Genomic DNA, 144,179 nt, shown 5'->3' with positions numbered 1-144,179 from the left:
TCCTTGTGTCCTAGGCTGCTTTTCAGGTCCACTTAGACACACAGGACACTGTAGCCCTCGGTGGTGAGGTTTTTTAAAAAATTTTACTTTAAGCTCTGGGCTACAAATGCAGAACGTGTAGTTTGTTACACAGGTATACGTGTGTCATGGTGGTTTTCTGCACCTATCAACCTGTCATCTAGATTTTAAGCCCCGTATGCACTAGCTATTTGTCCTAATGCTCTCTCTCCCCTCGCCTCCCACCCCTCAGCTGGCCCTGGCGTGTGTTGTTCTCCTTCCTGTGTTCATATGTCCTCACTTATGAGTGAAAATAGCAGTGTTTGGTTTTCTGTTCCTATTTTAGTTTGCTGAGGATGATGGCTTCCAGCTTCATCCATGTGCCTGCAAAGGACATTATCTCATTCTTTTTATGCCTGCATAGCATTCAGTGGTGTATATGTGTGACATTTTCCTTATCCTATCATTGATGGGCATTTGGGTTGGTCATGTCTTTGCTATTGTAAATACTGCTGTAATAAACATACATGTGCATGTGTCTTTATAGTAGAATGATTTATATTCCTTTGGGTATATACCCAGTAATGGGATTGCTGAGTAAAATGGTATTTCTGGTTCTAGATTCTTGAGGAATCACCACACTGTATTCAACAATGGTTGAACTAACTTACATTCATTCCCACCAATAGTGTAAAAGTGTTCCTATTTCTCCACAGCCTCGCCAGCATCTATTGTTTTTGTTTTTAAATTATACTTTAAGTTCTAGGGTACATGTGCATAATGTGCAGGTTTGTTACATATGTATACTTGTGCCATGTTGGTGTGCTGCACCCATCAACTCATCAGCACCCATCAACTGGTCATTTACATCAGGTATAACTCCCAATGCAATCACTCCCGCCTCCCCCCTCCCCATGATAGGCCCCGGTGTGTGATGTTCCCCTTCCCGAGTCCAAGTGATCTCATTGTTCAGTTCCCACCTATGAGTGAGAACATGCGATGTTTGGTTTTCTCTTCTTGTGATAGTTTGCTAAGAATGATGATTTCCAGCTGCATCCATGTCCCTACAAAGGACACAAACTCATCCTTTTTTATGGCTGCATAGTATTCCATGGTGTATATGTGCCACATTTTCTTAATCCAGTCTGTCACTGCTGGACATTTGGGTTGATTCCAAGTCTTCGCTATTGTGAATAGTGCCGCAATAAACATACGTGTGCATGTGTCTTTATAGCAGCATGATTTATAATCCTTTGGGTATATACCCAGTAATGGGATGGCTGGGTCATATGGTACATCTAGTTCTAGATCCTTGAGGAATCACCATACTGTTTTCCATAATGGTTGAACTAGTTTACAATCCCACCAACAGTGTTAAAGTGTTCCTATTTCTCCACATCCTCTCTAGCACCTGTTGTTTTCTGACTTTTTAATGATGGCCATTCTAACTGGTGTGAGATGGTATGTCATTGTGGTTTTGATTTGCATTTCTCTGATGGCCAGTGGTGATGAGCATTTTTTCATGTGTCTGTTGGCTGTATGAATGTCTTCTTTTGAGAAATGTCTGTTCACATCGTTTGCCCACTTTTTGATGGGGTTGTTTGTTTTTATCTTGTAAATTTGTTTGAGTTCTTTGTAGGTTCTGGATATTAGCCCTTTGTCAGATGAGTAGATTGCAAAAATTTTCTCCCATTCTGTAGGTTGCCTGTTCACTCTGATGGTAGTTTCTTTTGCTGTGCAGAAGCTCTTTAGTTTAATGAGATCCCATTTGTCAATTTTGGCTTTTGCTGCTGTTGCTTTTGGTGTTTTAGACATGAAGTCTTTGCCCATGCCTATGTCCTGAATGGTACTACCTAGGTTTTCCTCTAGGGTTTTTATGGTATTAGGTCTAACATTTAAGTCTCTAATCCATCTTGAATTAATTTTCATATAAGGAGGAAGGAAAGGATCCAGTTTCAGCTTTCTACTTATGGCTAGCCAATTTTCCCAGCACCATTTATTAAATAGGGAATCCTCTCCCCATTTCTTGTTTCTCTCAGGTTTGTCAAAGATCAGATGGCTGTAGATGTGTGCTATTATTTCTGAGGACTCTGTTTGTTCCATTGGTCTATATCTCTGTTTTGGTACCAGTACCATGCTGTTTTGGTTACTGTAGCCTTGTAGTATAGTTTGAAGTCAGGTAGCGTGATGCCTCCAACTTTGTCCTTTTGACTTAGGATTGTCTTGGAGATGCGGGCTCTTTTTTGGTTCCATATGAACTTTAAAGCAGTTTTTTCCAATTCTGTGAAGAAACTCATTGGTAGCTTGATGGGGATGGCATTGAATCTATAAATAACCTTGGGCAGTATGGCCATTTTCATGATATTGAGTCTTCCTATCCATGAGCATGGTATGTTCTTCCATTTGTTTGTGTCCTCTTTGATTTCACTGAGCAGTGGTTTGTAGTTCTCCTTGAAGAGGTCCTTTACATCCCTTGTAAGTTGGATTCCTAGGTATTTCATTCTCTTTGAAGCAATTGTGAATGGAAGTTCATTCCTGATTTGGCTCTCTGTTTGTCTGTTACTGGTGTATAAGAATGCTTGTGATTTTTGCACATTAATTTTGTATCCTGAGACTTTGCTGAAGTTGCTTATCAGCTTAAGGAGATTTTGAGCTGAGACAATGGGGTTTTCTAAATATACAATCATGTCATCTGCAAAGAGGGACAATTTGACTTCTTCTTTTCCTAACTGAATACCCTTGATTTCTTTCTCTTGCCTGATTGCCCTTGCCAGAACTTCCAACACTATGTTGAATAGGAGTGGTGAGAGAGGGCATCCTTGTCTTGTGCCAGTTTTCAAAAGGAATTTTTCCAGTTTTTGCCCATTCAGTATGATATTGGCTGTGGGTTTGTCATAAATAGCTCTTATTATTTTGAGGTACATTCCATCAATACCGAATTTATTGAGAGTTTTTAGCATGAAGGCTGTTGAATTTTGTCAAAGGCCTTTTCTGCATCTATTGAGATAATCATGTGGTTCTTGTCTTTGGTTCTGTTTATATGCTGGATTATGTTTATTGATTTGCAAATGATTTGCGAATGTTGAACCAGCCTTGCATCCCAGGGATGAAGCCCACTTGATCATGGTGGATAAGCTTTTTGATGTGCTGCTGAATCCGGTTTGCCAGTATTTTATTGAGGATTTTTGCATCGATGTTCATCAGGGATATTGGTCTAAAATTCTCTTTTTTTTGTTGTGTCTCTGCCAGGCTTTGGTATCAGGATGATGTTGGCCTCATAAAATGAGTTAGGGAGGATTCCCTCTTTTTCTATTGATTGGAATAGTTTCAGAAGGAATGGTACCAGCTCCTCCTTGTACCTCTGGTAGAATTCAGCTGTGAATCCATCTGGTCCTGGACTTTTTTTCGTTGGTAGGCTATTAATTATTGCCTCAATTTCAGAGCCTGCTATTGGTCTATTCAGGGATTCAACTTCTTCCTGGTTTAGTCTTGGGGGAGTGTAAGTGTCCAGGAAATTATCCATTTCTTCTAGATTTTCTAGTTTATTTGCGTAGAGGTGTTTATAGTATTCTCTGATGGTAGTTTGTATTTCTGTGGGGTCGGTGGTGATATCCCCTCTATCATTTTTTATTGCATCTATTTGATTCTTCTCTCTTTTCTTCTTTATTAGTCTTGCAAGCGGTCTGTCAATTTTGTTGATCTTTTCAAAAAACCAACTCCTGGATTCATTGATTTTTTGGAGGGTTTTTTGTGTCTCTATCTCCTTCAGTTCTGCTCTGATCTTAGTTATTTCTTGCCTTCTGCTAGCTTTTGAATGTGTTTGCTCTTGCTTCTCTAGTTCTTTTAATTGCGATGTTAGAGTGTCAATTTTAGATCTTTCCTGCTTTCTCTTGTGGGCATTTAGTGCTATAAATTTCCCTCTACACACTGCTTTAAATGTGTCCCAGAGATTCTGGTATGTTGTATCTTTGTTCTCATTGGTTTCAAAGAACATCTTTATTTCTGCCTTCATTTCGTTATGTACCCAGTTATGTACTCAGGAGCAGGTTGTTCAGTTTCCATGTAGTTGAGTGGTTTTGATTGAGTTTCTTAGTCCTGAGTTCTAGTTTGATTGCATTGTGGTGTGAGAGACAGTTTGTTATAATTTCTGTTCTTGTACATTTGCTGAGGAGTGCTTTACTTCCAACTTTGTGGTCAATTTTGGAATAAGTGTGATGTGGTGCTGAGAAGAATGTATATTCTGTTGATTTGGGTTGGAGAGTTCTGTAGATGTCTATTGGGTCTGCTTGCTGCAGAGATGAGTTCAATTCCTGGATATCCTTGTTAACTTTCTGTCTCGTTGATCTGTCTAATGTTGACAGTGGGGTGTTGAAGTCTCCCATTATTATTGTATGGGAGTCTAAGTCTCTTTGTGCGTCTCTAAGGACTTGCTTTATGAATCTGGGTGCTCCTGTATTGGGTGCATATATATTTAGGATAGTTAGCTCTTCCTGTTGAATTGATCCCTTTACCATTATGTAATGGCTTTCTTTGTCTCTTTTGATCTTTGATGGTTTAAAGTCTGTTTTATCAGAGACTAGTATTGCAACCCCTGCTTTCTTTTGTTCTCCATTTGCTTGGTAAATCTTCCTCCATCCCTTTATTTGAGCCTATGTATGTCTCTGCATGTGAGATGGGTCTCCTGAATACAGCAGACTGATGGGTCTTGACTCTTTATCCAGTTTGCCAGTCTGTGTCTTTTAATTGGAGCATTTAGTCCATTTACATTTAAGGTTAATATTGTTATGTGTGAACTTGATCCTGTCATTATGATATTAACTGGTTATTTTGCTCATTAGTTGATGCAGTTTCTTCCTAGCCTAAATGGTCTTTACATTTTGGCATGTTTTTGCAATGGCTGGTACCGGTTGTTCCTTTCCATGTTGAGTGCTTCCTTCAGGGTCTCTTGTAAGGCAGGCCTAGTGGTGACAAAATCTCTAAGCATTTGCTTATCTGTAAAGGATTTTATTTCTCCTTCACTTATGAAACTTCGTTTGGCTGGATATGAAATTCTGGGTTTAAAATTCTTTTCTTTAAGAATGTTGAATATTGGCCCCCACTCTCTTCTGGCTTGTAGAGTTTCTGCTGAGAGGTCTGCTGTTAGTCTGATGGGCTTCCCTTTGTGGGTAACCCGACCTTTCTCTCTGGCTGCCCTTAAGATTTTTTCCTTCCTTTCAACTTTGGTGAATCTGGCAATTATGTGTCTTGGAGTTGCTCTTCTCGAGGAGTATCTTTGTGGCATTCTCTGTATTTCCTGGATTTGAATGTTGGCCTGCCCTATTCAGTTGGGGAATTTCTCCTGGATGATATCCTGAAGAGTGTTTTCCAACTTGGTTCCGTTTCCCCCCTCACTTTCAGGCACCCCAATCAGATGTAGATTTGGTCGTTTTACATAATCCCATACTTCTTGCAGGCTTTGTTCATTTCTTTTTCTTCTTTTTTTTTTTTTTTTTTTGGTTTATCTTCTCGCTTCATTTCATTCATTTGATCCTCAATCGCTGATACTCTTTCTTCCAGTTGATTGAGTCAGTTACTGAAGCTTGTGCATTTGTCACGTATTTCTCATGTCATGGTTTTCATCTCTTTCATTTCGTTAATGACCTTCTCTGCATTAATTACTCTATCCATCAATTCTTCCACTTTTTTTTCAAGATTTTTAGTTTCTTTGTGCTGGGTACGTAATTCCTCCTTTAGCTCTGAGAAGTTTGATGGACTGAAGCCTTCTTCTCTCATCTCGTCAAAGTCATTCTCCGTCAAGCTTTGATCCATTGCTGGCGATGAGCTGCGCTCCTTTGCCGGGGCAGATGCACTCTTATTGTTTGAATTTCCAGCTTTTCTGCCCTACTTTTTCCCCATCTTTGTGGTTTTATCTGCCTGTGGTCTTTGATGATGATGGTGACGTACTGATGGGGTTTTGGTGTAGGTGTCCTTCCTGTTTGATAGTTTTCCTTCTAACAGTCAGGACCCTCAGCTGTAGGTCTGTTGGAGATTGCTTGAGGTCCACTCCAGACCCTGTTTGCCTGGGTATCAGCAGCAGAGGCTGCAGAAGATAGAATATTTCTGAACAGCGAGTGTACCTGTCCGATTGTTGCTTTGGAGGTTTCCTCTCAGGGGTGTACTCCACCCTGTGAGGTGTGGGGTGTCAGATTGCCCCTAGTGGGGGATGTCTCCCAGTTAGGCTACTCAGGGGTCAGGGACCCACTTGAGCAGGTAGTCTGTCCCTTCTCAGATCTCAACCTCCGTGTTGGGAGATCCACTGCTCTCTTCAAAGCTGTCAGACAGAGTCGTTTGCATCTTCAGAGGTTTCTCCTGCTTTAGTTGTTGTTTAGCTGTGCCCTGTCCCCAGAGGTGGAGTCTACAGAGACAGGCAGGTTTCCTTGAGCTGGTGTGAGCTCCACCCAGTTTGAGCTTCCCAGTGGCTTTGTTTACCTACTTAAGCCTCAGCAATTGCGGGCACCCCTCCTCCAGCCTCACTGCTGCCTTGCTGCGAGATCACAGACTGCTGTGCTAGCATTGCGGGAGGCTCCGTGAGCGTGGGACCCTCCCAGCCAGGTGTGGGATATAATCTCCTGGTGTGCCTGTTTGCTTAAAGCACAGTATTGGGGTGTGAGTTACCAGATTTTCTGGGTGTTGTGTGTCTCAGTTCCCCTGGCTAGGAAAAGGGATTCCCTCTCCCCTTGCACTTCCCAGGTGAGGTGATGCCTCGCCCTGCTTCAGCTCTCGCTGGTCGGGCTGCAGCAGCTGACCAACACCGATCGTCCGGCACTCCCTAGTGAGATGAACCCAGTACCTCAGTTGAAAATGCAGAGATCACCGGTCTTCTGTGTCGCTCACGCTGGGAGTTGGAGACTGGAGCTGTTCCTATTTGGCCATCTTGCTCCGCCCCCCCGTTTTTGTTTTTTTCATAATTGTCATTCTACTCGAGTAAGATGGTATCTCATTGTGGTTTTGATTTGCATTTCTCTAATGATCAGTGATGTTGAGCTTTTTTCATGTTTGTTGGCTGCATAAATGTCTTCTTTTGAGAAGTGTCTGTTCATATCCTTCGCCTGCTTTGTGATGGATTTGTTTGTTTTTACCTGTAAATTTGTTTAAGTTCCTTGTAGATTTTGGATATTAGACCTTTGTCAGATGAGTGGTTTGCAAAAATTTTCTCCCATTCTGTACATTGCCTGTTCACTCTGATGATAGCTTCTTTTGCTGTGCAAAAGCTCTTTAGTTTAATTAGATCCCATTTGTCAATTTTGGCTTTTGTTGCAATTGCTTTTGATGTTTTCATCATGAAGTCTTTGTCCATGCCTATGTCCTGAGTGGTATTACCCAGGTTTTCTTCTAGGGTTTTTATGGTTTGGGATTTTACTTTACTTAAAGTCTTTTATGCATCTTAGTTCATTTTTGTATAAGGTATAAGGAAAGGGTCCTATTTCAGTTTTCTGCCTATGGCTAGATTGTTTTCCCAGTACCATTTATTAAATAGGGAATCCTTTCCCCATTGCTTGTTTTTGTCAGGTTTGTCGAAAATCAGATGGTTGCAGAAGTGTGGTGTTATTTCTGAGGTTTCTGTTCTGTTCTGTTGGTCTATATGTCTATTTTGGTACCAGCACCATGCTGTTTTCATTACTATATCCTTGTAGTATAGTTTGAAGTCAGGTAATGTGATGCCTCTTAGCTTTGTTCTTTTTGCTTAGGATCGTCTTGTCTATGTGGGCTCGTTTTGTTTTTTTTTCCATGTGAAATTTAGAATAGTTGTTTTCTAATGCTGTGAAGAATGTCAGTGCTAGTTTAATGGGAATAACATGGAATCTATAAATTACTTTGGGCAGAATGGCCATTTTCTTGATATTGATTCTGAAGATGGAATGTTTTTCCATTTGTTTGTGTCCTCTCTTATTTCTCCTTCCCATCCCTTGTTAGCTGTATTACTATGTATTTTATTCTCTTTTAGCAATTTTGACTGGGAGTTCATTCATGATTCAGGTCTCTGCCTGTCTGTTTTTGATTTATAGGAATGCTTGTGATTTCTGCACATTGATTTTGTATCCTGAGACTTTGTTGGAGTTGCTTATCAGCTTAAAGAGTTTTGGGGTTGAGATGATGGGATTTTCTAAATGTAGAAACATGTTGTCTGCAAACAGAGACAATTTGACTTTCTTTCTTCCTATTTGAATGCCCTTTATTTCTTTCTCTTGCCTGATATTCCTGGCCAGAACTTCCAATAGTATGTTGAATAGGAGTGGTGAGAGAAGGCATCCTTGTCTTGTGCCAATTTTCAAAGGGAATGCTTCCAGCATTGGTTAATACTATAACAAATCTTATCAGAAGCATTTTTAACTATTGGGAAACTCTTAATCTCATAGTTGCAGGTACAAACTTTCTATAATTCTGATTTTCTCTTTAAAGGTTATACATTGTCATTGGCAATGGATTACTATCAGTTGTTTTCCTTTTAATGACAGGCTTATTTCATTTTTGAGAAAATGTCTACCAGATACTCAAGTCTGAAGATCCATGGTTTGTCTGCCAGCATTCCTACAAATAAAAATGGTGTTCCATGAGAAAAGAGGCTTGTTCAGCTTGCAGCCCAAACCGTCATGCAAGGGCTTTTCCCAGAGGCAATTTTTGTACTTTGGTATGCAGTGAAAGTGCTTTATGTGCACTTTCCATTTTGTCATACAGACTATTAAAGAGAGAAGTACTGAATGGTTAAGATTTAATAAAATTGGTATTTTTTATTGACTCATTAAGGACATTTTTAACTGAAACTTGCCTTTAAAAAAATACAAACTGAGTTTAAACTGACCTTGCCTTGATTTGTGGTAAGGTGACAGCAGTTCTATGCACTATTAGTTTTGTGCCATCAGTGCAAAGGTCAACACAGTCAAAAAGGCAAATAATATCCTAGTATAATTATCAAAATAGTTTTGACATTGCAGGCTGCTTAAAACAGTCTCATATACTCCTGGTGTTTTTCAGATACTACTTTGAGAACCACTGGGGTAGAAATTAGAATTTTGGAAGTAAAAACCATAAATTTAAGTGGAAGTTTTGGGATGGGAGCCTAATCTGTAAAATAATCAAATTCTTCTCTTCATTTTTTATTTTTTGCATGTTTAGTGGATGGGTATGTGGGGAAAATGGACAAAAGTAAAGTTATGTCTACAGAAGAAGTAGCATATTAGAATATGAGATTAGTCTTGTTACTGAGAAAAAAGAAAGGCTTAGATAGGTGTCAGCAAACTAGTACCCTCCTGCTACCTGTTTTGATAAAAAGTTTGATTGGAAAACAGCACATAGACCACATGACCTGCAAAGACAAAAATGTTTACTCTATGGCCCTTTAAAATAAAAAGGTTGTTGGCTCTTGTCTTAGATAAATGTACTTACCTCTTAACTAAAATACAGAGAAAATCAACCATGAGTGAAATTCAAACATTTACCAAAAGGTTTTGAGTAGCATTGTTTGCATCCAGCCCTATCTTGGGGAATTTAAGTTTATAATATACACAAAGGGCCTGAGGGAACAGAGTCACCTTTGATGGGGAAAGCTGGAGTTTCCAGAGGATAAGTGGTGAGATGCAGGACTGGAGAACAAGAAGGAAAGATTGGAAGGGTTAGAGAAGAGACAGAGATAGGAGCAAAATATGTGATACAAACTTGTAAATGACTTCCTTTCTACCATAGGTAGACAGTGTTACAAGCTTTTTTTTTTCTTCACATACTATAGGCATTTTGAAAGCTACCTAATCCTTGAGTAAAGAACTTTATCATCTTAATATGATGGTCTGAGATGTCTAGGGAATATTTGGAAGGGAGGGTACTAAAGAAAGGCTAATAAAACTCCTCAGTCATCAGTTGTTTCTTGGGTGTATTGGGAAGCTCCACCCTAATTTCCCTTTCCTCGCAGAAAAGGGAGAGCTCTCCAGCACTTGGTTCAGAGATTTGTTTTTTTAAAAGGAAAACCTAAAGAATCTATTTTGGCATGGCTTCTATGAATTGGAGATATTATTTATGCTCACTACAATTGGAGTTCACTAATCAGTTTATTTAAGCTCATAGTATCTGTGTCAATAGAAGTAGGCAAAAACTAAGCTCTTTATTTTGTAGGCATTACCTTGGCAACATTATTTGAGGGGATTATTAGAGTACTCACTTGCAGGAAGAGAGGCAAAGTTATGAGCAGGTATGTTTCTAGCTAAGCACTTCCCCGCTCCCCCTTATTTCTAGCCCTGATAGAAAGAATCCTAAAAATGGAATGCGCTTCATAAAACCTAAGCATATTGCACTGCCAAATTAGAGGAACTGAAACCATCCCTACAAACTTTATAAAGTGAATCAGGGAAGAAGGGAGGGGGAAAACAAAAATAAATTAAGCTTGCAGTACATTCAGCATTAATCATTAGGTCAACTTGTTCTCTGACCCACATCCTCATAGTTGTTTGCCTATTGCCTCAGAATCACGTAGACTCTGTGAGAAGATTATAATTCCTCTTCACTGCTCTATAGATAACAACTCAAACATTTTAAAATGTTGAGTTTTCCCTTTGAGATATTCTTTCATGTTCTGCATAACAGTGAAACTACTGACATCCACTGGTCTGAAGGGCCACAGGGGAAGCTGATGCGACAAAGAATGTAGTTTCCACGACCCCATGCTTTCATCCTCCTAACCCCAACCAATCAATGACCTCAATTTTCCATCCCCTTAAAAATCCACAATCCCCTTAAAAATACCAGCCCAGAACTCCTTGGGGAGATTTATTTGATGGTTTCCTCCCATCTCTTTGCTCAGAACCCTGCCATCATTAAACTCCTCTTCTGCTGTAAACCTTGCTGTCTTGGTGTGTTGGTATGTTACTGCAAAGCAGGCAAACAAACCAGTTGGTCCTATGACAGAAGCATGGGCAGCCCTTTCAGAATTCAAATAGTAAGGAAATGAGGCATGGTATCTCCTTGATGGCGTGCCCATTTAAAAGACAGTGTTGTGACCTTTCCAGGAGCACTTTGCTGCCTTGCATTCTCAGGTAGAGCATGCCATCGATTCCCCTCTCCCAGTGGAGAAAATAGGTGGGTAGGACTGGGGACATGAGCCTTATCTGGTGAGGGATAACTCATATTCTGTTCACCACAAAGCAAGATGACACCTTTTAATTAAAAATATTAAAGTGGAAAAGCAGTTATGGATTGATTTGCAAGTGCCAATCTATACTATAATCATTGCTTAATCTTGTTTTCATTAAACAATTGTTTCCATAAAAGGGAAAAGGAGAGTTGAAGCAGAGAACTTAACAGAGAATGATATTCCACTACAAACCATTCCAGGAATTGGTTTTATTTTCTATTTTATTTTTTAAAGTTTTATGTTAATTATTATGGGTACATGATAATTGTATATATTTATGGTGTACATGTCATGTCGTCATACAAGCATACAGTGTGTAATGATCAAATCAGGGTAATTGTGGTATCTATCACCTCAAGTATTTATCATTTCTTTGTATTAAGAACACTCCAATTCTACACTTTTAGTTATTTGAAAGCATACAATAAATTATTGTTAACTACAGTCATCCTGTTGTGTTACTAAGTACTCAGTCTTAGTAACTAACCCCTTTTTATGCTCTCCTCCCCGCTACCCTTCCCAGCTTCTGGCAATCATCACTGCACTCTCTACTTCTATGAATTCATTTTTAAGACTCCCACATTATAAGTGAGAACATGCAATATTTGTTTTTCTGTATCCAGATTATTTCACTTAACACGATATCTTCTGGAACTGGTTTTATTTTTGCCTCTACTTTCTGTTTACTTGAGCAATACATCTTCCTTTTCATTTTCTATAAGATGTAGGTCCCAATGCTTTCCCTCTTTCCTTGAACAAAATGATTGTCCTTAGTTATATGTTATTCCTATGGCTTTATTCAGGAGGGAGTTCCATTTTATTCTAACTGTAAGGACAAAGTTGAGAGCCCCAGTATAGTAAAGTGACCTTGTTCTTTGCGGAAAAGCAACATGCAGCTCTGTTAAAACTGAGCTTAAATTCTCTAACATGAGAATAATCACAACTTGTCCTTTTTTGTGACACTTGATAGTGTCACAAAATACGTAAGTATCTTTCATTTCTTGTTATTTGTCCTCAGATTTGCTGAAGGAGTGAGACTTCATGAAAATGTTAAAAATATAATCTGTAGAACATCTTGACAGTGTTCCTCACAGCTCTGTAAAATCTGGCAACCCGTTCCCATTCTGGGCCACCTCCCCACTATCCTCGTGCATGGCTGCTCCAATCACACTGGGCTCTTCGCTTGATGTTAAACTTCCCAGGCATATTCCTACCTGTGGAACTATGCACTTGTTTCTACTTCGTCAGTTATGTTCTTCCCTTAAATATCCATTCGCTCTCTCTCCTTACTTTGCTGAACACTCCTATAACTTCTGGTGACAGGCGTACTCTAGGCTGGCCTCAAATGAATCGCAGCCTTGTATAAACTCCTCCTTTCGAGTGCGGGCACATCTGTGACTTGCAATTAATTGAAAAAATATGGCAAAAGAGATGGGATAGTACTTCCCTGATAACGTTACCTTATATGGCAAAGGTGAAAAGAATTTTTCAGGTATAACTAAGAGCCCAAATCAGTTTAAGCTAATAAAAACGGAGGTTATACTAGTAGGTCTAATCTAATCAGGTGAGTCCTTTAAAAGAGTGCCTAGATTTTCCCGGAGCTCAGAGACTCTAAACTGCAGGGAATCTTTTCTTCTGGCTGTGTAGAAGCATCCTGCCCTGAGTTCCACAGTTGGGAGGAAATGCATTCTGCTAACAACGACATGAGCTTGGAAGAGGAACCTGAGCCTCAGGTGAACCCAGCTCTGGCTGAGTACTTGATTGCAGCTTTGTAAGATCCTGAGCACAGCACACATTGAAACTGAGGCTGGACAGTGGGTGTTGTTTTAAGCCACTAAGTTTGTGACAATTTGTTACCTAGCAGTAGAAGACTAATACACCTCCCTTTTGTAAGATGTACCCCATCTACCCTCTCTGTCCCTTTTTGCCACTTCGTTTTTCTTCATAACCCATATACCTTTTATATTTTAAATACTATAATGTGTGTGTGTGTGTGTTTATTGTCTTTCCCCACTGTGGTATAAGCTTCATGAGTGCAACTATTTTGGTCTCATTTGTTTACTGCTCTGTCCGCACTGCTTAGAAGAGAACCTGGAACATAATAAATACTTAATATGTATTTGTTCAACAAATGAATAATAATGTTCTTCTGACTTCTTTGTTTTCTCTGTCACTCAACTGACTTCTGTATTTCCAAGTTTCCCACAAAAGAATTTTTTTTTTTATTTCTTCAATTTTTATCTTAAGAGGAACTTACCTCTCAGCAAAAGAGAAAATTATGTCAGTCAATACCTTAACAATGGAGGTTTACAAGCAATCTCGCTTCCCAAAGGACAGAAAATAAGAAACAGAAAATAAGAAACAGATTAATTACAACCCATGGCACAGAATGCTTATTAGAAAAAAATCACAGCAAATACATTCTACAGTTTTAATATTTTTTATGCTTTTTCCAAAATGAACAGAAGATATAAAATTTCTTTGCACATACAATCCCCAACACACTATGATCATTGATCTAGAAATATCTAGAGTTTCAGACTGGAAAACAAATTTTGAGGTCTATAGAATGGGTTGGAACTCCCTTAGCTACTTTCGTTTGTTTCTAATAAACATTCATGTTCCTAGCCGGACTCAGTTCAGTTTGGTAGAGTATTCTCACCTGGTTCCTCTGCCTGGGACACTGCTGGCACAGAGACTCAAGGCTGTTAATACAAACTGATAGATTTAAATCACTGAATTTTATTGGCAATCTCTGAACTTCCAGGAGGAAACAGGCAAACTCATGAGAAGCCCTCCTGTGTCCTTCTCAGAGCTGTGCCTCAGAGAGATTTGCTAAATATCTATCGTGTCTCACAATTACCTTGACTCCTTGAATGTGGAAAAGGGTATGTGCAAATTAGAGGACCCTGTGCAGGCCTTTCAGAAATCAAGTTTTCAGGACTAAGAAGCTTTTGTTTTTCCCTGAAAGCATACTTTTGAAAAAGAATTTTTTAACCATGCTTTGAGCATGTGGCTTCCATATGTTCAGAAGTACCTACATGACATTGGGAAAGAGTGTGAGTAATTTATGATACAAAAGCATTTCACAGATGTGAAGATCCATCTCTAATTTTCCTTTAAATTGATTGATTCCTCTGCAGGCCTTTAATCCATTTTTGCCTTTTTCTGTTTGCAATTACTCTCAGATTTCACTGAGGGTAGAACAATTACATATTCCTGGACCTGTGCTTGTGGCTAGGAGTAGGAACCCTACAAGACAGTAGGGCTTTTGACACAATCCCTGAATACATGTCTACCCAAGTAAGCAAAGACTGACCCTAATTTGGGGTGAGAATTAATCTTACTAATCTTTAAAAATTTTCATTCCATCTTGTGCCCAATATTAAGTGAAGTTTGGGGGAAAAATGATGTTTCTCCAATTTAGAATTTTTTAAATATATTTTTTAAAAACACCATGCCTTCAAATCATTCCAACTATAATTATGGCAATATATTCATTTGTGAGAGGAATGATTCTTCTGCATATTTTAGATAAGAAAATTATGCCTAAGTGATTTATTTTATTTAGCAAGACAAAGACAGTTACAAAATTATAATTAAAAACTCTTGTGTGGAGAGGCCAGTCTTAGATTTCCTCAAAGAAATGTGTAAAAGAAACTGATTACTTCTTTTGTATAGCTAAAAATATTTTTGTTGATAAATCAAATATTGTTTTTAAATGTTAATATCCATTTTGTTCCTTATTGATTTGGTTTTCTTTTTGTATATCAAGCCCTTTGAATAATAAAGCAGTATTAATAAATTACATTTTTTGTTAGGGACCATAATGCAATATTTAGATTTATAAAATGTGGAAACAAAAAATATGAACAACAGAAGAAAAACTTTTTTAAAGCTCCATAATTATTTTTATTATAATGTGTATGGAGAGACTATTGTCTGCTCAGCTTTATCATGATTACAAATATAGTTTTCCTCTAATCTTTGCTGTTTAAGAAAACAGTTAATCACCTTACCAGACCCTCTGAAGAACTGAATTCTGAATTTCTCTTCCTTAGACACAGTCTGAAAATTTTATGAATTTATTTTAAAAAAATTATCAGAAATTTAAAAATTTGCTTTTGCATCTAATTTGATAAATCATTAGATATATCTTATAGAAGAAAGGTAAAAGTTAAGTATTATTTAATGTTTCTACCAATATGGGTTATAACTCAGTGGGTTATAAAATCAATTTAGTGAATGAATAATATTTAAAAAACACTAGCTTGGACTAGACTAGAACAATACTGAAACTATCAGACTGCATTGCATACCCTAAGAGAGTAAGGTTGACATGGGTTTGTGAAACTTTTGTTTCAGTTTTGTGTATAACATGTGTTTCTTATATTGCAAGCCACTATACTATCATATTAATTTTAAATATTGATGTTAGTAGTATAATTGATGCAGTCAATGAACAAGTTCTAATAAAATGATTTTAGCACACTACATAATCATAGTGAAGGGTACAGGTTTTTAGTTAGACTGATAGCATTCACATACACCCTTGTCACTTACTGGCAGTGTAGCCATGCTCAAGGCACTGGGTCATCTAACAAGTAAGATGGGTAAAAATTGCATCTATACCAGAGAATTGTTATATTTATATGAGAAATATACATAAAAGGCCCAGTATATGTCTCACACAAAGCTCATAGAAACCAGTTACTATAACTATCATACTTTTAGTTTTTTTTTTTTTTTTCTTTTTTTGAGATGGAGTCTCGCTCTGTCGCCCAGGCTGTAGTGCAGTGGTGCGATCTCTGCTCACTGCAAGCTCCGCCTCCCGGGTTCACGCCATTCTCTTGCCTCAGCCTCTTGAGTAGCTGGGACTACAGGCACCCACCAACACGCCCAGTTAATTTTTTTTATTTTTAGTAGAGACGGGGTTTCACCGAGTTAGCCAGGATGGTCTCGATTTCCTGACCTTGTGATTCCCGCGCCTCGGACTCCCAAAGTGCTGGGATTACGGGCGTGAGCCACCGCACCCGGCCACTTTTAGTTTTAAGTTACTATCTCCTAATCAGAAGAACAAGATATTCTCTTTGTTTCAAGCAACGAATGACCTAAGTAACAAAAACTTATGAAAAAGGGAAAAACAAGCCAAAGAGAAAGAGAGAATTGGGAGACCAGGACGGTAATGACAAATGTTTGCAGTTATTTTCAGATCACTATTCAAAAATATAGTCCAATTGTTTATGAAAAACTAAATTTTAGGCAACCAACAACTTTACTGTTGTCCAATGTCAATAGGAAATTTTATATATGAAATGTGGAATTAATTTCTTACACTTTTAGCAATTTTCGCACATGAATTAAGGGTTAGTTTCTCCCAGATATCATAAGTGGCATATCTGAACAACACCATGAGGAAGAGTAAGGCGGTCAATTCTTAAAGAAGGTATAGCAATCCTTTATGTGTATTACCTAACATAGCATAAAAATATGTGAGACAAAAACTGAACTGCATGGGAAAATATCCACTATCGTATTTGCACTTCAACACTCCCTCTATCAGAAATGGATAGCTCCAGCTAGCAGAAAACCGAACAGGACGAGTTGATGGGTGCAGCACGCCAACGTGGCACAAGTATCCATATGTAACAAACCTGCACATTATGCACATGTACCCTAGAACTTAAAGTATAATAATAATAATAATAAAAGATAAGATAGATTAAAATAAAATGATAAAGATAAAAAACGAAAAACAAACAAACAAAAAACCTGACAGGACTTAGTTGAATTAAAAAATACAAATCAACCAACTGAATATAATTAACATCTAAGACTGCTTCATCCAACAATAGCAGAATACACATTCTTCTGAAGCTCACATGACATATTCACCAAGATAGACCACATTATGGGCCATAAAGCACACATTTACATATTCAAAAGAGCAGAAATCTTACAATGTCTGGTCTCAAGCCACAATAGAATTAAACTAAAATTCAGTAACAGAAAGATAGCTAGAAAATCCTCAAACATCTGGAGATTAGACAACACGCTTCTACATAGCACATCAATCAAAGAAGAAATCTTAGAAATTTTAAAATATTTTGAGCTAAATAAAGATGAAAACACAATATATCAAAGTTTTTAGGATGCAGTGCAAGCAATGCTCAGAGGAATATTTAGACACAATGCATATATTAGAAAAGAAAACTCTAAATCAGTCATCTAAGCTTCCACCTTCGTAAACTTAAACAACAGCAAATTAATTCAAAGAAAGCAGAAGAAAAAATAGTGAGAATTAGAGCAGCAATCCGTGAAATGGAAAATGGGAAAATAATAGAGAAAAATTAACAAAGTCAAAACCAAGGCTAATAAAAATAAAGGAAATAAAGAAAGAAATGAACGTCCTTACAACAGAGGACATTAGGTAGATAATAAAAAATAACATAGACAACTCTGGGTTCACACATTTGATAACCTAGATAAAATAGAATGGACCAGTTTCTTGAAGAGAACAATATGCCAAAACTCATGTGAGAAAAATAATCGGGATACACTTACATCTTTCAAAGAAATTGAATCAATTATTAATAACCTTCTAAAATAAAAAGCATCAGCCACAGCTGGGTTCACAAGTGAATTTTACCAAATGTTTAAGGAAGAAATCATATCAAATCTCTGTAATCTCTTTCAGAGACAGAAGTAGAAGGACTATTTTCCAGCTCATTCTATGAGATCACAGCTGCCCAAATACGAAAACCTCATAAAGACATTACAACAAAAGAAAACTACGGACCAATATCCTTATGAACATAGACATGAACATCTTCAACAAAATATTAGCAAATAGAATTCAACCATATATACAAAATATGCACCAAAACTAAATGGGATTTATCCCAGGTATCCAAAGCTGTTTCAACATTTGAAAACCAACTAATATAATCCATCATATCAACAAACTAAAGAAGAAAAATGACATGATTAAGCAATAGATGTAGAAAAAGCCTTTGAGAAAATCAAATATTCATGCATTATAAAACTCTCAGTAAATTAGAAATAGAGGGAAGCTTCCTCAACTTTATAAAGAATGTCTACCAAATAATCCCACAGCTAACACCATACTTAATAATAAGAAACTTGGGTTTTCCACTAAGATCAGGAACAAGGCAAAGATACTCCCTCTCCCTACTGCTTTTCAATATTATATTAGAAGTCCTAGCTGCTGTGAAAGACAAGAAAATGTATATAGATTGAGATGGAAGAAATAAAACTGTGTGCAGATGGCATAATTGTCTATTTAGACAATTGGAAAGAATCAACAAAAAAAATGTTGAAATTGGTAAGTGATTATAACAAGGTTGCAAGATGCAAGGCTACCATAGAAGGTCAGCTGCTTTTCTGTGTTCCAGCAATGAACAGGTGGAATTTGAAATTAAACGCAATACAATTTCATTAGCATATTCCAAAAATAAAATACTTAGGTATAATTCTAATAAATATGTGTAAGATCTATGTGAGGAAAACTATAAAACGCTAATAAAAGAAAGAACTATGTAAATAGATACTCCATGTTCATGAATAATGAGACTCAATATTGTCAAAATGTCAGTTCTTGCCAACTTGATCTAAAAATTTAATGCAATACTAGTTAAAATCCCCCAAATTATTTAGTGAATATCAATAAACTGATTATAAAGGTTATATGGAGAGGCATACATTCCAGAATAGCTAACATATTATTAAAGGAGAAGAGCAAGATAGACAGACACTACCTGATACCCAGATTCACTCTAAAGCCACTGTAATTAAGACAGTGTGGTATTGGTGAAAGAGTAGACAAATGCATAAATGTAACAGAATAGAGTCCAGAAATATAGTCAAATGATCTTTGACAAAAAAAAAAAAAAAAAAAAAAACACACACACAATACAATGGAGAAAAGAATAGACATTTTAACAAATGGTGCTGGAACAACTGGATATCAACATGCAAAAAAAAAAAAAAATGAAACTAGACAATGACCTCACACTCTTCACAAAAATTCACCCCAGATGGATCAAAAACCTAAATGTAAATCAAACAACTATAAAACTCCTAGACTATAACACAAGAAAAAAATCTAGATGAACTTGGGTTTGGTGATGACTTCTTAGACCCAATACCAGAGGCATAATCAATGACAAAAATAATAAATTGAACATCATTAAAATTTAAAATTTCTGCTTTATAAAAACACTGTCAAGACAATAAAATGGCAAGACACAGACTGGAAGAAAATATTCACAAAAGATATATTTGGTAAAGAAAAACAAACAAAAAACCTCTCAGTATTATACTTATTAGTAAAAGTGCCAATAAATACTGGAGTAATCAGTTCTTTAGATTTTATGAAAGAGCAGGAATGTTTTGGCCACTCAGAAATATCTTCAGCAAAACACACCTGAATTCAACATGGATCTAGAATGACATTTGAACTTGTGAGTTCCTAGTCCAGGCTGAGGATATGAGACAGCAGTATAGAAATTCTCATTCACATACTAGAAGAGAAAAATAAACAGGACTGTGGTTTTAATATTTTAATAGCTACCTTAGATCTAGCATGCTGTACGATGATGTTCTTGTCTGAAAAAATTGGTCAATTCTGTACCCTAACTCACAGAATCTATGCCTGTTAAATTCTGATTGAGTTGAAAAAATCCAGCATTTAAAAGCCATGCATTCTAGAATGTCAAGTTCAAATGATGTCATTTTCTGTAAGTCTTAGAACCTGTTTGGCTGACAACACTGTATGTTGTAATACACACACACCCTCATTTTAAAGCTACTTTACATATTCATTCAACAATATAGTTAAGTGTGGGCAAATCGGGTATATAGTTTTGCTGATCTCAGTTAAATTCAGAGAATATTTCCTGAATTTTCTGCACACATAATAATGAGAACAAAGGTCCAGAGATATTAATTCAAGGAAAAGAGATTCAAATAGGGCTTTCACTTCTGTGTTAAGCCACTTTTCAACGGTTCACTGAGTATAAGCCAAGATGCAGCAAAAGACCACTGGGCACTTGACAAGGGAAGAGAAGAAAGGGAGGAGAAGTAACTAAATGAGAGAAGGAGTTAATACATGGAGGAAAAGAAAATACTGCAGTGTGGAGGGCAATAAGATAGATTTTTTCATATGCTAAAGATTCATTCATAATTGTATACACAAGTTTACGCGTCCTGGGAGTTTAGAAATGGGTTTGTTTATTGGCACACATTCATTCAATAAGTAAATTATTGAGTAACTACTATGTGCCAGGCAGTGTACTGGGTCCTGGAGATATACCATGGACTAAAGAGAAAAAGATGGTGCCCTTAAGAAACTTATATCCTGGGGAGTGGGGATGGGAGATGCAATACAAAATAAATAGGGAAATCAAAGAGTAGGTTATATAATTGCTGTGGGCAAAAAAGGTAGAGCAGGAACAGTAAGGAGGATTAGGGTGTCTAGGTGCCTAGGGTTAGAGAGAGAAGCCGGTTACAGTATAAATAAAGCAGTCAGGGCAGGATTCATTGAAAAGGTAATATTTGAGCAAAGATTGTAGGAGATGAAGTTAGCCAATCAGCTTTCTGGGGGAGTGTTGCAGCAGAAGGAAGAGACAGAGCAAAGGCTCTGTGGAGAAGGGTAGGAGTTTAGTTTGGACATGGTGAGTTGGCAAACTATTGGACATCCAAGTGGAGATGGCAAGTCAGAAGTTGGATGTATGAGTCTGGAGTTTGGGAGCAAGGTCCGGACTAGAGGTAAGTATTTGGGAGCATTAACAGAGAGATGGAAGATCAAAGCTCAAGCCTGGACGAAATCACTGAGACAGTGAGGATACCGAAAGAAGAGGACCAAGTCTGTTCTGAGATGCTCAAAAATTGAAAGGTTGGGCAGAATTTGAAAACAAAGTGAAGGAGATTGAGGGGAGGTTTACTGAAGGACGGAAGAAGAGCACAATTACTCCCTCCATTTTCAAAACTGGTTAATGTTGGTAAGTCTCAAAGAGTGTTTGCTCTACCTAATAAAAGTCATCTCCTCACCTGTAGGAGGAAATAGAAATTATGCAACACTGGCAAAAAATAATAATAATAACCTTGGTCTCAAAACATGTACCAAAGGTGAGGGGGTGCCAAGATGGCTAACTTGAAGCAGCTAGTGCATGCTGCTCTTATGGAGAGAATGAGTGGGGCATAAACTCTATCTCATTCACTGGATCACCCAGGTAGACACATTGGGATTAACTGAGGAAGAAAATGACCTATGGAGAACAGAGAACAGCTAGACAGGACAGCCACCCACATGGGATTGACACAGAGCCAGGGCAGGATCCCCACCACAGAAAACAGTGAGTGAGTGAGAGCCTCTGTGGACTCACATTTCTGCCACAGACCTTAGCAACCCTGGGCTCAGGAGATCCCCACTGACATCCCCCAACCCAGGGCCTCCAGACTGACAAGAGAACTGCGTGGGGTCTGGGCAGATCCATAGCTCAGATACATGCAGAGACCCAGGGACCTTGGATCTCTGGCAACAGTGGCTGTAGCTCCAGCAACTGGGGAGGCCAGGCAACCTACAGAATAGGAGAAAATATTTCAAACTATACATCCAACAAAGGTCTAATATTCAGAACCTATAAAGAACTCAAACAGATCCACAGGCAGAAAACAAATCACCCAACCAAAAATGAGCAAAGGACATAAACAGACACTCTCAAAAGAAGACATACACACAGCAAAAAAATGTGAAAAAATGCTCAATATCACTAATCATTAGGGAAATGCAAATCAAAATGATAAGACACCAGTCAGAATGACTATTATTAAAAAGTCAAAACATAATAGATGCTAGAGAGGTGGCAGAGAAAAGAGAATGCTCATACACTGCTGGTGGGAAAGTAAATTAGTTCAGCCAGTGTAGAAAACAGTTTAGGGATTTCTCAAAGAACGTAAAATAGAGCTACCATTTGACCCAGCAAGTCTATTACTGGTTATATACCAAAATGAATATAAATTTTTCTACCTTAACACACATGCATGTGTATGTTCATTGCAGCACTATTCACAATAGCAAAGACATGGAATCCACCTAAATATTCATCAATGGTGGACGGGAGAAAGAAAATGTGGTGACCGAGCATAGTGACTCATGCCTGTAATCCTAGCATCTTGGGAGGCCAAGGCAAGACATATTGCTTAAACCCAAGATTTTGAGATCAGCCTGGGCAACATGGTGAAACCCTGTCTCGAGAAAAAAAAAAATTAGCCGGGCAAGATGGCATGTACCTGTAGAGGCTGAGGCAGGAGGGTGGCTTGAGCCCAAGAGGTTAAGGTTGACATGAACTGTGATTGTGCTTCTGTACTCCAGCCTGTGTGCCAGAGTAAGACCTGTCTCAAGGAAGAAAAAAAAAAGGGGGGGGGGTCATGTGGTACATACACATCATGGAATACTAGGTAGCTATTAAAAAATGACATCATGGCCTTTGCAGCAATACGGATGGAACTGGAGGTCATAATCCCAAGCGAATTAATGCAGGAACAGAAAACCAAATATCACATGTTCTCATTTATACATGAGAGCTAATCATTGGGTATGTATGGACACAAAAAGGGAACAATAGACACAGGGGCCTTGGTTGAGTGTGGAGAGTTGGAGGAGGGTGAGGATTAGCAACCTCCCTATTGAGTATTATTCTGATTACTTGGGTGACAAAATTATTTGTACACTAAACTCCCATGACACGCAATTTACCCAATTAACAAACCTGTATATGTACCCCTTGATCCTAAAAGAAAAGTTGGAAAGTGGAAAAAAATGTACCAAAGGGAAGACATGTTTTAAGCATATGTAGAAAGTAAAGAAAAAAATCTTTTAGTTTAATGCTAGGAAAACTGTAATGAAAGCTTTTTATCTGAAAAGCCCATTAAAATTTTTCCTTAGGCAGTAATCCAATTCCTAACACTTTTAGTAACAGCAGAACTCTGGCAGAAGATCTTCCCCACCTCCTCAACTCAAATTTACACACTAATCTCCTCTAGAAACACCCTGACAGACACACCCAAAATAATGCTGTATCAGCTTTCTAGGTATTCCTTAATCAGCCTACAAGCCCACCCCTTCTCAGCTTGGCATTCATATGTACCTCCTCAAATCATACTTAATTTCCAAATAAAGACAATAGCAAGGAAATAGTCCCACCTAACATGATGCAACTAATATGAACCATCCTGCCTAGAACCGAAAACACGTTAATCCCTTACCCAGAATCTGATTTTCAGGATTTCAATATTTGGGATTTTAATGTTTTGGAATTTTGATTTTTGGAATTTTAGACTTTAGAAATTTTAGATTTTAGTGATTTTAGACTTTAGGGATTTTGATCTTTAGAGATGTTGATCTTTCTGTAGTTCAACATTCAGGATTGTGGCATTCAAGACTGTCTTTAGGAATGATGATCAGCACCGGACTCTGGCACCTAATTTTTCTTAAATTCTCTGACTCTGGGATGATAAAAGGCATCTGTCATCCAAAGACTGTTAGATTCACTAGAAATGAAGGTTAACAACTTTTCTTATGCCTGATAGAAATGTGCATGTAAAATTAGTAGTAACTTGATTTCATCTAATGGTAAAAAGTGGCTAATAATTCATAAATACATGTACTTTAAATAAAAAAGATAGAGATGTGCATAAGTACAAATCCAGTTATTTTATTACTCTAAGTATAAAAAACTTGGATTAATTAAAGATATGACTAGAATAAACTAGAAAATGAAAATTACCTTGATTTACCATTATCCAAAAAAAATATTTTTCTTGATTTGTACCCAAACTTTAAGAAGTCCACAGATTTCTTCAATAAACAGCTTTTTATGGTTATAAAACTAAAGGAGGTGAGTGCAATTCCTTACATAGTTTTAGATATTTATAGCAAATATTTCAACATACTGAAGGCCTATCCTTTGATCCCAGTTAATTAGTCAAAATAAGCATATTTATTCTTTGCTGTGAAGAACTCATGACCTAACGTTCCTAGCTGGTTGAGTGTAATTTGAAAGCAAGCTTAACATAGATCAGGAAAGCTGACCTCATAAAACACAGTAATGTCTTGTGAAATTTAACTTAGGTTTAACAGTTACTCTATGTATAAATGTTAAAGGAACTCATAGAACTTTGCAATAAGCAATTTCTAGAGGAGAATGTAAAAAAACTATAAAAAGATGTTCTTTATTTGATATTACTACTAAAAAAAAAATACTTGACCTGGAGATCAATACAGTCAAACAGTCATGAATGACTAAAAACTTTCTGAGAAGTTCCCAGTGACTCTCCTTGGTTGATTTGAATAGTTCTTCATGTGTATTAACATTGAGAAGCTAATATTTATAGCCAAAAGCACTGGGAATGTTTTTTACAAAGTGTTTTTTGGCTTGCACTGTACATGGCTTTGCCTAGGATGATATTTCCCTTGCTATTTGTCAAAATACAAAGATAACTCTCTCATAGATAATTGTCCCATGTTTATTTACATTATATGTTTCCATATTTGACCACTATTGATGTGTTTGCTTGCTCTGAGTTGATTTTCATTCAGACTTTTAATGCTAAATAAAATACCAAAAAAAAAAAAAATAAGTAAAATAAGGGATGGTTTAAATTTGGGGCCTTAAATAAACCAATTTAGGACAAAAATTTTGCTGTCTTTTTATCTATACATATGAACAAGACCAGGACAAGGGCAAGGTGGGCACTTGCTCAGGTGCAAATTCAAGGTGGCCTAGACCAGGTAATGAAGGATCTTCTGTACAGTTTGAATACTATTCTCTAGATAAGGAATTAGCTGGGCTATCTGAAGCAAAGGAGTGATGTGATTAAGTCTTTCTTTCAGAACTGCTTTTTCCCCCAAACCTGATCGAAATCGTAAGTGAATAATAGGGAGTAGTGGCATTGGCATACTATGAATACAACATCAATGGATTTCTGGTATATATAGCACAGATGGCACCAGATTAATGGAGTCATCAAAGATGCCATTATCTTCTAAGAAGGTAATGAAGTATTGCAGCCTTTGTAGGAAACAAGGTAGTCCTGGCCTTTAATACCTTCTAATTTGGAGGAGTTCAAGTTATTAGTGAAGACGAGTATGGCAAGATAAGAACCATTTTTATTGGAGTTCCTAACAATAAGCATTACTTGAAGGCATAGTCAGTTATATGAAAGGTACCTCAGAATAAAAACTCATAATCAATATCATGATAGGAAAGCACTGATGTTAAGCACTGAAATCATTCAAAGACAGTATGAACAACTGTTGTGTGTTTAAAAAACCATAATTTTTGAAAGTGATGATACATTTAAAATGATCTCAGATTATAATTTAAACATAATTGAACCTAACAGATCACAATTATAAAGCAAAACAACATCAAAAAAAGTGTTGGTGTTGAGGAAGGCACAAACATACTAATTATCTCATGGCTGAAAAAGCAAACACTTGTTGTTTTATTCTTGACATTGATAATTAGAGGCTAATGGCTTGATTTTAAGACTTACAAGTAAAACAACACAAGTACCTTCCAAACTTCTAGAGGTAAAAGATATCAATGAATATATGCACCATATAGCAGAAGACTAAAAACAAAAGAAACAGCAAGGAGGCAAAGCATAAAATGATATCTCTTATGAAATTACATGTAAGTGGGACCCCTCAATGAGGTAGGATGGGAAAGACGCAGTCATCAGAGAATTCCGCTTCAGACTTGCCCCAAATCTCAGGTACTATGCTCGGTGAAATGTCACAATTTCCTTTAGGTTCCCTGTGGCTGCTTACCTACTTATGCAGGTAATGTGAAGGATGCTCTGAAAAATACTTTTATTCTCATCATTTGGTTTCTAAAGCCCCAAATCCCACCAATAGAATACACTCCCTCTTTCTTTTAGGTGAAAAATTCTAGTGTCACTAGACATTTTCCAGTTTCTTCTTGAATCAATCACCCAACCTCTTCTTTAGCATTCAAGTATATTTTAGTGCGTTTATCCAGTTATCAGCTACTGATGTCTTAGCGGAGGCAGATTTTCAGATCGTTTCTCAAGGATAAGGCAGAATAAGTTAGCACTGTGGTGTGGCCCAGGTAAGGATTGACAGCCAGTGTATCTGGAGTGGTGATTTCCTTGCTGAAATATTTACTAGTATGAAAGAAAATATGAAAAATACATTGAATTTCTAGAACAGCTAAATATATGCACTTGTTTCTGATATAATAGATTCTTGATGGTTTTTAGTGTTAAAGACTTCTTTGATTTAGAAAATCAGTCATTATTAGTTAGCAATTTTTAAAATGCTCATACTTGGCAAAATAGGTTCTGACTAATCTTGTGCTTGTTTGCTTCTTTTTTTCCCTGTAATATATGACTGTTAATTGAGGTCAGACTCTCATTCATTCATTTACTTATGTATCAAATATCTATTGAGATCCTATTCTTTGCACTGGTTTGGGTCTTGGGGATATGATAGGAAACAACAAAATATTTGCTCTCATGGATCTTAAACACTGGTGACAGTAGAATCAAGCTATAAGGAAATAAGTATACATCAGGTGAACATAATGCGAACAAAGCACAGTAAAAAAGACAGTGAACAGTGTGGTGCTATATTTGATTAGGTGATAACTGAGTGGAAGTCTTTATGAAATGAGGGATTATTTCCTGACAGGGTAGAAGGTGTCTGCTTGGTAAGGAACAGTGAAGAGACCTATCACACTGCAACAGAGTGAGCTAGAAGGTCGATAAATTGAGAGACAAGGAATAGGTTAGCACAATGTCTTGCAAATAATATTGCCTCAAATTTTTGTTTTTCTCCCATACTCCATATCTATATTTGTTCACCAAAGAGGACACAGGTTGACAGGAAATCCAAAGTATAGAAATTTTGAACAGTCAAAGAAGAAAGTAGTACAGTGACTGCTAATTAGGTTATATGACAGACATTTTCCATAATTTGAAAGAGTTAAATCTATAGTGCCAGGTTTTGGCAAAAATATATTTAAAACACATGACAAAATAAAAATGTATGATCAAAAATTATACTAGCTAAGGTGTATTGAAATTAGCATTTAAAAATTATTTCCCAACTCTTTTTGAGTGCGTCAATTCAAATAATTTGCTTCTATGTAAAAAAGTAAAAGTACAATTAAGAGTCATTTTATAGTCTTGATAAGCCCATCTGAGCATACTTTACAGAACTGGAAAACCTATAATGCTGTCATGGTGTGTAACTATTTCATTTGCAACCCAAGTGGTTTCTAATTCTTGTTTTTAAATGATATTGTTAAAAATAATTTTTGTTGATAGATCAGTGTGATAGTTAACTAATACAATCAATATGTGACTTTCACCATGTAACTTGAAAGCAGTTCAAATAATTGAGTGATACTGCTACACAAAATTCCTTTCATTTCCATCTATATAATTTCTCAGCACTTATGTCTATAAAAGTGAATAATAGAAATGAAATGTCTGTTCAACTCTAGCTCATTCTAGAAATGGCTAATATTTAACTATAGTGAACCAATTGTAGAAAACAGCCACATCTGATGACTTATGTTTTTAAATAAAATTTTACTTTTCTATGTTTAAAATTATCAGTATTTATAATTTTGTTATATAATTATTTTTTACTAATTAAAATGGTAATTGAATCTAGAAGAAATATTTTAATACAGCTTTATAGCCTAAAATTTAAAAAGATATGTGTGTGTGTGTGTGTGTGTGTAGATTTTAGTGCCAAAGAAGATAGATTGATTAACAAAATAATTTCAAATATGAAAGTAGATTGGATTTGGGTAAAATTCTACTGTCAAAGTTAGTAGAAATACAAGGTGTAAGCAGAAAAGGGAGCATTGTAAAATTTTTGACTCATAAAAGAGCTAATTCAAGTATTTATTAAAACAGACAATGATATTTATATCTTTTTTGGATATGTTTAAAAGAAAGATTTAACAGTTTTATTTACATGTCAATGTTTAAATATACCAGAAATTATACTGTTTGCAATTGTTTAAGCTTATGATAAAACGTCTTAGTTGGTAAGTTAAAAATGTGCAGAGGTACACAGTTTGCCAAAATTCTTTATGCTAGTATAGGAGTACGAAAAATACTGGAGACCATTCTCCTATGATATTTCTTAGTAGAGCCTTTATATGTAAACATATGCTAAACTCCCTTAACTTCACTGCAGTAATAAAACTGAAATAAAATTAAATCTTAAGAAAACCCCACTGGTTATGGTATACCTGAAAAAGATTTCCACTTGTTATTATTGACCATGAAACCAAGCAAGAGCAGTCTGGTATTCCATAAGTTGAAACAAAATGTTCTGAGGCTAAAATTGAATGATATCAATTTTCTCATTCTTTGATAAATAATATGATAATCAACAGAGTTAGAAGTTAAAAGTAGCAAATGAGTAAATATAGAAAAACTTGAAAACAATTCAACATATTAGACTTGATAATTCATTTTTCTTTTCAAAGGGTGTGCGTACTAATGATTATGACTATCTATTACATATATATAATATAATTTTAGTGCTTTTTGTTTTTGTTTCTTTTTCTAAGAAAGTAGTTCCTGGTTTGTGTTAAGGAATTAAATATCAAAATTTCAAAGTGCTGTACAAAGATAATAATATTTTGAAGAGTCCCATGATGTTGCTACCATGTGAACACATTTGAGAACCATTAAGATGGATCATTGTTTGTAAACTACTATATAATGTGAAGAAACCAGCTAGTTTTATTTGGCACATAAAAATGACTAGGCTGTTTTTTATATGCACAATATATTTAATTTCTAAAATAATGCACATTTCTTTATAAAAATTATTATATAATAAATGATACTTCTCCAGAAGGACTTAATCTCCAAATATGGTTCTTACTTTCTTGAGTAATTACAAAGACCACGCAGGATGAAAGGTTAGATTTTCAAGGACTTCAATAAATAGTGGTATATGGAATAAACATTTCATAATAAGGAAGAATTATTGAGGATATTGCCCAGTTATTAATAAAAAACAGAACTGTATGTCCCCTCAACATGTGCATTTTAGTCCTGCACATGAATCAATAATTTTGTTTAAAACTTTATGTCTATTGAGAAGGGTTCCTGACAAGCAGGCTTTTTCTATTAGCCTATTCCAGGAAGCATCTCATTTCAACTACATTAGAGTATCTTTACAGTTGACTAAATGTATCAGCAGAATATAGCTTTCTATTGAAGATGAGAGTGATTTGAAACCACTTAAGAAAAAGCTTGCTTATAGAATTTATGGAAACATCCCAAGTGCACCAATTTTTACTTTCTTATATTAATTCTTGTTGAAGAGTTTTCTTCTTTGAGCTACCAATTCAGTGTTTTTGGTTTTTTTCTTAACAATGTGTTAGACGAGAAATGGATTCACAGGGATCTCTTGTTTCTCTTCAGCCCAAGTTCTACACATGAGAAATTTTTAAAACCTTTTTTTTTTTTTGAGACAGAGTCTTGCTGTCACCCAGGCTGGAGTGCAGTGGTGCTTATTTGGCTCACTGCAACCTCTGCCTCCCAGGTTCAAGTTATTCTCCTGTGTCAGCCTCCTGAGTAGCTGTAAAAGCCTTTATTTTAAGGAAGAACATGTTTAAAGGTACATTCTTAAAGGGGTTGATCAAGTTTTATGTATGTATATACCCATGTAACTACCACTAAGATCAAGAGACAAAACTGTCTTAGCTCCTCACAAGTTGTTCTTCCCAATCAGCCCTGAGCCTGAGCTGCCCACCTCTCCGTGTTCTATGACCATCCATGAAGTTTACGTCTTGCTGAACTTCATAAATGTTATCATACAGTATGTCATCCTGTGTCTGTCTTCTTTCACTTTACATATTGGCTGTAGGCAGAAGCTATTTCATCTCTTTAAGGCAAATACAGACTATTTAATATGAGAGATTAAAAATAAGGTTTTTGGTTTTTTCTCCTCTCTAATAAAAAAAAAGCTCTCCTATTCCTCCCTCCCCCCTTGGCAACCTCTCCCCCCTCCCTCCCCCCTCTGGCAACCACGATTCTACTCTCTGCTTCTACAAGTTTGACTATTTTAGATACTTCATATAAGAGGAATCATGCTGTATTTGTCTCTATGACTGGCTTACTTTACACAGCATAATGTCCTCAAAGTTCATTCATGCTGCTGTGTATTATAGAATTTCTTTCTTTTTAAAGGCTGAAGATTATTTCACTGCATTTATATACCACATTTTCTTCATTCATCCATCTGTCAAAGGACATTTAGGTTGTTTTCACATCTTGATTATTGTGAATAATGGTGCTGCAATGAACAAAGGACAGGCATAAAATTTTAGCTATGCAAGATGAATAAGCTCGAGAGGTTTACTGTGAAACATTGTACCTGTAGTCAACAATAATGTACACTTAAATGTTTGCTAAGAGAGTATATCTCATGTTAAATGTTCTTACTAAGTAAAAAATTAATCAGTGTGATAATTCCCTTGACAAGATTCTGGTGATTCCTTTAAGGCCTACCTCCCAGAGGAGTTTACCTGCAGTGTGGAAGTTTGTGCTCAATTCAACCCTTTCTGGGCACAGGTTAGCATGTCTGTGTCTGCCGCCTTGTGGTTAGGTGGGGTCACCGATGGCAGAAATTACACCTGTCATTTTTGAGCTAGAGCATTTAGTTGTTGACTGGTGACCATCCAGAGCTCTCTTGCTCTCTGCCAGGGTGAGAAGCATGTTCTAGAAAGGAGCTGCTGCATTAGCCTGAGGGTTGAATAAATAGATGGTACAGAGCAAAACTACTGGTTGACAGACGTTCATATGAAAAGAAAGAAACCATTGTGTTTTAAGCTGCTAGGATTTGGTGGTACTTTGTTATCAAAGCATAACAATGTATGCTGATGGATTCTAAGGGTGAGAAGTAAAATTTGAGTAGGAATCACAGCAGGCGATGAACTCATTATTGTTAACTGTGGTGGTGTGGATGTCAGGAAAAGCTTCACAGAGTTGGTGGATTTTAAGCTAAATCTTGAGGCTGTCAGCAGTTTTGTACTTTTTGTTAAAGGAAAACAAGCATCAACTTTGCCATGTGCTTTAATATTAGTAATATAACGCATTTAAGTTTCCTAAAATTTTCCTACATAAAGATAACAGACTATTTTTCAAAAGAAAATATCCATGAGAACTCCTAGCTTTGACTTAAATTATGTTTATTGTAATAATGCTAAAATATATATTAATGTTTTATATCTATTATGGTTATAGCTCATATATTGCTTTAAAATAGAAGCAAATTTAACATATGTCATACTTTAACAAAAAGTTTTCAAAAATTTTTAACAAATTTGGAGGGTTCTAATGAGAGTTCCTTACAATATAATACAAGAATTTTTTTTTTTTTTTTTTTTTTTTTTTTTTTTTTTTTTGAGACAGAGTCATACTGTCACCCAGGCTGGAGTGCAATGGTGTGATCTTCGCTCACTGCAACCTCCGCCTCCTGGGTTCCAGTGATTCTCCTGCCTCAGCCTCCCGGGTAGCTGGGATTAGAGGCATCCGCCACCATGACTGGCTAATGTTTTGTATTTTTATTAGAGATGGGGTTTCACCATGTTGGCCAGGCTGGTCTCGAACTCCTGACCTCATGATCTGCCTGCCTCATCCTCCCAAAGTGCTGAGATTATAGGCGTGAGCTGCTATACCCGGCCATAAATAATAGTGTTCTATATTCTGGTTGAATTTAAAGTTAGTTTTACTAAAAGTCTTTAACAAAGTACTTTGGTAAATTGGTACCAATGGAAACTCCAAAATTAATAACACTCAAATTAATTTGGCATGACAAATGATGTTTTAATTAATTGCTAAAATTTAGTTTAGTGTTATAAAAATGTGGTTAGATAGTTTCTATTTTACTTGTGGTTAACTTGAATCCTTAAATTTTGATTATTCTGGACCATCCTCTGAGTCACTGTCATTAACACTGTTGATATTTTTTTCTTTTAAACACTACACCATTTTAAAACTACTCTGGCATTATTTCAATGAGCCAATCAATTCAATGTCATACTCCATATTATAATGTCAAAATAATTTAACAACCTACAACAAAATATTCTTCATATTCTCATGACTACACTTACTGCTACTGAATGCTTCAAGTTGGTACCTGCAGAGCTAGAATCAGTATAGTATATCTGCTCTCAATGAGTATATGGATTGATTAACATAATGTCAGTCTTTTTGAGTAGAGCTTGCTTATGGTACTATGTGCCCTCTAATCACTCAATTCCCCTTTGCTCAATTCTACTCATCTCTCCTTGAAGTACTCTGAAACCATTGTTTTCACCTTTGTCAAATATTTATTAACACATGAACGTTGCCTCTGCTTTTTACCCATTAACTCAAAATAATTAAAATAAAAACAACACATGATCCTGATGAATTTTATTGTTTTAAAATGGAAAATTAAAGTCTAAATTTATTCAATGATAAGCAAAATTTTTATTTTATGAAAATACCTTCCAAATAAGTTAATACTGCAAAAGAGTAGGGTAGCCTTTATACCTAGGAACGTATTTCAATATGAGTGCAAGGTCAAATTTTGAATGTTTATTATCATTTTCACAATTAGGAAAACGTCTACTACTGAAAAACTTCTAAGGTCTGAAATTCCAATCATATGAATTAGGTATTTAGTCACACTGGTGGCTTCTTTTTTTTGTTCTTCATTACTAAGCAATGAAAAAAAGTGGTTAGATAACCTGAAGAGTATAGTATAAACCTGTTTGGCTTTGTTTTGTTGAAATCATGCCTAGAAAATTGCATATGTGAACAAAATAATCATATTTGCAACTTAATTAGCACTTCACATATGTCAGGAAGTTTACATGCATTATTTTACTTAACCCTCACAACAGTTCAGACAACCTCACTTTATATATTAAGTTCAGATTATAGATCCACTACTTATAAGATAATTTATATTTAGAAGTATTTAACAAGCCTTTGAAATCTTGGTTGAGCAATCAAGAGGTTGCTATAGTGTGCCATCATGCTTCCTTTCTAAACTGAGGCACTCATTTTGATGCGGGAGCCGGCCAGCCATGTGCTTGGTGCAGAAGGGCTGAGTCCCTGGAGAGGGCTCCACCCTTGGGCCTGTGTCCACGGACCTAAGTGAGAACAGGCACTTCTCTTTTTGCAGCCTAATGTTGCATTTTCCAAGACCACTCTGGCCTGCCATGTCCCCCATCCAGTGCCCATATAAACCTGAAACCTTATCAGGCACACATACAAGCAGTTGAATATTGAGACCAGCAGACCAGCAGACCAGAGGTGGCAGAACGATTTGGCAGAGAAACAGAGAAAAGGAGGGATGTTGGGACATTGAGGGGAGTTTGGCCAGGGTTGGAGAAGAGGATGGAGAAGAGTCCATCTACTGGGCGATCCAACTCCAGGGAAGGACCACCTCCCCACTCCATCCTCCCTTCTGGCTCCCCATGCATCTCGCAGAACTCTTACTCCATCATTCAACAAAACCTTGTACTCATCCTTCGAACCTGCATGTGTTCCGATTCTTTTGGGACACTGGGCAAGAGCTCAGGATACAGAAGGCTGTCACACTGGCTCTCTGCCCTTGGGATAAGGCAGAGGATCTATTGAGCTGATTAATACACAAGCCATCTGCAGATGGCAAAACTGAAAGAGCTTGGTAACACATGCCCACTTGAGCTTTGGGAGTTGCAGACAGCCATCCCTAGACTCTGCAATGGGGCTGGAGCCCAAAAGCATTCGCCCTGGCCTCTGCACCTGCCCGTCTGCATGCTTCCCCCAGGGGTTTGAGCTGTGAGGTGATCAAGCAGGCGAGCCACACCCCTGTTGCACATCCTGCAGTGGGAATCAGGGAACTCGGTTCCATTTCAATTTTCCCTGCTGCTGGGGTTGTTAGCTCCTGAGAGCTCGCTGTTGAGCCCATACAAAAGAATGAGATGACATGTTTTGTTGGAACATAGGTGGAGTTGGAGGCCTTTATCCTTAGCAAACTAAAACAGGAATAGAAAACCAAATATTGGATGTTCTTACTTACAAGTGGAAGCTAAATGATAAGAACTCACGAACACAAAGAAAGGAACAGCAGACACTGTGACCTACTTGAGGGTAGAGGGTGGAAGGAAGGAGAGGAGCAGAAAAATAGCCATAAGGTACTAGGCTTAGCAGCAGTGATGAAATAATCCACACAACAAACCCCTGTGACACGTGTACCTATATAATAAATCTGCACATATACCTTGAACCTAAAATAAAAGCTTTAAAAATTATAAATAAGTTATAACATCTTATATTTGTAAAAAATATTTAGCCTTACAAAATGCACTTACGAATACTTTATTATTGCATACTCATAACTAACCCCGCAAGAAAGAACACATTTTGTTGTTTTTAATCTTATAATGAGAAAATGAAGGCTTCCATAGGAGAACCCATGATCACTTTCACAGCTGTCAGAAACCAAATCCAACATTCTTTCCGCTAATTCTCTCATCTTTACTGATACCATAATGATGCAGACATGCTTTGCCACATGTTCTGGTTGATATCCCAGATGTGGAGATGCAAGACAAATAAATTTGAGCACCGGTAGTTGTGGCAAAAATAAACCTTGTGTAATTTGGAGCAAAACAAAGTCACTGAGCCACAGAAGGTATATTGAGGCAGCAAAGTGCTTGAGAATCTGTTTCTGAGGTGGTGTAAAACTGAAAACAGAGGAGTAAAAAATACCAAAGGTATAATTTACTGATTTGACATGAATCAAGCTAAACAGCATCAGCAATTTTATTTTGGCAACTTGAAATGTTCCTTGACTTTTGTAAATGTATACTTCTCAAATGAATGATCCTGGAAATAACTATTTAAGTGAGCTGGAAAAGTCACTTATAACCATAGTAAAATATAAATAATATTGAAATTCCTTGTCAAAAAGCCCTTAGTATTTTAATAAATTAATCTCTATTTGTCACATTTAAAAGCCACTTCTTTGTCTCTCAATAGTTGCATTCATATAATTTTTTATTTATATTGATGTCAGGCAAAAAATTGATCATAACAAAGAAAATTTCTACTTAAGTTATACAAATGTCTTGGTGTGGCAAACTGAGAAGTAAATACTTTCACTTTTGAAATTTTGGAGACTATTTATAAAGGTGCTTGAAGGCATAACAGATTTTCAAAGGATATTATTTAAAACATTGGTAAGAGAGATTAGAGAAGACACAAACAAAATGACATCCTGTGTTACTGGATTGTAAAACACTATTGTTAAAATCTCCATAATACCCGAAATGGTCTAAGGTTCTATGCAATCCCTATAAAAATACCAATTTCAGGCCAGGTGCAGTGGCTCACGCCTATAATCCTAGTACTGTGGGAGGTCAAGGCAGGTGGATCATGAGGTCAGGAGTTCAAGACCAGCCTGGCCAACATACTGAAACCCTGCCTCTACTAAAAAAACAAAAATTAGCCGGATGTGGTGGCACGCACCTGCAGTCCCAGCTACTCGGGAGGCTGAGGCAGGAGAATCACTTGACCCTGGGAGGCAGAGGTTACAGTGAGCTGAGACCATGCCATTGCACTCCAGCCTGGGTGACAGTGTGAGGCTCCGTCTCAAAAAAAAAAAAAAAAAAAATTAAAAAAAAAATCTTAAATTCATATGAAAGCACACAAGACCCCCAATTAGGCAAAACAATCTTGAAAAAGAAAAAAGCTGAAGGCATCATACTTCCTGATTTCAATACATCTTGCAAAGTTACAGTAACTAAAACAGTATGGTGCTGGTATAAAGAGGCACATATAGACCAGTGGAACAGAATGAAATCCACCACATATAGTCAACTGGTCTTTGAATATACAACAGGGAAAAGATGTACCAAGAATATACAACAGGGAAAAGATGGCCTTTTCAACAAATGGTGCTGGGAAAATTGTATATACACATGCAAAATAATAAAATTGGGCTCTTACACTGTATGGTATATACACATAACACAAAAATAAACTCAAAATGGATTAAAGACTTAAATGTCATGACTTGAAAGTAAAACTCTTAGAAGAAAATGGGAAAAGCTTCTTGACGGTTTTGGCAATGATTTCATGAATATGACACCAAAAGCACAGGCAACAAAAACAAAAATAGACAAATGGGATTGTGCTATACTAAAATGCTTCTGCACAGCAAAGGAAACAATCAACAAAATGAAAAGGCAACTTACAGGCTCTCTCTTCAAAATAAGGGATTAAAAAAGGGCAGATGACTCAGACATTTCTCCAACAAAAAAACATAAATGGCCAATAGGCATATAAAAAGATGTGCAATGTCACTAATCAGCAGGGAAATGCAAATGAAAACCACAATGAGGTATTATCTCATACCTATTAGGGTGGCTATTATCAAAAAGTCAAAAGATAACCAGTGTTGCGGTTGTGGAAAAACTAGAACCCTTGCACACTGTTCATGGGCAACAGTTATGGTGCAATCACTATGGGAAATAGTATGGAAGTTTATCAGAAAACTAATAATAAGACTACCATATAATCCACCAATTCCATTTCTGGGTATTTATCCAAAAGAATTAAAATCATGACCTGAAAGAGATATTAGCACTTACATGTCTATTGAGACACCCTTTACAATAGCCAAAATGTGAAAACAACAAAAATGTCCATCCAATAAATAGATTTAAAAAATGTGATATATATCTATATATATAAAAAACATATTTTTATATATATATATATATATATATTCACACACACAAACACAATGCAATGTCATCCAGCCTTTAAAAGAAAGAAATCCTGCAATATGTGACCACAAGGATGAACCTGGTAGACATTATGCTAAGTAAATTAAATCAGTTTCAGAAAGACAAATGCTACATGATTCCACTTACATGAAGTATATTTCTTTAATTATCTGTTTTCTATACACTATATATGTCTATGTGTTTGTACGTACAACCATACAAATAATGTACATGTAACAATATTGAAAATATTCCCCTGAGATTTTTGAATCCTGCTTTTCATTTAACATTCTATCATGAGAACTGTCTTATGTCTTCATGTAATCTTTATAACCATGCTTCTTAATGGTAGAATAGTATTCCGATATTGGGTTATAGTCTTTTAAATCCATCATTACCTCTTTCTTGGCCATTTATGGTCCTTCTTTTTCTACTCTTTTGATAAGGGAAGATAGTAAGGCCCAACAGTTAGTAGTACCACATATTGACAGAGCACTTACTTCATGCCAGACACAGATTAAGCACTCTTTTCTCTATATATACTAGCTTTTCAATTCTCCAATAATTATATGATAGAAGTACTATGATACCTATTTATAGAGGTATAAACTAAGGTACAGCATTTTCAAGAAAAAGCAAAGTGATAAAGCTGTCAAGCACATGGTCAAGAGTCTGCATTCTTAGCTACTATAGCTAAATGAATAATTGCTCATGTTCATACAGGACCAGACAGAGCTGTAGGCATTTTGCATCTAATAATTCTATTAATCCTATTAAAAACAAACAAACAAACCTTAAGTGGTGACGAGGCTTGATTTAGAGGTATACGGCTCTCGTTTCAAACTGCAACTAACATCTTGTTGCTTCTGTGGCCTTCCCACACGGCCTTCCTATAGAGATGTTAATTGCTCCTACAACACGTAATTTGGTATTATAATATCTGTAAATTGCTTTGCATAATACTTTGGCACATGGTAATCCTTTAATAGATGATAGTTGTGGATACAATAATTATTACTAATATCATCTTAAAATTAGCTTAATGGTCATTCTTCTAATTATTTTTTAATGATTTTGATATTTTTGTTTAGCTCTTCAATCCATTTGGAATGTACTTTCATCTACCATGTGGAGTAAACATCTAGCATAATTTTTTCATCATGTAGCCAATTTTTAAGCAGTATATAATAAATAATCTATATGTTACTTTGCTACTTTCCACTTTCCAACCAGAGTAACTTCTGTGTGTATAGGTATATGTACACAAACACATATAGTAGTCATTCTTTATCTACTGTTTCATTTTCCACAATTTCAGTTACCTGTGGTCAACTGTGGTCCAAAAATATAAAATGGGAAATTCCAGAAATAAATAATTTGTAAGTTTCAAACTGCTTGCTGGTCTGAGTAACATGATAAAATATTGTGCCATCGCACTCAGAACCTGAATCATTCATTTGTCCAGCAGTATCCATGCTGTATACACCACCTGCAGGTTAGTCACTTAGTCATCTCAGTTGTCAGGGTATCACAGTGCTTGTATTCAAATAAACCTTATTTTACTCACTAATGTTGCCAACATGCAAGAGTAATGATGTTGCCATATTGTCCTATTTTATTATTTGTTGTTGTTAGTCTCTTACTGTGTGTAATTTATTTAAGTTAAACTTTATCCTAAGTATCTGTTTAAGAAAAAACATAGTATATATATAGGGTTTGGATAATTTATGGTTTCAGGCATCTACTAGGGATCTTGGAAGGGGAATACTCATGTGTGTGTGTGTGTGTATACATATAACTGTTGGACTGTTTTCAGGGCTGGATATTGGATATTCTGGTCCATTTAGTTGACTATTAATTCTTGTGCCAAGTTATAACATTCTAATTATTTTATTTTTTAAACAATTTAATTGTAAATTGATAGATAATAACTGTGCATATTCATAGGGTATATAGTGATGTTGCAATACATATATATATATAGTGATCAATCAGAGTAACTGGCGTATCCATCATCTCAAATATTTATCATTTTTTGTGTGCTGGGGACATTCGCTATCCTCTAGCTATTTGAAACAATATAATTTATTATTAACTATAGTCATCCTACAGTGATATAGAACACTACAATTTTATATTTTGGCTTTTACTGGGGAAACTCTTCACATATTTCTCTTCTTCCTGAATATGCTTAGCTATTTTAGCCATTTTTATTCCAAATATCTTTAGAATCATTTTGTAAAGGCCTATAGGCCTTGATAGGACTGTGGAAAGGCTAGAAATTTATTTAGAGAAGGTCTGATATATTATATTTAGTCTTCCTATGAGGAAGTATACCTGCCACTTAGTAAAACAATTTACAACCATTAGAAAGCTTTTCTTTAATAAAGTCCTACATATGTCTTGATAGATGTACTCCTATATTATTTGTATTTTTGTTACTATTGTAAAGGAAATATTATCCTGCCTGTCATTTATTGTAACTAGTTATTATTGGGATAGAAGGAAATGATCGATTTTTAAACTTTTATCTTGATAGTAGACACTTCATTAAACTTTTAAATAAATTTTAACAGTTTTGTAGTTGACTCTTTTGTGTTCTGGGCATATAATACTATGTTAAATGGTAATGATGGGAGCAAGCTCCTTCTTTTATAAATGATATTAATAGGACTGACTCCAGTATTCTGCTAGTAGGCATGATGCAGCTGTTGCATTTAAATTGATATTCTTAGCTTTCTAAGCACTTTAGATGTCAAATGCTGTAGAACATCTTTTGTCTTCTTATCATCATATGATTTTTTGGGTGGCTATATTTTCAGTAGCAACATAACGGATAGGATGCAGGGCTTAATATCCTAGCTTTCATTCTCATTAGCTACATTTCCCCCCCATTATTTGATACAAACAATTGATATATTCTGAATCTTTTGGTAAAAAATTTAGATCTCTATCTCACTTTTGCTTTTTCATAATGTCATGCTCTGTATTTCCTATGTAGTTTCTCTCTGTAGCCACTTTTGAACCACATAATACATTATTAATCTATATTTTAATATTTCTTTTAATTCATAAAAAATACATTTTCAAAGCTGGAATAAGAACGTAAAATGTACATTAGAAACAAGCTATCCTCTCTTAAGTCATGATAAAATGGATGTAAACAAATACTACCCCGGAAAAATGGGACATAAAATCGCTTCATCTAGAAAGATCCAGAAGTGCCATTGAGCCTTGTTTTTCCTTCTGTCTTATTCAATTTATACTGATTTTAGGGGAAAAACCCATTGGAACTAGAAAATTAGTCTTGAACACTTACTTAAGGAATATATTATTGAATATGTCTTGAGAGGCTGGTATGAAATAAAGTTGATTAATAAGGTCCAGTAGCTCATAGTAAAGAATTTATTCCTTATGCTGAGTATAAAGTGTAGCATAATTAGATTTAAATTTTTTTAATGTTTATGGGTATATAGTTGGTGTATATACTTATAGGATATATGAGATATTTTGACACAGGCATATAATATATAATAATTACCTCAGGATAAATGGGGTATCCATCACCTCACAAACTTATTTCTTTATGGTTCAAGGATATCAATTATATTCCTTTAGTTTTTTACCATGTAAGAAATTATTATTAACTGTAATCACCCTGTTGCACTATCAAATACTAAATGTTATTCCTTCTATTTAATTATATTTTTGTACCCATTAACTATCTCACTTTTCCCTATCCCCCACTCACTACCCTTCCCAGACTCTGGTATCCATCATTCTACTCTCTATCTCCATGACATCAATTGCTATAATTTTTAGCTCACACAAATAAATAAGAACATGTAAAATTTATCTTTATGTGCCTGGCTTATTTTACTCAACATATTGTCCTCCAGTTCCATTCATGTTGTTGCAAATGATTAAATCTCATTCTTTTTTATGGTGAAATAGTAATCCACTGAGTATATGTACATTTTCTTTATCCATTTGTCTGTCAATGGACACTTAACGTTGCTTCCAAATTTTGGCTATTGTGAATAGTGCTACAATAAAAAAGGGAGTGCAGATAGCTCTTCAATATACTGACTTCCTTTCTTAGGGATGTGTAACTGGCAGTGGAATGGCTGGATCATAAAATAGTTCAATTTTTAGTTTTTTTTAAGGAACCTCTATACTGTTCTCCATTATGACTGTACTAATTTACATCCACACCAACAGTGTACATGGTTGCCTTTTCTCCACATCATTACCAGCATTTGGTATTACCCGTCTTGTGGATAACAGCTATTTTAAGAGGTGTGAGATGGTATCTCATTATAGTTTAGACTTGCATTTTTCTGATGATCAAGGATGTTGAGAATCTTTTAATATACGTGTTTGTCATTTGCATGTCTTTTTTTTTTTCAGAAATGCCTATTCAGATCTTTGTCCATTTTTAATTAGATTATTAGATTTTTTCCTATAGAGTTTTTGAGTTCCTTATATATCCTTATTAGATGGTTTGCAAATATTTTCTCCCATTTTGTGGGTTGTCTCTCCACTTTGCTCACAGCTTCTTTTGCTGTGCAGAGGCTTTCTAACTTGATGTGATCCCATTTGTCCATTTTTGCCTTGGTTGCCTGTGCTCTTGAGGTATTAATGAAGAAATATTTGCCCAGGCATGTTTCCTAGAGAGTTTCCTCAATGTTTTATTTTATAAGTTTCATAGTTTCAGGTCTTAGATTTAAGTATTTAATCCATTTAAATTTGATTTTTGTATATGGTGAGAGATAGGGATATAGTTTCAATCATCTGCATATGGATATCCATTTTCCTCAGCATCATTTAGTGAAGAGACTGTCTGTTCCCCAATGTATGTTCCTTGCACCTTTGTCAAAAATGAGTTTGCTGTAGATGTATGGATGTATTTCTGGTTCTCTATTCTGTTTTATTGGTCTATGTGTCTGCTTTTATGACAGCACCATGCGTTTTGTTATTTGGGTTATAATAGCTCTGTAGTATAATTCGAAGTTTGGTAATGTACTTCCTCCAGTTTTGTTCCTTTTGATTAGGATGGCTTTGGCTATTCTGGGTGTTTCCTGGGACAATATCAACTTTAGGAGATTTTTTTTCTATTTCTATAAAGAATGTCATTAGTATTTTGATGAGAATTGCACTGAATCTGTAGATTTCTTTGGGTAGTATGGATATTTAACAATATTGATTCTTGCAATCCATGAATATAAAATATCTATCAACTTTTTGTGTCCTCCTTAATTTCTTGCATCAATGTTTAATAATTTTCATTATAAAGGTCTTTCACTTCTTTTGTTAAGTTTACACCTAGGTTTTTTATTTGTTGCTATTATAAATGGGATTGCTTTCTCGATTTTTCAGATTGTTGACTGTTGGCATATAGAAATCCTACTGATTTTTGTATGTTGATTTTATGTTCTGCAACTTTACAGCATTTGTTTACCAATTTTAAGAAGTTTTGGAGGAGTCTAGGTTTTCCCAAACATAAGATCATACCTGGAAAAAACTATTTTAAAGTTCGTATGGAACCAAAAATGAGCCCGCATTGCCAAGACAATCCTAAGTCAAAAGAACAAAGCTGGAGCCATCACGCTACCTGACTTCAAACTATACTACAAGGCTACAGTAATCAAAACAGCATGGTGCTGGTACCAAAACAGAGATATAGACCAATGGAACAGAACAGAGCCCTCAGAAATAACACCACACATCTACAGCCATCTGATCTTTGACAAATCTGAGAAAAACAAGAAATGGGGAAAGGATTCCCTATTTAATAAATGGTGCTGGGAAAACTGGCTAGTCATAAGTGGAAAGCTGAAACTGGATCCTTTCCTCATTCCTTATATGAAAATTAATTCAAGATGGGTTAGAGACTTAAATGTTAGACCTAAAACCATAAAAACTCTAGAAGAAAACCTAGGCAATACCATTCAGGACATAGGCATGGGCAAGGACTTCATGTCTAAAACACCAAAAGCAATGGCAACAAAAGCCAAAATTGACAAATGGGATCTAATTAAACTAAAGAGCTTCTGCACAGCACAAGAAACTACCATCAGAGTGAACAGGCAACCTACAGGATGGGAGAACATTTTTGCAATCTACTCATCTGACAAAGGGCTAATATCCAGAACCTACAAAGAACTCAAACAAATTTACAAGAAAAAAACAAACAATCCCATCAAAAATGGGCAAAGGATATGAACAGACATTTCTCAAAAGAAGACATTCATACAGCCAACAGACACATGAAAAAATGCTCATCATCACTGGCCATCAGAGAAATGCAAATCAAAACCACAATGAGATACCATCTCACACCAGTTAGAATGGCAATCATTAAAAAGTCAGGAAACAACAGGTGCTGGAGAGGATTTGGAGAAATAAGAACACTTTTACACTGTTAGTGGGATTGTAAACTAGTTCAACCATTGTGGAAAACAGTATGGCGATTCCTCAAGGGCCTAGAACTAGAAGTACCATATGACCCAGCCATCCCATTACTGGGTACATACCCAAAGGATTATAAATCATGATGCTATAAAGACACATGCACACATATGTTTATTGCAGCACCATTCACAATAGCAAAGTCTTGGAATCAACCCAAATGTCCATCAGTGACAGACTGGATTAAGAAAATGTGGCACATATACACCATGGAATACTATGCAGCCATAAAAAAGGATGAGTTCGTGTCCTTTGTAGGGACATGGATGCAGCTGGAAACCATCATTCTCAGCAAACTATGGCAAGAACAGAAAACCAAACACCGCATGTTCTCACTCATAGTTGGGAATTGAACAATGAGATCACTTGGACTTGGGAAGGGGAACATCACACACTGGGGCCTATTATGGGGAGGGGGACAGGGGGAGGGATTGCATTGGGAGTTATACCTGATGTCAATGACGAGTTGATGGGTGCTGACGAGTTGATGGGTGCAGCACACCAACATGGCACAAGTATACATATGTAATAAACCTGCACGTTGTGCACATGTACCCTAGAACTTAAAGTATAATAAGAAAAAATAATAATAAATAAATAAAGAAAGAAAACTTATTAACCTTTGGCAAGACTAGTAAGATTTTATGGAACTTGAGCCGTGACCCCCTCCTTTATAAACTTCCCCCAGCTCTTTGTTAGCTCTACTTCGATGAGTTACTCCAGCTGTGGCCAAGAAGATGGGGGCTCTTCTATCCCAGATCCTAGTCTTGGATTATGGTTTCACCCTAGGAAGAGGAGTCTTCCAAGTGTTTTTCACCCCTGTAGCTCTGTGTTGCAGAAAGCCTATTTTAAGTCGACATGATGAAAAAGATCCCACCTCCCTCCAATGCAGCCCCTATTTATAAGGTGAAAGCTCTACCCCAGGCATGACAGGCCAAAAATACTGGGGTCCAAATTATCCCAATTTACTCATAGGGTACAGGTTCCATGCCAGGAGAGTCAATCCAAGAAGACTAGGGACACCACCCCCAATACCTTCTTATAGAGAAGAGCTCTCACTTTGGGAATAGTGGGTCTTTCCCCCATCTCTGGTACATAGGAGTTCTGCCCAGGGGTAAAGGCAGGCATAAGTACAGATGAAGAAGTTTCATACCTCTGCCTGGGAAGAATGACTTTATTAGGAACAGAGCTCAGAGAACTTAATACCTAAAAATGTTGTCAAAAACAATAGAGAGGTTGGTGAAGAGCAGTTAAGAGGTGGCTAACAGCACAATGATAAGAGCAAAATGGCTCAGCAGCCAGAAGTTTAATAGAATCAGAGAAAGATACAGCCTCCTACTATCACTACTGTATTAGTCCGCCATTACAGAATACACAGACGGGGCAACTTGAAAAACAAAATTTATTTTCTCACAGTTCCAGAGGCTAAAAGTCAAAGATCAAGGTGTTGGTGGAATTAGTTCCTTATTAGGGTTGAGTTTCAGATAGATAACTTTTTGCTGTGTCTTCAAATGATCATCCCTTTGTCTGGGTTGTCTGCTTACTAATCTCTTGTTCTTATAAAGGCACCAGTCATATTGTATTAAGGCCAACCCTAATGCTCTCATTTAACCTTAATTACCTCTTTAAAGGTCATATCTACAAATATAGTCACATTTTGAGGTACTTGGGATTAGGACCTCAAATATGAATTTGTGGGGGACATAATTGCCCATGACAACTGCTAACCTTGGGGATTTGAGCGGCTATGTACTATGTCCCAGGCTTTACACACTAGGGAGAAATTATAGCATGATGTGGGGCAGCCAAGAGAGCATTCCCAAAGCCACACGTATATCCATCCACAAAGGGGAAAAACCTCACTGGCAAAGGGGGTTAAACATAACCTCTGACAAAATATTGACTAACAATTAGATACTCAAATGCAGAGACAACTCCTAAGAAGCCAGACCTAAAATTAAAATCACATGTATCCCTGGGAGTCTGAAAGACTGTTTGCGTGTCTGAGACTGTTTCCTCTCTGGAGCAATGAGAGTGGGGGCATCCAAACTGATAGTCCCTGGATGACATTGGGCAAACAAAATAAACTCTCTCAACTGCAATAGTAGCCTCGAAGGAACACACACATCCAGCATTAAAAGAGTAAAAACATAATTAGGTAATGAGGCTTAAACACAACCTGTAACCTAGGAATAACTCTTAGATGCCCAAGATAAAGGGTAAAACAAGTGGGAAAATATCTGAATAGGGACAACAGAGAATCCACATGACAGAGAAAATAGACTTTGCAGAAGGAGTTCAAGAGTTCAGCGAAGTCACTAAACAAATAAACAAATGATCAAACCATCAACAACAGTATCCTTCCTCTTTACTGAGGGGAAGTTGCTAAATTTTATCTAAATACCCAGTTTAAAACAAAAAATTAAAACACATATAAAAATAGAAAAATATGATCCATATACAATTCAACAATAATAGTTGAAGACTTCAATGTCTTCTTTTACTTAAAAATAGAATTAGGCATAAATCAACAAGCAAACAGAAGACATGAACACTATAAACCATCTAGACCTAACAGACATCTACAGAATACTTCATCCAACAGCAGTAAAATAGACATTCTTGTTACATTCTCCAGGAAAGATCTTATGTGAGGCTGTAAAAGAACCCTCAACAAATATAAAAGGATTAAAATTATACAAAATTTGTTCTCAGAGCAGAGTAACAATTAAAATAGAATAACAGAATAAAATTTGGAAAATCTATAAATATGTGCGAATTAAACAAGACATTCCTAAACAACTAATGGGTCAAGAAAAAGTCACAGTGGAAGTCCCTTCAGAAGAATAAAAACACAATACATAAAAACTTATGGGATACAGACAATCACTGCTTAGAAAGAAATTTGTATTTGGAAATGTCTATGTCAAAAAAGAGGGCAAATCTCAAATCAATAAGCCAATCTTTCACCATAAGAAATGGTAAAAAAGAACAAACCAAACCCAATGCAGATAAAGAGAAAGAAGATAATAAAAATTAGAGCAGACATAAGTAAAAATATAAAATAGAAAAACAATAGAAAAAAATGAAATTAAAGATGTTTTCGGAAAACTTCAAAACTGGTAAACTTTTTGCATAACAGACCAAGAAATACAGAAAAAAAAATTTATGATATAAAATGTGTTATAGGAAAATACTGTTAACAACTATATGCTAGCAGATTTGATAACCCAGATGAAATTGAGACATTACTAGAAAGACACAAACTACTAAACTGACTCAAAAGGAATAGAAATCTGATAAAATATGAAATACAAAATGTGATATTTAGTTAGTAATTGTAAACAAATTTTCTCTTCCCAACACACACACATAAAACCCAGGACCGGAGAGATTTAATAGTGAATTCTATCAGACATTTAAAGAAAAGTTAATATCAATTACTCACAAACTATTAAAAAAGCAGCAGAAGAGAGAACACTGTTCGACTCATTCTACAAGGCCATTAGTACCCTTATGCAAAAATTCAACAAAGAAAACTATGGACTGATATTCTTATAAACATAAAAGCAAAAATCTGCAACAAAACATAAGCAAATTGAATCTAGCAACATATAAAAATGATTTACACAATAACAAAGTGAGATTTATCCCAAGAATTCAAAGCTGGTTTAAAACCTGAGAATTAATTAGTGTGATCCATCATATTAATAAAAGAAAAAGGCTTCATGATGATCTCAATAGATTTGGAAAAGGACAGTCAGTCCTCATTAACATAACTGATAAGTTCTTGAAAGCTGTAAGTTTAAATGAAATGACATATAACAAAATCAATTTTACCATAGGCTAATTGATGTAAACAAGATTTAAGTTCCTACATCATATTTTTGGTCAAAAAAATCATCACCAAACTTCTAAATAAAGACCCAAAACACTTTAATGTTAAACATTGAACTAGGAAGCGGGTCAAGATGGCCGAAGAGAAGCAGCTGCAGTCCACGGTACTCATGGAGAAGAACGAAAGGGGAAAGTGAAGACAGTACCTTCAACTGAAATATCGAGGTTCTTGCATTGGGACTGATTAGCCAAACAAGTTGACCCACGACCTATGAAGAAGGAAGAAAAGCAGGGTGAGGTGATGGCACACCCGGGAGCAACACAGAGCCAAGGCACCCCCCCACCCCCAGTCAAGGGAAATGGTGAGTGATTGTGCGACCCCACCTGGGAACCCACGCTCCTCCCACATCTTTGCAACCACAGATCAGGAGATCCCCTCATGATCCTGTGCCACCAGGGCCTTGGGTCTGACACACAGAGCTGTGTGGAGTCTCAGCAGAGCAGCTGACCAGGCACACACAGAGACCCAGGAGCTTTACATACTCCATCCCGGGGATCCCCAACAATGGTGTCTGCAACTCAGACAAGGCAGGAGGTCCGTGCATACCCCTAGGAAGGGGGCTGAATCCAGGAAGCCAAGCAACATAATTCTGTGGTACCTCCTTCCATGTCACCTCACGAGATAAGACTCACTGGCTTGAAATTCTAGCCAGCCCATGGCAACAGGGTGGAATTTGCCTGAGGCTGGTAGGAGTTCCCAGTGGGAGGGGTAGCCGTCATCTCTGTGGTTTGGTCCACTCAGCCTTTCCAGCGTGCTGGCTTTGAAGAGTCCAAATGGCCCAGATGAGGAAGGGTCTCCCCCAACACAGCACAACTGTTTTTCCAGATCATGGCCAGACTGTTTCTTTAAGTGAGACCCTGATTCAGTCCTCATCACTGGACAAGACCTCCCAGCCAGGGCTTCAGTCACTCCGGCCAGTTTTCCATGAACAGAGCTCTAATTTCCCCCTGGGAAAAAGTTCCTGGGGTGGGGCAGGCCACCATTGTGGCTGTTCAGGTTTCCCAGTCAGTTCAGCCTATGGGCCCACAGAAATACAACCAACCACCAGAGAATACTATAAACACCTCCTCATAAACTAGAAAATCACATAAACTAGAAAATCTAGAAGAAATATACAAATTCCTGGGCACGTACAGCCTCCCAAGACTGAACTAGGAAGAAGTTGAAATGTTGAATAGACTGATAATGAGTTCTAAAATTGAAGCAACAACAAATAGCCTACCAACAGAAAAAAAAAAAAAAAAAAAAAAGAAAAGAAAAAAGCCCAGGATCAGATGGATTCACAGCTGAATTCTGCCAGAGTTACAAAGAAGAGCTGGTATCATTTCTACTGAAATGATCTCAAAAAATTGAAAATTGAATGATGCTGGCCTTGTTCTATACTAAAACCTGGCAGAGATACAACAAAAAAAGAAAACTTCAGGCCAATATCCTTAATAAGCATCAATACAAAAATCTTCAGTAAAATACTGGCCACCTGAACGCAGCAGCGCATCAAACAGCTTATGCATCACAATCAAGGAGGTATCATCCCCAGGATGCAAGGTTGTTTCATAATACACAAATCAATAAATATGATTCATCACATAATCAGAACTAAAGACAAAAATCACATGATTATCTCAGTAGATGCAGAAAAGGCCTTTGATAAAATTCAACAGTCCTTCATGTTAAAAACTCTCAATAAACTAGGTATTGAAAGAACATACCTCAAATAATGAGTCATATATGACAAACTCACAGCCAATATTATACTGAATGGGAAAAAGCTATAAGCTTTGCCCTTGAAAACTGGCACAGGAGAAGGATACCCTCTCTCACCACTCCTATTCAACACAGTATTGGAAGTTCTGGCCAGGGCAATCAGGCAAGAGAAGCAAATAGTTTTCAAATAGGAAGAGAGGAAGTCAAACTCCCTTTGTTTCAGATGACATAATCTTATATCTAGAAAATTCCATCATCTCAAACCAAAAGCTACTTAAGCTGATAAGCAACTTCAGCAAAGTCTCAGGATAAAAAATCAGTGTGCAAAAATTGCTAGCATTCCTATACTCCAACAACAGGGAGGCAGAGAGCCAAAGCATGAATGAACTCCCACTTACAATTGCCACAATAATAAAATACCTAGAAATACAGCTAACAAGGGAAGTGAAGGACCTCTTCAAGGGGAACTACAAACCACTGCTCAAAGAATCAGAGATAACACAATCAAATGGAAGAACATTCCATATAGCTTGTGTTCATGGATTGGAAGTCTTGATATTGTATTAGTTATGACACGAAAAGCACAAGCAACAAAAGAAAAGTAAATAAACTGGACTGCATCAAAATTAAAAATCTTTGTGCATCAAAGACACTCTGAAGAAAATAAAAAAAAAAAAGAATGGGAGAAAATATTACACATCATGTATCTGATAAGGGCCTTGTATCCAGAACATATAGAGAACTCTTAAAACTCAGTAACAAAAAGACAAACAGCTCAGTCAGAAAAATGATCAAGGAACTTGAATAGACATTTATTCTAAGGAGATATACAAATGGCTAATAAGTACATGAAAAGATACTTAATATACTTAGTCATTAGGAAAATGGAAAACAAAAATTCATTGCGGTAACACTTCATACCTACTAGTATGCCTGTAATTAAAATGATACATAATAATATGTGTTGGTAAGGATGTGGAGAAACTGGAATTCTCTTATAATGCAGTGAGAATGTAAAATGGCACAGTCACTTTGGAAAACTGCCAGTTCCCCAAAATGTTAAGAATATAGAGGCATCGTATTACCCAGTCATTATACACGTAGGTATATAACCAGGAGAAATGAAAACAAATATACACACAAAAAAATTTGCAAACTTTTACAGCTGTTCTTAGTGGTATTATTCACAATAGCCAAAAAGTAAAAATAATGCAAGTTTTCATCAACTAATGAATGGGTAAACAAAATGGATTAGATCTTTACGATGGAATACTATTTAGCAATAAAGAGAATTGAATTAATGTTTCATGCTGCAGCATAGATGGACCTTGAAAACATGCTAAATGAAAGCCAGTCACAAAACACCACATATAATGTGATTTAATTTACGTGAATTATCCAGAGTAGGCAGATCTGTAGAGATGGAAAGAGGATTAGTGGTTGCTAGGGGCTGAGGGAAGGGGAAAATGGGGAGTGATTGCTGATAAGTATGAGTTTTATTTTGTGTGGGAGATGGAATGTTCTAAATTTACATCGTGTTGATGTTTGCACAACCTTGTGTATATATAAAATACATTGAATTGTATATTTTAAATGGATAAATTTTGTTATATGAATTATGTCTTGATAACACAATCAAATGCTAATTACAAAATAGCCTGCCAAATATTTTAGTATTAGAATTCATCTCAAGACCTCAATTCCTTTTAAATCTTCCTTATGCATTTTACTTTTGTTTTGAAGATAAGAATACCTTAGCTGTATTTTAAATATTATACCAAATGCCCTCGACTTAAGTAAATTTGTTTCTTATTCGAAAATGTTGCCATTTTCACTCTCCCAGTGGGTAGAAATAATTCTGTTAGTTGAGTATCTTAATGTCATAAACAGAATGCTAATTATTATTGAATTGATCGTTAAGCAAGTTACTCCAATATGGTAAGGCTATTGAAGCTTATCTATATCAGAAATCTATTGCTTATGTAGGTTTAGTCAAATAATGGCAAAAGCTCTCTAAACCTGTTGCATAGTCACAGTAAGCCGGGTGATCTTCAGAGTAGGCTCAACATTATGGTTTCCTTGTGTATTAGGTCAAATGGGCATCTCTTTTCTTACCATGTTCATTTTAAAAGCCCACCATTCTATAAAAATTTACTTCCAGCATTTCCATGACTGAAGTTTTAAAACAAATTCAACCTTGAAAATAGCCATTAGTGTTAAGTGGTCTCTCGGTTCAACAAACAAGATGTACCAACCCATAAATGTCTAAAATCGGAGCGATGTTGACCAGCCATTTGTTCTGTTTCTGGCAAGTTAACTACCAATGTTCTGTGTTTTAAAATCTAGGACATTTAATAATGATCTTAATTTTGAGCTCTACCCTGCATCATTTTGCACAAATAAAATTTAGCTTTATTAGCTATTAGCACAAAACTCTTCTACCACATTCTATTCATCTTAATGAATAAAGTTGGTCAAAATCTAAGCAACTAAAAAAAATTACATAAAAAGCAAAGGTTTAGCTTGCTACCAAAACCAATGAATGATTTAGATGTTACAGTCTTTCTGTGGGAAATGGATAAAATAGAAAAGCAAAACAAATAGAACCAGGAACTGGTAATGACCTTGCTAGCATGGAAAGTCATGCCAGTATTATCTAAATTGATATACAAGCACAGAAAAGGAATAAAAATTTATTCAGAAAATAAAGTGCTGATGCTGAGGGAAGAGATGTTAACAAATGATAAATTAAAAGGAATATTTGTTCCCATGTTTACTCAGATGTAATTTGTGAATCCCATAAAAAGCATAGGGTGCTTGTTTGATGTTCTTGCCTTATGAATCTTTAAATTTCTCTGCAACAAAGTGATGTTCTTTAAGGGTTTACACAAGTCAAGTTGATAAAAGATTTGTGTGGCGAAACCTTGGCCAACCTATGAAGAACTTGTGATTTGTCTTTTCTCTCCCCTTTCCTTCTTATTCCTGCCTTCTGGTGCAACCTTCTCATTGCCCTAAAGATCTGTCCTAGAGACTCTCTAATGTGCTCTTATCACAGTCGGAAGTATTGATTTACCTTCATCAAGATGCATATCACTTTAAAGCCTAATAGTATCTGGAAGTTGGAAGTAATTTTTGGATACAACGCTTCAGAGTATACCTAAGAGAGCCTACATTTGAAAAGGATAAATTATCAAAAGGAAATGATGAATATCTAGTGATTTTCACATCAAAAATTGAAACAGGGTAAAGGACCGATGACTATCTTGGAAGACAAAAGCCCACTTTTACCTCAAGTCAGCCCTCTAGAAGTGAATGTGGGCATCAATTCTTTTGAAGTTTAGCTTTGTGCATCTCTCTCTGCCTAGACCCTATTACATCAAATTAAAGGAAGATCATCTAGTCTCATGTATTTTCATACTTTTCTCTACGTATGGAGACATAGAATTTCAGAACTGTTTCTTGGAATTTCACTTTGGATAGTGAGAAAAAGAGAGGCCCAGTAAGTGAGGTGAGGGTTTTAAAGGTTTACCTGTGCTTCAGGAAATTTAATCAATTAAAAATGTACTTAATATATTCACAAATTGGATAGGATTTTATTTGAGCAATTTCTGATTTAAAAAAGGGTTAAAACCCAATGTTTCAGCCCCTCTATTGTCTGCTGAGGGTCACACATGAATGTGGTAGCAGGGCTGGAATCCAAGTCCACTGATTTTCAACCCAGTGCTCATACATACCATCTTGCCTCCATATTGGCATCTCTGCATTCCATCTTCATTTTTGCCCAGATTATTAAGTGAAAGCCAATTTTGATGGGTACCTCATCATATATGGATTCTACATTATCCCTTCAATAATATGGGCAAAACAAAATGAGACAACGTAGCAACAATTGCATGTTACTTAGTTAACATCCCAATGGTGGACAAAATAAAATGAGGCAATGCAACAATAATTGCAAGTTATTTAGTTAACATCCCAATCACTCTTCCAAGCATCCCTCCTTACATTGCCATTGAAACAAAATTGATGTATTCTTAATCTCCTAGCATAACTATAAACATAATAAATAAAATCCTCTTTATCTTCTGATTTTAAGCCCATAAGCAACCTACATATATCCTATGATAGCAGATGTTTACTGAATATGGTTCTACACCCCAGCACTACCTGAATAAATCTGTGTACAACATCTGGGTTTTCCTTTCCGCATAATGTTGCTCCCTGTTGTGTTGCACTGAAATTATTTCCAAAATGAGCTGCTCTGTGGAAAAGGAAGCTATGATGTTGGAGGCTACTGAGGTCTTGAAGTTCTGTCTTCTGGTTCTAAATGTGGAAGAACATTTCTACTTCTTGAGAACCACTCTTATCTTTTTTTTTCCTGAAAATAAATGTACCAGGAATGCTTTCTCCTCCAAAATTACATGCCATATTTTATAGAAAGAAGATTTAAAGAAAGAGTTTTTATTCTATCTATGAAGCAGGCCCCACCTTGAACATAAAAAGACAAAATCTTATGCCTGATAGGAATAGTTATTAAATAACTATTCAGATAATGCCTTCTGTGAATAATGCAGAGCACACCTGGTACTGTGTGGACACAAAGCAGAGTCTAGCAACTGAGAGGTTCGGACCTAGCAATGATCAACATATGTTCACTTCCCAAATTGAGTAGTTATTAGCTATTTCACTTTGGCAAGTTCAACTTTTTATGTCCCAGTTTCCTTATGTGTAAAATACAAATAAAACTAGTTCCAGCTTCAGAAGGATTTTTAGAAAATTGTATGTAAATGATTTAAAATAGCAATTTAAATAATTTATTTTATAAATAATACATGTAGCATTTTGGGAGGCCAAGGAGGGTAGTTGCCTGAGCTCAGGAGATCGAGACAAGCCTGGGCAACATGGTGAAACCTCATCTCTACTAAAAAATACAAAAGAAATTAGCTGGGCATGGTGGCCTGTGCCTGTAGTCCCAGCTCCTCGGAAGGCTGAGGCAGGAGAATTGCTTGAACTTGGGAAGTGGAGGTTGTAGTGAGTCGAGATCACATGACTGCACTCTAGCCTGGACAACAGAATGAAACTCCATCTCTAAAAAAAAATATTAATAATAAAAATAACACAAAAAGAATTATTATTGACTTTACTAGGTTGTAATAATGGCATTGTGGCTTTGTTTAAAAATAAATCTTTGTTAAATATCCATTCTAAAGTATTGCTTAAATGATATGATACTTAGGTTTTGCTTTAAAATACTTCAGCAAAATTCCCCAGGGAAATAGATGAAATATGAATAGTACAGTAGTGACAATCCTTGAAGTTGAATGGTGCTACATGACTCTTAATTATGCTATCATGTTGACCTTGTGTACGTTCGAAAGTTTCCATAATAAAAAGTCACTGAAGGCCAGGCAGGGTAGCTCACATCTGTAATCCCAGGAGTTTGAGACCAGCCTGGCCAACACGGTGAAACCCTGTCTCTACTAAAGATACAAAACAAACAAACAAACAAACAAAAAACAACAAAAAAACAAATTAGCTGGGTGTCGTGGCATGCACCTCTAATTCCAGTTACTAGGGAGGCTGAGGCAGGAGAATCACTTGAATCAGGGAGGCGGAGGTTGCAGTGAGCTGACATGGCACCATTGCACTCCAGCCTGGGTGAAAGGGCAAGACTTTGTCTCAAAAAAAAAAAAAAAGTTACTGAAAGAAAGGTACTGTTGTTCAAGGAACAGGTTGAGGATTACTTGTCCTAGTTGACAAAAAAAAAAAAAAAAAAATGTATGTTGGCTTTGTTACTTCAGTACTTTGGTTTTAAGCATCTATTTAAAAAATTACAGACGTTAAATACATATTTGGAAAGATCTTGCTTTTTTCTTATTATTTCAATTGTTTATAACTAGAAACTTAAAAGCATTGCAATCACAATGTTTCTACATATACTATTTGTAATATTTGTAGTACTGCTTACTCTTTCAATTGATTTCAAATTGTGAGACTAACTTGGCAGTATGTAAAATAAAAATCACTTTTACTGAAATCTAAACCTACCAATTGAATTTTTGGGTTTTTTAAAGAATAAAAAGGGGGTAACCATGTTGAACTTTATCTGAACCCTGTGCTTCCACTATATTCTATTCTAAGAAATGGCAAACCTAAAAAAGCCACATTACTGCCCTTACATAATCCAAGATAAGAGTCACGTGTACCTTTCCTCAGTGACTCAGATGAAACAACCCTACACTTTCTCAGGGACTTATAGGGTGTACTTCCATCCTTTGTCAGTGACTCAGATGGTACCCATCTCCATCATCTGCAGGAGCTCAGAGAGAACTCATCTCTACCCTTTATCAACCACTCAGATGGGACCTATTTCCATCCTTCCTCAGTGACAGATGGAATGCAACTCCATCTTTTTAAAATAACTCAGATAGTATACATTTCCACCCTTCCTCAACGTTTAAGCTAGGACCCATTTCCATGTTTCCTCAGTGATTCAAATAGGACCCATTTCCATTGTTCCTCAGTGACTGAGATAGTATTCATTTCCACCTTTCCCCCATGACCCAGATAGGACTCATCTTCACCCTTTCTCAATGACATAGAGAGAGCCCATCTCCACAGTTCCTCAGTGACTAAGATAGAACTTATCTCCATCCTTCTTCAATGATTCAGAAGTAACAGACTCAATCCTTCCTCAGTGATTCAGCTGAGACCTATCTTCATCATTTCTCAGTGACTAAGATATGACCCATCTCTATTCTTTTACAGTGTCACAGATAGAAGCCAACTCCATCCTTTCTCGAAGACTCAGATAGGACCTATTTTCACTCATTCTCAGTGACTCAGATAGAACTTATCTTCACATTTCTTTCATGACTCAGATAGAATCCATCTTCATTTTTCCTTAGCGATTCAGATATAACCCATCTTTATTATTTTTCAATGACTCACATGGCACAAATTTTCACCCTTCCTCAGTGACTCAGATGGAACCTATCTCCATTCTTCTTCAGTCACTCCAGTAGGACTCGTCTCCATTCCTTCTCAATAAAACAGATAGGATGCATCTCTACCTTTCCTCACAATGACTCACATAAGACCTATTTCGACTTTTCCTCAGTAATTCAGATAGGACTCATATCTGTTCTTCCTCAATGACTGAGGAGGGAATCACCTTCACCCTACCTGAATGACTGAGATGAGATTCATTTCCATCCTTCCTCAATGACTCAGATAGAAACAATTTCACTCTTCCTCAGTGACTCAGATGGGACCCTTCTCTCTTTCCTCAGTGACTCAGATTGGACCTATTTCCATCATTCCTCAGTGACACATAAGACACTACTCCACTCTTCTTCAGTGACTCAGAGAGGACATGGTCCTATTTTTCCTTAGGGGTTTATATAGAACCAATATGGACTCAAGGAATCCTCCCACCTCAGCCTCTCAAGTAGCTGGGACTATAGGTATGTGCCACCACACCTGGCTATTATTTTTATTTTTATTGGAGATGAGGTCTTGCTATGTTACTCAGGCTGGTCTCAAACTCCTAGGCTCAAGAAATCCTCCTGCTTTGACCTCCCAAAGTGCTGGGATTATAGGCATAAGCCACCTCACCCAGCCTGAGACCCACCTTTGTCCTTCCTCAATACCTTGGAGAGGACCCATCTTCATTCTTCCTCAGTAACTCCAACAATAGGACAAATTTCCAACCTTAATCATGACTCACAGAGGAACCGTTTTCATCCTTCTTCTTTACTCAGATAGGACCAATAACTTTTCTTTCTCATGTATAAGACCAATGTACACCCTTCTTCAGTGACTCAGATAGGACCCATCTCCATCCCTTTTTAACGACTGACATATAACCTATCTTCATTCTGTCTCAGTTGACTGAGATCGGACTCATCTCCATCCTTCTTCATGACCCTCATTAACTAACTGATGACTTCCTTGTTTATCTGCCTTCATGAAATCCCTGCCACCACACCACCTTTTTAGATGTTTCTCGTTATGGTACATTCTTACTATTGCAACAGCCTAAATAAATTTATTTATTTAATTGTCCTGTGCGTTTTGTCTCTTTCAGGGGTCATCATCTGTTTGATACACGTTTATTATTCTGGAGGATTCCAGGATATTTGCACATCCATTATGATTATTATCAAACGTATGAAAGGATGCAAAACAAATTCTGTTTGTGACTTCAATAGCAGCAACAACAGTATAAAAATTTTCAGATCCTTCGCCTCTTCCCCAGTCTCATACGCTGCTAATAAGTTATAATGGATTAGACTTATTTGAGCAAACCAAGATAACAATGTGGAACAGTTTTCTATTTATAGAATAAGGACCATTTTCTTTTATTTAAAGCAAATAAATTGGGACATAATGCAAGTTTCAGAAACCTTTTCTTTCAGTGTATCTGAAGTGTAGTTTTAAGGCGATTCTTTTGATGGGCTATGTTTGAACAACGGATGGGCTAATTCCTTTAATTCTTTTGGTTGACTAATGGAGCTTGTGAAAGTTTTACCAAGAAGGAAAATTTAGAAATATCTACATGGTCTGTATTTACTTGATCCTTTTTCCGTGTCAGTTTAATTCTGTTCCTTCTTCTGGGAACTCCCAAAAGCCCAAAATTGCATTTGTTGAGTGATTTTTTTTGAGAAAGGTTTTCTTGATATGATAGGATCAACTTCACTGGGATTATTTCCAATTCTAATTGTTTTTCTGCATTATTAGAATAATATAAACTTATATGAATCTGTTTCCATTTGAAGTAAAATAGATAGATAGATAGATAGATAGATAGATAGATAGATAGATAGATAGATAAGAATATGGTTAATAGTAAAATATTTTACTTTTATTAATACTGGTATGCATATACCATGTTGAAATCTTGTATTTCTGATAGACAAAATGATATGCATTTGTCCTAGGTTTTTGTTATGAATTTCTGTTGATTTACAATTTCCATACAGATCAACTTCAGCCTTCAAAGGGTAATTTTTTGGGACCAATCTTTTAAATTTGTAATAAGGAGTAAGAGAGAAACATTTTTCATCAATCTAAATCTAGAACTGGTTAGCATCTTACCCCCTGAGGTCCTCATTTACTGTTTTCCTCTGAAGTTAAACTGATCTAATATATTTACTATATAAAGTATCAATGTCATTTCAGTCCTCAGAAAAGTTCTTAAGTAGCATTGTCTTAGATGTGACATTCTTCTTCTTGGAGAGACTCTCCCTGAAGACTGGAGACCTTCAGAAAAAGCCTTCATCTCTTACATCCATAGAAATTTATCTTATTTTGACCAGAACTATGTCAAGTTCTATTTCGTTCCAATTTAGACTTTGGAATTCTCCCATAAGAATTGTCAGTTCTTACTGAGAGTCCCCTCCATCTGTGAGCTCGTGGTAACCACTCATTGCTAACCACATTCAATAATAGGCTTTTTATTTGTAGCCCTGTTTATTACCACCCTGCTATTTATTTTTCAGTCTAATTTCACCCCAATGGCACACCCTCACAGGAATCCTTGTCCCCCACTATTGAATCATTGTTAAATGACAAAGATGTACATACAATGCGTCTAAGTGACCTGACATATCTTCCATTTGGACCTCTCTGTGCTTCTTTCTGACTTTCTTCAGTGTCTCTATACCTTGAAGCTTAGCACTACTGATGTTTGTGCCTTTCTTCTGAGTTTTTAGGAGGCATCTTAGTACATTAACTATTCTGTACAACATGTATTTGTATTTCCTTTATTTTTGCATTTATAATCTCTAACTGAGATGACAACCTTACCAATTAGGGATGTGCTGATGGGTTCCTGAACATGAGATACTCAAGTTCTGCTGTAATAGTATTTTTTAGAAATGTATCAGGAGGAAACTTCAGTTACCATCAGCTATAAATTAATGTGAAACAAGTTTCTCATGCAGTGGAGTCCTCAACAATTTGTGTGTTCTCATCTGCAAAATATTAAAGGATAATAATAGCAGCTAAAAATTACTGAGCACTTGCAAAGGCATTATGTACTCCATTGTCATGTTTGACTTCTGCTACAGCCTTACGAACCAGACATTATTATCCTCATTTGACACATAAGGAAACTAAAGATTAGTTCATTAAATAACATGCCCATGGCTACCCAGAAGGTGTGGGACTCAAATATGGAATCTGACTGATACCAAGTTCATTCTCTTAATGCCATATTATTCAAAATAATATAGCAAAGGCGAATATTTCAGCTTGTGCACATACAAATAAATCCTCAGTCAGTGTTTACCATGATGCCTGGTACAGGAAGTTACCAAAGGACTGAGAATTAATTGCAATACAATTGGACTAGCTTATAAAATCCTCTAACTGCTGTGGGAGGTTCATTCTCACAATAAACATTGAAACTACAGTCTGCTAGTCTAATCACTACCTTAGAATATGCTCAGGTCTTTAGATTGCAACTGCTGTCATCTAAATGAACCTAGTAGAATTTGCTGCAATTAAGTTTTTTGTTACCTGGAATTGGAAACTAGGGCATGCCTTCCCCTTGTACCATTGACCAACCCCTGAGCTAACACATTCTATCTACCCAAAAAGTATTGCCCATTTTCTCCAGAATCAGTATATTGAAGCACTACTTTAAGCTTTTCAACATCAAATCCTGTTTCTCTATGTCAGGCAAGTCTACTGTCTAATTGAATCTGTGCAATAGTCTTACCTTTACACTTTAAGGACTGCCTGTTTTAGGTCAGCAACCCACAATCATTAATTAGAGCTTCAGACCTAACAAAACTCCCGTAGAGTCTCTCAAAACACTTGATTAGCTTGTAACTCCCAGCTTGACCTAGACTGCCTCAAGTTTTGAACAATCTGAAGTTCTTGCCACCACTCCCACACCACTGCACCTCCTGTCCCAATAAGCTAATGTCTTAATTCATTCTGGCTGCTATAACAGAATACCATAAACTGGATGGCTTATAAACAAGATAAATTTATATCTCACAGTTCTAGAGGCTGGGAAGTCCAAGATCAAGATGATAACAGATTTGTTGTCTAGTGAAGGCCTGTTTCCTGGTTCATACATGGTGACTTCTTGCTGTGTCCTCAAGAAAGAGACTAGTTAGCTCTCTGCAGTCTGTCTTTATAAGACCCCCAGTCTCAATCATACAAGTGTACTCACATCATTTAATCACCTCTCAAAAAGTCTGAGCTCCTAATAACATCACCTAGGGGTTAGGATGTCAATATATAAATTTTGGGGGATATACAAGCATTCAGACCATAGCACCTAACAACTCTTTCTGTGGGTTTTTGTTTTATGTGTTTGCTTTCTTTTCTGCCATCCGGAGCTTTGTATCCATACTAAAAGTCTTTACTTCTTTTAAGGATGACCCACGGCAAAAGCATACAAGTAAATGAAATATATCACTTCCATGGATGGGTTATGTATTGCACAAATAGTTTCATTAGAGCCTAAGTGCCTAGCAGAGTTCCTGACATATACTAAACATTTGAAAAATGTTTTAAAAGTAAATGAATAAATACCAGATTTCTATCCAATAATAATCCTGTCCATTTTATATGCAGAGGAATGGAGCACAGTGTGAGGCAGTCAGCAATGGTCAACTTTGGTGTTATTTCAATATATTACCAAGATTTTTTCTTCCCCTTTCTTTCTATTGGTGTTGATAAAATTTTTGAAAACTTAAAATACACATCTTCTCTTTTATTTGTTAATATCTGAAAGGTCCTTATATTAGATATGGCTACAAATAATATTCCATTGTTGTATATGTACCACATTTTCTTTATTCATCTGTTGATGGAAACTTAGGTTGATTCAATATTTTGGTATTGTGAAGAGTGCTGCAATAAACGTGGGTGTGCAGATACCTCTTCCATATACTGATTTCATTTCTTTTGGCTATATATCCAGCAGTGGGATTGTTGAATCATATCTGTGGTTTTTTGATGAACCTCAGTAACTATTTTTCTTAATGGCTGTACTAGTTTATGTTCCCATCAACAATGTATAAGAATTCCCCATTCTCTGCTTCCTTACCAGCATTTATTATTTTTTGTATTTTTGGTAATAGCCATTCCAACGAAGGTAGGATGATGTCTGATTGTGGTTTTGATTTTCCCTTCACTGATGATTAGTGGTGTTGAGCATTTTTTCCCATATGCCTATTGGCCATTTATATGTCTTCTTTAGAGAAATGTCTATTCAAATATTTCACCTAATTTTAAATCAGATTATTTTTATTTTTGCTGTTGAGTTGTTTGAGTTATATATTCTGGTTATTAATCCCTTGTCAGATGGAGAAATTCAACTATCTTCTACAATTATGTAGTCTGTATCTTCATTTCTTAGTTTGTTTCCTTGCTGTGCAGGAGATTTTTATTTGGATATAATCACATTTATTTATTTTTGCTTTTGCTGCTTATGCATTTAAGGTCCTACCTAAAACCCTTTGCCTAGACCAATGTCCTGTAGCATTTCTCCAATGCTTTTTAAAGTATTAGTTTCACAGTTTCAGGTCTTATATTAAAGTGTTATATCTAAAATTGATTTTTATATACATCAAATGATGAGAATCTAGTTTCATTCTTCTGTATACGGATATCCATTTTTTCCCAGCATCATTTATTGAAGAGACTGTCCTTTATACAACATGTGTTCTTAGTGCCTTTGTTGAAGATCAGTTGGCTGTAGATATGAAACATAATAGAAAACCCATTAATGAATGGGTTCACTGGTCTCATTGGTCTATGTGTCTGTTTTTATGCCAATACTATGCTCTTTTGGTTACTGTAGCTTTGTAGTGTGTTTTAAAATCAGGTGGTGTGCTGCCTCCACTTTGTTCTTTATGCTCAGGATTGTTTTGACTCTTTGGGCTCTTTTGTGGTTCCATATGAAAGTTAGAATTGTTTTTCTGTTTCTGTGAAATTATTGACATTTTGATAGGAGTTGCATTGAATTTTTAGATTGCTTTGAGTAGTATAGACATTTTAACAATAATATTTTTTCTGATCCTTGAGCAGGAGATATTTTTTCATTTTTTGTGTTCCCTTAAATTTCTTACATCAGTGTATTATAGTTTTCCTTGTAGAGCTCTTTTCTACTTTGGTTAAATTTATTTCTAGGTATTTTGGGGGGAGTAGCTATGGTAAACAAAATTGCCTTCCTGATTCCCTTTTCAGTGATTGCTGTTAATGTGTATAAAGGGTGCTAAGTTTTGCAAGTTTATTTTGTATCTTGCCACTTAAGTAAATTGGTTTATCAGTTCTAAGAGTTTTTTGTTTTGTTTTGTTTTGTTTTGTTTGTGAAGTCTTTCAGTTTTTCTAAATATAGGACCATGTCATCTGCAAGCAATTATAATTTGTCATCTTTCTTTTCCATTTGGGTGCCCTTTATTTCTCTTTTGTCTAATTCCTCTGCCTAGAACTTTCAGTATTATGTTGAAAAAAAAGTGGTAAAAGTGGATATCCGTGTTTTCTTCCAATCTTAGCAGAAAGGCTTTTAATTTTTCCTCATTTAGTGTATTAAGTGCGGGTTTGTCATATATGGCCTTTATCATGTTGAAATATGTCCCTTCTATCCCCAGTTTGTTGAAAGTTTTTTATCATGACGGGATGTTAAATTTTCTCAAATGCTTTTTCAGCATCTATTGAAATAATCCTTTTGTTTTTGTTTTTGATTCTGTTGATTTGATGTGTCACATTTATTGATTTACATATATTGAACCATCCTTCCATCCCCGGGATGAATCTCACTTGATCATGGTGAATCATCTATTTAATGTGTTGTTAAATTTGATTTGTTAGTATTTCTTTGTAAGTTTTTGCACCTCTGTTCATCAGGGATATTAGGTTGTAGTTTTCTTTTTTTGTTGTGTACTTGTCTAGTTTTGGCCTCAGGGTGATACTGGCCACATAGAATAAGTTAGGGAAAATTCCTTCATTTTCAATTTTTGAACTAGTTGAAGAGGATTGGTGTTAGTTGTTTTTTAAACATTTGGCAGTCTTCAGGAGCTCATTTATCAGGTCCTGGTCTTTTCTTTGATGGGAGACATTTTTTTTTACTGCTTTGATCTCATTACTCTCATTACTTCTTATTGGTTTGTTCAGGTTTTCTATTTCTTCATGGTTCAATCTCGAGTAGGTTGTATGCATCCTGGAATGTATTTGCTTTTTGTGGTTATTCCACTTTGTTGTATAATTGCTCATAGTAGTCTCTAATGATTCTTTGTATTTCTGTAGCATGTGTTGTATTTTTTTCATCTTTTATTCTACTTATTTGAGTTTTCTCTATTTTTTCTTAGTTAATTTAGCCAATGGTTTGCTGATATTTTTTACATTTTTAAAGAATCAACTTTTTGTTTTATTGATCTTGGTACTTTTTTAAGTCTCAAGTTTATTTATTCTGCTCTGATCTTCATTTCTTATTTTCTTCTACTAATTTGGGTTTGGTTTGTTCTTGCTTCTCTAGTTCCTTGAGATATATTGTTTGGTGGTTTATCTGAAGTCTTTCTGTTTTTAAAGTAGGTATTTATTGCTATAAACTTTCCTTTTTTTTTTTTTTTTTTTTTTGAGACAGTCTCACTCTGTTGCCCAGACTGCAGTGCAGTGGCTAGATCTCAGCTCACTGCAACCTCCATCTCCTGGGCTCAAGCAATTCTCATGCCTTAGCCTCCAGGGTAGCTATGATTATAGACTTGTGTCACCCAAACCAGCTAATTTTTTTTTTGTTTTTTGTATTTTTAGTAGAAACAGAATTTCACCATGTTGGCCAAGCTGATCTCGAACTTGTGGCCTCAAGTGATCCACCTACTTTGGTCTCCCAAAATGCTGGGATTACAGGTGTGAGCCACTGTGCCCAGTCAACTTCCTTATTTTTACTGTTTTTGCTATATTCTATAGGTTCTTGTATGTTGTATTTTCATTTTAATTTGTTTCAAGAAATTTTGAAAATTTCTTCTTAATTTCTTCATTGACTCATTGGTTATTCAGAAGCATATTGTTCAATTTCCATGTATTTGTAGTTTCCGAAATTTGTCTCGTTATTGATTTCCAGTTTTTTTTTCCATCATAGTCACTAAAGATACTTGATATAATTCCAGCTTCTAAAAAATTTTTTGAGATTTGTTTTGTGGCTAACATATGGTCTATTCTGAAAAACAGTCTATGTGTTGATGAGCAAATTTATATTCTGCAGCGGTTGGATGAAATATTCTGTAGTAGTTTGTTAGGTCCATTTGGTCTAGGCTAGTTTAACTTTAACTCCAGTGTTTGCTGATTTTCTGAAAGTGAGGTATTGATATCCTCTATTATTATTATTATCTTGCCGTCTTTCTCCTTATATCTATTAATATTTGCCTTATATATTTTGGTGATTTGGTGTTGAATGCATATATTATAATATCTTCTTGATGAATGGACCCCTTTGTCATTATATAATGGCCTTCCTTATCTCTTGCTAAAATTTTTGACTTTACATGTATTTTATCTGATACACGTAAGTGACCCTCACTCGTTTTTTGGTTTCTATTTTCATGAAATATCTTTTTCCGTCTATTCAGTTTCAGTCCCTCTATAGCTTCATAGGCAAAGTGAGTTTGTTGTAGGGAGCATTTAATTTGGTCTTCTTAATCCATTCATCCACTGCATCTTTTTAAATTGAAGAACTTAGCTTATTTACATACATGTTATTATTGATAGGTAAAAACTTCCTATTGCCATTTGTTACCTTCTTTTTTAGTTGTTTTGTAACTGTTCTCTTTCATTGTTTCCATTTCTTGCTGTCTCCCTTTCTGGTTAAGTGATTTTCTTTGTTAGTGTGTTTTGATTCATTGTTTTCCATTTTTAGCATATCTATTATAGGTTTTTGTATTGTGGTTATCATGAGGCTTACAAAAATATATCCTATAGTTAAAACAAGTTATTTAAAACAGATACAAACTTAACTTTGACTGTGAAAAAAAGAATAAAATAACCAAAAATAACCTGTACAAATTAACTCCCTTCTCCACCTACATTTTGAATTTGTAATATCACGGTTTGATTTTTTTCTTTCTAAGTTTTATTTTAGGTTCAAGGGGTACATGTACAGGATTGTTGGGTAAACTTCATTTTGTGGGGATTTGGAATACATATAATGTTGTCACCTAGGTAATCAGAATAATAGCCGATAGGGAGATTTTTCAGTCCTTACCTTCCTTCCACCCTCCGCCTTCAAGTAGGCCCCAGTGTCCATTGTTCCGTTCTTCCTGTCTATGTATACTCAATGTTTAGCTCGCAGCTGTAAGTGAGAACATGATGTATTTGGTTTTCTGTTCCTGTGTTAATTCACTTAGAATAATGGCCTCCAGCTCTATCCATGTTGCTGCAAAAAACATTATCTCATTATTTGTTATGGCTGCCTAGTATTCCACGGTGTATATGTCCAACAGTTTCTTTATCCAATATACCATTGATGGGCATCTGGGTTGATACCATGACTTTGCTTTTGTGACTAGTGCTGCAATGAACATATGCATGTGTCTTTATGGTAGAATGATTTATATTCCTTTAGGTCCATACTTAGTAATGGGACTCCTGGGTAAAAATATAGTTCTGTTTTTAAGTTCTTTAAGAAATCTCCAAATTTCTTTCCACAGTGGCTGAACTAATTTATATTCTCAACAGCAGTCCATAAATGTTCCCTATTTTCTGTAACCTTGCCAACATCTGTTATTTTTGTACTTTTTACTAATAGTCACTCTGACCGGTATAAGATGCTATCTCATTGTGGTTTTGAAGCATTTACCTAAATGATTTGTGATATTGAACATTTTTTTCATATGTTTCTTGGACACATGTATTTTTTTAATGAACCGTCTGTACATGTCCTTTGCTCAGCTTTTCAAAGGGGTTGTTTGTTTTGGGCTTGTTGATTTGTTTAAGTTCCTTATTTGTACTCAATATTAGACCCTTGTTGGATGCATAGTTTGGAAATTTTTTCTCACATTTTGTTGGTTGTCTGTTTACTATGTTGATAGTTTCATTTGCTCTGCAGAAGCTCTTAAGTTTAATTAGGTACCACCTATCAGTTTTTGTTTTTATTGCAATTGCTTTGGGAGTCTTCATCACGAAGTTTTTGCCGGGGCCAATGTCCAGAATAATATTTCCTAGGTTTCTTCTGTCAGGGAAAAGCTAAGTATTGGGAAAAAAGCTGAGGCAGGGCTTGCATGTCTGACATAATGTAAAACAGTCTTGGAACATGTCCGGGGTCCAGGGTCTAAAACCCCTCGTGGCCTTTGGAACAACAAGCTCTGTGCCAAAGGGTGGAAGGCTGCCCTGCCACACCAGAGTCTAAGCCCAGGGCATAAAATCCCTCATGGCTTGGATGGAATCCAGGGTTTAGGACATAAAACCCTTCGTTTGGAATGTGTCTAGACTTGCTGGCTTTTTGCTTCTAGCACTCCCAGGCTCATAAAATGACTGTATCTTAAACTAGATGAACATGTTTCCCATTATCTCAAGTAACAAAACATGCTCCGTATGCGCCAAAGAAAATGCTGAACTGTCACAGCTGTAGGTCATGCACTTGATACACCACTTTCTTTCAACCCCCACATCCTCACCACCTGCTTCTTTGTTTGATCACCAATAAACAGTGTGGGCTTCCAGAGTTTGGGGCCTTTAGAGATTCCATACTAGTGTTGGCCCCTTGGTCCCACTTTTACTCTTGTCTTTTCTCATTCCGTTGAACTCCGCCAGACTTTGTAGCCCCCGTGGCCCGGTGTTGTGTCTGATCAACCCAACATTCTTCTCAGGTTTTTATAGTTTTAGACTTTACATTTAAGTGTTTAATTCATCTTGAGGTTTTTTTTTTTTTTTTTTTTTCACATAGTGAAAGGAAGGGGTCAAGTTTCAATCTTCTGCATATGACTAGCCAGTAATCCCAGTATTTTTTTAAATAGAGAGTCCTTTAATCTTTTTGTCAGCATTATCAAAGATCATATGGTTGTAGGTGTGTGGCTTTAGTTCTGAGTTCTAACCTTTACCACTGGTCTATGTGTCTGTTTTTTCACCAGTTCCATACTGTTGTAGTTACTGTAGCCTTGTAGTAGTGGATAATGTGATACCTCCATCTTTGTTCCTTCTTCTTAGAATTGATTTGGCTATTCAGACTTTTTTTTGGTTCCAAATGATTTTAGAATAGTTTTTCCAATTTGGTTAAAAAAATGTTGGTTGTTTGATAGGTAATATGGTTTGGCTCTGTCCCCACCCAAATCTCATCTAGAACTGTAGTTCACATAATCCCCACATGTGGTGGGAGGGACCTGGTGGGAGGTAACTGAATTGTGGGAGCAGTTTCCCCAGTGCTATTCTCATGATAGTGAGTAAGTTCTCACAAGACCTTATGGTTTTATAATGGGCTTCTCACTTCACTTGACTCATTCTTCCTGCTGCTGTGTAAAGAAGGATATGTTTACTTCCCCTTCCACCACGATTATAAGTTTCCTGAGGTCTCCCCAGCTCTGTAGAACTGTGAGTCAGTTAAACCTGTTTCCTCTATAAATTACCCAGTCTCAGGCAGCTCTTTTTAACAGTGTGAGAATGGACTAACCCAGTAAATTAGTACCGCATAGAGTAGGGCACTGCTGTGAAAGCGATTTTGGAACTGGGTAACAGGCAGAGGTTGGAACAATATGGAGGTCTCAGAAGACAGGAAAATATGGGAAGGTTTGGAATTTCCTAGAGACTTGGAGGGCTCAGGAGACAGGAAGATGTGGGAAAGTTTAGAACATACTAGAGACTTGTTGAATGGCTTTGACCAAAATGCCGATAGGGATACGGACAACGAAGTCCAGGCTGAGGTGGTCTCAGAGGGAGATGAGCAACTTCTTAGGAAATAGAGTAGAGGTCACTCTTGCTATGCATACAGACAGGTGGCATTTTGCCCCTGCTCTAGAGTTCTGTGGATCTTTGAATATGAGAGAGATGATTTAGGGTATCTGGCAGAAGAAATTTGTAAGCAGCAAAGTGTTCAAGGGGAAGCAGAGCATAAGTTTGGAAAATTTGCAGCCTGATTATGAAATAGAAAAGAAAAACCCATCTTTCTGGGGAGAAATTCAAGCTGGCTGCAGAAATTTGTATAAGTAAAAAGGAGTCAACTGTTAATTACCAAGACAATGAGGAAAATGTCACCTGGGCACGTCAGAGACTTTCATGCCAGCCACTCCCATCAAAGGCTTGGAGGCCTAGGAAGGAAAATATGGTTTCATGGTCTGGGCCCAGGGCACGCCTGCTCTATGCAGCCCCAGGACATGGTGCCCTGTGTCCCAGCTGCTTCAGCTTCAGCTGTGACTAAAAGGGGCAAAATTACAGCTCAGGCCATTGCTTCATAGGGTACAAGCCCAAAGCCTTAGCAGCATACATGTTGTGTTGGGTCTGTGGGTGCACAGAAGTCAATAATTGAGGTTGGGAAACTTCTACCTAGTTTAAGAGGATATGTGAAAATGTCTGGGTATCTGGGCAGAAGTGTGCTGCAGGGGCAGAGCTCTCATGGAGAACATCTGCCAGGGCAGTGCAGAAAGGAAATGTGGGGTCAGAGGCCCCACACAGTGTCCCTACTGGGGCACTGCCTAGTAGAGCTGTGAGAAGAGGTCCACTATCTTTCAGACCGAAGAATGATAGATCCACCTATAGCTTTTACTATGCACTAAAAAAGCTGCATCTACTCAATGCCTGTCCATGAAAGCAGCCAGGATGGGGGCTGTACCCTGCAAGGCCACAAGAACAGAGCTACTCAAGGCCATGGAGCCCACCTCTTGCTTCAGTGTGACCTGGATGTGAGACATGGAATCAAAGGAGATTATTTTGAGTTTTAAGATTTAATCACTGCCTCATTAGACTTCGGACTTGCATGGGGCCTATAGCCCCTTCATTTTGGCCAATTTTGCCCATTTGGAATGTGTATATTTATCAAATGCCTGTACCTTCACTGTATCTAGGAAGTAACTAACTTGCTTTTGATTTTACAGGCTCATAGGCTGAAGGGACTTGCCTTGTTTCAGTGAGACTTTGGACTTTGGGATAATTCTGCAATGAGTTAAGACTTTGGGGAACTGTTGGAAAGGCATGATTGTGTTTTGAAATGTAAAGACATGAGGTTTGGGATGGTTCAGGAGTGGAATGATATGCTTTGGATACATCCCCACCCAAATCCCATCTTGAATTGTAGTTCCCATAATATCCATGTGTCATTGGAGATAATTGAATCATGGGGGTGGTTACCCCCATGCTGTTCTCGTGATAGTAAGTTCTCATGTAATCTGATGGTTTTATAAAGGGTTTTCTCTTTTGCTTGGCTCTCATTCTTCTCCTTCCTCCCACCATGTAAATAAGGATGTGTTTGCTACCCCTTCTGCCATGATTGTAAGTTTCCTGAGGCCTCCCAGTCCTGTGGAACTGAGAGTCAATTAAACCTCTTTCTTATAGAAATTACCCACTCTTGGGCAGTTCTTTATACTAACATGAGGATGGATTAATACAATAGGAATCACGTTGAATCTGTAAATTGCTTCAGGCAGTATGGCCATTTTAACATTATTGATTCTTCCTATTCATAAGCATGGAAGATTTTTTCATTTGTGTTGTCTCTGTGAGAAATTCTCAGCAGTGCTTTGTAAGATCTTTCGCCTCCTTGGTTTATTGTATTCTTAGATTTTCATTTTTTTTGTTGCTATTTTAATGAGATTGTGTTCTTGATTTGACTGTCAGCCTGAAAATTATTAGTATGGAAACGTTAATAATTTTTGTACAAAAATTTTGTAGCCTAAAACTGTGCTAAAGTGCTTATCAGTCTAGGAGCCTTTGGGCAGAGACTATGGGATTTTCTAAGTATAGAATCACCTCATCTGAGAACACAGATAATTTGACTTCCTTGGTTTCTCTTTGGATGCCTTTTAAGTTCTTTTTCTTGCCAGATTGTTCTGGCTAGGACTTCCAGTACTACGTTGAATAGAAGTAATGGGAGTGGGTATCCATCTCTTGTTTCATTTCTCAAAGCGAATGCTTCCAGCTTTTGCCCATTCAGTCTGATGTTGGCTGTGGGTTTGTCATATATGGCTCTTATTATTTTGAGTAATGTTCTTTCAATATCTAGTTTTTTGAAGGTTTTTGACATGAAGGGATGTTGAGTTTTATCAAAGGACTTTCTGCATCTATTGAGATGATCATGTAGCTTTCGTTTTTAGTTTTGTTTATGTGATGAATCACATTTATTGATTTATGTACATTGAACCAACTTTGCTTCCCAAGAATAAAGCCACTTGGTTGTGGAATTTGTCTGTTTCTTCTGGGTTTTCTAGTTTATGTGCTTAGAAGTGTTCCCAATAGTCTACGTTCATCTGAGTGTTTTTTGTATTTCTGTGGGGTTAATGGTAATGGTCCCCTTGTCATTTCTGATTGTGTTTATTTTTATCTTCTTTTTTTCTTTGTTAGTCTAGCTAGTAATCTACCAATCTGATTTATTCTTTTGAAGAACCACTTTTCAGTTTGGTTGATCTTTTGTAGATTCTTTTCTTGTCTTCATTTCAGTCAGTTCAGCTTTGATTTTTGTTATTTATTTTTTTCTTCTAGCATTGAAGTTGGTTTGCTCTTATTCTTCATATCTCTCTAGGTGTGAGGTTTGGTTGTTAATTTGAGATGTTTCTCACTTCTTGATGTGACCATTTAGAACTATAAACTTCCCTTTGAACACTTCTCTGTGTCTCAGGGATTCTGGTATATTCCATATTTGTTTTCATTAGTTTCAAATAATTTCTTGATTTCTGCCTCAATTTCATTGTTTAGCGAAGAGTCATTCAGGAATAAGTTAATTTTCATGTCATGTTATGGTTTTGAGAGAGCTTCTTGGCATTGATTTTTATTTTTATTATACTGTGGTTTGAGAATGTGGTTGGTATAATTTTAAGTTTTTCTTGTATTTTCTGAGAATTGCTTTATGACCACATATATGGTCACTTTTAGAGTACATGCCATGTGGAGATGAGAAAAATGCATATTCTATTGTTTTTGGATGGAATGTTCTGTAGATATATGTTAGGTCCATTTGGTCAGATGTCAAGTTTAGGTCCCAAATATCTTCATTAGATGATCTGTCTAGTACCATCAGTGGGATGTTGAAGTCTCCCACTATCATTGTGTGGGTATCCAGTGTTAGGTGCATAAAATATTTAGGATACTTAATTCTTCTTGTTGAATTGGACCCTTTATCAAGTAATGTCATTATCAAATAATGCCATTCTTTGTGCTTTTAGATCATTGTTGGTTTAAGTTTTCTTTTGTCTGAAATGAGAATAGCAACTCCTGCTCTTTTTTGTTTTCCATTTGCTTCATAGACCTTTTTCCAGCCCTTTACCTTTCACCTGTAGGAATCATTGCATGTGAGATGAGTATCTTGAAGACAACATACCATTGGGTCTTACAATCTGATTTTTTTATATTACCTATCTGTTAATAAATTGTTGGAGTTATTTTTATTCTTAATAATTTTGCCTTTTAGTTTTCTTAGGAAAGATACAAGTGGTTTACACATCACAATTACAGTATTAGTGTCACCCTATTTTAGTGTCCTTTCCTTTTAATTCAAAAAACTGCCCTTAGCATTTCTTGTAGAACAGGTCTGGTACCGATAAATTCCCTCAGGTTTTGTTTGTCTGGGGAGTTTTAATTTATCTTTCATTTTCTAAGTATAGTATTCTTTATTGGTAATTTTTTACTTTAGCACTCAATATATTTTCCCACTGCCTTCAGGCCATAATATTTCTGCTAAGATGTCTGCTGCTAGGTGTATCAGCCTTCCTTTATATATTATTTGCTTCTTTTTCTACTTTCAGGATTATCTCCTTGTCTTTGATATTTGAGAGTTTGATTATAAAATATCTCGGGAAATTTTTGTTTGGGTTCCATCTGATTGTAACCTTTGACCTTCCTGAATGTGAATGCTTACATCTTTCTGTACGGTTTAAAAGTTTTCTGTTTTTTTTTTTTTTTTTAAATAAACTTTCTACTACATTGTCTTTCTCAGTTCTGTATTTCACTCCAATAACCCAAATGTTTGCTCTTTTAATGTGGTCTCATATATCTTGTAAGCTTTGTTTACTCCTTTGTGTTATTTTTCTGTTCTCTCTTCTGACTGCATTTTCAAATAATCTGTCTTTGAGCTCACTGATTCTTTTTTCTGTCTGATAAATTTTGCTGCTGATTCTCTCTCTGTTTCATTTTCTATTTTATTAATTGTCTTTTTCAGTTCAGGGATTTCTGTTTGATGTTTTGAAATTATTTCAATCTCTCTCCTAAATTTCTGAATTGGTTATTTGTATTTTCTTGAATTTTATTGAACTTTCTTAAAACAGCTGTTTAGAATTCTTCCTTTCAGGGATCACACATCTCTATTACTTTAGGTTCAGTCTCTCTTACTTTATTGGTCCATTTGAGGTCATATTTCCCTGAATGTTCTTGATGCTTATGGACATGTGACAATGTCTATGGATTGAAGGATTAAATATTTATTTTAGTCTTCACAGTCTATCTTTGACTATCCTTCTTCAGACATCTTTCTAGCTATCCTGAGCAGACTGACTGTTGAGTTCTCTGAACCTATGAACACTGCAGCCATCTCAGCACTGAAGGACCCTCTAAGTCCATGCTTGCCATGTGTCTTATGAGAAATCTGAGGTTGACATGGCTTTGCAGTCAAATGAACCTGGGAAAGATCCAAGGCTGTGAGCACACACTGGACAAATACCTGAGTCCAGAAGACTGCCTCAGTGGCTCATACTGGCATACCTCCCAGCAGGTATCTGCATGGGTGGGATAGATTCCTGACTGCAATGAGATGGGCTGGGGTTGAGACTGAGACCCCTCAGAATATGCTGTGGAAGTGAGATTGATGGGCCTGTTTTATTGGCCCAGATTGTTAGGTACCACCAGCAGGTTCCTGCAAAAGCTGGGTAGGTAGATTCTTGATTGCAACAGGAGAGGCCAGAGCTGGGACTGGTCCTTCTTGGAATCTGCTCTGGGATGGAGATTGGTGATCCTATCAGGGTGACTCAGATTCCTGGGCTGCAAGATATAGGTGAGACTCCCTTTGGATCCTTGTGCAAGCAGTTATGAGCAGGGACCTCAGATGAGGGTACACTGGAGCTGAGTCACAAGGCAACTTTCAAGTTTTTTCCTGTGACTGCTACCAGCGGACAGAGAAGCCTTTCTGCCAAGGCACTAGTGTGTGTGATTTTTTTCTGGATCCTGTGGCAGATGATTTTGGTTGTAGGTTCAAGGCAAGCAGACTTCTAGACAAGCCCCTTAGAGAACTAGGCTGTTTCTAAGCTTGGGCCTTGGAGCAAGTTCGGAGGATTAGTGACCCAAGTATTGGTCTGCATTCTCAAAATTACCTTTCAAGGACTTGGACTCCATTAGGATTTCACAAACTTCTATCTGAATCCTGAGGCTCCCACAAAGAGACTTTTGCCTGTGGATGTATACAGAATTTTTTTTCTTATGGGGATATATAAGCAGGTTACCTTCCATCATCTTGGTAACCTAGGTGCAGTATTTTATATATGATTACAAATATTTTCCTCTGCCCAAACAAGGGCCAAAAAAGACAAGTTACATTTTTATCTCCCTCTCTAAGCAGGAAGCTTTATTTTTCTTTAATCTTTCACTGAGGTATGATTTTTTGAAATGTCCAGCTTTATGTCGAGAACTCAGTTCCAACTGTACAACCTTTATGGGAATTTTTTCCTTGAGCCAATAAAACCAAGTCTCTAGGTTCCTCTTGTGTCTGGAATTGTTGGGTTCTTGGTCTCACTGACTTCAAGAACGAAGCCACAGACCCTCGCGGTGAGTGTTACAGTTCTTAAAGGTGGTATGTCCAGAGTTTGTTCCTTCTGAAGTTCAGATGTGTTCAGAGTTTATTCCTTCTGGTGGGTTGGTGGTCTTGCTGGCTTCAGGAGTGAAGCTGCAGAGCTTCGCGGTGAGTGTTACAGCTCTTAAAGGCGGCATGTCTGGAGTTGTTTGTTCCTTCCATCCGGACTTGTTCATCCCTCCCGGTGGGTTTGTGGTCTTGCTGGCTTCAGGAGTGAAGCTACAGACCTTCATGGTGCGTGTCACAGCTCATGAAGGCAGCGTGGACCCAAAGACTGAGCAGCAGCAGAATTTATTGTAAACGGTGAAAGAACAAAGCTTTCACAGTGTGGAAGGGGACCCCAGCGGGTTGCTGCTGGCTGGCTTAGGCAGCCTGCTTTTATTCCCTTATCTGGCCCCACCCACATGCTACTGATTGGTCCATTTTACAGAGAGCTGATTGGTCCATTTTGACACAGTGCTGATTGGTGTGTTTACAATCCCTGAGCTAGACACAGAGTGGTGATTGGTGTGTTTACAATCCCTTAGCTAGACACAGAGTGCTAGACAGAAAAGTTCTCCAAGTCCCCCACTAGATTAGTTAGATACAGAGTACTGATTGGCCCATTTACAAACCTTAAGCTAGACACAGAGTGCTAGACAGAAAAGTTATCCAGGTCCCCACTAGATTAGCTAGATACAGAGCACTGATTAGTGCATTTACAAACCTTGAGCTAGACACAGTGTGCTGTTTGGTGTGTTTACAAACCTTGAGCTAGACAGAGTGCTGATTGGTGTATTTACAATCCCTTAGCTAGATGAGACCAGGCACCACAGAGCAGGAACAGGGGGCAGCACTCGTGGGGGAGGCTCAGGCCATGCAGGAACCCATGGCAGGGGGGAGGCTTGGGCATGGTGGGCGACAGGTCCTGAGCCCTGCCCCACAGGGGAGCAGCTGAGGCCCTGCAAGAATTCAAGTGGAGTGCCGGCAGACCGGCATTGCTGGGGGACCCAGCACACCCTCCACAGCTGCTGGCCCAGGTGCTAAGCCCCTCACTGCCCATGACCTGCAGTGCAGGCCGGCTGCTCTTAGTGCGGGGGCCTGCTGAGCCCATGCCCACACAGAACTCTTGCTGACCCGCTAGCACTGCGCAGCCCAGGTTCCCACCGGCAAGCAGAGGGAGCCAGCTCTGGCCTCGGCCAGCCCAGAGACGGGCTCCCACAGTGCAGCAGTGGGCTGAAGAGCTCCTCAAGCATGGCCAGAGTGGGCACTGAGGCCACAGAGGCACCGAGAGTGAGCGAGGGCTGTGAGGGCTGCCAGCACACTGTCACCTTTCAATCCCCCTTCTAAACAGTACACCCCAAGTGCTGTTGGGAATTTGGCTGATGACCACTCTAGCTACTTCTTGCTGGATGGACCAATGAAGGGGTCCTGCAGTTGTAGTGTCCTCTAGAGGGGAGTTCTCTAGGCCAGTAAAAGTGCCAGTGGGTCATTCCAGGGGTCCTCAGTAGAAGTCATTAGTTGAACTCATTTGGGGTTCCATTTGTAAGACCATATGTAGCTTGATGGCCTCATTCTAGAGGAAACAAATTTGACAAGAAGTTTAAAAATACAGGGCCCAAAGGTAAGCAACAGCAATATGGCTGCCACCGGACCTAGAAAGGGGAGAAGCCATTTTGCCCAACTCCAGAGGTTGGTATAAGAGTTTGAAAGGCATTGTCTGATTTCAGAAGCCTTTTCCTGTAAACACTGGGGGGGCATCTTGTACTATCCCTGAAAGGTTAGTGTAAAAACAACACTCTTCCCCTAAGAAGGTGCAGAGTCCTCTTTTCTCAGTAGTGAGGAGGTCTAGGTCTCAGTGGTTTTGGAGAGTCACTGCTGCTAAAGAGTCTATTTGGAATTGTAGAGTAAGGATAGATTCTGTTATTTCTTGCACACAGTCAGAGAAATGCTTTGAGAGTGTGTGGTAGTAGGATAATGAAGTAGATAAACTGGCTGTTCTGTTTCCTGTAGCAGTAGCCATTCCTAACTGTAGGGGTATTAGTTGTATGGCTCTGCGCTGATGGACTTGAGCTCTGAGGGGTACCGATAGGATCTGATTTCCTGTGGCAATGTTAATGTTGGGACTTAGAAAAACTAAGCTACAGGTGCCTGTCCAGTTAGTGGGGAGGCAGATATAGATCAACATTCCACATAAGAAGAATATATACCTTGGCTGGGTGAACAGAAATTTACCCTGGCTTTTAAAGGAATAGGGTACACTGTTTTTTCTTTACTGCTTCCATCTCTCTTTCTTTCTCTTTGACTTATTTTTCTCTCTCTCTCTCTCTGACTCCTTCTCTTTGTCTCTGTTTCTTCCTCTCTCTCTGAATTCCTGTCTCTTTCTCTCTTTCCTTTCTGCTGCCTCTGCTAGCTGCTTATGTTGCTGTTCTCCCTCCTCCTTCCCCTTTTTGATGGCTTTGGCGTGTAAGACTGTCACCTCCTTGAGTTTTTGCACTGAGTGCAATAACTACATGATTTCCTTGTGGTATTTAATGGGGGTTTCCCCAGAAGTTAGGAACTCCCTTTCTTTCCATATTGCAGCATGGACATGTAGGATTAGATAAGCATACTTGCTATCTGTATACACATTTATTCTTTTTCACTTTCCATGTTCTAAGGCTCAGGTAAGTGCCACTAGTTCTGCTAACTGGGCACTGGTCCCTGGGGGAAGAGGCTTACTTTCAAGTACGATTACATCACTAACTATGGCATAACCTGCCCTTTATATCCCATTCTCCACAAGTGAACTTCCACCAGTATATAGGTTAAGGTCAGGATTAGCTAAGGGGACTTCTAAGAGATCATCTCAGGTGGCATAAGTCTGGACTATAATTTGTTGACAATCATGCTCGATTGGCTCCCCATCCTCTGGGAGAAAAGTGGCAGGGTTAAGGGCCATGCACACGCATATTTGAAGCACCAGTCCCTCAAGGAGTAGCACATGGTATCTAAGTAGGGGGTTGTCTGATAGCCATAAACTTCCTTTGACACCTAGTATGCCATTTACATTGTGAGTAGTCCAGACAGTGAGATCCTTTCCTTGTATTATCTTGATAGCCTCTGACACTAAGATGGCCACTGCTGCAACTACCCTTAAACAGTGAGGCCAGACTTTTGCTACTACATCAGTTTCCTTACTTAAGTATGCTATTGGTTGTAGGGTTGTCCCACAAGTCTGAGTAAGGACTCCAAGAGCTATCCCTGCTCTCTCTGTGATGTATAAAGAGAAGTTTTGTCCCGTGGGAAGGCTTAAAGCTGGAGCTTGTACTAGGGCCTGCTTTAAGGTTTTCAAGGCTGTTTCTGCCTCTGGTTCCCATTCTACTAGATGAGTATTTTCCCTCTGGGTTTCCTTGATTAGAGTGTAGAGGGGCCTGGCTATCTCACTGTATGCGGGGATCCACAGTTGGCAAAAGCCGGTGATTCCTAGGAATCCCCGCAACTGTTTTAATATCTTAGGGTGAGATAAGTCAGTATAGGCTGTATTTGTTCCCTGCTGAGGGCCCTGGTCCCTCTGGCCAAGATTAGGCCTAGATATTTGACCTGCTATAGGCAAACTGGACCTTTGACCCAGACATCTTCTACCCTTGATTAGCTAGAAATTTCAAGAGATCTAGAGTAGCCTCCTGGCACGAGGCTTCTGAACTTGTAGCCAAAAGTAAATCATCCACATACTGAAGGACCAGAGTGCCTGGACTTGAGAAGTGGCCTAGATCTTAGGTCAGTGCCTGACCAAACAGGTGAGGGCTATCCCTAAACCCCTTGGGGCAAGACCATCCACGTAATTTGGGACATGCAGTCTGTGGGATCCTCAAAGGCAAAGAGAAGCTGGGAGTCAGAGGGCAGGGGAATACAGAAGAAGGCATCCTTGGGGTCCAGAACCATGAAACATTCTGCTTCCTCTGGTATTTGAGAGAGCAGGGTATAGGGGTTGGGTAACTGGATATAGAGAAATTTACTGCCTCATTGATAAGACTAAGATCTTTCACTAGTCTCCACTCATCATTCGGTTTTTGTATGCCTAGAATTGGGGTGTTGCAGGGACTGCTGCATTTCCTTACTAACTCTTGAGCTTTTAAATGTTTAACAATATCCTGTAATCCTTTATGAGCTTCAGCTCTTAAGGGATATTGCCTTTGATAAGGAAAAGTGGTGGGATCTTTTAGCCTGATTTGGACTGAGTGGGCATTATTTGCCCTTCCAAATTGTCCTTCCAATGCCCAGAATTCAGGGTTGATTCCCTCCTCAAGTAGGGGACAACAAATGTGTAACTTGTTCCCCATATTCATGTAGATAATAACTCCAGCCTTAGCCAATATATCTCCCTAATAAGAGTGTAGGATTCTCAGGCATAACAAGAAAGGCATGTGAAAAGAGAAGACTCTTCCAATTACAACTGAGGAGGTGGGAGAAATACCTGGTTACAAGCTGTTCCAGGATTCCTTGGATGGTAACAGACCTTGAGGACAGTCATCCAGGACAGAAGATTAATACTGAGAAGGCTGCGCCAGTGTCCAGGAGGAAGTCAATTTCCTGTCTCTCAATGGTTAAACACACCCGGGGCTCAGTGAAGGTGATGTCATGAGCTGGTGCTTGCCCCAGGCACCCTCAGTCCTGTTGTTGGATCATCTGGTTGGGGGCTTCTGACCCAGAGAACCTTCATCCTCTGGGGCAGTGCACCTTCCAGTGATTGCCTCAGCATAGTGGACATGGACGAGGGGGCCGTTTGTTTCTCATTGGACAATTTTTTAAAGAATCCTTGCAAACCACACTGATAACAAGTCCTACCAGGTGATTGGCCTGCTCCATTTTCTGTCCTATCTGAACCACCAAGGTTTGTTTGTCTGAGGGCCATGACTAAGGCTGCAGCCTTTCTCTGATCTCGCTTTTCCTTTTGGGCCTGTTCTTCTTGGTCCCTATTATAGAACACTGAGGTTGCCAGGTTTAATAATGTTTCCAAATTTTTTTCAGGGTCCAGGGCTTGCTTTTGGAGCTTTCTTCTGATATCTGTGACTGATTGGGTAATAAACTTATCTTTTAGGATAAATTGACCCTCGAGTGATTCAGGTGACAGGGGAGTATATTTTCTTAAGACCTCCTGTAGCCACTCAAGGAAGGCAGAAGGATTTTCTTCCTTTCCCTGAGTTATGGTGGACATCATTGAATAATTCATGGACTTTTTCCTAATTCTCCTTAGTCCTTCTAGAACACAGGTCAACAGTTGTTTACGACTCCAGTCCCCATGATCTGAGTCAAGGTCCCAGTGGGGATCCATACTGGGGAGAGCTTGCTGACCGGTAGGGAATTTGTCCCTTTCTTTGGCTGTCATTCTATCATTTTCTTGAGGAAGATTCCAAGTATCTCCAAACCCTTGGGCTGCAGCTAAAGGTGCATTCTTTTCATTAAAGGCCAGGGTTTGATCTAACAGTAGCATGACATCTCTCCAAGCAAGGTTGAAGGTTTGCCCTAGACCCTGTAGGACTTCTAAGTACCTATCAGGATCATCTGAAAACTTCTGAAGGTCTGCCTTGATCTGCTTTAAATCAGAGAGGGAGAAGGGGACATGTACCTGGGTTGAGCCAAATTCCTCCCCCTACAGCTTGAAGGGGACATAACAAATAGCCTGGGTTTGTGTGTGTGTGTGTGTGTGTGTGTGGTTCTTTGGAGATTTCTTTGCTTATTTCCTTCTGGGCAGGGGAGATTAGAGGAAGATTATCATTAATAGGAAGGGGAGCTATAGGGAGACTAGGATATGAGGGTAAACTGAGAGGTCCTCCTGTGGGATGTAAATAGCGAGCTTTGCATAGTTGTGTATTCTCCTTCAATGAAAATAAAGCTTGGACATAAGGTATTTCACTCCATTTGCCTTCCCTCTTACAGAAAAGGTCAAGCTGCAGGATAGTATTTTAATTTATACTTCCCTCAGGTGGCCATTTTTCCCCATCAGAGAGAGAATATTGGGGCCAGGCTGTAGTGCAGAAAAAAAAGAGCTGCCTCTTTTTCAGGGTTTGCAGGTCAAACTGGTCCCAATGGCTTAGGATGCATTTCAAGGGTGAGCCTGTTGATGCCTGAGTGTTTCCCATCTGAAAGACAAAACCATCCACGATTTTGGTTTGTTTGTTTCTACCCCTGCCCAAGAACCCACAATAGTCCCAGGACCCTGCTGATCAGAATAGTTGCACTCACCAACGCAGCAGCAGAAACAACCCCTGCCCAAGAACCCGCAATGGTCCCTGGACCCTGCTGATCGGAATAATTGCACTTGCCAAGGCAGCAGCAGAAACACTAGTTTTCCTCCCAGACCACAAAGAAGACCAAGGAAGGTCAGATTTAGTGGCCCTTACTGATGCATTCTTGAAAACCTGCACCCTTGCCAGTCCTCCTAGATCACAAGAAGGACCGAGAAAAATCGGATTTAGGGGCCCTTACCAATGCATTCTCAAAAACCTGTTAGAGTCCTAAGCATTCTCCTATTAGCACTTGGACTTTACCCCGGTCCTATAAAGATGTTATGCCCCAAAAATGGAGTCGAGGGCCATACCCTGAGGGAGGGAAGGGATCTCCAGAGTTGGAAGAGTGGCATCTTTTGTCCACACTTACATGAATAGGAAGGATACAATTTCTGAGGCTTCCCATATCCTAGCTTCAGAAATAGCTTTTGTTGGGTCAGCTTGTCTGAGGAGGGATCCTAAAATTCCAGATAGTCCCCCCTATGAAGGGGCTTTGGGCAAAAATTATATCTTTCTGACTGATGATCCTGGGTGCCTAAAGAGGGGAATAGAGTCCTGGAGTACATACTAGAAATCACTCTTATAGGATAAACTAGAAAAGCACCAGAGACAGAGGGAGATTTTTAGAAGCGGGACTAGCCTCGGAGAAGAGAGGCGAGAGGAAGTTTGTCTGGCAGGCATTAGGACTCAGGGGGCAAGGGTCAGGATAGATAGGATAGATAGGCGAGTCTCGCTTGGGCGAAATGCCTTTGAGAGTTCCGCTTATGGCCGCAGGGTCAACCAACTTGTTGGGACCCCAGAGCTGAATGGCTGTCCTCTCTGTTGACCCTTGGCTCTGCCCAGAAGTACAGGAAAAGTGGAAGCTCATTCCAGGCAAACCAATGCTCCCAACTCCGAAGAGATGGGGGTTGTTAGATAGCCCTTTCCCAGAAAATCTGACACCTGTGTCTTTAGTCTGGCCGCTAGTCACTTTTAACCAGCCAACAGGTTCCCCGGTATTTAGTCCCTGAATTCTAAGGAAAAATAGGACAGAATAGCAAGCGAAATGGGTCCGATGGTACTTACCACTTGGTGATAGGTGATAGTCTCATCTGGGTCGCCAAAATGTGTCTGGAATTGGAGGGTTCTTGGTCTCACTGACTTCAAGAATGAAGCCGCGAACCCTCATGGTGAGTGTTACAGTTCTTAAAAATGGTGTGTCCAGAGTTTGTTCCTTCTGATGTTCAGGTGTGTTCGGAGTTTCTTCCTTCTGGTGGGTTCGTGGTCTCGCTGGCTTCAGGAGTGAAGCTGCAGACCTTCGTGGTGAGTGTTACAGCTCATGAAGGCGGTGTGGACCCAAAGAGTGAGCAGTAGCAAGATTTATTGTAAAGAGCAAAAGAACAAAGCTTCCACAGTGTGGAAGGGGACCCAAGTGGGTTGCCACTGCTGACTCGGGCACCTGCTTTTACTCTTATCAGATAATGTCCTTGAGGCATAGATTCAGGTATAGAACAACTTTCTCTTTGTAATCTCTGAAGAGTTCCTTAATTTTTAAAAACTCAGTTATATAAATAAAAAGAAATCTTCTGACATTTTATTCAGCATTCCTAGGTATTTTTTGTTGGAGTTTTTTCAGGAAACCTAGTTTACTATTTTTTCTCCCAGTTTCTCATGTAGTTCTCTCTTATTCTTTAAGTTATAGATTAAAATTCACCTCCTCAGTGAGGCCTTGGTAAATAACTCTAGCTCAAGTAACCAGCCTCCTCTCTCATATACTCCATTTTCTATCACTTGCTGAATTTAAATTATTTACATATTAATTCATTAATTTCTTAAATCTAATATAAATTATGCATAAATACAGAAATTTGTTTAATTAATTTATTTACTAACATGGCAATTTTTTGGTAGCCATATGCTAGTCAGAATGGTGAAAAGTACTGGGACTTTGACTCATTCATAGCAGTATCCTTAAGATTTATAAAAGTGTCTGACACATGTTGCTATTCATTAAGTACTTGTTTAATGAATGAATCATCCAATAAGAAAGTGAGCACATAGATGGTTGTTTACCAAAGGGATTTTTATTTGATATCTCTTAAATAAACAGATCCTTATCTATTTGACAAACGTTAGGGTTAAAGCAAGGGTTAGGATTAAAGCCAAACTCTTAGGAATAGCTTTATTTATAATTTAGAAATAAATATGCTAATTAGCATTAAGGAGCCAAGCTGAAAATCATGTGAAAGAATTACCATGCAAACCACTTACCAATAAATTTATATTCAAATTTAAAATAATTTGGTAAAAGAAAGAATGTTAAAGCACTATGGGATTAGGTAACAGGAAGAGTTTGGAGGGCTCAGAAGAAGACAAAATGATGGGGAAACTTTGGAACTTCTTAGAGATTAGTTAAGTGGTTGTGACTAAAATGCTGGTAGAAATATAGACCATAATGGTCATACTGAGGTCTCAGATAGTGTGGGGGTTCAGTCAGGCTGGTGGGAAAAAATGTTCCCACAGTGAAGGACACAGGTAAGCACATAGACATTACAATACATTGTCATAAATGTTGTGATAGAGATGAGTATAAGGGAGTGGCGAAGCAAACAAAAGACACTTGAACAGAGTGGTGAAGAATCTTCTAAACAGGGTGTTTTGTAATCTGGCTTCTTAGAGATGAGTAGCTGTTTAAGTATTTGTTTAATGAATGAATCATCCAATAAGAAAGTGAGCACATAGATGGTTGTTTACCAAAGGGCTTTTTATTTGATATCAAGCCACAAACCCTCTTGGAAGGCCTGAGAGTTTGTATAACTTCTGTAATAAATCTGGCTGAAGGCAGCCTAATCCCCTTACCTTTAGTTAAACAGAGTAGAAACAAAGGAATGTAGGGAATTTAATCTGACAAATTTGTTTACTCATGTGGTCTTAAGACTAAGCTTTGTTCTACAGCGGGTAATTAATTGCTTTCTACTCCGGGAAGTCCATAATGTCAATTACCCTCTAGTGGTGTTGACTCAAGCCTTTGTCAATTAATCTTTACTGAATAAATGCGAGTCTTGCTGGCTGGTTGGGGCCCGTGTCACAACTGTTTACAGCACTCTACATGGACTCTGTAAGAGACCCAGACACTCAACTGGACTGGCAAAGCAGAATATCTGTGTGTCAGCATACTTTATTCATCCATCGTGGGGTCAGGGTCTGCAGGACAGACCCCTGCAAAATAGAAATGAACTCACTGGGACTTGGAGCAAAGGTCACCCTTGTTATGCTGTAGCAAATAACTTAGCTTTGCTAAGTTCTTGTGTCCATGCCCTAGGGCTTTTTGAAAGACCAAACTTAAGAGTAATGACTTATAGTACCTGGTGGAAGAAATTTCCAAGCAGCAAAGTCTTCAAGAAGTGGCTTGGCTACTTTTAACAGCTTACAATTAGATACTGCAGCAAAAAAAATAAAAATGACCTAAAGGTGGAATTTTTACTTAAAAGGGGAGCACAGTGTAAAAATTTAGAAAATGCACAGACTGGTAGAGAATGAAAGAATATTTCAGGAGAAAATTGCAAGGATGCAGCTGAGACCTTTTGCTAGAGATTGGCATGGCTAAAATAGAGCTTGGTGCTAATAGTCAAGACAATGGGATAAAAAAGCCCTGAAATCTTTTCAAAAATCTTTGAAACAGCCCCTCCCATCACAGGTATAGATGCCTAGGAAGACAGAATGGTTTCAGGGGACAGGCCCAGGGTGTCACTGCCCTGTACCACTTCAGAATGCTGTGTACCACCTTGGGATGCTGCTCCTTGCATCCTAGCTGCTCCAGCTCCAGCCACAGCTCAAAAGGCCCCAACTATTGCTTAGGCCACCACACTGGAGAGATCAAGTAGTAAGTCTTGGTGATGTCCATGTAGTGTTAAGTCTGTAGGCTTGCAAAATGCAAGAATGGTGGAAATGTGGTAGCTTCCATCTAGATTTCAGAGGATGTATCAGAAAGTCTGTGTGCCTAGGCAGAAACCTGATATGCGGTGCTTTGTACGTAGCCTGTAGAACCATGAGCCAAATAAACCTTTTTGTTTAAAAAATAAAAGCTTGATTAAGTTTGTGAACTATAACTATTTCTGACAACAGGATTCAATTTTTACTTCTACTTTTTAAAGCCCAAAATCTTATCCAAACTTGGTGGATTAAAAAAAAATCTAGAGAAGTGACACAGTCTGTTTTTTTAAGCTGTAGTACTGTTTTCAAGTGAACCTTTCATTCTTTTTAAGCTGTAGTACTGTTTTCAGGTGAACCTTTCTTTGCTCTGATTAAAGAATGCTCCATTTGCTACCATTTCATTTCTTCCAATTTGAAATTTAGAGCATGAAGTTCAAGAAGCATGGTGCTGTCTGTAATTTTGTAAGCTCTTGTTCTCCCTTTCAGTGCTTTTGTGCCTGCAACTCTGTCTGCCTTGTTTCATAACAGCTACTCATCTCTAAGAATCCAGATTATAAGACACCTGTTTATAAGATTCTTTACCTCTTTGTTCAAGTGTCTTTTGTGTGCTTCGCAACTCCCTTATACTCATCTCTATCACAACATTTATGACAATGTATTGTAATGTCTATGTGCTTACCTTTGTCCTTCACTGTGACCTTTTATAAACTCCAGAAGGTTCTCCAATCTCTGGATGCCCAGCACCTAGTAAAAGGTCCTGCACAGACCAGATATTCAATAAATATTTGTTGAATCAATAATGGCCTATCTACCTTCTTAAGAATAATTTCACTAATAAGAAATAGAGAACTCTCCAAATTTCATATATTAATAGGACACATAACTTTGAAATATGGAATAGAGATTTATAAGCCTAGAGGTTGAATGGATTAGCTTGAAATGTATTTTCTTCAGTCATTGACATGAAACCATTTCAAAGAAAAATAGATACCTGAAACTTATGGACAAGACAGGAATATAAAAATTTATATTTCTAGCTTCTGGAGTATGTGATAGATTTTAGAGCTGAGAGGCTTAGTGCAGTGAGAAGAGTGAGAAGAGTGCCATACTCTTCAGGTAAATATAGCTTGAAGATGTGGCCCCTGGGGCACAGTCCTTGTTAAGAAAAAAAAAAAAAAAAAAAAAAAAAAGGTGTCTCTTTTACATCTTGAAAAGATGTTCTAAATATTCAGAGAGATCAAAGATGTGAAAAAAACAGAGACAAAATAGATTATCTGTGCCACCATCATATCTACTGCTCTTAGTAACTCGAAACATACATTTTGTCTAACTACAAAACACATAGCTGAGCAAATCTTCTTGCTTTTCTTTTTCTGACTTTCTTAAATTTTTGTTAGAAGAGAACATCTCTTAGTATGTAACGGAATGTCCTCTAATGGAGCCTGGTGGAAAAACGAAACCTGGTGGAAAGATGTTGAAGAATATAAATAGTATTTATTTGACTTAGAAAAAAATAATACATGGTCCCCATTAAGTTTAAAATTAATATAGCATAAATGCTAGAAGAAAATTTCAGTGCCTTCTTTATTTTGCAAGTGAGGATACATATTAAGTATGTATTGAGATCTCAGAAACCTTGATTTCCTGAGAACATCAGAAATGTAAACAAATAATGTAAACATGATGAAAATACATGATATAATTGACTGAAAATAAATCAATGTTGTAATTTGCTAACATTGCACTTGTATTTTATAGGGAAAATATCTCTTTATCCATGATGGCAATCATCAAACTGTCCTTACTCATTAATGATAAAGTACATATTGGCATATGTATACATGGAAAGCAGGCTCTTGGTGAATTGCATGTTCAATATATTGAAAGTAGATAAACACAGTGGTTTTAAAAAATGAAAAAATTTTCTAGATTACCAAATTGTAAGTTCTAAGGAACACTGAGAAATCATTATATAACCCCTGCCTTTGGAATGGATGATACTTAAAATAGTCTCAGAGAGTGACATTCTTGTTATAGTTCCACAATTCCTGAAGCAGATATCATAATTCCCTTCAATCAGAAAATCCTCCATGTTCTAATGAATTATCAATAGGACATGTGCATAAAGCCATTTCTTCTTAAAGATAATCACATAACTTCTATCCCAAAGCAAAACAATATTAAGGAATAATGATAATAAAATTTTATTTCTTATAAAATTCTTCCATATACTTGTTAGGGTTATTTTATCCTCATAAAAGCCCAGCATGGTAATTATACTTTCCTTGTTTTACATGTGGAATGCCCAAGAATTGGTGAGGGCTTAAGTCATTGACTTTGGAGACAAAGGGAGAATAGGTTAATCACATACTTGCCCATGGGAAATAATAAGGAGCCTTCTATTCCAGTTGTAGAGCCGGTGGTTGGCAACACTGGCTCCTAACTCTCCTAGAATGAATTATTTTAACAGATAAATTAGAATTTTTGTTTTTAAGTAGGTAGCCTGTTATATAACTAACATTATCCTAGGTATTTTACATGTTATGGCATTCATTTACACAGTGATCCTTCCCTGTGATTAAAGCAAGCTGATATAATTTCAATAATACTTGTGCCCTTGAAATCACAAATGAGAGGTTAGATACAGCTAATGCCTAAAACACATAGGTTTGAGGCTTAGATAATTTGATGAACGAAAGCTTTTAAAGAGAGTGCAAATCCAGTGGCTTGCAGATGTGCACAATTTTACTATGAGAATATGTAAAAACATCAACATAATTCATTTCCACAATGTTCTCTTTATCCGAATTCACTTTCATGTTTCAGAGAAGGCAATTAACACAGTGATACAGAAATTGCCTGTTAGTTGGCAGCTATCCTATCCTTTGAGCCAATTAATTGTTGTTTTTTTAAAGGCATTTGATTAAGATTCATCCTTCACAAACATCAAGTTAGAACAGTCACTTTATTTATATCCAAGTCATCCATTCAAAGAGGCACTTGAAATGGAGAGGATTTATTCTTTTTTTTATTGTTAGTTAACATGAATTGGTGCCATTGATGTTTAGCTCAAAAGGGACAATTTTCTTAAATAAAGAATTGTTATTTTATCACTTTTAATCATGAGTAGGTTTCATTCATAAAATTTTACTACTTAAAAAATAAAAGAAAACCTTAAAGTCCAATGAAGAATAAGCCTCCTAAAGTAGGGGATGAACTATGAGAGAAAACCAGTCATTGTTTCAATTCACTGATTACGAAAAGGCAGTGTATTCCAGTGGGAAAACATTAATTGTTAAGTCATTTTTAAAATTTTTTGAGATAAACCACCACAATTATGGCAATATCTGAAACTGACAAAATGTATATAATTTTACAATAGAATTAATTTCAGAATTCTTTTAGTGCAATTCCTCCCAAATATAGTATATAAACTGAGGGTAGTGTGTTTAGTATGACATCATAGGGTATATGAATTTTCTAAAAGAAATTTTTAACTATTTTCATTTTGTTGACCATATCTAATGTAATATAAGCATATTGGGGACTATGCAAGGGCCTTCTATAAAGATCCCTAGTTTCAGTGGTCATATTTGCTTTTCTGTTTCTGATAGTATGCTCAGCCAAGAAATCTTAAATGATATCACAGTGCATGCCATTAATCAATGTGTCATAGAAGATTAAACTGATAAAATTAGTAGGAGCACTGAATCTTTATGAGGCACACAAAACAGATATACCACACAAAACCCATATTTCCAATGCAAACAGGTACCTTGCGTCAATTTGGCTTTGCACGCTATTAACTTGCAACAATTAATTAGCAGTTAGGTATGGAGATGAAAGATACTTCTGATGAAAAATACTTCTGTTCTCAGTTCAGTAAAATATTAGCTAGATACCATTTAATACATATTTCAGTAAATCTACAATGCTTACTACCAAGTAACAGAAAAATATTTAAAATATTATCAAGTGAAAACTTACTATTACTGCCATTAGAGAATTGTTTGCTTGCTGAGTTTTAGTTAAGAATGAGAGCTGATAGTCCTATACTAGCCAACAAAAAGCCTTGAAGTTATTAATGACATTTTGTATATAATATACTTTAAAAATACCAACAATATGCTCTGAATTTGTATAGTTGAAGATAAAATACAGTAACAGACTAAATACAGAAACAAGCCTTGGGCTATATCTTTTGGTTTTTGAATTCAATATCAGTCATCTAGCTCCAGAAATAAAACAAATGTATCACATTAATGTTGTAAATTTAAATTTTATTTTGGCATTGGTTAATTTAGTTGATAAGTTTGCTTTGCTTTTATAGTTTTATTAGAGCTAATCACATAAGGAATCTACAAACACCTTTAAATTGAGCATCTTTCATTAATATTAAAATACAAGAGATTTTGGACAACAAGAGTTTGGAAGAAATGTTTTCCTTTTAAAGGCATCTGTGTCTGAGAAAGACTTGTCTACCAGCGATTCATTTGCTCCCTGTTGTGGACGGGCTTTCCTACAAACAGAGACATAAAACTGGATTCTTGTGCAAACGATCTATTGAGGAAGTGATTTCAGGAGAGGGGAAGTGAAAAGAGAATGATGGAGCAGGGGGAGGAGGTAAGCAAGAATGTGTTCTCAGCTAGAGACCAGCTGGAACCAATGTGGTGCACCGCAAGCTACGAAACACGAATTCCACCATAGTTTTTCCAATGTTAGCAGGGGTTGCAGGCTGGGGTGATTATAGAGGTTCCAATTAAAAGAAGGGAAACGACTGTGAGCCTCTTACAGCTGCTAAGGCATGGGAGCTGGGGATAGGTGTTCCCGTTTAGTATGGTGAATCTGGGCAGAGCAACAATAAGGACTCTTGTAGCATCCACCTTGCAATTCCCAGATCCACCTGCATCTCAAATTAAGTAAACTCCATCTAGGCACAGATTTCCCAGGTTTCTGAAAGGTAAATTTTCTGAAAGGTAAGTGGGAAAACTTACAAGGAGATTATTTAGGTAAACGACATCTCTTGCTGCTGCAATTGACTGGTTCTCAGATAGTCATCATCTATCTCCTCTACCTCCCATTCTCGACTGGCCTCTCCCTTGGCTAGCACCGCTGTTGGACTAATTGGCTTCCCCTGTGGCATCTGAGGCTCTGGTTATCAAGCCTTTACCACTTTTATGGGTACTAGAGTTGCTCATTATAGTAAAATTGGTCATGGAAATATAAAGAATAGTCCAGCGAATTACCTTGCTTGTATTAGACGGCAGTAGCTCTACCTCTTCCTACTGAGCAGGGTCAATTACCCCTGCCAGTTGAGAAACTATTTTTTGTCTAATGGCCTACTGTTTTGAGCAGCCCAAAGTAATCAGGAATCAGCCAGAGCTTTATTGGGATTTTCCCTGTGTCTCCTGATAGAAGAATCCACTCTTAGAAAACCAGGACAAGCAGAGCCTGAAAGCAGGAGCAAGGAAACAAAAATTTCCTGATTGGATGTCTGGGAGGAATGATGGGTGGACCCACTCCTACTTTCACCCTTTAGTTTTCTTGCATTCTACTTTCTGTAGACATAGTACTATTTAGTGTCTGTTGGTTTAGTGTAAATACTTCAACCTGAAGGATAAGGCATATACTGCATCCTTGCAAAGTGACTTCTTTGAGATGGAGCTTCAATTAAGCACTAAAGACTTTCCACTACCCTATCAAAGCATAAGCTTCTGAGTGATTTAACATATGGCGGGATCAATAAATAGATTCCATGGCTATATGCTGCCACTGAACATCTTTTGCCATAAATTTTATGTTTATGGCAATACTATTTGTGTGAAATCATAGATCAGAAACTCTGAGCCCTTGGAGTGGTGATATTTGGGCAGTGTGGTCAGGGACTGGCAGTTGATTGACAGTCTGGATGAAGTATTGCTCCTTGCAATGCAGAAGGGGTTCTGGGTAATCAACTTGCCACCAAATGACTGATGACTGATGGGTCTCTTTGAAGAATGACATTGTGTTCCCACCGCTGCTATCTGTTGCTAGCACATTGAACATTCAATGGTGGCAGCAGTTGGTCATCTGTCATGAGAGGTAACCCATGCTATTTGGGTCCTTACATGGCTCTTATCTCAACTAGAATTGCTTCTCTGTTCTAGGGCCCATTGCACAAGCACAGAGTTGGCAAGAACAGATGCTGGCTGCCATCTACTGGCCAAGTCGTTTTGTCAACTTTATAATTTAGTTTCTCTTCCATGATGAATGCCATCTTGTGAGCAATGACTTGTGACACAAAGATCATTATGTATTGTATTCACTTTCACAGTTCCATCCCAATGCCCCTTTCCCAGACGTCCTTGTCCCTAATCTAATCTTTTTTCCTTTCAAGTCTCTAACTAACCATATAAGCTATTTATAATGTTCATGAGTCAATTTTTACCCTTACTGTAAACTACGGGTAAAAATTCTTTGTCTTCTCAAAGTAAATGACAAGATGCACTCATAAAACGAGTTAGGGAGGATTCCTTCTTTTTCTATTGATTGGAATAGTTTCAGAAGGAATGGTACCAGCCCCTCCTTTTACCTCTGGTAGAATTCAGCTGTGAATCTGTCTGGTCCTGGACTTTTTCTGGTTGGTAGGCTATTAATTATTGCCTCAATTTCGGAGCCTGCTATTGGTCTACTCAGGAATTCAACTTCTTCCTGGTTTAGTGCTGGGAGAGTGTATGTGTCCAGGAATGTATCCATTTCTTCTAGATTTTCTAATTTATTTGCATAGAGGTGTTTATAGTATTCTCTGATGGTAGTTTGTATTTCTGTGGGGTCAGTGCTGATGTTCCCTTTATCATTTTTTATTGCATCTATTCAATTCTTCTCTCTTTTCTTGTGTATTAATCTTACAAGTGGTCTATCAATTTGGTGATCTTTTCAAAAAACCAGCTCCTGGATTCATTGACTTTTTGAAGGGTTTTTTGTGTCTCTATCTCCTTCACTTCTGCTCTGATCTTAGTTGTTTCCTGCCTTCTGCTAGCTTTTGAATGTGCATAGACATGGGCAAGGACTTCATGTCTAAAAACACCAAAAGCAATGGCAACAAAAGCCAAAATTGACAAATGGGAGCTAATTAAACTAAAAAGCTTCTGCAGAGCAAAAGAAACTACCATCAGAGTGAACAGGCAACCTACAGAATGGGAGAAAATTTTTGCAATCTACTCATCTGACACAGGGCTAATATCCAGAAACTACAAAGAACTCAAACAAATTTACAAGAAAAAAAAACAAACAACCCCATCAAAAAGTGAGCAAACGATATGAACAGAAACTTCTCAAAAGAAGACATTTATGCAGCCAACAGACACACGAAAAAGTGCTCATCATCACTAGCCATCAGAGAAATGCAAATCAAAACCACAATGAGATACCATCTCACACCAGTTAGAACGGTGATCATTAAAAAGTCAGGAAACAACAGGTGCTGGAGAGGATGTGGAGAAATAGGAATACTTTTACACTGTTGATGGGACTATAAACTAGTTCAACCATTGTGGAAGACAGTGTGGCAATTTCTCAAGGATCTAGAACTAGAAACAGCATGTGACCCAGCAATCCCATTACTGAGTATATACCCAAAGGATTATAAATCATTCTACTATAAAGACACATGCACATGTATGTTTATTGCAGCACTGTTCACAATAGCAAAGACTCAGAACCAACGTAAATGCTCATCAATGATAGAATAGATAAAGAAAATGTGGCACATATACACCATGGAATACTATGCAGCCATAAAAAGGATGAGTTCGTGTCCTTTGTAGGGACATGGATGCAGCTGGAAACCATCATTCTCAGCAAACTATTGCAAGAACAGAAAACCAAACACTGCATGTTCTCACTCATAGGTGGGAATTGAACAATGAGATCACTTGGACACAGGAAGGGGAACATCACCCACCGGGGCCTGTTGTGGGGTAGGGAGATGGGGGAGGGATAGTACTAGGAGATATATCTAATGTAAATGATGAGTTAATGGGTGCAACACACCAACATGGCACATGTATACATATGTAACAAACCTGCACATTGTGCACATGTACCCTAGATCATAAAGTATAATAAAAAATAAAAATAAAAATAAAATGCACTGCTTAAGTTCCTTTCAGTGGAAGATTTTCACTCATCGCTGTCTTCAGTGCCATCCCTGGATGAATGTGGCATAATAGCAGTTCATTTTCAGCTTGTACCCACATCCCAAGACAACCCACCTTTGAACCAACCTCAAGCTTCTTTTCTGTACTACAGATCTAAATACACAGTTCTAAATAAAATCTGTTAAGGATTTTTTTTTCTTTTATTCTGGTATGTATGGAAAAGAATCCTTTCTCAGATCAGCGGGCATATACTACATAATAAGAATTTGTGTTAATGTGGTCTGGTAAATATATCACAACTGGCGTAGCAACTGCAGTTTTGACTACAGTTCGTTAAACTCCAGTAGTCCTTTGTTATGTTTTGATCTATAGAATTTTTGCAGGAACTACACTGGTGAAGTAAGTGATGGAAATGATGGGAATCATCATCCCCGCATGTTGGCTTTTCCCACTGTATTAGTTCACTTTTGCATTGTTTTAAAGAAATATCTGAGACTGAGTAATTTATAAAGAAATGAGTTCTAATTGGCTCAAGGTTCTGCAGGATGTACAGGAAGCATGATGCTGGCATCTGCTCAGCTTCTAGGGAGGCCTCAGGAAACTTACAATTTTGTTGGAAGGTAAAGAGTGAGGAGGCATGTCACATGGCCAGAGCAGGAGAAAAAGTGAGAGGAGGTGCTAAAAGTGAAGGGGAAGGTAGAACAGCTGAGACTGGATCCATGATCCGCTTTTATCCCTCCCAACCACCCTTTTTGCTTCACTTTTAAACAACCAGATCTCATGAGACCTCTCTCACCATCACGAGGACAACACCAATGAGATAGTGCTAAACCTTTCATGAGAAAGATGCCCCCATTATCCAATCACCTCCCATCAGGCCCCCCTCCAACATTGGGAATTACATTTCAACATGAGATTTAGGTAGGGACACACATCCAAACTATGTCAGCCACAATAAATGCTATTACTCTATAGGTTATGGCACCAATAAGGGAATTCTGCCAATGGTTAAGGATATTTATTCTGATTATATGTTCAGAAACCAGAAAAATAACACCTAGGTAGAAATATGAAAGAGACCTGAACAAGGGCTTTATTGATTATCAGAGAATTACCTGAGACTGGGTAATTTATAAAGAAAATAAGTTGAATTGACGTTGCAGTTCCACAGACTATATGGGAAGCATGGCTGGAAGGCCTCAGAAAAATTACAATCACAGCAGAAGGCAAAGGGGAAACAAGTACGTCTTACCATGGCAGAGCAGGAGAGACAGAACCAAGAGGGAAGTGCTACACACTTTTAAACAACCCTATCTCATGAGAACTCACTCACTATCATGAGAACAGCAAAGAGGAAATCCACCTCCATCATCCAATCACCTCCCACCAGGTCCCTTCCCCAGCATTGGGAATTACAATTCAACATGAAATTTGGGTACAGAGCCAACCCATATCACAGAGTAACATATGTTCTTACTACAGTGGGGGCCATAGTAGTTCCTTGGGCCTTCTGGTATCAATGTCAAAGTAAATGCTGTATTCAACAGATTTCTAAAGATCTTAGTATTTCCCTTTCCTACTACAACTATTCAAGTAAATGATCTTAAGTACCTTTAAATCTCTGCCTTGTCATGTAATGGGGAAATTTCATCCTACTTATGGGTCTTGTGGTCACTCGGGAAGGTGGGAGCAGATGTTGAGATGGGCAAGCATTGTCTTATTAGGCACATACCTCAAGTAAAGTCTCTGGAATGTCTTCAAACAAGATGAAGGCTTGTATTTTCTAGCAAAAATTAGTGCACACATTCTACGAGCCTAGAGGTTGCAAAAAATCCGAAGGTTCAAGATTTTGGTGCATCTATCCAGGTGTTTCTACCTCAGGTTTTGATTTCTTCCTTATCAGAGCCCAGAATGCTGCACAGGAGACTTGCACAGCCTGAGAATTAAGCCATCTTTGATATTCTGACACTCTTATGGGAAGTATTGTGCCTAGTGTTTAGCTCTGTCTTCCCTTGGCTAAAAGAGATGGAATTATCTTTAAATGCTGCCAAAGAGGCATCCAATTCTCACATTTTATTTTATATAAATAATTAATTAATAGATCTGAGCTGGCCATTTCCTCTCTTTAGTCTATCAGTGGCACTTAGCAGCATTGAAATGTTTCCAAAAGTCTTTATAGCTACTATTTCCTCAGTATATCTCAAAAGCCAGATATACCTAGAGGTGAATGCTATTGTACCTGCATGCCACTCCAATTCACCACAGGTGAAAGCCTTAGTGATTAGATCACTGCAGATGCCAGGGTCTGGCAATTCTCCACCTGCCATTGAGGCTGGGGTGTTAATTACTATACAGCTGTCAATGATCTTATCCCCTAATATGGTTTGGCTGTGTCCCCACCCAAATCTCATATTGAATTATAGCTCTTACAATTTTCACATGTCTTTCCTGTGCTGTTCTTTTGATAGTAGATTAGTCTCAAGAGATCTGATGGTTTCATGAGGGGGAGTTTCCCTGCACAAGCTCTTTGCCTACTGTCATCCATGTAAGATGTGACTTGCTCCTCCTTGCATTCTGCCATTATTGTGAGGCCTCCCCAGCCATGTGGAGCTGTGAGTCCATTTAACCTCTTTCCTGTATAAATTACCCAGTCTCAGGTATGTCTTTATTTGCAGCTTGAGAACAGACTAATACACCCCCAGAAGCCCATCCTTAGAGTAAGCTTCCTAGGACCAATTATGGTACACACTGTTTTAGGTTGGGTTCTCCAGATTGAGTTTCCTAGAAGCAGAGCCTGAGGTAAAGATTTGTATTCAGGTGATTTACTGATGGAGTACCCCCAGGAAAATCTAGAACGAGAAAAGCTGACAAGGGTAGGTAGGGAAAGCTAATCATGGATCCAGTCTCAGCTGGAGTCTACCTTCAGCTTGATTCCACGGGGAACTTGAGCATGACTTTCACCATAGAGTTGGTCTCACTTTGAATCAAAGGGCCTGACTTCTGTATACCAATGTCAGTCAGTCATTGTGTGTTGTCCCTGGACAATGGGAAAACCTGCCAGGCAAATCGTTTCCATTTAGCTGGAGGTAATTCTGAAAAAAAGGGGGGAAGCTATGAGCTCTTACAGCAGCCAAGGGATGAGCTCACCAGCCCAATAGCGAAATTTAGGACAGTAACAGATTCCACCACTTATCCTTTTTTTTTTTTTTTCTCCCTTCAGTTAGGCTGAGCTATGTGACTACTTGTAGCCTATGAAATGCACATATTTCCAATCTTTCTATTTCTGCTGCAATAATTAGGAATGTACAGGTTACAGGTTTATCTACGAGATGATGGAACCTTCACCATCCTAGGTCCTTAAGTGACTATATGGAGCTCAGATCCATAGAAATCCCTGATGAATATGAAACATAAATGAGAAACAGAATCTTGCATTAATGTTCTAAAATTTGAAAATAAACTTATTATTGCATTATAACTCAGCCTATAATATCTAACACATGGTTTATCTATTAATTAGATTAAGAAAGATTACCCTGGAACCACCTCTACTTTGCACATGAGGAAACTGAGGCCCAAGGATGTCGTGTGATTAGCCTGAGAATGAACTAATGGAAGAACCAAGATTCAAATTCAGGCTTCCTAAACCTTACTTACACCAGATCATAGGCACCAGGATTCCTCCATTACAATTTTTTAACCACTACGTGGATGGCAAAAGGAGTTTAAGCATTACTAAAACTTACTAATTAACTTACTTAACAGATATATATAAACCACTTACTATTTGTTAAATATAGTTGTAAGTGCTGGGGATATGACCACCAACGAGACCAAATCTCTAATCTCATGGAGCATACCTTTTAATAGATGCTGAATCAGATCCCATTGATTGGTGTTTTCCAAAAGGAGTGATAAACCACTTTTAACACACCATGAAAGTGTTGTTTCATATAAAATAAATTACCATTGTTATTTTAAAGCAAAATCTGATACACTTATACAGTTATATTCATGGATATGATTCAAACTCTCAAATCTTTTTTAGATGCTATCACATGTAAAAATTGTGTTTCTATTTACTTTTCATTTACGCTCTCATCCCCAGTGAAGGCAAATTTTAAAGAATATTTACCTTGATAAGTCATTGATATGAATTTAACCTAGAGCTTTATAGTATTTAATACTTTATCTGGTTTTTGAATTTTTCCATCTCAATTAAATTTACTCACTTTTTTTTTTTTTTTTTTACCATTACAGTTTATCAGTGGCTTTATTGGATATAACCTTGGCATTCTAGAGAACACATGTCACAAATTGACTGAAGGAAAAGATCTACTTGTTAAAGTTTCATTTAAAAATTACCCAGGCTGCTCTTACATATGTGGCTGTCACTTCTTCCTCCTCATCACCACTATCATTCCCTTATCACTTCCATCAATAGGCAATTAACATTTACAGAACTCTAACTCAGCTACAAGCTGAGGAAAATGATATGAAAAGCAGATATAGGTACCGTTCTCATGGAGCTTACAGTTGATTTATATAGATGGACATTAGTTGAATAGCCACACACCTGATGGAAAATGTAACTGGGATGATTGTTTTGGTCATGATTTTGAATATGATCATCATCATTGTTAGGAGCAGCAGTAAATATGAGAGATGTTAAACACCATCTCTCATTTTCAGCAGAGTCTAAAGCATACATCTTTTCCAGATTTTAGCATTTCTGAAATAAAGAGGCACCTTCCAGTTTATGTCATCTGCATGTTAAGATGTTTTAGAAATCATTTAGCCAACTTACTTCATTTGATATGAGCAGTCAATAAAAAATCTGAGTTTCACACAGTTCTTATACTAGGATGAAATCATTTAATTGGTAGTATGTTTTTTCTTTCTTAGTGGTATCTGAGTACATTTTTAAACAATGGTGTCTTAGAATATATACAGTACATGGAGGCCACTGATATGTGCTCAAAATACGTAGGTACACCTCACAGCCTCTGTTCTAAAAAAAAAACTGCAAACTTTAACTAAATTTAAAGACTATGTCGTAAGCATCATTGAGTGATCTTAGCCCAGAGCTCCAAAATAGAAAATGGATAATAGCACTGTTTTATGGACTAAACATCAGGATTATTTGCACTTACATTTTCAGCCTATGTTCACTTGCTAAAAGTGTTCATTCTCCATCTGCCTTCTGCCCAGTTTTCCTAATAATGTGTCTCTGTAACCAATAATGCTTTGAAACAGCAAATACCACATGCTGATTGACTTTATAATAATATCATAGTAGTTTCATATAATTAAGTGACACTTAGATTTTAAAAACCAAACGGGAGATGATGGAAAGAAAGGACACTAGGTGAAAATATTGCTGTGAGAACATGAATCAATTTGGTCAGAAGCACATTTAGCCAAATATTTGATAATACCACATTCGGGGAGAACAGGTGAAGGCTTGATTCAGACTGGAAATGATACTGATCAAGAGGGGAAGAGTGCTTAGCCTGGTGGACAAGTTTACTTGTCAGATGTGAGGAAAAGGAAAGAAAATCTGTGTGTGTGTGTGCGTGTGTGTGTGTGCACGTGTGTGTGCGTGTGTGTGGTGGGAAGAGAGGGAGCATGTTTGAATGTTGCCTCTCAAGACTTTAAATTAGCTTTTATAACATAATAGATCTTCCATATAGTTTTTATTTAGTGTATGAATGTTTAGAAAAGTCTGTGATATCCTTCTGAAATTCAGATTATCCCATACTGTTCACCAGTCTAGAAAGGATACCTGGTAATATTTGCAAGCACAGCTAAGTTTTAGGGTCAGATAAATCCTAAATGATTTCATTTTCTTACTTTCATGGAAGGTTTTACCCTATTGCTTCATTATATCTTTTTAAAACCCTTTTGAATTCACATTGTAAGAAAGCTTAACAGCTAAAGCTAGTTAGTGATAAGGTACTTCTGGCATATCAACAAACTTGAATCCAAGCCAAAATGGAATTTTCTATTGCTGTCTTTTACCTTCGAATAATGTTTGAGAATATGTTCATGTATTTCTGTTAGGTTAATGTGGTGGTCTTCTGAACACACAGTTCCTGGTTAGTAAGGCTTATCTAAGCCATCTACATTTGTTTAAAAAGTGCTAATTTAATGAATTTGATAAGCAATTGATTTCTGGGTGTCTTCTTATTTTGTCACAATTTAGGAAGTTTGAATTTATTTCTTAGCTTTTTAGAGAGGATTCTCCTTATGAAATAAACACCTTTCTTTGAGATAAAAACAAAATAAAACTGATAGGTTATTAAAGGGAAGTAGAAAGCATTTGGTATTTAAGAATTCCACTACTATAAAAGAGAAACATTGTGATGTTAGCAACGCTTCTTCTGAGACTGAAAACGGTTCCTGAACTAGCATCATACTCTTCAACACAAATAAACAAAAATATAATGCAAACATATTAAGCTCAAATTCTTTATTTCATTTATACTTGAAGTTCTAGGGTACATGTGCACAATGTGCAGGTTTGTTACATATGTATACATGTGCCATGTTGGTGTGCTGCACCCATTAACTCGTCATTTACATTAGGTATATCTCCTGACGCTATCCCTCCCCGCTCCCCCCACCCCACGACAGGCCCCGGTGTGTGATGTTCCCCTTCCCGAGTCCAAGTGATCTCATTGTTCGATTCCCACTTATGAGTGAGAACATGCGGTGTTTGGTTTTTTGTCCTTGTGATAGTTTGCTGAGAATGATGGTTTCCAGCTTCATACATGTCCCTACAAAGGACATGAACTCATCCCTTTTTATAGCTGCATAGTATTCCATGGTGTATATGTGCCACATTTTCTTAATCCAGTCTATCATTAATGGACATTTGGGTTGGTTCCAAGTCTTTGCTATTGTGAATAGTGCCACAATAAAGATACGTGTGCATGTGTCTTTATAGCAGCATAATTTATAATCCTTTGGGTATATACCTAGAAATGGGATGGATGGGTCAAATGGTATTTCTAGTTCTAGATCTTTGAGGAATTGCCACACTGTCTTCCACAATGGTTGAACCATTTACAGTCCCACCAACAGTGTAAAAGTATTCCTATTTCCCCACACCCTCTCCCACACCTGCTGTTTCCTGACTTTTTAATGATCACCATTCTAACTGGTGTGAGATGGTACCTCATTGTGGTTTTGATTTGCATTTCTCTGATGGCTAGTGATAATGAGCATTTTTTCATGTGTCTGTTGGCTGCATAAATGTCTTCTTTTGAGAACTATCTGTTCACATGCTTTGCCCACTTTTTGATTTTTTATTTTTCTTGTAAATTTGTTTGAATTCCTTGTAGATTCTGGATATTAGCCCTGTGTCAGATGAGTAGATTGCAAAAATTTTCTCCCATTCTGTAGGTTGCCTTTTCACTCTGATAGTAGTTTCTTTTGCTGTGCAGAAGCTCTTTAGTTTAATTAGCTCCCATTTGTCAATTTTGACTTTTGTTGTCATTGCTTTTGGTGTTTTTAGACATGAAGTCCTTGCCTATGCCTATGTCCTGAATGGCATTGCTTAGGTTTTCTTCTAGGGTTTTTATGGTTTTAGGTCTAACATTTAAGTCCTTAATTCATGTTGAATTAATTTTCGTATAAGGTGTAAGGAAGGGATCCACTTTCAGTTTTCTACATATGCCTAGCCAGTTTTCCCAGCACCATTTAGTAAATAGGGAATACTTTTCCCATTTCTTCTTTTTGTCAAGTTTGTCAAAGATCAGATGGTTATAGATGTGTGGTATTATTTCTGAGGACTCTGTTCTGTTTTATTTGTCTATATCTCTGTTTTGGTACCAGTACCATGCTGTTTTGGTTACTGTAGCCTTGTAGTATAGTTGGAAGTCAGGTAGCGTGATGCCTCCAGCTTTGTTCTTTTTGCTTAGGATTGTCTTGGCAATGTGGATTCTTTTTTGGTTCCATATGAACTTTAAAGTAGTTTTTTCCAATTCTGTGAAGAAAGTCATTGGTAGCTTGATGGGGATGGCCTTGAATCTATAAATTACCTTGGGCAGTATGGCCGTTTTCATGATAATGACTCTTCCTATCCATGAACATGGAATGTTCTTCCATTTGTTTGTGTCCTCTTTTATTTTGTTGAGCAGTGGTTTGTAGGTCTCCTTGAAGAGGTCCTTCACATCTCTTGTAAGTTGGATTCCTAGGTATTTTATTCTCTTTGAAGCAATTGTGAATGGGAGTTCACTCATGATTTGGCTCTCTGTTTGTCTGTTATTGGTGTATAAGAATGCTTGTGATTTTTGCAGATTGATTTTGTATCCTGAGACTTTGCTGAAGTTGCCTATCAGCTTAAGGAGATTTTGGGCTGAGATGATGGGGTTTTCTAAATATACTATCATGTCATCTGCATACAGGGACAATTTGACTTCCTCATTTCCTAATTGGATACCCTTTATTTCTTTCTCCTGCCTGATTGCCCTGGCCAGAAGTTCCAACACTATGTTGAATAGGAGTGGTGAGAGAGGGCATCCTTGTCTTGTGCCAGTTTTCAAAGGGAATGCTCCCAGTTATTGCCCATTCAGTATGATATTGGCTGCGGGTTTGTCATAAATAGCTCTTATTATTTTGAGATACATCACATCAATACCGAATTTATTGAGAGTTTTTAGCATGAAGGCTGTTGAATTTTGTCAAAGGCCTTTTCTGCATCTATTGAGATAATCATGTGGTTTTTGTCTTTGGTTCTGTTTATATGCTGGATTACGTTTATTGATTTGTGTATGTTGAACTAGCCTTGCATCCCAGGAATGAAGCCCTCTTGATAATAGTGTATAAGCTTTTTCATGTGCTGCTGGATTTGGTTTATCAGTATTTTATTGAGGATTTTTGCATCAATGTTCATCACAGATATTGGTCTATAATTCTCTTTTTTCTGTTGTGTCTTTGCCAGTCTTTGGTATCAGGATGATGCTGCCTCATAAAACGAGTTAGGGAGGATTCCCTCTTTTTCTATTGATTGGATTAGTTTCAGAAGGAATGGTACCAACTCCTCCTTTTACCTCTGGTAGAATTTGGCTGTGGATCCGTCTGGTCCTGGACTTTTTTGGTTGGTAGGCTATTAATTATTGCCTCAGTTTCAGAGCCTGTTATTGGTGTATTCAGGGATTCAACCTCTTCCTGGTTTAGTCTTGGGAGGGTGTATGTGTCTGGTAATGTATCCATTTCTTCCAGATTTTCTAGTTTATTTGTGTAGAGCTGTTTATAGTATTCTCTGATGGTAGTCTGTATTTCTGTGGGATCATTGATGATATCACTTTTATCAGGTTTTTATTGCATCTATTTGATTCTTCTCTCTTTTCTTGTGTGTTAGTCTTGCTAGCAGTCTATTAATTTTGTTGATCTTTAAAAAAAAAAAAACAACTCCTGTATTCATTGATTTTTTGAAGGATGTTTTGTGTCTCTATCTCCTTCAGTTCTGCTCTGATCTTAGTTATTTCTTGCCTTCTGCTAGCTTTTGAATGTGTTTGCTCTTGCTTCTCTAGTTCTTTTAATTGTGATGTTAGGGTGTCAATTTTAGATGTTTCCTGCTTTCTCTTGTGGGCATTGAGTGCTATAAATTTTCCTCTACACACTGCTTTAAATGTGTCCCAGAGATTCTGGCATGTTGTGTCTTTGTTCTCATTGGTTTCAAAGAACATCTTTATTTCTGCCTTCATTTCATGATTTACCCAGTAGTCAATTCTTTTACATATGCTGAGGAGTGTTTTACTTCCAACTATGTGGTCAATTTTGGAATAAGTGTGATGTGGTGCTGAGAAGAATGTATATTCTGTTGATTTTTGGTGGAGAGTTCTGTAGATGTCTATTAGGTCTGCTTGGTGCAGAGTTGAGTTCAATTCCTGGATATCCTTGATAACTTTCTGTCTCGTTGATCGGTCTAATGTTGACAGTGGGGTGTTAAGGTCTCCTATTATTATTGTGTGGGAGTCTAAGTCTCTTTGTAGGTCTCTAAGGATCTGCTTTATGAATCTGGGTGCTCCTATATTGGGCGCATATATATTTAGGATAGTTAGCTCTTCTTGTGGAATTGATCCCTTTAGCATTATGTAATAATGGCCTTCTTTGTCTCTTTTGATCTTTGATGGTTTAAAGTCTGTTTTATCAGAGACTAGGATTGCAACCCCTGCCTTTTTTTGTGTTTTCCATTTGCTTGGTAGATCTTCCTCCATCTCTTTATTTTGGGTCTATGTGTGTCTCTGCATGTTAGATGGGTCTCCTGAATACAGCAAACTGATGGGTCTTGACTCTTTATCCAATTTGCCAGTCTGTGTCTTTTAATTGGAGCTTTTAGCCCATTTATATTTAAGGTTAATATTGTTATGTGTGAATTTGATCCTGTCATTATGATGTTAGCTGGTCATTTTGCTCATTAGTTGATGCACTTTCTTCCTAGCATTGATGGTCTTTACAGTTTGTCATGTTTTTGTGGTGGCTGGTACTGGTTTTTCCTTTCTATGTTTAGTGTTTCCCTCAGGATCTCCTGGAGGGCAGGCCTGGTGGTGACAAAACCTCTCAGCATTTGCTTGTCTGTAAAGGATTTTATTTCTCCTTCACTTATGAAGCTTACTTTGGCTGGATATGAAATTCTGGGTTGAAAATTATTTTCTTTAACAATGTTGAATATTGGCCCCCACTCTCTTCTGGCTTGCAGAATTTCTGCCAAGAGATCCACTGTTAGTCTTATGGGCTTCTCTTTCAGGGTAACCCGACCTTTCTCTCTGGCTGCCCTTAACATTTTTTCCTTCATTTCATCTTTGGTGAATCTGAAATTATGTGTATTGGAGTTGCTCTTCTTGAGGAGTACTTTGTGGTGTTCTCTGTATTTCCTGAATTTGAATGTTGGCCTTCCTTGCTAAGTTGGGGAAGTACTCCTGGATAATATCCTGAAGAGTGTTTTCCCACTTTGTTCCATACTCCCAATCACTTTCAGGTACACCAATCAGATGTAGATTTGGTCTTCTCACATAGTCGTATATTTTTTGGAGGCTTTGTTCGTTTCTTTTTACTCTTTTTTCCCTAAACTTCTCTTCTCATTTCATTTCATTCATCTGATCTTCAATCACTGATACTCTTTCTTCCAGTTTATTGAATCGGCTACTGAAGCCTGCACATGTATCGCGTAGTTCTCATGTTATGGTTTTCAGCTCCATCAGGTCATTTAAGGACTTCTCTACACTGGTTATTCTAGTTAGCTATTTGTCCAATCTTTTTTCAAGGTTTTTATCTTCTTTGCAATGGATTCAAACTTCCTCCTTTAGCTCAGAGAAGTTTGATCATCTGAAGTCTTCTTCTCTCAACTTGTCATTGTCTGTCCAGTTTTTTTCCATTGCTGGTCAGGAGCTATGTTCTTTTGGAGGAGAAGCGCTCTGATTTTTAGAATTCTCAGGTTTTCTGCTCTGCTTTTTCCCCATGTTTGTGGTTTTAGCTACCTTTGGTCTTTGATGATGGTGATGTACAGATAGGGTTTTGGTGTGGATGTTCTTTGTGTTTGTTAGTTTTCCTTCTAACAGTCAGGACTCTCAGCTGCAGGTCTGTTGGAATTTGTTGGAGGTCCACCCCAGACCCTGTTTGTCTGGATATCAGCAGCAGAGGCTGCAGAACAGCAAATATTGCTGAACAGCAAGTCTTGCTGCCTGATCGTTCCTCTGGAAGCTTCATCTCAGAGGGGTACCCAGCCGTGTGGGGTGTCAGTCTGTCCCTACTGGGTGGTGTCTACCAGTTAAGCTACTCGGGGGTCAGGGACCCACTTGAGGAGGCAGTCTATCCGTCCTCAGATCTCAAACTGCCTGCTGGGAGAATCACTACTCTCTTCAAAGCTGTCAGACAGGGACATTTAAGTCTGCAGAGGTTTCTGCTGCCTTTTATTCAGCTATGTCATGCCCACAGAAGTGGCATCTACAGAAGCAGGCAGGCCTCCTTGAGCTGTGGTGGGCTCCACCCAGTTTGAGTTTCCCAGCGGCTTTGTTTACCTACTCTAGCCTCAGGAATAGTGGGTGCCCCTCCCACAGCCTTGCTGCCACCTTGCAGTTTAATCTCAGCCTTCTGTGCTAACAATGAGCGAGGCTCCATGGGTGTAGGACCCTCCAAGCCAGGCACAGGATATAATCTCCTGGTGTGCCATTTGCTAAGACCATTGGGAAAGCACAATATTAGGGTGGGAGCGATCTGATTTTCCAGGTGCCATCTGTCACAACTTCCCTTGGCTAGTAAGGGAATTCCCTGACCCCTCGCACTTCCCACGTGAGGTGATGCCTCACCCTGCTTCGGCTCATGCTCTGTGGGCTGCACCCACTGTCCTGCACCCACTGTCCAACAAACCCCAGTGAGATGAACCCAATACCTCAGTTGGAAATGTAGAAATCACCCGTCTTCTGTGTCACTCACGCTGGGAGCTGTAGACTGGAGCTGCTCCTATTCAGCCATCTTGGAACTGCCCAAATCCAAATTCTTAATGTCCCATTTGCCATTTCTCTAAGGCAAAGAATAATTTCAATGAAAAAGTGCAGCAGAACTACTGGAAGAACATGGTAAATGCTCAATTATTTTTCTTAATAACATGTTATGTAATATAATACATCTAAAGCATTTCAAGCTATAATCAAAATAAAAATTAGATATTATGAATAAAAATATATACACATACACATATTTAGTAAGTCTTTCAAATCTTTTGTTAATTAAGTTTAGGTACAACATTGTACAGCCAATCTCTAAATGGATTAAAGATGTAAACATAAAACCTGAAATTGTAAAACTCTTGAAAGAAAACATAGGCGTAAAGTTTTATGACATTGACCTTGGCAATGATTTCTTGGATATGACACCAAAAGTGCAGAAAACCATTGCAAAAATAGACAAGCAGGGCTACATGAAATTATAAAGCCTCTGCATTACAAAGGAAATAGTCTATAGGTGAAAAGGTAATCTACAGAATGAGAGAAAATATTCCCAGCCCTTTGGGAGACCGAGGGGTGTGAATCACAAGGTCAGAAGTTCGAGACCAGTTTGACCAACATGGAGAAACCCCGTCTCTACTACAAATACAAAAAAGTAGCTGGGCATGGTGGCAGGCACCTGTAATCCCAGCTGCTCAGGAGGATGAGGCGGGAGAATCAATCACTTGAACCCAGGAAGCAGGGGTTGTGGTGAGCCAAGATTGCACCACTGTACTCTAGCCCAGGCGACAGTGCAAGACTCCATAAAAAAAATAAATAAAGCTATTACATATTGTATTATATTGTATTAGGAGTTAGGAGTCAATATCCAAAATATATGAGGAACTACTATATCTCAATAGCAAAATGTAAATAATCTGATTTTTACATGGTCAAAACAAGTAAATAGACATTTCTTTGAAGGAGATGTCAGGTGTATGAAAAGATGTTCAACATCACTAATCATCAGAGAAAAGTAAATCACAACCACAATAAGATATCACTGCACACATATTAGGCTGGCAATTATCTAAAAACAAAAGATAACAAGTATTGGCAAGGACGTGGAAAAATTGGAATCCTTGTGTTCTATTGGTAGGAATGTCAACTGATAAAGTCATTATGGAAACAATATGAAGGTTCTTCAAAAAGCTGAAAATGCACTGTGGTCACTGCTGCCACAGGGAGAAAAGCATGCACTCTCCTGAGCCTGAGAGCTGCCTGCCTGAACTGCTTATAGCAAACTCACCTCCACCAGCAGCATGGCCTCAGTGCTCTAGCATGCATCCTGAGTTCAGGCTCTCCCTGCACACTGCGGCTGCTGCTACTGATGCTGCCACTGCGGGCTGAAACACTTAATCCCCTGAGCTTGAGAACTTCCTGCCTGCCTGGGTCTGTTGACAGCAACCCTACTTCCACCAGCAGTATGGCCACTTTTTCCCTGTGTTAGCACAGGGCCTGAGGATAAGCTGTACTCTAAAGGAATACCTGAGACTGGGGAATTTCTAAAGAAACCAAGCTCATGGTTCTGCAGGCTTAACAAGAAGCATGGTGCTGACATCTGTATCTGGTAAGGGCTTCAGACTGCTTCCAGGGGAGCAGGCAAAAGAAGAGGGACAGAGAAAAGAGAGGAGGAAACATCAGGCTCCTTTCAACAACCAGTTCTTGCAGGAACTAAATTTACTCACTCCCTCAAGAATGGTACCAAGCCCTTCATGAGGAGTTCAACCCTATGATCTGAACACCTCCCAGTAGGCCCCACCTCCAACATTGGGATCAAATTTTAACAGGCACTTTTGGGGGGCAAATATCCAAGCCATAGCACCGGCTCTTCTCAAATATCACCAGGGATCACCCTGCCCCACATACTACAGCCGCATTTGTGTGGATCACTGGGAAGTCTTCCACTCCCCAGGCCTGAGAGCACTGCTTGTGAAACTGGGGATCACTCTGCTTAGTCTACTGTCTCTAGCATTTATGCACTCCTCTGAAAGACCTGAAGATATGGCAATCCAGCCTGCCTCCAACAGCACCACTGGAACTCCCTGCACATGCCACCTGGGTGCCTAAAGACTGGCTCACCTAACCCATTTTAGCCACTGTTAACATTAACCAGTGCTACCTGGGAGCCCAAAGATTGTCCTGTCACCACTATTCCCATTGCCTCTACCACACGCACTGCCCTGGGCTCTGAGGAGCTGCTCACTCATCTGGTCAACCACTGCCACTATTGGCACCTGAGCAAGCCATCTAAGGGACGATGAATCAGCCCACCTGGACCTGCTATCATGGGTGTCCACATATGCTGCTTGGGGGTCCAAGGACAGGCACACTTAGCCTGCCTACCACTGTCACCATCAGGGCCCAGGACTGGCTGATGAGGCATCCCTGTCTATGCCAAAGCCTCATCTCAGCCTCCACTAACATCTATAATCAAGCCACTGAGGAAATCAGGCACCACTGATGTTGTTTACAGCTGAAGAAATCATATGGAGCCTACACTATTGCACGTACCCAGAATCAAAGTGAAAGTATCCTCCTCAACCATTGCCACAGACACATCTTCAGGAAAAACTCTTCCCCTACAAAAATCAGTCCAAAAATTGGAAGAGGCAACTGTTACACCAGATGTACAGATACCAATGTAAGGGCAACAGAAGCACAAAGCAAGGAGAGCTCCATAGAATCACAATAATTCTTCAACAACAGATTCCAATTGGAAAATAAAGTTATAAAATGCTGGAAAAATTTTGAAATAATGATAGTGAAGTTCAGTAAGACATAAGACAGCAAAGATAAGCAATACGAAGAAAATAGACAAATAATTCAGGATATGAATGAGAAATTCACCAAAATGACACATATAATGAAAAAGAACCAAACATAAATCCTGGAACTGAGGAATTCAATATGTAAAGTAAAAACATATTTGAAGGCTTCTACAGTAGACTAGATCAAGCAAAAGAAAGAATTTCATAACTTGAAGAGAAGTCTTTGGAAACAAGCCAGGCAGACAAAGAAAAAAGAAAAAAAAAGAACAAATTCTACATGACATATAAGACACCAGAAAGCAATCAAATATTTGAATTTTAGATGTTCTAGTAAATTAAGAGAAGACCAACAACATAGAAAACTTATTTAACAAAATAATAGCTGAAGTCTTCCCAAGTTAAGTGAGATTTATACATCTAAATACAGGAAGCTCAGAGATCCCCAAATAGATACAACCCAAAAAGACCTTCATGGCATATCATAGTCAAACTATCAAAAGTCAAAGACAGAGAATTCTGAAATAGAATGAGGATAACATTTAGTCACATATAAGAAAAGTCTCATCAGACTATTCCCCAAAAAAATGAAGAGTAAGGAATTCTCCCTAACTTCCTCTATGAGCCCAACATTACCCTGATACCAAAAACTGACAAAAAATGCAACAACAACAAAGAAAACTAGGATCAATATTCCTGATGATCATGGACTCAAAATTCTCAATAAAATACTAGTAAACTGAATCCAACAGCATTTCAAAAAGATACCCTCTGACCAAGTGGTATATATCTTAGGGATGCAAGGATGACTCAAAATGTGAAAACCAATAAACATGATACATCACATCAACAGAATGAAGGATAAAACCATATGATTATCTGAATAGACACAGACAAAGCATTTGATAAAATTCAACATTCCTTCATGGTAAAAACTCTCACCTAACTAGGCATAGAAAAAAATGTACCTCAGCATAGTAAAGGCCAAATATGGCCAACACAGAGTTAACATTATACTGAATGAAGAAAACTGAAAGTCTTTTCTCTAAGAACTAGAACAAGACAAGGATTCCACTTTTAACATGTCTATTCAACATGGTATACTGGAAGTTCTAACCTGAGTAATTAGGTAAGAGAACGAGGTAAAAGGAATCTAAATTGGAAAAAAGCAAGTCAAATTATCCTCTTTGCAGATGATAATATCTTATATTTAGAGAATACAAGAGTCCACCAAAAGCCTCTAATAGTTGATAAGTAAATTTAGTAAAGTTGCTGGATTCAAGATCAACATACAACAGTGAGTAGTGTTTCTATACAACAAAAATGAACTAGCTGAAAAGAAAATCAAGAAAGCAGTTCCATTTACAATAGCTAAAAACAAAACAAAACAAAAACAAAAACAAAAAAACAACCCAAGATAACTAGGAAGAATTTTAACCAGGGGGTAAGAGAGCTATACAAGAAAACTGTGAAACACTAAAGAAAGAAATTGAAGAGGACACAAACAAGTGGAATAACATTCTGTGCTCATGGAGCAGAATTAAAATGATTAAAATGACCGTGCAACTCAAAGCAACCTACAGATTTAATGTAATCTCTATCAAAATACTGATGTCATCCTTCACAGAAATGATAAAAAAAAAAAAAGCACTCCTAAAATTTGTATGGAATCAAAAAGAGCTCGAATAAGCAAAGCAAAAAGAACAAAACTGGAGGCGTTACACAACCTGACTTCAAAATATATTACAAGGCTGTTATAACCAAGAAGCATGGAATTGGCATAAAAACAGGCACATAGACCAATGGAACAGAACAGACAACCCAGAAATAAATCCACATATTTACAGCCAACTGACATTAGATAAAGTCACCAAGACCATATATTTAGGAAAGAACAACATCTTCAATAAATTATGCTGGTAAAACTGGATATCCATATGCAGATGAGTGAACCTAGACTCTTATCTCTCACTATATACAAAAATCAACTCAAGATGGATTAAAGTCTTAAATGTAAGCCCCCAAACTATAATAGTGCTAGATTAAAACATAGGGAAACACTTCAGGACATTGTTCTATGCAAATATTTTATGGCTAAGAATTCAAAAACATAGGCAATAAAACCAAAAATAGACAAATGTGACTGTATTAAACCAAGCATCTGTACAGCACAGGAAACAACCAACACAGCGAAGAGATAAGTTGTTGAATGGGAGAAAATATTTACAAGCTATTTATTCAACACAGGAAGAATACCAAGAATATACACAGAACTCAAACAACTCGACAGTAAAAAAGCAAAATTTTTTAATCATTAAAAATTTGGCAAAGGACACAAATATACATTCCTCAAAAGAAGACACAAATGGCTCACAAGTATATGAAAAATGCTCAACATCCCCAATCATCAGAAACTGCAAATTAAAACCACAATAAGATATTATCTTACCATAGGTGGAGTGACTGTCATCAAAAGGACAAAAAAATAACAGCTGCTGATGAAGATGCAGAGAAAGGGGAATTCTTATACACTGTTGGTAAAAAATGTAAATTAGTATAGCAGTATGGAAGACAGTATAGCAGTATGGAAGAGTCCGGAAGGCCAGACTCTTCTCTGAACACCCTGGTCGAATTTCTCTCAGCATCGTCATCGTTCCAGCACTGATGGCCTACCGGCATCTGTCAGTGTGTTCTTCTGCTGGTGTTCTCCTCTCTACATCCAGTCACTTGTGTGTGTGTGTGCCCACTAGGGTCTCAGGGTTCTTATGGGCACAGGATGGGGGGCATGGCAGGCCAAAAGGCAACTTTTGGGGTGTGAAAAACAGGAGTACCTGTTCTCACTTAGGTTCATGGGCACAGACCCAAAGGTGGGGCCCCTGCCAAGGACACTGCCCTTCCCTACCCAGCACTTCCCTGCCCCTTCCCGTAACAAAACCAGAAAAAGTTAACCAAAACCACTGTTCTTTTTAGGAAGCAGGGAAGAAAAAAGGTAAAGAGAATATGCACCTGTTAGAGAATAACTATGCTACTTGTTGAAACAATTTCCTGAATGTATTTATAATGCAGGAGCTTAAGTGTTGTGCTGCAGAATTCTGAAAGTTTCACAATATAAACATTTTGTTTGGGTCATAGAACCTAGGCAATAATTATGTGTATTTCCACTTGATAACCTTCATAGTAAAATGTGCTCACCTTTTTATTTATTCCAACCATAGGTCTCTTTTTTTTGTTTTTTAGACTTTAGGGAGGTGGGAAAAGAAAATATTCCTTGTGAGAAAAAGGAACATGACCAAAGCTTCAGCTCTGAATCCATTACATTGCAATACTGTTTCCCAAAACACTGTAAGGGTCCAGAAGTCTTATATTTTACTTCATCTTCTATGTGTATTACAGGATCTGCCAATAATATGCACTCAGCTCAAATGGAGTCTATCTATAAACTAGATTCATATTTTAAATAAAAAATGAAAATAAAAACTGGGAAAAAATAGCCATGTACCTCTTAAGAGAAAATAATTCAGCAGCTGAGCATAGAACTTAAAATTATGAATTACACAAAGATTAACATAAAATTGAATTATGTATGCATGCATTTTATACAGAGGACACATAAGAAAACATAGGTAACTATATGTAAACTTCTGATATGGAAACATATGTAACCATATGGAAACATGTGAAAACCAATGTTAGTATCTGGAACTTTCAGGCAGGCTCTACCTTATTTGACATTTCCCAGCCAGTAGTAATCAACACCGAGCATACCCACAAATTGCCAGGGTTGTAGTCCCCATTTGAAGTCAAGAATAGCTCCCAAGTTATTTTCTTGTCTCGTATTTCGTAAAGAGACCAGACCAGCTGCACAGGAGTGTTGGGTGTCTGCATGGTTCCTCCCTTGAGTGATGCTTCATTTACTTACGTTTGTTCCTATTTTTATGCAATTGTCAGTAATTTTCCTTACTCTTCGAATTGTCTACATTTTCCTGGCTCTTCTATTCAAATTGTTTCACACTCTTTTTCAGTTGTATTTAGTATTAGCTGCACTGACTTGTACAATTGGTCAAAGCTGAGTAAAGAGTTCGTAAAGTAAACAGCAGATATACTTCCTAATTATACTCTTGTGGTTATGGCAATGTAAACTATTCTATGCAATAAGTTCTCAGATGATATATTCCAAATTTTCTTTTTAACTTGTGTTCTTTTCATATCAACAACACAGTGTTCTTCAAGGGAATTGTTTACTTTATTTCTTCTTTTCCTACGTTAGATTATATTTATGCCTGTAGGAAATACCTCTTCCTCTTCACTATCAGTGCTGTCATGCGTGTTGTAAATTATCAATACATAAAAGATGGAGAGTTCTTTTTATTTTTAGCTATTTGAATTGTAGATTAGGGTAAATTTACTATTGTGTTAATTTGAAGAAAAGCCATTATTAATTAATCATGCAAGGGTTTAGAAACTAATCAATTGAGGTATACACTTATTGGTCTCCTTCATCCCATCCCCATATTTATGATCTCCTCCTGTTTTCCTCAGAGCCTAAGATTCCTTCTCTACTAAGAGAAGTTACAACTTTCACCGAATTTGAATTTCTACCAAATTCAAATACTAGTTGACACATGGGTCACAACGCTTTGATAACAGCACCAATCTCAAAAAAAGACCCAAGAGCCAGGCGCAGTGGCTCACGCCTGTAATCTCAGCACTTCGGCAGTCCGAGGAGGGCAGATCACGAAGTCAGGAGATCAAGACAATCCTGGCTAACACGGTGAAACCCCATCTCTACTAAAAAGTACAAAAAATTAGCCGGGTGTGGTGGCGGGCACCTGTAGTGCCAGCTACTCGGGAGGCTGAGGCAGAAGAATGGTGTGAACCCAGGAGGCGGAGCTTGTAGTGAGCCGAGATCATGCCACTGCACTCCAGCCTGGGGGACAGAGTGAGACTCTATCTGGAAAAAAAAAAAAAAAAAAAAAAGATCCTAAGGGAGTTTGTCTGAATGGTTGGGTGGTGTGGAAGTATGTATCCAAAATGAGAATAACATTCATTGGGTCTGCCTTTAATGAATATGAGAAGATAGTATCTCAGTGTTGGAGAAAAGGGAGTACAAATGACACATCACAATTCTTGATTCTCTAGTTTTGGCTTGACCTGTAACTCAACCTACTTGATGACAAATTAATTGTTTTAAATCAAAAACAATCATGGTCATTCTTTCTGGATATAGAAAGAGAAAGAGGAAAGAAATCCCTAAAGGTACCCAAGAGACCAACACTAAATAGAAACAATTGCCTTCTGCAATACATAAAATGTTATATAAGAATAATAATCACCTTGTAAACAAATAACATCTGCTCAGTATAAAAAGGTATTCTCATTCCCTGCTGCAAAGAACATTGTAAAAACTATAAAACTTCTAGAAGATAACATAGGAGAAAATCTAGGTGGCTTAGGTTTGGTGATAACTTTTTAGATTTAATATCAAAAGCCAATCCATAAAAAAATTGACAATTAGGATTTTGTTAAAATTAAAGACTTCTGCCCTGCAGAGGATACTGTTATGAAAACGAAAAGACAAACAATAGGTTGGAAGAAAATATCTTCAAAAGATATTTGATAAAAGACTATTATCCAAAATATGCCAGGGATTCTTAAAACTCAATAATAAAGCAAATAATCTAATTACAAAATGGATAAAAGATCTGAATAGACACCTTATCAAAGAAGATATACAGATAGCAAAGAAGAATATGAAAATATGCTCAACTTTGTAAGTCATTAGGGAATTGCAAATTACATTAACAATGAGATACCACTAAATATCAATTAGAATGGCTAAAATTCCAAACATTGATAACATCAAATACTGATGAGGAATGTGAAGCACAGGAACACTTATGTATTGCTAGTTGGAAGGCAACATGGTATAATTGCTTGAGAAACAATTTGGCAGTTTCTGAAAGGCTCAATTCAGGCTTACAATATAATCCAGCAATCATGCTCAAAAAAAACATACCTACACAAAAACCTGCACACAAATGTTGATAGCAGCTTTATTCATCAATACCAAAAATTAGGTGCAACCAAGATATCCTTCAATAAGTGAATGGATAAACAATCTGTAGTGCATTCAGACAATGGAGTACTATTCAGAGAAAAGGAAATGATATATGAAGCCATGAAAAGACGCATAGGAACTTTAACTGCATATTGCTAAGTGAAAAAAGCCAGTCTGAGCAAGCTACATGCAACATTATTCCAACAATATTACCTTATGGAAAGCGCAAAACAATAGAGGCAGTGAATGATTGGTTCTAGCTAAGGGCCTCGGGGTAAGGAAGGAGGGATGAATAGATTGAACAAAGGGCACTTAGGGCAGTTAAACTATTGTGTATGATATTGTAATGATTTGTAGAACATTACTCATTTGCCAGAACCCGAAGAACTACATAAGACAGAGTGAACCATGATACTATGGACATTAGTTAACATTAAAATATTCACATTGGCTCATCAATTATAAAAAATGTACCACACTAATGCAAGATGCTGATAATAGAAAAAACTATGGGAAGATGGGGGAGGCAGAAGAGTGGCATATGGGAACTCTGTATTTTACACTAATTTTTCTGGAAGCCTAAAATGGCTGTAAAAAATAGTCTATTTAAAAATTATATTTAAAAAATATATGTTGCACCAGCCCCTACAATGGAGGTATCAACTTCATTATCATATTTATCACTTACTTAGCACTAAAACAATATACTGCTGAGGAAAGAGAACACAAGACAATCAGACAGACTTGTTTTTCAATTCCGGCTATGCCACTTACTGTTCAGGTGATACTGGGAAAATTATATGACTTCTCTGAGCCAAAGTTTCTTCATGTGAAAAATAAACATTGTATACATGTATAACTTACAGAATTATTATAGATATCATATGGGATAATATTTAAGTACCTAATAGAGAACATGACACATATTATTAGTTATTCCATAAACATTAGCTCTGTTTGTTCTCATTTGAGACGGAGTCTTGCTCTGCCTCCCAGGCTGGAATGCAGTGGTGCAATTTTGGCTCACCGCAACCTCCGCCTCCTGGGTTCAAGTGATTCTCCTGCCTCAGCCTCCCGAGTAGCTGCGATTATAGGTGCCCACCACCACGACTGGCTATTTTTCTTTTTTTGTGTTTTTAGTAGAGATGGGGTTTCACCATGTTGGCCAGGCTGATCTTGAGCTCCGAGCCTCAGGCAATTGGCCACCTCCGCCTTCCAAAGTGCTGAGATTACAGGCTTGACTGCATGCCTGGCCAACATTAACTCTTTTATCTAGGTTAAATTGTTTCAGGACCTGTCCTAAGATTTTATGTCTTACAGAAGATTGCTTTGACAATTTTTCAAAGTTGAGAAAGGCAAAAAAGCACTTAATTAATTTAAAATGTTATATTTTTGTGGAATGAATGAAATTAAAAGAACCTTCATTTTCAAAGAAACGGGAATTGACAGTTTCAAGGTGGAGAGTATGTTAACTCTCACAGCCAGCAGGAGAAAGTAGTAGGAAAAGGAGAGTTATTAAACCAGCACCACCTCTGAACACAAACAGTGAAGCTGGCAGGCAAGGGAGAGAATAGAATCTCAGCTAGTTCTTCACATAGAAATAAGCAACAGTTATAGAAGTTATAGAAGTTAAATTTATAAATGCTATCTTCCTTTATATAAAGTCTCAGGAGACTTATACTTCGTCAAAATTCAACTATTGCTGAGAGGTTTTGAATGCCGTGAACACAGTCAAAACAGGTTCTCTTCATAGCCAATGCTGGAAGCTGAACTTTCTCCTAATTGAGCATCTTTTTGATTCTATACCCTGCTTTCCTCTCAGATATCCAGAGCACTCAATGTTACAAGCTCAGATTTGAGAGTTACTCCCTCCCAACAAGCTGAATCCCTTTAAGGGCTCCAGATTTCTTTCTTTTTATTTCATCATTATTATCATTGTCTATCTACTCCAAGAAGGTTATGTAAAGCAATCTTTAGATATTAGGAGCAATTAGAAAGAAACAAGGAAAAAAATCTGAAAGATCCTCTCCATTTGAGAAAAACTCAGGTTAATTTTTTAATTACATTATTATTTTTTTCTGAAAGAGAAATGGCAAGATGTAAATATCTAGATGAACATATTAGTTGCCTATTGCTGCTGTAACAACTCATTACCACATAATTGGTTAACGCGATGCACATTTGTTATTTTAAAGTTCTGTAGATGAGAAGTCTGAATGGGTCACACTGGTTAAAATCAAGGTATTGCCAGGGTGTCGCATTCTGGAGGCACTACAGATGAATTTGTTTCCTTGCCTTTTCCAGCCTCCAGAGGCTGGTGGTATTGCATGGCTCATAGCAATGGAAAGCCGAGTTCTTTTCATCTGGCATTACTGACACTGACTCTTTGACCTCCTTCTTCCTCTTTTAAGTTCCTTTCTGATCACATTGGTCTTGCTTGATTAATTCAGAATAATCCTTTCTTTATGTCAGCCAATTAGCAGCCTTATTTCTACCTGCTGTCTTTACTCTTTGCTATGTAAAATAACATATTCACAGGTTCTTGAGATTAGGAGATGAGCGTCTTTTGGGGACTACTATTCTGCCTACCACAGTAATGACAAGTTAAGGGTTGCTGCCTATATTATCAGACATGAGTTAGCACATGCATTATACTCTAATACCTCAAGTCTTTTGGGGAGAAGAATAAATGAGCCCATTAACTTGATGGAGAGATTAGTAAAAGGTCTTTCAGCGCATACTGCTCTGAAACTGTTGCCACAGAAGTTTGTGGCTGCAGGTAGGTGCACGTGACTCTTTGAAACCAGTTTATAGCTATTGGATCTGCTTACATGTTCCGGTGAACATACTGCCTTGCTTTGACTCTTTTTATTTATTTTTTTTAAATGAAGGAAATGTTAAACAACAAGTTTATTTCCAGGAAACAGGTCTCTGCTTTGCATAGTCATTTGGAGGGAGTGAAAATAGACAAGAAGTCATAGCAAACAATCTCACTAATCATCTGATGACAAGTGAATTATGTTATTTATGGGTATGGATATATTCTCAACTTTCTTAAAAATGCTTTGGTGTGAAAACATTGACCATCTGAGAATTATCTGAACCTGAGCTCTGGGCACTGACAATATCAGAGACTAATAAAAGGAAAAGAATGAAAAACAGAATTTTTTTTTTCCCTTAAGACTGACCAACTTGGAATGTATTCCCTGGTCTCACAGACACATCATTCTGAGAACAGTAAACCATAATTCATTGAGTTTCCACCACTCCCAAAGCCTGTCTACAGACCAGGGGATGAACTGACTCACTTCTGAATATCCCTCATCAATCAGAAAACCTTAGAAGTGGAATTTAAACTGCCATATAATTTTGAGATTTATTCATTCACACCTAGGTTGGGCTTTTTGGTTGCAAGAATGAAAAATTAATTGCGATGTCTCAAATGCAGGATAATAAAGTTTAAAAATATTCACTACTTGTAAAGGTGTAAAATGTTTCCTAATTGTGTCCAAAATGGAATTTTTATGATCATAGAGTCATTTTTCAATTCTCAACCTTCTGAAATAAACATCTGGATAGGACTATAAATTCCCCATGGGTAAGACTAGGTCTTCTATTGTTAGTTATCTATAATAAGCTAGGTTCTGGGCACAATAGCATTGCCTTCTCTACTCCATAACCCTTATCATTATATAATGATGACTCAGAAGAAATGTTGTTTTCAAAACTGGCAAACTCCAGAATGTTTCACAGAAGTTAGTTTTCTGGGTGTTTGTTCTAACTTGCTGAATCTCTGACCCCATCACCAGCAATTCTGATTTTTAAGGACTGGATGGGTATAGGGAATTGGCATTTTTAACAGATTCCCCAAGATACTCTAGTTATAGAGTTTTCTAAGCACACTTTTTTTGAGAAGTACAACCCATGTCCTCTGAACCATTCTGGATATACGTTTGTGTGCATCCACTCTGCACAGCCATCTTCATTAAAGAACACACTCTCACATCACACTCTGGGCCAATTAATCTCATTTCTCTAATCATGAGTGCTATAATCGTTCACTCTTCAAAGTGGCAAGAGATTTCTCAGAAACCACTTTGGTTTTTGCAAAAGCGGAATGATTGCCACAACACAGATTTTGGTTTTGTAATGTGAGCAGAGGATAAAATTAACCTTTTGTTTTCTGGTTTGAGGCAATCATTTACCTCAAAAAGGAAAGCTGTTAATATACACACTGAATCATTTGGATTCCTTACAATCTAAATAGATTTAGTAATTCAGATTTTCATGAGTCTCGACATTTTTGATGTCCAATCTGGAGGTTGGGGGATTGCTACAGGGCAGAAGAGATGGAATAAGAGTAGGTGAGGAAGTTTTTCAAGACATTTTATTTTAGGAAAACTGCCTCTATTCCTGATATCAACTTGAGCATTCCAAGAACAAATGATTCTTAACATTCTATGGGGAGTCAATAATTCATTTAGGGGCCTGGCATGGTGGCTTAATCTTGTAATCCCAGCAATTTGGGAGGCCAAAGCAGGTGGATCACGAGGTCAGGAGTTCAAGACCAGCCTGCCCAACACAGTGAAACCCCGTCTTTACTAAAAATATAAAAAAATTAGCTGGGCATGGTGGAGGGTGCCTGTAGTCCCAGCTACTTGGGAGGCTGAGGCAGGAGAATCACTTGATCACAGGAGTTGGAGGTTGTAGTGAGCCAAGACTGTGCCACTGCACTGCAGCCTGGGCAACACAGTGAGACTCTGTCTCAAAAAAAAGAGAAAAAGAATTCATTCAGGGATCTGATTAAAGATTTAAACTGGGTTACTGGAAAAATGAATGTAGGCACACATACAAAGATTTTCCAGGAACTTCAGGCACATCATAGGCCACCCAAAAGTTCATCCAAATTTAGAATGTATGCCTTCTCATGTGGTTTGACTTTGGGTCCCCCATCAAATCCCATCTCAAATTGTAATCCCACGTGTCGGGGAATGGGTCTTGTGGGAGCTGAATGAATCATGGGGGTTGACTTCCCCTTGCTGTTCTCATGATAGTGAGTGAGTTCTCAAGAGATCTGGTTGTTTGAAAGTGTGTGACACTTCCACTTCACTCTCTGTCTCCTGCTCTACCATGGTAAGATGTGCTTGTTTTCCTGTCACCTTCTACCATGATGGTAAGTTTTCTGAGGTCTCCTAGTCATGTTTCTTAAGTGTGGAACTGTGACTCAATTAAATTTATTTGCTTCATAAATTACCCAGTCTCAGGTAGTTCTTTATAGCAGTGTGAGAATGAATTAATACAGGAAATTGGTACCAGTAGACTGGAGTACTGCTATAAAGATACCTGAAAATGTGGAAGCAACTTTGGAACTGTGTAATGGGCAGAAGTTGGAACAGTTTGGAGTGCTCAGAAGAAGATAGGGAGATGAGGGAAAGTTTGGAATTTCCTAGAGACTTGTTGAATGGTTGTGAACAAAATGCTGATAGTGATATGGAAAGCGAAGTCCAGGCTGAGGTGGTCTCAGACAGAGATGAGGAACTTATTAGGAACTGAAGCAAACATCACTCTTGCTATGCTTTAGTAAAGAGGTTGCTGTCATTGTGCCCCTACTGTAAGGATCTGTGGAACTTTGAACTTGAGATAAATTATTTAGGGTATCTGGTGGAAGAAATTGCTAAGCAACAAAGCATTCAAGATGTGACCTGACTGCTCCTAACATCATACAGTTTTATGAGTTCACAAGGAGATGGTCTGAAATTGGAACTTATGTTTAAGAGGGAAGTGCAACATAAAAGTTTGGAAAATTTGCAGCCTGGCCATGTGATGGAAAAGAACAAGCCATTTTATGGGGAGAAATTCAAGCCAGCTGCAGAAATTTCCATAAGTAAAGAGGAGTTGAATGTTAATAGGCAAGACAATGGGGAAAATGTCTCCAGGTCATATCAGAGACCTTCACTACAGCCCCTCCTATCACAGACCCAGAGGTCTAGGAGGGAAAAATGGTTTCATGGTTCAGGCCCAGGGCTCTGCTACTCTGTGCAGCCTCAGGACATGGTGCCCTGTGTCCCAGTTGCTCCACTTCCAGCCATGGCTAAAAGGGGTCATGATACATCTCAGGCCATGGCTTCAGAAAGTACAAGTCCCAAACCTTGGCAGCTTTCATGTGGTGCTGGACCTGTGACTATGTAGATGGCAAGAGTTTGAGAGTCTTCGCCTGGACTTCAAAGGATGTATGGAAATGCCTGGATGTTCAGGCAGAAGTCTGCTGCAGGGGCAGAGCCCTCATGGTGAACATCTACTAAGGCAGTTCAGAGGGGAAATGTGGGTTCGGAGTCCCCACACAGATGCCCAGTGGTGTACTGCCTAGTTGAGTAGTGAGAAGAGGGCCTGGTTCTCCAGCCCCAGAATGGTAGATCTACTGTAAGCTTGCAACTTTCACCTAGAAAAGCTGCAAGCACTCAACACCAGCCTGTGAAGGCAGATGGTGGGGTTGTAATGAGCCGAGCTACAGGGGCAGAGCTGCCCAAGGCCTTAGGAGACCACCCCTTTCATCAGTATGTATGTGAGACATGGAGTCAAAGGAGATTGTTTTTGAGCTTTAAGATTTAATGACTGCTCTGCTGGGTTTGAGATGTATAGGGGGCCTCTATTCCCTTTGTTTTGGGAAATTTCTCCCTTTCTGAATAGGAACATTTACCCAATGCCTCTACCCACATTGTATCTTTGAAATAACTAACTTGGTTTTCATTTTACAGGCTCATAGGTGGAAGGAACTTGCCTTGTCTCAGATGAAACTTTGAACTTGAACTTTTGAGTTAATGCTGGAATGAGTTAAGACTTTGGGAGACTACTGTGGAGGCATGATTAGTTTTGAAATGTGAAAAAGGACATGAGAATTGAGAGGGTCTGGGGTTGGGGGATGATATGGTTTGGCTGTGTGTCCCCACACAAATCTCATCTTGAATTGTAATCCCCACATATTGGAGGAGGGGCCTGGTTGGAGGTGATTGAATCGTGGGGGTGGACTCCCCCCTTGCTCTTCTCATAATAATGAGTGAGTTCTCATGAGATCTGGTTGTTTGAAAGTGTGTGGCAATTCCACTTCATTTTCTCTCTTCTGATCTGCCACAGTAAGATATGCTTACTTCCCCTTCATCTTCCACCATGATTGTAAGTTTTCTGAGGACTCCCAGTTATGCTTTTCATTATGCCTGTGCAACTGTGAGTCAATTAAATCCATTTTTCTTTAAAAACATTTTTAAATTTTATTTTAAGTTCTGGGATACATGTGCAGGATGTGCAGGTTCGTTACATAGATAAATGTGTGCCATGGTGGTTTCCTGCACCTATCAACCTATCACCTAGGTATTAAGCCCCACAAGGATTAGCTATTTATTTTGATGCTCTCCCTCCCTCTGCGCCCCTGACACCCCCCAGTGTGTGTTGTTCCCCTCCCTGTGACCATGTGTTCTCATATTCAGCTCCCATTTATAAGTGAGAACATGCAGTGTTTGGTTTTCTGTTCCTATACTAGTCTGCTGAGAAAAATGGCTTCCAGCTTCATCCATGTCCCTGCAAAGGACATGATCTCATTTCTTTTTCTTTTTTTTTTTTTTTTTTTTTGGCTGCATGGTATTCCATGGTGTATATGTACCACATTTTCTTTATCCAGTCTATCACTGATAGTCATTTGAGTTGATTCCATGTCTTTGCTATTGTTAATGGAGCTGCAGTGAATATACACATGCATGTATCTTTATAATAGAATGATTTATATTCCTTTGGGTTTATACCCAGTAATAAGATTGCTGGGTAGAATGGTATTAGTCTTTAGGTCTTTGAGGACTCACCACACTGTCTTACAGAATGGTTGAACTAATTTACATTCCCACCAGCAGTGTAAAAGTGTTTCTATTTCTCCACAGCCTCGCCAGCATCTGTTGATTCATGACTGTTTAATAATCACCTGACTGGCATGAGACGGTATCATATTGTGGTTTTGATTTGCATTTCTCTAATGATCAGTGATGTTGAGCTTTTTATCATAAGTTTGTTGGCCACATAAATGTCTTCTTTTGCGAAGTATCTGTTTATATCCTTTGCCCACTTTTTGATGAGGTTGTTTGTTTTTTTCTTGTAAATCCATTTAAGTTCCTTGTAGATTTTGAATATTAGGCCTTTGTCAGATGGATAGATTGCAAAAATTTCCTCCCATTTGGAAGGTTGTCCATTCACTCTGATGACAGTTTCTTTTGCTGTGCAGAAGCTCTTTAGTTTAATTGGATCTCATTTGTCAATTTTTGCTTTTGTTGCTATTGTTTTTGATGAATTAAACCTATTTTCTTCATAAATTGCCCAGTGTCAGGTAGTTCATTACAGCAGTGTGAGAATGGACTAATACACCTCCCCTCAGGTTTTTTTTGTTTTTGTTTTTGTTTTTTGCTACCATAGACACTCTTACATTAGACCTTACACATTAGAAAAACAAAATTATCTGTGGATAATTATTAACTGTGTAGATCCCTGGTCTCCACCTAGATCACGGCAATTATTTTAGGATCTTCAGGGGATACTAATGCAGGTGATGCATGATCATAATTTGAGAAATGATCACACTTGAGAAACAAGGCAGTGACACAGAAAGAAAGAGGTAGCTCACCGATATAAACATATAGTGAATTCCCACCTACTATGTACCTACAAAAATTAAAAATTTTTAAAAATAGTTGATGCAATCAATCCATTTTCCTTCACCAGATGGAAACTCAGGCATGAAAAGCAAGGCTGGTGTTTCTCATCCCAGACCTTGCTCTTTCTGCTCTTCTGTTCAGGTTTGCCATCCTGGGACACCATTTTTATGTTTCCCAATTATAATTGTCCCCAGTGCTCATTTTATATATTTTTCTATGTAAAAGGTTGAAGATTATGTTGGGTAGACAGAGAAGTTTCTTTTTCACCCCAAACTCTCACAAAGTGGGCCTTGGGCATATTGTTTGTCTGCAAAGGACCTTCTTTTCCTCCGTGTGTTTGTGAACTGTACTGCCCCTAACTCAAAAGAGATGAGAGGAGAGAGTGTTGAAAAGAAGGGCTCCAGATACTCCTCCTCACCAACCTCTAATTGTTTCCAGACAGCAAGTTGCTGGGATATTTTGAAACAGTGCAGAAGATTTTTCGATAGTTTGGCAGTAGCCATGGGTGAGAAATTCTCTACAGTTTTTGAGAGTTATTCTTGTGCCAGTGAATGATAAACATATAGAGAGATACAAAAGAAATTTTGTATCTTGCCTGAGAGGCAGGCTCATAATTTGCTTCATTGATAAGCAATTCTCTACAGTTTTTAAGAGTTATGCTTGTGCCAGTGGATGAGAATAGTATAGAAAGATACAAAGGAAATTTTGTATCCTGCCTGAGGGGTAGGCTCATAATTTGCTTCACTGATATATCAAGATACTAGTTAGAATACAATACAAACCCATTTACTCTACCTCGATCAAATCAGACATGTGGCCAAAGAATTCTATGAACATATTTCAACATCAAATTAAAATTTTTCGTTTCAAAGAGCAAATGTACATTGCTTCAATTGCATTGACCTCAGCAAACTTTCCCAACTCTAGCTTGTCAAATTCTCATCTTTCATTTCTTACTATAAATAAAGATTGCTTTCAGATTGCTTGAGAAGAAATGAGAGAAAAGGCTTCCAGACAAACAACAGTGATGGCACAGAAACAGTAGCCTGTGGGGTGCTGAGGAGTGGTGGGGTGGCAGGTAGGTAAGGAAAGGCAACTGCTCAATTGTCATCAAAGTTTAAGTGAAGTAAAACATACTGGAGGCACTGTTTCATGAATATTCCAATCAATTACATTCAATGAAATCTAATTATTGTACATTGCTATTTATATTCTAAGTGATTTCTTGAGGTGAAAAGAACAGAACCTTCTCAAATATAAAAGAACTAACAAATATTTTATTAAACACCAAATGAGAATTGCACTGTGGTAGGCCACAAAGTTCCAAAGAACAAATAAGATGGCTTAGGCTTTTGAGAAACTTGGATACTATGAGCTTCCAATGAAAGAGAAGGTTGGCATCCCCAACCTGTCATTGGGAAACCTGAGTGCACTGCAGGCCTCTCATTAAGACATTTCTGAGAAAAAAAAATAACAAAATGTAGATGTTTTGAGGTGCTGCAGAGATGGAAAATAAAATGCTCAGGTGCTTCCATTCCCTTCTGTGCCTATAGTAGACATGGGGTTTCAAACAGGACTCTTTTTTTCTTGCTTTTCCAGAACTCTTTCCATTTCGTAAACTTAGCACTGTCAGTTCTATGGAGGTATTAACTGCATCCAGACAACTTCATCCCTGGAAATATGTACTAACAACTTCCTTTGTTGGCTTTCTGTTGTAGAAATACAAAATTTATTGAATTTAGTGAGTTAAGATAGGAGCTTCCCAAGTACGAAAATAAAATAAATTGAAATATACATAAGTTTTTATAGAATTGAATGCCATATCTGTGGATATATAATAACCTAAAGAAATGAACTGAAATATGGTTAGTTATGTACAATAATGTTCATCATAGTGTGACTTATAACAGTATAAAATTGAACACTGTACACATGTCCTAATGTATAAAATTAGATAAAAAAACTGTGGCGTCTCCATTTCCAGCTACTGAAAATCATGTCTGCAGATATCAAAGGATATAGAAAAATGTTCAATATCGTATATTACTGGTGAATACATAGAAAGCAAATTGTAAGATAATATAAACTAAAATACAAAAAATATATGTCTTCATTAAAAATCTGGAAGACTTGCCCTTAACATTTTTATTTAAAAGTAATTAATTCTTATTAAGAGTGAATTCTGTTTTCCACTTCATAGGTCTGCGATTTCCAAATATTTGGCAATAGGAATGTTCTATTTTTTCCTCACTTAAATAAATCGTTGGCCAGGTATGTTTGCTCATGCCTGTAATCCCAGCATTTTGGGAGGATGAGGCAGGCAGATCGCTTGAGTCCAGGAGTTTAAGACTAGCCTGGGAAATATGGTAAAACGCCCTCTCTACAAAAGCAACAACAACAACAAAATTAGCCAGGCATGGTGGTGTAGTCCTAACCACTTGGGAGGCTGAAGTGGGAGGATTGCTTGAGCCCAGGAGGTCAAGACAGCAGTGAGCCGTGATCATGCCAGTGCGCTCCAGCCTGGGCCGCAAAGTGAGAGACCTCTTCCAAAAAAAAGAAAATGTTTTCTTATTATTGACTTCTTTACTTATTATAGACACAAGTCTTGTCAAATATGTGTTTTGCAAATATTTCCTCCCTTCTGTGGCTCATGTTTTCATTTTCATTTTCTTAATACTGTCTTTTGAGGAGTAGAAATTTTTAATTTCAATAAAATAGAATTTATAAACATTTTCTTTGAAAGGTTATTCTTTCAGTGTCATATCTAAGAAATCCTAGCCCAAGATTATAAATAATTTCTCCTGTATTTTTATAAAAGTCTTATAGTTTTAAGTTTTATGTTTAATCCTACGATGCATTTGAGTAAATTTTTGTATATTTTTCTTTAATTTCCTTTAATTTATAGTAGTATCCTTGGTTTTTTAGTTTTGCTTTTTATGATATAGACTTTTTTTTAGAAGAGAACAGACCAATTGTCTTGTATAATATCCAACATGTTGGATGTGTCTAACTGGTTTCTCATGTTTAGGTTCAGGTTAAACATTTCCGGCAAGATTAATTTACAGAAGTTGTGTGCTTAATGCACGACAACAAAGGGCATTAAAATGAACTCATACTGATATTTTTAACTCAAATTTAATATTACATGGTTTTTTCTTTAGCTATCCAAATGTTATATTTATATTTCAATACCTCTCACAGTGAAAACCTTGGTTCCTCTTAGTAATACACTTATTTCACATATTATAAATCAAATAGTTTCAGCATTAAAATAATATTACAGCCTGAAATAAACTGTTATGTAAAGCTTAATATTTCTTTACCAGTCTTTATTCTTTTATAATGGACTCTACTAAGATAAAACAAACGGTTTCAAAAGTATGTGAATTAATTCCTCTCCTTGCATAGCTATATTATCAATTTAATATGAAGTTAGATTCATTTGTTTATCTTCATATTCAATTTTAGAGTTTGCTTTTCTATCCTTAGTTTTATTTTTAATAATTCAGTTTTATTGTTTCTATGTGTAGAGCATTTGCATAGCTCAAATTACAAATGATATTTGAAAAATTTTATCTTTTTGCCCATTCCCATTTCTACTCAATGGTTAACCATTTCATTAGTTTCTATCTGCCCTTTCTACTTTTGTATTTGTTTTTCGTTTTTGCAAGAGTAAGCAAATTTGTGATATCTATTCTCATTCCTCCTTCTTTCTTACACAAAGGTAGCATAGTATATATACCCTTTTGCACTTTGATTTTTTTTTTTCAGTTATAAATACATTATGGAAATCACTCCATGACAGTTCATGGACATGTCCCTCATTCTTTTTTACAACTTCATAAAAATTCATTTTGTGGATATACCACAGTTTATTCTATTTCTTTCACATAAATAGACATTTATTTGAAAGATACAAATACAGACAGTAATTTGCTATTACTAACAATGTAACATTGAATAGCTTCCATTTTGCCCATATATAGAGAGATATGTTTTCAAGATGAATTCCTAGAAGTGAGGTTGCTGGGTCAAAGGGTGATTGTATATATGGTTCTAATAGTTACTGTCACATTCATCTCTTTAGAGGCTATACTATTTAGCACTCTCACCAGCAACGTAATAGAGTGCCTGTTGCTTTTCAGAAAAAGATATTGAAATTAGATGCCCATGGAAGACACATCAATATTTCAGAGAATTTCTGATAAAATGTATGCATTTATTTGTTTGTTTGAGACAGAGTCTCTCTCTGTTGCCCAGACCGGAGTACAGTGGTGTGATCTCACCTCACTGCAACAACTGCCTCCCGGGTTCAAGCCATTTTCCTGCCTCAGTCCCCCAAGTAGCTGGGATTACAGCTGTGCACCACCAAGACCAGCCAATTTTTGTAGTTTTAGTAGAGATGGGGTTTTGCCATGTTGGCCAGGCTGATCTTGAACTCCTGACCTCAAATGATCCACCCACCTCAGCCTCCCAAAGTGCTGGGATTACAGACATGAGTCACCACACACAACCTAAAATGTATGCATTTAAAGCAGCTGTAAATTGCTAGTAGGTCATACATAATAGAATATACAGATGTAGAAAGATAACAAAGAAAAGCTGTAAATACATGAAAGAAGACAATGTCTGCAGATGAGGTCATTATCCTAGGAACTGACTTCCCACTCTTTTCCTGCCTTTTCACCTTCCCAGGCCAACTGCCTCTTATCCTTTCATCAAAACAATGGATTTGTGAGATGGGGAGGTACATTTTACTCCTGAACACCCCTTAGCCTGCCTGGCTCATGAGTGCTGTCTTTGATGTTCCCAAAGGTTATAAATCATTTATAGGATCCCTTAATCAGAAACAGTGTCTGAATTCTTTACTTACCAATTAATCCCATGAACAACTTTCTGGAAATAGCTAGAGGGGCAGAGGCGAATAAGGCTGCATTCTTTTTTAAGTGAGTATCAGCTATTCAGATTAAAGAGTATGGAACTCTCTCTTTCTAGTACAATGTCATAGAGGAAAGAAGGTCTGGGTACACAGCTGCCCTCTTAGGCAAGTGCTGGGCAGATTGTTTCCAGATTACCTCTTAAGCCTTTTCAGTTTTGTTCCCAGGGGAAGAGGACCAAGTTAGCTGATAGATGAGACAGAAAAATCTCATTGACTGTGCTGGGCATTCAGGATGTAGGGTTTTTGCTTTGAAATTCCAGTTTCCATCACTCTTGGTCTTCCCGGAAGCTGCTTGATTTCAGACAGAGTACTTTCTTGTTGCTGAGAAAAGAAACTGAAATCTTGCTCTGCCTCCATTTTGAATAAACATTATAGTCTGCAGTCAGTTACAAAGCACATTGCACCTGGAAAGAACAATCAAAATGAGTCATTCTGTCTGGCACAGGTCACCCATAGATGAAACCTTGATTCCTAGTTTCAAGGTGCTGATTGTCGAACACAAATAACTCTATCCCTGTCATTTGCAGTACTGATATGTAACAACTTTTCAGATTTGGTAATTATATGATTATATGCCATTTTCTTCACCTTGACAGATTATTATAACCTTAGGAAACTGGTGGTTTTATAACTTAAATATCTTATTTTTTATTTGATAAGTCAATTCTTCCAACATCTGAAGCCTCTTGTAAAATTTTATTTGTAAAAATAATGTTTTACTTGTCTTTTCACATGGCCTACTTCTGCCTTGCAGTAAATGCCTCAAGTTGCCAATTTCCAGGCTCTACATTCACGATTCAGGGTGGGCAGGGTAGCAGAAGTCTAGAGACACAGTTAGAGACTCTGCAAGGCTACCCAAACAGACTTGACTAGTGATAAAGTTGATACCTTATCTCCTTTGATTCACTTGTATGAGCTGTTGGTCATAAACTCTAAGAGTCCCAGCACCAAATCCCACTTAGAACCTTCATGAAGGTGAAGAGAAGGTCCATTTGCTTTTTAATATTTCTCACTTTTCTATTCCTATAGAAATTTCTTCATAGTGTATTAGTGGCTAATTCATTTTAGATAAATATTTTTTTCTCCAAACTTCTCTTTTAGAATAAACTGGGCCTGAAAACAAATTGAGTGAATGAAACATTTCTGTTTGACCAAATTCTCCTTCTATTATGGAAGGGACAGCATAAGAGCCCTAGGTACCTAGGAAAACGGGAACAAGGGAAACTGGGGGCACAACATCACATATCTTCCAATTTTGCAAGACTTGGTGTCTGTACCAAGTGAATCTGACAATGTGCATGGTGGGTTAGAAGGCCCTTTTGCTGGTAGGGTTTCCAACTCTGATATCATGGAGTTACTCTGGGATTTTGAAGTAAAAAGGAAACTAAAGCGCCCAATCAATTGATTGAAGAACTGCAACAATGAAAGGCATGGTCTAGGCCCCAATAGTTTTCCCAGTGAGTATAGTAAGGCCACAGACTCATTGTTCTGCCCTAGCCGTAAATAGTTATTGAAAGAGAAGTTTTCCTGAGCAGTGCAGACTGTCTTTCTGCTGAGTGTTGCTCTTTGCTGACCTTCCTAAGGAACTGGTGATGTGTGAGAATGAGATTGTCTTTCATCCTCTAATTATTTTTTCCATGTTCTAAAAACAGTTGTCTAGACTGTTAGTTTCCGCCACGCCTGGCCACATTCTCCCAGCCTGAGAGGGCTCCTTGGGAGCATGGAATGAACTTGACAATTTTATATTTTACTTTTACAAGCCATCTGCTCTTGCATTTGTGTGAAGACCATTGCAATCAATGGGGAAGTCAGTGCTTTGCTTTATAGACTCAGTCTTAACAGTAAAACGGGAAGAAAGAAAATTAGGTCTTCCCAGTGGGAATATGTGGGCTAATTAGAAAATTAATTGACTTTTGTCAATTAATTTGGGGGTATAATCTGATAAATCATTTCATAATGAGCATATTACTTGAATAGCTTGCAGTCAGTTAAATGAAATAGATAGAACTTACCATTAATTCCTTGGTCCTGAAATAACAGTAAGGAAAATAAAAAGAAACATGACACTTCAAACTCTATAATCTCCAAACCAAACTCATCATTTTTGCCATATGACCTTTTCCACCTCCCAGGTTCCTAGCTGGAGAAACAGCACTATCATTTGCCCAGTTGGTTTAAGCCAGAACCTGGGCACCATCACTTCCTTCTCTCCCTGATGTATAATCTCAATTAATTGACTTGCTTAGAATCTCTGATTCATTCCCTGCTCTTCATCATTCTTTGCTATATCCCTTATGGAAGCCACCATCATGGCTTACCTGAATACTGCAATAGTCTTAAGAGCAGTTTCTTTCTACTCTCATTCTTGTTTAGTTATTCACATTCCTCCTCCACACTATCTGTTCACAATGCAGCCAGAATGATGTCTCTAAAACAAAGTATGATCACATTTCTCTTTTAAAATCTTTTAATACTTCCAATCATTCAGTGAATGAACTCTAAAATGCCTCAGCATCTCTAATGATTCTCTCCTATATCCACATCTGTGGTCCTATATGGCCACTATCTGCACACACGTACTGTGCTCTTCATATTCCTTTCTCACACCCCGCACTCTCTCACATCCAGGATTTGACTTGCCCTTGTTTGTCTTAAGCTACATCTTAATCAGCCTTTCAGTCTCAGCTAAAACTTCACCTCACGTGGGCATCATTTTCTGATTCTAGACTGAGTTAGGTGCTCCTGAAGTATATTACCAAAGCACTCTGAATTTCCTTATTAAATACTCGTCACTTTTATTTCTGATCAGAGAACTTCAACTATTTTCTTTGCTGGACTGAAATCTTTGGAAAGGGCCTATATCTGTCTTGTTTATAACAAATGCTAAATAATTATGGGAATAAATAAGTAAATGAACAATGCCTGGAGATTTTGCATGAATAATGGCCCAAAGTCACATTTTAAGATAACATTAACAAAGTACAATTTATACAACAATGCACATTTTATGTGTGCAGTTCAATGAATGTTTAAAAATATATAGACTCAGGGCTGGGCATGGTGACTTATGCCTGTAATCCCAGAACTTTGGGAGGCTGAGATGGGAGGTATAGCTTGAGGCCAGGAGTTCAAGACCAGTCTGGGCAACGTAGTTAGACCCCATCTCTACAGACACTTTTTTAGAAAATTACCTAGGTGTGGTTCTGTGCACCTGTAATTCCAAATACTCAGGAGGCTGAGGAGGGAGGATTCCTTAAGCCCAAGAGTTTGAGGCTGCAGTGAGCTATGATAGCACCACTGTGCTCCAGCCTGGGTGACAGAGCAAGACTTTGTCTCTAATATATATAACTAGATCTATCAATCATCTATCTGTCTGTCCAGAACATGCCTATCACTACAGATAATTCCCTTATGCTTCTCTGTAATAAATTCACCCTTCTTGCCCCCACTTTGGTAACCACTGATATTATTTTTATCAGTAGAGATTGATTTTGCACATTCTTGAATATAATATAGGTGGAAAACAGGGAGTGTACTCTTACATATATTTTTCCACACAGAATAAAATTTTTGAGAGTCACCCATGTTGTGCATGTACCACTAGTTTGCTCCTTTTAATTGCTGAATAACATTCTCTTGAATGGACATGGCATGTTTTGTTTTCCATTCTCCCACTGATGAACATTTGAGTGGTTTCCAAATTTTAGCTATTATGAATAAAGCTGCTAAGAACATTTATATACAAGTTGTTTTGTAAGGATGTATTTTCATGTTTTTGATTTCTAAATACTCCACATCCTCACAAACATTTGATATTTTCAGTCTTTTAAATTTTATGTATCCTAATGGGCATGAAATGGTATCTCATTATGGTTTTAATTTTCAATTCTCAGATGATAATTATTATTATTATTTGAGACAGAGTCCTGCTCTGTTGCCAGGCTGGAGTGCAGTGGCTTGATCTCGGCTCACTGCAACCTCTGTCTCCCAGGTTTAAGTGATTTTCCTGCCTCACCCTCCCAGGTAGCTGGGACTACAAGTGTGTGCCACCATGACCTGCTAAATTTTTTGTATTTTTAGTAGAAACGGGGTTTCACCATGTTAGCCAGGATGGCCTCGATCTCCTGACCTCGTGATCCACTCGCCTCGGCCTCCCAAAGGGCTGGGATTACAGGACTGAGCCACTGCACCTGGCCCAGATTATTAATGATGCTGAGCATGTTTTTATGAGCTTATTACCAATCCAAGTATCTTAATTTGTGAAACATCTATTCATGCTTTTGCACATTTTGAGATTGTTTTTTGTCTAATTATTGAGTTGAGAGTTTCTTAAATGTTTTTCCTCAGTTGAAGATTTACCTTTTCATTCTTCATTTTTTTTTTTACGGTGTCTGGAGGAGGATAAGGTTTTAATTTTAAGTAAGTCCAATTTATCAATGCTTTTTTAAAAAAGGTTCATTTTTTGTGTGTCCTAAGACTGTTTTTCTACTCAAAGGTTAGAAATCTTTTCTCTGGAATTTTTTTCAGAATTTTCATAATTCTAGCTTTCATTTTAAGATATGTGATATCTATCAAATTACTTTTATGTGTGGCATGAGAAAAGAGTAAAGATTTATTTATTTTTATTTTATTTTTTTTTTTTGAGATGGAGTTTCACTCTTGTTGCCCAGGCTGGAGTTCAATGGCACGAACTCGGCTCACTACCATCTCCACCTCCCAGGTTCACGCAATTCTCCAGCCTCAGCCTCCCAAGTAGCTGGGATTATAGGAGCCCACCACGATGCCTAAATAATTTTTTTTTTTAAAGTAGAAATGGGGTTTCACCATGTTGGCCGGGCTGGTGTCAAACTCTTGAACTCAGGTGATCCAACCGTCTTGGTCTCCCAAAGTGCTGGGATTACAGGCGTGAAACACTGCACCCAGCTGAGAGTAAAGATTTATTATTTCCATAGGCACATTCAGTTTTTCTAGTGCTATTTATTGTATTGTGTGCGCCTTTGTCAAAAACAAAACGATGATATGTGGGTTTGTCTATTTCTAAACTATATTCTATTCCCCTGAATTATATTTCTACTCTGAACAGAAGCTTTTTAGTTTAATATAGTCCAATACCATACTGTTCTTTTAAGCTTTATAGTTAATTATTGAAATCCGATTGGATAAATTCTTCAAATTTTTTCTTTTTTTTTTCAATATTGTTTTGACTATTTAAGGTCTTTTGCATTTTCACACACATTTTAGGATAAGCATGTCAGTTTCTACTTCAAAAGTCTCTTAAATTTTGATTGGTATTATAGAAATCTAAAAATCAATTTGGGGAAATGTATATCTTAACCATATTAAGGGATCTATTCTATCAACAAGATATATCATTTCATTTATCTAGATGTTCAATAATTCAGTAATATTTTATAGATTTAATGTGATTCTGGTACACTCTTTTTTCTTGGTACATAATATTACACTTATTTATGGGGTACCTGTGACATTTTATTACAGGCATAAAATGTATAATGATCAAGTCAGGGTATTTGAAATACCCTTCACCTTGAATATTTATTCTTTCTATGTATTGGGAATATTTCAAGTCCTCTCTTCCAGCTATTTTGAAATATACAACACATTGTTGTTAATTAAAGTCACCTTACTCTGCTATCAAACATTAGAACTTATTTCTTCTATTCAACTCTGTTTGTACCCATGAACCAATGTCTCTTAACATTCTGTCTCCTAGTGACACTCCTCTCAGTTGCTGGACATAATTTCATTCTTTTCTATGGCATGATTTCATTACTCATATTATTCTTTTTAATGATAACATAGTATTCTATTGTGTATATATGCCCGATTTCCTTTATCCATTCATCTATTGATGAATATTTTGCTTGATTCCACATTTTTGCTTTTGTCAATAGTGCTGCAGAAATCATGAATATGCAGGTATCCCTTCGATGTACTATTTTCCTTTGGATAAGGAGCCAATAGAGGGATTGCTGGATCATATGATAGTTCTATTTTTAGTATTTTAAGAAAAATCTGTATTGTTGTATTCTGGCTGTACTAATTGACATTCCCACCAAAGTGTATGAGTTCCCTTTTCATCACATCATCACCAGTATGTTTTTAAAAATCTTTTTGATGATAGTTATTCTAACTGGAATAAGATAATATCTTTTTGTGGTTTTGATTTGCATTCTCATGATGACTAGTGATGTTGATCATTTTTACATATACCTGTGAGCCATTTGTATCTCTTCTTTTGAGAAATGTCTATTCATGTTCTTTGCCCACTTTTTAATAGAGTTTTTTTTTGTTTGTTTGTTTGTTTACTGTTGAGTTTTTTGTATATTCTTTTTATTAGTCCCTTGTCAGATGAATACTTTGCAAATATTTTCTCCCATTCAACAACAGGTTGTCTCTCCATTCCATTAACTGTTTCCATTGTGAAGAAGCTTTTTAGTTTAATATAGTCCAATTTGTCTACATTTGTTTTCATGGCCTGTGTTTTTGAGGACTTAATCATAATATTTTTGCCTAGACCAATGTACTAAAGTGTTCCTCTATGTTTTCTTCCAGTAGTTTAATGGTTTTGAGTTTTTTGTTTAAGTCTTTATCTATCTTTGGTTGCTTTTATACTTGGTGAAAGGTAGGGGTCTAGTTTCTTTCTTCTGCATATAGATATCCAGTTACTATAGCCTTGTAATATATCTTGAAGTCAGGTAGTGTGATGCCTCCACCTTTATTCTTTCTGCTTTAGATAGTTGAGCTCTTTTGGTTTCATACACATTTTAGGATTTTTTTTTAAATTTCTGTAAAATATGTAACATTGGTATTTTGATAGCAATTGCACTGAATATGTACATTGCTTTGAGTAATATAATCATTTTAATGATTCTAATTTTTCTGATTAATGAGCATAAGTTGTCTTTTCACTTGTTTGTGTACTAGTCCATTTCTTTCTTCAGTGTTTTGCAGTTTTCCTTGTATAGGTCTTTCACTTCCTTTGTTAAATTTATTCCTACCTATTTTATTTTATTTATCTATTATAAATTAATTATGGATAAGATTGCCCTCTTGACTTCCTTCCCAGCTACTTCATCATTTGCACATTGAAACACCACTTATTTTTGTATGTTGATTTTTTACCTTGCAACTTTACTAAATTTATTTATTAGATATAAGAGTTTACTACATTTATGTATTAGACATAAGAGTTTTTTGGTGGAGTCTTTTGTTTTTTCTAGATACGACATCATATCAATAGCAAAGAGGGACAGTTTGGCTTCTTTTGCAATTTGGATGCCTTTTATTTTTCTTGCCTGATTTCTCTGGCTAGGACTTCCAGTACTAGGTTGAACAGGAGCAGTGAATCAGGGATCCTTGTCTTGTTCCAATTCTTAGGGAAATGGCTTTCAGCTTTTCCCCATTCAGTAAAATGCTGGCTGTGGGCTTATCATATATGGCCTTTATTATGTTGAAGTATGTTCCTTATATGCCTACTTGTTGAGACATTTTGGATTTGTACATGTTGAATTATCCTTGCATTCCTGGGATAAACCCTACTACATTGTGGTGTATTATTCTTCTGATGTGCTGTTGGATTTGGTTCACTACTATTTTGTTGAGAAATTTTTGCATTTATGTTCATTAGGGATATTAGCCCATAGGTTTTTTTTTCTCTTGCATCGTTGTCTGATTTTGGAAACAGGGTAATGCTGACCTCATAAAATAAGGAGAATTTCCTCCTCTTTAACTTTTTGGAATAATTTGGGGAGGACTAGTATTCGTTTTTCATAAGTTTGGTAGAATTTACTAGTGAATCCATCTGCTCCTGGGTTTTTCTTTGTTGGAGACTTTTAATTGCCAATTCATTCTTACTGTTTGTGATAGATCTATTCAGGTTTTCTATTACTTCCTGATTCAATCTTGGCAGGTTGTATGTTTCCAGGTATTTATGTTGTCATATAATTGTTCATAAAAGTATCTGCTGATCTTTTTTATTTCTGTGATATCAGTTGTCATGTTGCTCTTTTCATTTCTAATTTCCTATATTTGGATCTTCTCTTATTTTCTTGATTAGGTAGTTTCTCTGACTCTTGAGTCACATGCCTGTGCAGCTTCATGAAGAAGCCTGTCAACTTCCTTGGCAGGTCATCAGTGTCAACGAGCTTATAGGCAGAGATAGGTGTGGCTTCTGATTTCTGTTGATGGACTCCAGATTGTACTGGAGCTTTAGCTGCATCCTACAAATTTTTGCATACTGTATTTTCATAATCATTCAGTTAGAAATCATAATTCCTTATGACTTTTTCTTTGACCCATAGATGTATGTCATTTTATTTGAAAATATTTGGGGATTTAAAGATATTTAATTAGACTTTATTTCTTATTTAATTATGATGTGGTCAGAGAATATCAATCTTTTAAAATTTATTGAGATATGTTTTTGATCTAAGATATTGTCTTTCTTGGTTAACATTCTATGTGTACTTTAAAAGATGATGTATTCTGGAGCTGTTAGGTATATGTTCTATAAACATCAATTAAGTGAAATTGTCTCATAGTGTTATTCAGATCTCCTGTATCCATAGTGATGTCTTTGGTCTAGTCATTTTATCAATTATTGAGAGGGGCTTATTAAAATTCCCAATTATGACAGATTTTTATATTTCTCTCTCAAGATCTGTAAATTATTTATTCATAAATTTTAAAACTTTGTTGATTGGGGCATCCATATTTAAGATTGTTGAATCTTCCTGATGATTTTATTTTACATTATTAAATGACCCTTTATCATTTTCAAAACTTTTGGTCCTGATGTTTAGTTTGTCTGATATTAATATAATTGCCCAACTTCCTTGTGTTTTCAATATATTCTTGTCTTTAAATTTTGAGCGTGTCTCTTTTAGGCAGAATGTAGTTTGGTTTTACTTTTTCACCCAGTCTGACAACCTCTGCCTTTGTATTGGAGGGCTTAGGCCACTAATATTTTCTATAGTTACCGATATGATTTGGTTTATATGCACCATCTAGCTACTTGTTTTCAATTTGTCCTATTTGTATGTCTGTCTCTCTCTTGTTCCTTTTCTGTCTTCTTTTGTTTTTATCAGTTTTTTATTTTATTTTTTGTTAAATTATTATCTATACATATTTTTATTATTTTTAGTAGTCTCTCTAGGGTTAATAACATATTTCTTAACTTATTCAAGTCTACTAACAGTGAATATTGTGCCATTTTACACTTCACACTTTCCAGTTCAGACATGAAATAACCTTACAATACTCCACCATGGTTTTTCTGGTGTTTCAGTTGAATGCCTGACATATAACTGAAGGGGTGGCCATTAACAGCATCTCAAATACAGAACAAAATGGAGTCTCTTATGTCTACTTCTTTCTATATAGACACAGTAACAGGCTGATCTCTCTTTCTTTTCCCCACATTTCCCCCTTTTCTTTTCAACAAAACCACCATTGTCATCATGACACCGAGATTACATACTTCACAAAGTAATAGAATATCACAAAGCAAGTGGAGGCAGGATGAGATCACAGGATGGTGTTAAAATTAAAATGAAATTTTGGGCACGCATTGTCATTGATAACATTTTATCAGGAAACAGGGTTTTGAGAGCAGACAACCTGTCTGACCAAAATTTATTAGGTGGGAATTTCCTCGTCCTAATAAGCCTGGGAGCACTACAGGAGGCCGGGGCTTATTTCATCCCTTCGGCTTCAACCGTAAAAGGCGGCACACCTCCAAGGGGGTCATTTATAGGCCTACCCTCAGAGCGCATTCTCTTTCTCAGGGATGTTCCTTGCTGAGAAAAAGAATTCAGCGATATTTTTCCTATTTGCATAAGAAAAAAGAAGAAATATGGCTCTGTTCCGTCCGGCTCACCAGCGGCCAGTTCAAGGTTGCCTCCCTTGTTCCCTGAACATGCTGTTATCTTATTCTTTTTTCAAGATGCCCAGATTTCATATTGTTCAAACACACATGTTCCACAATTTGTGCAGTTAAGGCAATCATCACAGGGTCCTGAGGTGACATATATCCTCCTCAGTTTACAAAGAAGATGATGGGATTAAGAGATTAAAGTAAAGACAGACATAAGAAATTATAAAAGTATTACAAATACAGAATTCCAGGGTGAGAATGAAGGCTCAATGTGTCCCTTTTCTAATTGTTCCTTTGCTAATAAATGTAAAGCCTCCAGTTTTTGCTTCGGTAGCGGTCATTGATTTACCCATACCGGTTTTACTGTTTTCCAAGTTAATTGAATGGGTTTAGGAGGCTCTACAGTGGCCGCCCCTAAAAAGGATACCCTATTCCTTTTCTTTCTTGATTTTTCTCAGTCTCAATTGGGACTTTAATGCCATTTTTATTTTTTCCTAATCCTTTTCCTGGTATATATCCCATCTTAGTCATGATTTTTTGACTCATGGGGCTGTATAATGGAGCGGGCATAATGATTTCTGCACCCCATTGTTGTAATAAATCTCGACCCCATAGATTAACAGGAATTGAAGTAATCATTGGCTGAACAGTACTTTCTTGATTATCTGGTCCTAAACAATGTAAAATCATTGTACTTTCATACACTTCTGAAGCTGTGCCTACGCCGACAAGTCTTGTAACAGCCTTTTGTTTAGGCCAATTTTTTGGCCACTGATTTAAAGCAATGACAGAGATATCTGCTCCAGTGTCTACTAACCCTTCAAACTGTTTTCCTTGAATAATGGCCTTATACACAGGTCTGCTCTTAGAGACCAGGCTTGTCCAATACGCAGCCTTTCCTGCCAGATCAGTGCTTCTGAACCCTCCTGTTCTTTTTATCTCCCTGTTTCCAACTTTAATATAAGGTAGGAGTAATAATTGAGCGATCCTGTCTCCTGGACTGGCACTCCAAGGAATTGAGGAACTAATAACCAATTGAATTTCACCTTTATAGTCTGAATCAACCACACCAGTATGAATTTGAACTCCTTTTAGATTTAAACTTGATCTTCCTAAGATTAGTCCTACAGTCCCCTCAGGCAATGGGCCATATACCCCTGTGGGGATTTTTCATGGAGGCTCCCCTGGAAGCAGAGAGACTGCTTGTATGGTGCATAAATCTACTGCTGCACTGCCGCTTGTGGTGGGGGATAACTGCTGTATTGTGATAACTGGCTTATTCCCTGAGACACTTGTGACAGTGGGGGTTGTTGTTCCTGAAAACCCTGAGGAACAAAGGGCTGAATTTGGAATGCCCCAGTTTGTTGCGGGGCCTGAGGCTGGCCTCTCCTCTCGTTTCCCGACAGTGGTTGCCCATTTTTATCAAATTTAGAATGACATTGATTACCCCAATGTTTTCCCTTTTTACATCTTGGACATAGGCCAGGTGGCTCTTTATCTGTTGTTGTAGGAGTTTGAGTTGTTACATTTTGTTTATTTGAGACTAGACAATTCTTTTTTAGATGACCAATTTGACCACAATTATAACATCTTCCCCCAAATGTTCTAACTTGTCCTCCTAAAGCAACTCCTGTGATTGCTTGAGCCATAAGCATAGCTTTATGCATAGCTCCTCCAATTCCATCGCAGGCTTTAACGTACTCTGAGATTACATCTGATCCTGCGGGAACCCTTCCTTTTAATGGCTTAATGGCTGATTGACAATCAGGATTGGCATTTTCATATGCTATCAATTTCACTATGACCTTACGGGCATTTTCATCGGTAACTGACTTTTGAGCAGCATCTTGAAGTCTTGCTACAAAATCAGGGTAGGGCTCTTTAGAGCCTTGTCTTATTGTATTAAAGGAGGGGCAGGTGGTTCCTGGGTCTTGGATTTTCTCCCAGGCCCTAAGGCAGATAGCCCTGATTTGCTCAATGGCCTCATTTGGCATTATAACTTGTTGGTCAACAGTGCTCCAATTTTGACCTATTCCTAATAGTTGATCTGCATCTATGTTAATAGGAGGATTGGCAGTCCTATTTCTTTGGACCTGTACTTGTGGCCCATCAATCCACCAAGTCTTAAATTGTAAAAATTGAGAGGGTGAGAGTGATGATTTTGCCAGAATTTCCCAATCATAAGGAATGAGTCTATGTCCATGACCAATGGAATCTAATAATGTTCTCATGTAAGGAGAGTTGGGTCTATACTGTTTTACTCCCTCTTTCATTTCTTTTAGCATTTTTATAGAAAAAGACTTATATCTGGCTTCAGCTACAGGAGGCTCTCCCTCTTGGGCCCCTTCTCCAGGTGGTCTTGCTTCTAATATTACTGGGAATTGCCACACCTCAATATCTCCTTGTTTTCTTGCCTCATCAATAATTTTATGTAATGCACTACCCTGTGTACTAGGCGGTGCTGTAGGATTAAGTCTCATGGTGGGCGGCTGAGGATATGGCACCCTGCCCTGTGGCACTGGAAATGTTCCTGGCTGTCCATACGGATTTTCTGGGGGCTGCCGATACTGCAGTTCGGCTGGCGGCCAGTATTGATAGGCTACTGGCAGCTGGGTCTTATTTTCTACCGGCTGATATTGTGGACACTGTATTTGGATTGGCATTGCCATGACAGAGACTCTATCTTTTTCTATTTGATCTTCTTTTGGAGTTTGTACTTGTTTAACCTGCATTTGAGGTTGTAAAGTTACAGGCATCTGAGCTGCTGGAAGAGGAGTTGGCCATCGTGGTTTAGATTCTGATGGCTCTGATAATTCTGGACCTTTTTCTTCTAATTTTAACGTTTCAGGATATACTACCTCCTGTAATTGATTATCGTCAACATTTTGCGTTGACTGAGCCATTACCGGCTCTGCTACACATTTACAGTGTGAACTTTCCTTTCCTTTCTGGGCTTCTATCCCTGCCTCTTTTTCACAATCTACTGCACAGCTTTTAGGGACATCAGAAACTGGAATGCTATCTTCTTCTGTTTGAAATGGTTCTGATGCTACTTTAATAATGACCCAATCATTCCATACTGTAAGTGGAATGATTTTACCTTCCCTGCTTGCTTGTTTTAATTCTTTGCCAATTTTTTCCCAGTCTTTTAGATCTAAAGTTCCCTGTTCTGGAAACCATGGACAAAACTGTTCTATTGTTTGAAATAGCGTAATTAGATTTTTGGTAGAGACTTTAACTCCCCCTCTTTTTAAGAGAATTTTAATAAAGCTGCAATAAGAGGCATATTTACTTTTAGTTTGCCCCATTGTTACCCTAGGTTCTTCCGAGCGCACAAGCTTACCGCAAGGCTGACTGTAGACGTACTCGGGAGTCTCTCGTCGACTTGTCCTCAATGACCATGCTCTGGCGTACCTTCACTTTAGAGAAAACCTTCCACATTGGGCACCAGATGAAGGGGTGGCCTGCCCCTCCACACCTGTGGGTGTTTCTCGTTAGGCGGAATGAGAGACTTGAGAAAAGAAATGAGACACAGAGACAAAGTATAGAGAAAGAAAAAGTGGGCCCAGGGGACCGGCGCTCAGCTTACAGAGGACCCACACGGGCACCGGTCTCTGAGTTCCCTTAGTATTTATTGATAATTATCTTTACCATCTTAAAGATAAGGGAGTGGCAGGACAATAGGATCATTGTAGGGAGGAAATCGGCAGTAAGACATATGAACAAAAACCTCTGTGACATGAATAAGTTTAAAGGAAAGTGCTGTGCCTTGAGATGCATATGCAAACATCTCCATAAACCTTTTAGCAGCATTGTTTCAGCCCATCACATGGGGAGAAACCTTGGACAATACCTAGCTTTCCTAGGCAGAGGTCCCTGTGACCTTTGGCCGTGTACGTGTCCCTGGGTAGTTGAAATTAAGAGAATGGTGATGACTTTTAACCAGCAAGCTGCCTTCAGGCACTTGTTTAACAGAGACACATCCTGCACAGCCCAAAATCCATTAAACCTTGAGTCACCGCAGCACATGTCTCTTGCAAGGACAAGGTTGGGGGTAGGGTCACAGATTAACAGCCTCTCAAATACAGAACAAAACGGAGTCTCTTATGTCTACTTCTTTCTATATAGACACAGTAACAGTCTGACCTCTCTTTCTTTTCCCCACATATAACTAAGGGGTTGAACCTGTCTTTCTAGTCTACCTGGGCCAGGACTTCAATGTTCTCAGCACTTCTGGATCACTAGCTTCCTCAAGTTAGCAAGACCATTTTGTTTCGCTGATTCCAGCTTGCTGGGTTTCAGTATAGATAGACCTAGGCAGGGAGATGGGACAAATGTGAGATTCCCTTTGGTAGTTTCCATTCTTTCAAAGACTTAAGTCATGTATAGCCTGTTGTCTAGTTTTACATGTGTATAGTGTAGAAGGGCTAGTCCAGTACCCATTACAACATATTAATCAAAACCAGGAGGCATCGGGCACTTTTTTGTAATGAATGTAATATGCTTTAGGGGAACAGGCTCACGACATATTTAAGTCAGAAATTTGTGGAGTTTAATTCCACTTTGCTTTCTATAGGACTTATCTGAGAGTCCCTATCGATGCAACTTGAATTTAAGAAGACATCATAGAGGTTCATGAAACATTCTGAAAGAATTTTATTTTTCAAATTCTGAACATTTTAGAACTTTCTCCACAGTTTCTCTAGGATTGCTTATCTTCTTTTGCCTTCTTTATTTTATTTTTTACCTTCATGTTTTTCTTTGTCTTTTTAGTTAACAAATACTTGTGCAGCACATAGTATGGACCTGGCATTATTCTAAATGCTTAATAGATATTTATTTAATTTTCAAGTGCAATGGATGAAGTAAAAACCGAAGTGGTAGTTGCAAAGGAAATATTCCTTCTTTATCATTTGTTTTTCTTCTATAAATTAAAATAAATTATTTGTATTGTCACCTTCCCCTGCTTCTTTTTAAGTCTATTTGAAAATAGTGAAAAAAACGCCTGTAATCTTTTTCTGAAAAAATGTAGAACAATTACAAGCAACTTCCTTTTGGTAAAAACATAGGCAATTAACTCCTTTTTATGTTTTACCTTGTCCTTTGGAGACTTGGAAAAATTCTTCCTATTCCTCATATTATGTGACTAATTTCAATACAGGATAAAACTTTGTCTTTGTTTCTTTTTAAAAACTTCCAAATTAGACAGATCTGGTCATCTAAGTTATAGTTCAAGTAGTAGTTACTTAGGGAAAAAAAAAGTTTTTTGATTACAGGAATAATTCAACTATTTATAAGAGCCTGCCTGGATTTTTTATGTTACCTTTTTTCTAGTGCTGGAATTGCAATCTAAATGCCCCAAGAGAAGTGTGAAAACATAACTGTCAACATCCAGATAATCTGTTCTAAAAAGTAGAGTAAGTTGAGGGGAAACCAGACCAAACCAAAACATTGCCACCATTCTCTCCTATGTCCTACAATTAAAACACCCAGGGTTTGCATGTTTTTTTCTGTATCAGGACAATACTCTCTTCAGTGTATATGGCATGTTAGTTCCCACAGAACAAAGTGATAGAAAATCATCTATAGCAACAAGGACACCAAAATGTAAGGGGACATTCCAGCCTCGACTTTGGCCTTTGCAGTGCAGATGTCCACAAATGGCAGTCCCAAAAGTAAGTTTTTACTATAACCGTAAAGCCTCATTCCTGGTCCATGCATAATTCTGTGAGACATTTATAAATTAAATAATGGGCATATTGTACCCTAGGTGAAATGGAAAATATTTCTTATATAAGACCTGCTCAAGAGGTGGTCTTCTCTTTTCTTGGACTGGAATTTTTATATGCCTGCCAAAGCTAGGAGGCCTTTTTGAGAGTCAGAGATGGTCCTGACGGGGAGGTTAGGGTCGTTGCTCACATGCAAACACCACCTTAGGACCTACTCTCATGCTTTTCCCGCTGCCTGAGACACTTGTCCTCCTTATTCCTCATGGCCCACATCCTCAGGTCTCCTTTTGAAGGCCACCTCCTCATAGGTGCCTCCCTAAATCACCCCAATTCAAATGGATCCTCCAGATATATTCTCTCACAGCCCTGTGTTCTTATCCTACAAAACATTTGTCACACTATGCAAATATGTCATTGTTTGTTTGTTTATTTGCTTACTGCTTGTCTCTCCACATAGACTATATGTTCTATGAAGCTAGGAACTATATCTGTTTGACAAACCACAGCATCTATGATTTCTAGTATAGATACTGGCCCATAGTGGGCATTCAGTAAATGCTTGTTTGCTGAATGAATGAATCACCTTTTCTCTACCTGAACCCCCACAGGGGATATGGCAGCCATGCGGAGATAGCTTCAACAGCCAGACAGAGGAACAGGCAGATTCATCTTATCCAAACCTACGTTGAAGACTTATAATAGCACCCCATGGAAAAGGTCACAAATATGCAGGGCAAACAGTGAAAAGCAAGGTTAACTTTGGCAACCAACTAAAGAAAGCAGAACCTCACGCAAGCCACATTTACCAAGGCACCTGGTATAAAGCCAGGGGAAAGGGCAGGGCTTTTATTGCTCATTTATTACAAACCGAGGTTTTACAAAAGTGAGGTTCTTATATGCTGGTATTAATATCTTCCTCCCTGTGAGTGGGATGATGAAAGTAACCAGTACAGAGCAAAGTCATACCAGAAAAAGTCAGCTTACTGGGATAAGAGCTTCCAGAGCTAAGGCACAGAGGAAGGCACCTTGACACCTTCTCTCAAGCCAAGTGGGGAAATACTTGCCTGAGGAAGTAGTCTCAACTGAAAATTGAGTATTCAACTAAGAGAATGTATTAAACAAAAAAAAATCTCACTATCTTTTCAGTGTAACAGGGAACTTTTGGAACCAATATGCCCAATTCTAATCCAGGGACGGCAAAGAAATTTTATTTGGTGGACTAAGTCTGACTCATTGCCCAGGGCTGCCCAAAGTGCTAGGTTGTAAGAAATTCTAAAGGTGAGTCCTAGA

Source organism: Macaca nemestrina, chromosome 6 (genome assembly GCF_043159975.1).
Source record: "Macaca nemestrina isolate mMacNem1 chromosome 6, mMacNem.hap1, whole genome shotgun sequence".
NCBI classification, from domain to species: Eukaryota; Metazoa; Chordata; class Mammalia; order Primates; family Cercopithecidae; genus Macaca; species Macaca nemestrina.
The sequence above is the reverse complement of the archived record's forward strand: the minus strand, read 5'-3'. Positions refer to the sequence as shown.